Source organism: Pollachius pollachius (genome assembly GCF_949987615.1).
Source record: "Pollachius pollachius genome assembly, chromosome: 2".
In the NCBI taxonomy this organism is placed as follows: Eukaryota; Metazoa; Chordata; class Actinopteri; order Gadiformes; family Gadidae; genus Pollachius; species Pollachius pollachius.
The window spans coordinates 45,286,040-45,425,226 of record NC_136935.1 but is presented as its reverse complement, the minus strand read 5'-3'; the positions used below and the strand labels follow the sequence as shown (position 1 = coordinate 45,425,226).

Here is a 139,187-nt window from a genome sequence, read left to right as displayed (position 1 = left end):
AATGCCTACAAAACATTTAATAAAACTCCTGTTTTGCTTTTCAGTAACTTCTATATTTGTTTAGTAATCCTTCAGTGTTTTTTCAGAGATACTGCAGTTAAACTTAATTAACATTTCCTGCGCACTACGCAGCACTTTTCCAATGTCCACCACACACTAAATAAATATACCTATAGAAAATCCGGATAGAACTGGTTTGGTGACATAAATACTTTATTATTGTCAATTTCTGACCTTGAGAAGCTATGTTCTTCCTGACGCAGCTCAGTCGAATAACATCGAAGCGTGTTTACACAACTGCTTACCTCTCAATATAAGTCACTTGTCGGTACTATTGATCAATTACACCACAGTAGAGACATACCTATAAACATATTATCAGGGCATGTGAAGGTAGTATTATCAGTGATGAAGCTTACCTTGCCGGAGCGGAGGAGCGACTGCGGCTTCCTCTAGACATCTTACCTACGCAGTAAAACGGATTTAAAAGCAAGAGCCACCGTTAAAGTGACCTGGTCGAGGTTTCTAGACTATATTAGGTGACATGAACACGTGTCCCGGTCTTAAACGACCTTGTACAGCTGCCTCGCCGGATAGATATCGCGAGAGGACAACAAGCAACAGATGGCTGCGGTCAAGGGTCTTTTGAAGAGGCCCTGGGCCTTCATCACGTTACGTTACCTCACACATTACAATACATTGCATCACGTCAGAGTAAATTACATTACATCACATCACATTACATTGGATGGGAACTTAATTCATCCCTGAAGGGACATTTAGTGCCAGACAATGCAACCATATATTAATAACAAAAGAAAGGTAGGCCTAATAGCAATAAATTCCCATTATAATAAAAAATAGAAATAAACATTACAGCTTTGAAAATTAGTATAGATATCGATAAGTAAGTTATAAGGTTAGAGATGGTTAGTTTATGTTTTTAGTTAGAGATGGTGAGTTTAGGTATGGGGTTACAGATGGTTAAGTTATGTACACGTTTAGAGACGGTTTGTTTACGTATGAGGTTAGATAATGTTACCTTTACTTAAGGTCAGTTTAGTATAAGGTTAGAGACGGTAAGTTTAAGTATTAGGTTAGAGATGGTTAGTTCTGTAAGGGAAATCTCTCGCAAAAAAAACTTAATTTGGAGCAACCCGTACAGGCCTTCCGTCGTGAGATGAGAACATGGACCTATTATGGATGAGAACCATGGACCAGAGAATGCCTGGAACAAGGGATGAGAACGTCCGCTCCTGAACAACAGGCGGCGCTGCTGCTCTCCTCAACACTCCACCACAAAACAAGAAGCCGGGAGGACATTAGTTCCCACTACAGTCTCCTGAAAACAAAGACAGCTTATTCTGTCTTAAAGGGGTTTTTACCAATACCAAAACGACACATGGTTTAGTTTACTGAACTTGACATATTTTGCGAATGGCCTGAGATAAATACAACGTTTAAAGTTGTTTTTTTTCTTTTACGTCTAGTGTGTTTTTGGACACAACAATGTCGTCTCCCGTGGATTTCCACTCGCAGATCGCCTCCATCATAGAGGTCTTGGCTAACGCGGCCGTGGCCGAGATCTGCAAGGTTGTGGACGACGGATATGCGGTCGTTCATCTCGAGGTGTCTCAGAACCAGAAGGAAAACGACTTTCTCCGCAGGAAGGTCCGACTCCTGGAGATGCAGGTCGCCAAGTACCGGGCGGAGAGAATGAAGGGACCCGAAGGGACAGCCCGCTTCCCTGGCTCCCGCATTCTGAGCAGACCGCACCGCGAAGCCCTGGCAGGTACACCGCTAAATACACACACCTACACACTCCTAAATACACACACCTACACACTCCTAAATACACACACCTACACACCCAAAAATACATACTTCTTCACTCCCCGCAATACGCACACCTTCACAACCCTCAATACGCACACCTATATATATGCATACACCTATACCCCCCTAAATACCACACCTCCCTATATACAGACCTTCAGTGGGAGGTAGGACTGGGTAGGACTTTATTATTATAAAGACCCTCAGTGGGAAGTAGGTCTAGGTAGGAATATATTATTATGAAGACCCTCAGTTGGAGGCTGGACTAGGTAGGACTATCTTGCAGCAGATTTGGTGTTAAAGTGCGGTGCTGTCCGGCAGGTTCGTTCCCCCAGGGCCGGCTTCGGGGACTGGGCCGCTGCCAGAAGACCCCCCCCTTACCCCGGGACCAGGACCCCCACCAGCAGGTCGTGACCTCCACCAAGATGGAGGTACTTACACATCCACCCTGTGTGGTAGTGTGATGGACTGTTGTGAATACATCCCATAACATGTACATGAGGACACTGCTCTCCTCTGTCTCAGGTTGTGGAGGCAGTGCCTTTGAGGATCGTGAAGGTGGAGGGGGCGGAGCCTAGCGAGTCAGACCACACCTCCAACAGACCAGACGCCGGCTCGGGGCCGACGCCCCTTGCTGGACCCGAGGAGCCGCGCAGCCAATCGGAGGTCAGTGGATCAGATGACCTCTCCTTGCTTTTCACCAGCGGCTGCTCACAGGAGCAACTAACAGGATGTGATGTCAGAGCGGAGAGCCCGCTGTTTTCTGGCGAGCAGAATGAGGAACGCCAGAGGCAGACGTGGTCCGAAGTCACAGCGGCGTTCACCCAAACTCTGTCGTCAAGTGATCACCGTACAGTCCCTGCGGTAATGAAGGTCGACGACGAGGGGGAGGAGTTTCGCTGGTTGGGCGGAACGAAGAGACCGGAGGAGAGGGGAAGGGAGGAGGAGCAAGGAGGGAGAGAGGAGTCCTTCGCCACAGGTCTCGGTTTCATCGCCGCACCGGGACCGTCGCTATCAGGAAGCCCCGCCCCAAAGCTCCACCAGAGACCCAGCTCGGTGACCCCTGACCCCGGGCGTCTCGCCCCCCACGGCTGCGTCGTTTGCGGCAAGCGCTTCAACCAGGAGGCGGAGCTACAGAAGCACGCGGCGCGCCACCGGCGCCGGCGGGCACACGAGTGCTCGCTGTGCGGGAAGAGCTTTGTGTGCCGCAGCCAGCTGGACGTGCACGGCTACGTGCACACGGGGGAGCGGCCCTTCGGCTGCACCATCTGCCCCCGGCGCTTCTCCCATCCCAGCAACCTAAGGAGACACCAGAAGCTCACGCACAACTGCTGACCCCGCCCGGGGTCCCCCGGGAAGAGCCTGGCTCTAGGGTTTCCCCCCCTGATCCTCCTCTTCCAGGGGGTGTCTTTGTCTTCTTCAGACTTGCGGAGGGGATTGGAGCGAAGAGGTTAGTGATCCTCGGTCCTCTCTCAGAGACTCAGAGAAGATGAGGCTTCATGGATCCTCACAGCCCTCACGCCGCTGCAACAGCTAGCGTGTTTGTATATCTTTGTACCTACCTACACTTAAATAAATCCTATTGTACAGATTGTGGTTGTTTGTCTTTTGTATAAAAGCGTATAGCGCCTTCCTGAGGTGATTACTACATTTAAAGTAAGAATGAACCACTCGGGGCTTTCCCATTATTTGAAAGGAATGTACAACGGGGCGGTGAGCTGCCCACCGTCAGTCACGATAACGGGAAGGCAGTTACTGACAACTTGTATTGACCTATCAGAATCAAGCATTTAACAATGCTGTGGTATAATAATTATTGTATGATAAACGTGTATTAGTAATTTTTGTAATTCACCTGTAGTTGGAAGCATTACCTGCAGTTTGTTTGAATCAATACTATTTCTCTAAGCCAATTAATCTGCTTCTTTTAATAGTTAGGCTAGTCTGGCAGGGTTACTCCTTTTATGTTGTTTCTTATGAATTACATCATGACTTCTGATGACATGTTTCATTAATGACATTAAGCATTAATGAATTTTCCCAATAATAACATTACAGATTTAAGACATCACCCAGTAAGACATCATTACCCATAAATGACATCAAAACACATTAATGAGATCATTAGCCAATAATGACACCATTACCCAACATTGTTACTCATGAATGACACCATTGTTATTTGGGGAGGGACCGCTCCTCTGTGTGAATTCTTGGACCAATCAGAACCTCTCTCTGTTTACAGGGGCGGGCCCTGAGTCTAGGGACCCCCTGCAGTGGGACTGATCCTGGTGCTGCCTTTACACCTCCTGGTGAGTTCACCTCAGACCCCACTCAGAGCCCACCTTACTCCCTTAAGTCAACACACACACACACACACACACAAACAGCTACATGTTGTTTTACACTAAGAGATACACAGTGCTTGTGTGTGTGTGTGCTTGTATGTGTGTGTTTGTGCTACCAGAGAACGCCAGTCCTGGAGCGCTCTGGAAAGGCCAACACGGCGGACAGGAAGACGACCAGCAGCCATCTTGTTCCTCTCAGATGTTCCGGGAAGCTCCACCCCCCGATGGCCGCACCCCTGGAGGCTCCAAACAGGAAGTAATCCTGATCGATGCGCTTCAGGACCTGACGGAAGCCGGTGGCGATGACGTTGCGTTGCCGTGGATATGCGGCGGTAACCGCGCCCCCGGGGACCTGCTGCTCGCCGCCGACGGCTCGTACGGCGGCCCCTTCCACCACGGCCCCCCTCGTTGGCCGGACGCCATCGTGCCTCCCGCAGGTGCCTACCCTCCGTCGGCCAATCACGGCACAAACCCTCTGCCGTCGGCCCGACGCCACGCGGAGGCGGGGCCAAACGGCGACCTGCGGCCCCCGCGGCGGGCTCCGGGGGGACCAGGGGGGCCTGGGGGGCCCGAGCGGCCACACCGATGCCCCCAGTGCGGGAAAAGCTTCGGACAGCTGTCGGGGCTGAAGAGGCACCTGATGGTGCACACGGGGGAGCGGCCGTTCCGCTGCGCCCATTGTGGGAAACACTTCTCCACCTCCAACAACCTGAAGGTGCACCAGAGCGTCCACACCGGGGAGAAACGCTTCCAGTGCTCCCAGTGTGGCAAGAAGTTCTCCTTCCTCAGCAACCTCATCCGACACCAGGCCATCCACAACACCACCCACAGCTCCACCTAGGCACCACTCACGGCTCAACCTAGAAACCCCCCTGAAAACCATCTAGAGACCATCTAGACACCCCCCTGAGCTCCACCACAACACCACCATCTAGACACCGGCCCGAAGTCCAGAACACACAGCTGAATGGATTTAGTGTGTTATTGGCCTCACCCAACAGGGTCCAGCCCTGACCCTTAAGATGCCATGGAGGACTGGTGCACTTGAGTGACACGTTGCTGCTGGGAACTTGGCACACTGTAATGTAATGTTCTTACCAGTGTTGGTAATAACGCCGTTTAAAAGAACGGCGTTGGGTAACGCCGTTTTTTTTTCAGTAACGGGGTAATCTAACTAATTACTATTTCCGTCGTTACAATGCCGTTACCGTTACTGTTCGAAAAATGAAGTGCGTTACTATGAATTGATTGAATAAACTGCGTAATCTGAACACACCCCTGGCTCCAAACACAAACTGCTAGTGAGGAGACCGGGTGGGTTAACAACGAGATAAGCGATTATGATTGGCTAAGGCAGAGTCATGTTTCATGGTAGCCAATCGGAGCCAGTGTTTTTACACACAAGCCAGGACACGCGCGCCAAACACACGCAAACGCACACACCAAACAGATTCGATGAAGCAGCAGAAATGGCGAGTCCGGAGCAATCCGATGAAAAGTTGGCATCTGTAGTATTGGGCAGATGTTCCACGGCCTTTGCAACCAAGCAAATTGAAATTCAGGCCCCATCCACACTAACCCAGGTAAATGTAAAAACGCACATCCGCAATGAAAATGATCTCCGTCCACACTATCGTTTTCATATCGTTTTCGGAATGTTTTGCATCCACGTTCCACACAGAAATTATTTTGATAAACAGTTGTCATGGTTACGTAACTCCGCCACGCCTCTCTGTTTAGATTACAGGCGCGCGATCAGCTGATATCTACCCTTGATCAGCTGGTTAATCATTTTCGACCCGGTCTTGTCCAGAAACGCCGCTCCAAGTACGGTTTGAACTGTCGTCTTTCAGGTTTTTTACCATCACTGAAGAACATTAGTACAGCACTCGCCTCCGGCGTTGGAGCAACGACTATGTTTAAGCCAATATGTTGAGTTGTTTCTGGAGATAAATTAGTACATTGTACAGGGAGATCATCATTTTCATTTCACCTGCCATTTTTTTGATGAACGTCTCGGTCTCGAGCGCAAGCTTGTGGCAGTGCCATGGCAACCGAACATCATCCTTTCTGAAAGCCTCCGTCTACCCTGTCCACACTACAACGCGAACCCAGCGTTTTCACATTTATCCACCTCAGCGATCATTTTCGAAAAGTATCGTTTTCAGTGTCGGAATTCTCCGTTTTAGTGTGGACGGAAGGGCTAAACGGATAAACATTTATGAGTTTGTAGATTTACCCGGGTTAGTGTGGACGGGGCCTCAGTTGGAAGAATATCGGGGCCTTGAATGGGCAGTTAAACCATTTAACACATTAAGGCCAAGTGAAAACTGCTCAGAAAAATCCAAATTCTTTGACATATAGCAACTTTTTTTTACAGTAACGTAAATAGTTACTTTCCCTGGTAACTAGTTACTTTTATTATAGAGTAATTCAGTTACTACCTCAGTTACTTTTTGGAACAAGTAGTGAGTAACTACAACTAATTACTTTTTAAAAGTAACGTTCCCAACACTGGTTCTTACTAATCACAGATGAATCAAGGTGCCAGTGCCTCAATCGGTTGTTCAGTCAAACAATAAACCTAATTTTAAAACCCTGTTTCTTCAATGCGTTACTATAAACTATAAACACTGAACTGGGATATTTCCCAGTGGGATACACAAGGGATAGATTATTAAGGGGTTTTAAACAATCCGTTTTTGCCAAAACTACAAAAAAAGCTATGGTTTAGCGATTTGTGTCTGCTTCACATGCTCTCTGATGCATGTGAAGCAAGCTTGGTAAATGTCATTCTTAAAAACATACTTAAGCGATAACTGGACGTATACAAAAATCTTTATTACCACTCATTTAATATATTATTTTCTGAAACGTGAATCAACAGCTGAACGAGTCTACAAATCCCTCGGCGACTTTAAGGGATAAAAAGTTACCGCAGTGCCTAAAAACCATCCACGTCATTCTAAAAAGGAAAAACCTCGGACACGAGAAGTTAAAGGTCCCATGGCATGCCACCAGGTGTGGTGTGATTAGCCGCTACAAGCCGTTTTGGAAATCTGCCCCTTGACATCACAGGTGGGCGTGTCCACCTAGATGTGTGACGGATAGATGAGCAACGTTTGTTACAGTGCACTGGGTAGGCTGGTAGACTGATCTATCCAGCACACATCTAGGTGGATACGCCCACCTGTGATGTCAAGGGGCAGATTTCCAAAACGGCTTGTAGGGCTAATCACACCACATCTGGTGCATTGCCATGGGACCTTTAACGGAGCCGTGCACTGAGCCCTCTCGGATGCCGGGCGGAAACAACATTTGTTTCACTACGACTCCTTTCAGCTGCCCACCCCTCCTTCTGCAAAAAAATAAAACGGCTAATAAAACGCTCGAGGTTGCGTTTTGAAAAGAGAAAACTTACATTTTATTAGTATATGGTATAAAGATAATTATGTGCCTTTGATTGATATCCTGAATTTTTTTGCGGAGACACATTCCTGTTCCCCACTTGTATTGGAGGGAACGGCGATATCTACTTCTGGGACTGCATAAATCGAGGGACCCGTCCACAGCCCGCTAAAACAGCTGCAATACCAGGCTTGGCCGCTAAGCAATGGTGGATTGCGGTATGCGCTGCAAGGTTTCAAGCGTTTCAAGCCGTTATTAACCCCAAGAAGAAGTAACAGTCTGCGAGATAGTTGCGTCACAGCCAGGTTGCAGCCGAGCCCTGTTTATTGGAAAGTAAAACAAGGCGATGGAGAACTGCGGGCATTTTCACACTCAGTTGCTTTCTATTATGGAGGTGTTGGCTAATACGGCCGTTCTTGAGATCTGCAAGCTGGTGGACGATGGTTTTACCCACCTGAGGCTGGAGGTGTCCCGGACCCAGAGAGAGAACCTGGAACTGAAGAGCAAACTAGGCCTGATGGAAGTTGGAGCCCCCGTCCCGCCGTTTGGGAGCTGCTCAGAAAGAGGTGGTGTTGCTGTTCCCTCACCTCCGCAATGGAGTTACAGTGTTTAAGGTTCATCATGACATGTTTCTGTTGAACGATGGATGAGTTAGTAGGATTGATGACATGTTTCGGTTGTATGATGAATGAGTTGCTGTTGTTACTGTTGTTGAATGATGGATGAGTAAGTAGTGCGTTCACAATTCACACCAATAACGAAGGCGCAGCGCGAATCCATTCAAAGTCAATGCAAAGACGCGAATAGAAGTGAATTGATCAATGGCCAGGCTTGAAAACCTGATTTACGCGGATTTCGAGTAATTCTACTCGCCCGAACAATTCGCGCGAGTGGAAATATTTGAACTTTTCCTCGAATTTCGCTTAATGCTTTGTCGTGACATCGGCGTTCATGACCTGAAGTCCAGATTGACCGGCAACGCTGAGGAGAAAGTGATGGTGTCCCTATGCGGACTCCCCGAGCTATTATAATATAATATAATATAATATAATATAATAAAATATAATATGTAATATCACGGCAAAAAGCTGTGTGTACAAAGTGGGCCGTGCGTTCAGACATATTTTTTGGGGGAAGGGCTCGAGCTAAAACTTATCATAAGTATTTTGAACTGTTAAATGTATATGTCATGGGAGTCTGTTTTATCTCTAGGTCACAGTGCTGAGCCTCTCCTTGGAGGTCAGGATGGAGAAACTGACCTGCTGGAGGAGGTACAGTTTATCTATCTATCTGCTGCTCTACAGAGCTGTAGTATTAGGTACAGTACCTTCTGCTCTATAGAGCTGTTATATTAGATACAGTATATATATACATACCTGCTGCTCTAGAGCTGTTATATTAGGCACAGTATGTGGTGGAAAATTATTTGAACTGTATTGACAAAGTAACCCAGAATAAACTAAGAGTTTATTCTGGGTTACTTTGTCAGTTTAAGAATAAACTAAGAATAAACTAAGAGTTTATTCTTAGTTTATTCTTAAACTAAGAATAAAGAGAGAGAGGCCACACAACACGACAAGCATACAAAAGTTGAAGCGCTGTAGTGAGCCCCAAACAGTGGGCACACTGCAGTGTTAAAGCAGGGAAACATCCTTGAGGGAAAAGCTGCAGATAGGGATGCCACTGCTCCCTTTGGCCATCTTAGGATGTAGCTTGTGGAATCGTGCTATAGCTCACTCTCACTCTCACTCTTACTCTCACTCTCTCAGAAGCCTTTGGTGGTGATCAAGCTGGAAGAGGAGCTGACAGGGTGCATCATGGGAGAACGCCATCGGGAGCTCCCCGCTAGCGGCAGTACGTACCAGACCTGTTCCCAGTCTAGAGCAGTACCTCTAACCAGACCAGTACCAGACTAGACTAGAGCAGTACCTCTAACCAGACCAGTACCACACTAGACTAGAGCAGTACCTCTAACCAGACCAGTACCACACTAGACTAGAGCAGTACCTCTAACCAGACCAGTACCACACTAGACTAGGGCAGTACCTCTAACCAGACCAGTACCAGACGAGACTAGGGCAGTACCTCTAACCAGACCAGTACCAGACGAGACTAGAGCAGTACCTCTACCCAGACCAGTACCACACTAGACTAGAGCAGTACCTCTAACCAGACCAGTACCAGACGAGACTAGAGCAGTACCTCTCATCTGTCTCTCTGTCTCTAGTTGCAGACGAGCAACCCTCCCCTAAGGAGGAGGAGTGGTGTGCTCCTCTGGTCTTCATGTCTGGAGGAGACCAGCAGGAGGAGCAGGCCTGGCCTGGCAGCGCTCCTGTCGGTGGTCCGTCGCCGAGAGGGGGAGCAGACTCCGTGCTGGGTGGGGTCTCAAGGCCAGCTCCTGGCTGTGATGTTGCTAGGGGAGACAGCATATCAAATGGAAGCAGGTCCATCGAAATGGGTACTCCCCGACGCCTCTCCTCCCGCCTCCTCACCCCCCGCCAAACGGGAGGAGCAAAGGACGGCATTGGCTCCTCTCCGCTCTCCCTCCAGAGCAAGAACCCCTCCTCCTCCTCCTCCATGAAGCGGACCCACCGGACCTCTCTATCAGAGGGGAAAGGTCGAGATCCCGCCCACCCGTGGATCTTCAGCTGTCCAATGTGCAGGAAGGACTTCTCCACCTCCAAAGGCCTGACGGTGCACCAGCGGCTGAGCCACAGCCCCAGCAGCAGCCAGCGCATCGTGAGGCCGTTCAGCTGCAGCGTGTGCGGGAAACACTTCCTGCGGTCCAGCAGCCTCAAGCCGCACATGAGCATCCACGTGGGGGAGCCCTACGCCTGCACGCAGTGTGGCCGACGCTACTCCAGCCGGGGGAACCTGGGCCGACACCAGGCTCTCTGCAGCGCCGCGTCCACGTAGCGGGCAGGGCTGGGTGTCGCGGCTAATTCCCTAAATCGATTCGATTTTGTGCTTTTACCTTTTACCTATTTTTTTACCTAGCCCTAGTAGCGGGACGTCTGTCTGTAGAGGTGAGGCGCGAGGTCTGTACATAAAGTGACATAGCGGGACGTCTGTCCGTTACGAATTGCGATATGTCCCCCATTTTATTTTAGAAATAATACCCTTGGATATTTTGTTGACAAACTAGCAAACTACAAATGTCCGTCCTTCATATCAGAAATCTTGTTCCCTATTTTGATGCATCATCATTAAGTACACACACATGTTGATATCGTCCCTTGTTATTAGTTGTGATACATTATATATCATGTGCATCATTAGCATCTTGGCATGCTAACAAAGAAACCCAGTTAGGATTTATTTTAAAGCTCATCTCAAGACCTTTCTGTTCCAAGAACACTTTGTCTCTTCTACCACCACATAGTAGTGTGTATATATATTTATTTTTATTTTTTTTGTGTTGTGTTGCTGTCTTGTTCTGTGTGTGCTCATGAGACTGTAAAGCGACCTTGAGTGTGAGAAATTTGCTTTATAAAATAAACGTATAATTATAAACTTATTATTTTTATTGAAGTCCATAACAAACATGCAAGTACAAAAGGAAAAAGATCCAAAGCCTTGAACCCAAATAGGGATACCCCTCAGCAAGTTTTGGACATGTTGGCCAGATAGCTAGCAATTGCCAGATTTGGTACTGCAGATGAATCTCCGATTGGTGCTACAGCCAGAGTTGGCCCAACCGTCTGAAAACAAAACAGAACAACTTCAGATAACATGGAAACAAATTACAGACTGGCAGACAGAACCACAGACAGACTTACTGGTGCTGCTGGGTAGGCCCAGACTGGCAGACAGAACCGCAAACAGACTTACTGGTGCTACTGGGTAGGCCCAGACTGGCAGACTTACTGTTCTTGCGTAGGTAGGCACAGGGGTTGCTGGAGGCTAAAGACATGCCGATCCAGTCGCTGAAGTACAACCCATCACCATCGATCCATCTCCATTGAGTCTGTCAGGATCAGATGAGATCAAACGGTTCTCTATAGATCCAGGAAGGACATCACAGTACAGCAGCAAGAACAGATGGAAAATGCTAATGGTATTATTATGGGTTATCAAGGTGCGCAATGCATAAAGCATCATGTACTAATGGTTTTATTAAGGGTTATCAAGATGTGCATTAAGCAAATCAAATCATGGTGTGCATCAAAGGCTGGTGAACCGTGTCGGGGTATGAACTGTGACCAGTGAGCTGAAGGGGTAAGTGGGGTATGAACTGTGACCAGTGAGCTGAAGGGGTAAGTGGGGTATGAACTGTGACCAGTGATCTGAAGGGGTAAGTGGGGTATGAACTGTGACCAGTGATCTAAAGGGGTAAGTGGGGTATGAACTGTGACCAGTGAGCTGAAGGGGTAAGTGGGGTATGAACTGTGACCAGTGAGCTGAAGGGGTAAGTGGGGTATGAACTGTGACCAGTGATCTGAAGGGGTAAGTGGGGTATGAACTGTGACCAGTGATCTGAAGGGGTAAGTGGGGTATGAACTGTGACCAGTGAGCTGAGAGCTGGTGGGTGGATAGGGGTGGGTGTTGTACCTGCAGGTAGTAGGCTCCTATCCACACTTCGTTGTTGCCCCCCACCTGGACCAGTAGCTGCAGGAAGTTGTTCTCTTCGGGGTTGTGGATGGAGGCCAGGTCTGCACCAATCTTCTTGCAGTGATCCTGAGATAACACGCTAGTTAGCAATAGTTAAACACTAGTTACGATAGTTTCACAATAGCTATGAACAGTTACCGATAGTAACACAATAGTTTGTCGACTACACGTTGGTTCCATTAGTTCCAAAATAGTTCCAATAGTTAACGAGTAGTTATCAGTTACTGACAGTTGACGCTCGATAGTAACTGCTATTCGTGACGTTTTTTCGGATGGTTACACGTTAGCTACGAGTTAGTTACACGTTAGCAGCCGAAAGCGAGTGTTTACCGCTGCGTCGTTCCAGCCCAGGGGGTCGTTAATGTAGAAGAAGCAGCGTGAGCCGTGTTTAAACCAACCATCTGGACAGGAGACCGAGCTCGCTAGAGAGAGAGAGAGAGAGAGAGAGAGAGAGAGAGAGAGAGAGAGAGAGAGAGAGAGAGAGAGAGAGAGAGAGAGAGAGAGAGAGAGAGAGAGAGAGAGAGAGAGAGAGAGAGAGAGAGAGAGAGAGAGAGAGAGAGAGAGAGAGAGAGAGAGAGAATGTTACGAGCTAGAAAGGGAGAGAGAGACAATTAACATGGTAGAGGGAGAGACACACACGCAGACAGACAGGTACCTTCTTGGTTTCCAGACTGTAGATCTGCCAGCTCCTTTGTGTGTTCTACTAGAGGCTCTGGAGAAAAGTAGACATTAACAATATGTTATATACACACCAGAGATGGAAATTAACTTTTTTTTTTACCAGCCACTTTTTATACGCTATATATATTTTTAATATATGCGGACATTTTAAACAATATAATAGTAACAATATATAAGAAAACTGTTTTTCATACACATCATTTTTTCCAGCAGAAGTGATTTTTACTTTAAGTAGGTGCTACCAAGGAACTGAGTTGAAAATGTTACACTCTTACCGCATATGATAAACAATACACAGGTATCTGTCATATTAAGTCATGTTTATTTCAAAGGTGTTACGATGACAAGTTTGGGGATAATTCATCTATACAAAGTATTTTCAATAAAAAACAAATTGACATATTAACATTAAAACAACATGGCTACACCATCATAAATCAATAGGAACATTTGTTTTTTCAGTGCACTGGCCTTTGAATTTCTTCAATTCAACCAGATGTATAATGAAATCTGCCCCTATAATGCAACAGATGTATCCTCTCGGTATAGGAAGACTCATACTCTGCCTATGCATTCGAAATTAAACATTTGAACAGACCATGAAGAAACAAGAACAAGAAACAATGACTTAATAAGTGCAAGACACATTGAAAAACGTCAGAATACATTAAACTATATATATATATATATAGGAACTCGTTAGCGTATCTGTTTGTGTTCGTTCGCTATGCAGCCCTGCTATTGCGCATTCATAGACTGGCTTTTGTCAAAGGAATACCCGGTCAATGATGGATTTAATATGGACACAAACGACTAAACATTGGATCTTTGTATGGATTTATATGCACGTTACGGGATGAATTGATAAGCTCATGTAAGGGCTACGATGGCACAGATGACAGCTGATTTGGAACGGAACAACAGCAAAGTAAGGAACTCCGACTTTTTTTACTGTTCAATTATTAATGTTGTTTTTGAACGAGTATTGGAATACTCGCTCGGAATATCCAACGAGTATTCGAAGCCTGTAAAATGGTATTCGGGATAGCCCTACGTCTTAGCACACACACTTGACATCTGTTTTGACCAGACTGACCGAAAGCAGCTGTTTGCCAAACAAGTGAGCAGATCTCTAAGGTTACCCAACATGTTTTTCGACAGCAACAAACTATTGCATTAGGCCTAATAGAAAATAAAAAATTCACTTACGTGCGGTGCCATTTGAAGTCTTGAAATGGCCTACCCTTTTTGGAAATTGCTATCTTCTATCAAGCTGGGCTGTTTTGAGGCTAACGAGCGGCCTCATCGCTGTCGTGGTTTCGGGCGCTGATTTTCCGTTGGCAATTTTCAAAATGTGAAGGTGACTTTTTGAGGACTCGTGGTCCTTCACGGTTTCCAATTTTAGGTTTTGTGTCCCACTCACAAAACTATTGGACCTGTGGCCATCCGAAGCATGTTTACGACAGAGAGCACAGAACATTGTCTGGCTCGTCCCGTCAAACACCAGCCAGTCACGGTGTTGCCCACTGTCCGATGTTCGCCATCTCTTATTAAAAATATACCGAATGTTGATACCGGCATATTATCTCTATGGTTACCGGTATATTATCCCGGATGTTGACAGTCGCAGTTCAGCAAAAGAGGCGTAGAAGAAGAAGGGGGCCGGATGTTGACAGTAATGGTTGTGGAACTGTGCAGCGCCGTATGACGAATGTATTAAATATGCAAATTTGAACGGACCTGACTGGAAAGTATTACCCGACACAGTGGCGGGTGAAGTGACACAATCCACCCGCCACCATACAAATCCACCCGCAAATGGCGTGTGGCGGGTGTTAATTTCCATCCCTGACACACACACACACACACACACACACACACACACACACACACACACACACACACACACACACACACACACACACACACACACACATATATATGCAGCATTATGTGTCAGGACGACCTCTGACCTGCAGTTGTAATGCAGAGCATTGCAAACAGGAACCACAATGTAGCCATGTTGATGAATGAAGCCAATTGTCTGAGAGATAGAGACGGAGAGTAAAAAAGATTGTTAGAACACAAAACCAGGAGAAAGAACTAAATGTCACACATCTGACAATGTCTGGAATGAAAGGAAGACAAACCGTAGGTGTGATCTTTCCTCAGGTGGATACAGGTGTGATCTGTCCCCAGGTGTACACAGGTGTGTTGCAGAGAGCCAGTCTCCTTATATACACACACATCACACCACTCACCTGTCTTGCCCACGCCTGGTTCCCAGGAATGCTTAGTAGTTATCGTTGACCTTTCACCCTGGAAGCAAACGCCTCGTCCAGTAAACCAGAACAGCACTCGTCAGTAGGCAGTAAAACCATCTGCTGTCCTTCCTTACTGGTTTACAGTAATGACCACACTGGTTTAGTTCTGACAACACTGATTTACAGTAATGGTTACACTGGTCTACAGTAATTACCAAACTTGTTTAGTTATGACTTCACTGGTTGAGTTATGACTCCACTGGTTTACAGTAATGGTTACACTGGTCTACAGTAATGACCACACTGGTTTAGTTATGACTTCATTAGTTACCTGTAATGACTTCGCTGGTTTTGTTATGACTACACTGGTCTAAAGTAATGACCACACTGGTTTAGTTATGACTACACTGGTTTCCAGTAATGGTTACACTGCTCTACAGTAATAACTTCATTGGTTTAGTTATAACACCACTGGTTTCCAGTAATGGCTTCACTGGTTTAGTTATGACTACACTGGTTTACACTAATCAGTACACTGGTCCTCAGTAATATATAAATAAATATGTGCTATGTAATTAGCAATTTTGGCAATATTTCACAGAAAGCAGACATAAATTAAAATGGTACTACATGGATACATGTAGTTAAATATCAGTTAAATATGTTGGCAAATGGAGAAAAAAACTCATAATGTGGAACAATCAATAAACCAAATCATTAAGAGTATTGATTTTATTAGTAACCTGTCAGTAATATGTATATTATAAATTCATCCCAAAACATTTCACACCACAATATAGTCTCGTTATAAGTGCTGTAGGTCAGATATTTATATATATTATTTTCATACAATTTGTTAGAAATGCCACAGCCACCAATCAGCTGTTAGGCAGCGAAATGCTTTGATAATATCTGTTTCTCCCTGACTGCACCGGCCTCTGCAAGACAGAATCGAGATTTAAACTCTGATTGGTCCGGGGAATCCATCTTCTCTGTCAATCACGCACCGCACAACGTTGAGGTGTGTGAACGCAACACGAGCAGAATCATAGGGAGGGAGGAGATGTTGTGGTTGTTCAGTTTCCAAACCTCATCTTCCTCTCTCTCGCTTTACAACTCTCAAATCTTACCTACAGCAACTTTAACTTCAGATGTAAACCTCTCTTAATAAATCACACAATGTTGACACAATTCACCCAAGTGATTTTAATACAGTTTTGACTTTAATGACACATAAAAAAATATACCCACTTCCCACTTCACCCACAAGCAGAGCCCTGGAGATCGGGAGTTCACAGAACGTTCCCACTTTCCACCTGGATGCTAGTGTAACAGGGTGTCATATCTCTTACTTTATAATTACACAAAATTGCCTTACAGTTTTGTTTTATTACCTGAAGTGTAGCTTTCTATGCCCCCTTATGTGCCCCTTTCTATTTGATTTTGTGCTTTGATTTGGCTCCTCCTCCTTCTGTGCTCCCGCCCACATTCCTGAGAACCCCATAAGTTTCCCGTGCCCCCTTGCCCTCTTCCCTTTGTTCTGGTTCCCTTGGGAAGAGGTGTGTACATTTATTTTATGATCAAATTGTTGACCATCTTATAGTTTATCATTCTTTATATTAGTTATTTTGATTATACATTGTTCAATTGAAGTCTGGTTTAAATATCCATGCAGATTTCAGTGTTTTGGGGAACTTTGTATTTTGTTGCGGTGAGCTAGCATACACCTGACCTTCGTGTAGTCATGCTAGTTCCCCTCCCCCTCTGTGTGCTTCGTAGAGGAGTTGGAGTTCTGTCAAGGACACTTCTAAGAGGAAGCTGTTTTTTCATGTTTATCTTCAGGTATGTCTTTTATTTCTTTGATTTCAATCATTTTGTTATAATATTGTATGTATGTCCCTTTGTTCTGGTTCCCTTTGGAAGAGAGGAGTTGGAGTTCTGTCAAGGACACTTCTAAGAGGAAGCTGTTTTTTCATGTTTATTATTGAGAGCAACCAATAAATGGACGTCGGAGTTCCCGAGTCCGGACAGAGATCGCGGGTAACGTCTTTCATTTAAAAAAACACAACGCAGAATCAACCGGTCACACTAGGACGGGGGCGAAACACTCTCCTTGTCAAATGTTCATCAGAGACGAACACGGCGTCCCGGCTACCGGCCCAGAGGGTCGGCGGTTTGGATCCCATTGGGTGCGGCGTGCGTGCGCAGGTGCCTCTTCATGTGGTTGGACTGGGCGAAGCAGCGGCCGCAGACGTTGCAACGGAAGGGCTTCTCTCCGGTGTGGGTGCGCTCGTGGTTCTTCAGCTGGTGGCTGTGGGAGAAGCGCTTGGCGCAGTGCCGGCAGGAGAAGGGCTTCTCCCCCGTGTGGACGCGCTCGTGCCTCCGCAGGGACGGGAACTTGGTGAAGGACTTCCCGCAGACGTCGCAGCGGAACAGTGGCTCTCCCCCTGGGCCCCGGCCGGGGAAGGAGGAGGAGGAAGAGGGGAGGAGCTGATGGATGTGCGATGCACGGTTTGCTAACGACGAGGGTGAGGAGGAGCGTCCCATGAATGTTTTGAAGTTCCCTGAGGAGAACTTTGATCTTCCTCCGCCCTCCAAGTCAAACGTCCTAAACAGAGCGCTCCCATTGGCTCCTGCAGCATCCACCTCCCCCTCTCCTCCTCCACCCCTCTCCTCTTCCTCCTCCTCTCCCCTGAGCCCCTCCCCAGTGAGCCACGACTCCCTGGCCTCCACCTCCTCTTTGACTGGAACAGGCTCCGCCCCCCAGCGCCCCCCCACCTCGAGGCCAGACACTTCATCGCCCAGCTCCCCCAGGGCGGCCCCCGCCCAGTCCCCACCGTCTCCACCCGTCGCCGGGTTGACCGTGCTGTCGCCAAGGGACACTGGAGGGGCCGGGTAGCTCTCCCAGTAGCAGGCCTGGTCCCGGGAGGAGTGGGTCCGGTCTGGGGTCTGGTTGCCCGCAGCGACCGGGGGGGATACACTTGTGGGTCCCGGGAGTGCCGAGGCAGAGGGCGCTGGCGTGTGTGTAGAGGGTCCGACAGCGTCTACGGAGACAAACACATGGAGCCATGTTGAGGGCTACGCTCGGACATGGACCTGAGAAAACCATGGACCTACCAGCCCTGGGGAAAACCATGGACCTACCAGCCCTGGGGAAAACCATGGACCTACCAACCCTGGGGAAAACCATGGACCTACCAGCCCTGGGGAAAACCATGGACCTACCAACCCTGGGGAAAACCATGGACCTACCAGCCCTGGGGAAAACCATGGACCTACCAGCCCTGGGGAAAACCATGGACCTACCAACCCTGGAGAAAACCATGGACCTACCCACCCTGGGGAAAACCATGGACCTACCCACCCTGGGGAAAACCATGGACCTACCAGCCCTGGGGAAAACCATGGACCTACCAGCCCTGGGGAAAACCATGGACCTACCAACCCTGGGGAAAACCATAGACCTACCAGCCCTGGGGAAAACCCTGGACCTACCAGCCCTGGGGAAAACCATGGCTGTAAGAAGAGAAGTGGATAGAAACTTTTTTTGTTTTATATATCAAAGTATCAAAGTGTCTTTGATAAGGAAGTTTTGTGGTATGATAAACAGACAGACAAAACAGGTCACCAATAAAGATACAAGAACATTATCATATAAGGAAGGTCTGTCCCCATTTACGGGAGACTGACATTCCTCATAGAATTCAGATAAAGGTTAAATTTAACCTCTGTTCCCTGATTGTCATGACACATCATTCATAACAGTCTTGTGTTGTCTTTCATTTGTATTTATCTACAGCTTTGTATGTATTTGTTATTCTCTTCCCTTTGTTTTCATCTACATTTATCACCAGTAGGCCATTTATCTTCAGTTTTTCAAATCAACGCACAACAACAATAAGTCAATAACTGTTGATCTGGGCAAAGATTACGGTTGGATTTGCTCGCCTGTCAGTTCTTCAGTTGACCGTTACCCGTCTATTAGGCATTATTGGCCATGTCAATGCGATTGAGTAGCCTGTATGTTGATCCCTCAAATGGATAACGACCGGTTCCGACACTACATCTGGTTCACTCAAGTAAAGACAATCGCATCAGCAACATTCACGGGTACAAGATGGATCGGAAATCAGTTGGCACCGTAAACTGGTTTCACATCCTAACAAGGGCCCTGTCAATGTTCATGTCAAGGTCCTGATTGACAACAGTAGCCTACGTTGCCCGCAAATAGTCAGGTAATGCCCACTCACCCTGCGCTCTGCCTTCCACCTTAATAATGATTGGATCATCTGCCACGTCTTCCGTCACTGACCGCTGCTGTTTGCCTTTTGCGCTGAAATACTCGACGAGGTTGAAATTTCTCGACCTGACGGACACGCGAGGAGACGCGCGTCGCAGCGCGCCGGGTCGGTCCACCACGTGGTTCCGTCGGGAACTCTGGAGTTTGGCCAACAGCAGTTTGCGTCGAAGGTTGTCGATCTCTCTCTGGCTCTGTGAGATTTCAAGATGCAGCATCGCATAGCCATCGTCTACAAGTTTGCAGATCTCAGCCACGGCCGTGTTGGCCAGCACTTCTACTATAGACGCCAACTGGACGTGGAACGAGTCGCTCGACTTGCTGCCCATTGTAGGCAAACTGCGCGTAGTTTAATAAAATGTGATGATTTTAAAAGCTTAAATTATGGTTTTTGTAAGAAGGGATGTTATTCCGCCATTATTCAGCCTCCTTTTTCTTCCTCTTCTGTTTCCTGTTGTGCTTTGTAAACACCGTTCTAGTCCGTTCTAGTGCCATCTAGTGTCATTATAACGGTGTGACCGTTATAATGTTTAACAGTCATGTATATGAAAAACATTCGCTGATTAATTATAAAACCGCTCAGTCTTCGACTGACGTCATCTTTTTTGCTCACTTGGTAGATCGGAGGATGGTGTGGTGTATCTACACCGATTATGGCAGGGATCTTTAGGTCGCTGGAACAAATCCGACTCGGAGGCGTTTTATTTTATTTCATTGCTTAATATCATAAACTGATAGTCTTAATTAAAACCGTTAGTATTTGAAATGTTATACAATAAACACATCACCACCTGTACCTTAAAGTGTAAATTAAACACTTGATGTAATAAGCAGTTTGCTAGATAGATTCCCGCTCTAAAAATCCTAAAAGGTTGAACCTGGATTATAATAATAAATAATCCAACTGTGGGGGGACGTGCGACGTCTGGCCTGCAGGGGGAGTATGGACAGGTTGGGAGCGCACGGGATTGGCCGGGGGGATTGAACCTGGTGGTGAGCAGGTGTCTGCACTCAGGTCAATCAGGGAGGGTGTACTTATGTGCCTGCTTTCTGTTATAGTGAAGGGAGACCAAACCCAGGAGCGAACGGACCACGGAGGTCCTGAGCGAGTGAAACTTACCCCGATCCACCGCGAGACGGCTCTGAATGGACCCTTTTTGTTGCATTTTGAATATTTCTGTTCCGTTTTGACGCAAATAAACCGATCTCCTGCGGAGAGAACGACAACCCCGTCTGCTCTCATTGCACGAACCTGTTACACCAACATTTTAGCAATCTCAACATTATTATAAACACATTTTTGTGAATCAGTGTATACATTACTGTGAACCAGTGTAGTCGTTACTGAAGACCAGTGTACGATAACTGTAAACCAGTGCAGTTATAACTGCACCAGTGAAGTCATTACTTTAGACCAGTGTACTGATTATTGTAAACCAGTGTAGTCATTACTAAACCAGTTAATTCATTACTGTAAACCAGTGTAGTCATAACTAAACCAGTTCGGTCATTACTGTAGACCAGTTTAACCATTACTGTAAACCAGTATAGTCCTGTAGGGAAGAACAGCAGATGGTTTTACTGCCTACTGAGTAGTGCTGTTCTGGTTAATTGGATGAGGCGTTTGCTTCCTGGATGAGGCGTTTGCTTCCTGGATGAGGCGTTTGCTTTCCCCCAGACACACTGACCACACTGAACCCTTCCTGATTGAACCATCTGTAATCTGATACCTAATTTGAGTTAATGAGGCTAATTAAGATGAGGATGATTAACCCTTAAAGTGTTCTTTAGGAGATAAGAAAATGTCATACTTTATAATCCCAGACGGGAAAAATCGGTTCCTTCTTCCTTCATCCCACTCCCTCGAGAGAGAGTCCTCCTACCTTCCTACGTCTCCTGGTCTTCGGACTATGAGGTGTGTGCGTGTGTATGGGTATATAAGGACTGCTATCTGCACTACAGCTGAACACACCTGAAGACAGATCACACCTACCGGTTTGTCTTCCTTTTCATTCCAAACTTTCAATAAGATATTCTCAGATGTCTGACATTACATTTTTTATGATACTTGTTTTGTGTTGTAACAGATCTATTTTACTCTCTCTTTCTCTCTCTCTCTCTCTCTCTCTCTCTCTCTCTCTCTCTCTCTCTCTCTCTCTCTCAGGTATCTCAAGACAGCAGACTTATTCCTTCATCACCATGGCAACAATGTGGTTTCTGTTTGCGGTGCTCTGCATTGCAACTGCAGGTCAGAGGTCATCCTGATGAGAGAGCGAGAGAGACATACATATATGTATATATATGCATAGAGAGAGAGAGAATGATCCCCCCTATATTTTTCTATGATCTGCAGCTCCAGCTGTCAAGGGCGGGGAGCAAGGAGTTTCCGTGGTAAAAAGTGAAGCTGTACCTGTCCTGGCAGGTGAGCTTTGTTCCATCACTCCGTCTTTCCTGGTTCCTACCGTGAAACATGATGATGAAGGATTCATGTCCACGTTGTCTCGTGGTTCAGTGACTTTCGCTATATCTTCCACAGCTGTCGTTCCTAAAGCGGAGGAAGCCGATTTGGCGTTGAGACGGATAGAGGAGGAGCTGAAACAGAAGGAGGGGGTCTTGAAGGAGGTAGTGATGGCGGCAGCACCTTCTGAGAAAGCCATGAAGGAAGTAGGAGGTGACCGGCTCATATAATACTACTGTCATAAGCTATATATCCATATGTTTACAGTATATACATATACATATGTATATATACATATACATGCATATGTATATATACATATACATATGTATATGTGTGTGTATGTATATATGTAATTATATATGTATGTATATATAAATATATATATATATAAATATAGGTTTGTGTGTGTATATGATATATACGCTGTACTTAATGTCTACTTATCTCCAGAGCCTCTGGTAGAACACACAAACGAGCTGCAAGATCCACAGTCTGAGAACCCAGAAGGTACCTGTGGTCTGTCTGTCTGTCTCTCTAGCTCGTAAAGTATTCTCTCTCTCTCTCTCTCTCTCTCTCCCTCTCTCTCTCTCTCTCTCTCTCTCTCTCTCTCTTTCTAGCTCATAACGTTTTGTCTCTCTCTCTCTCTCTCTAGCTCAAGCTGTCTTCTGTCCAGACGGTTGGTTTAGCTACGATGGTCGCTGCTTCACCATCAGCAACAGCGCTATTGACTGGAACAGCGCAGAGGTACACACACACACACACACACATACACACACACACACATACACAAACATAAACACACACACATACACACACACAGTTACAGTGTGTGCTTCCTAACTGCCCTCTAAACACTGAGGCTGGTTAGGTAACCCGTTTCCCCCGCAAGTTAGGCACCTTACTAAGCCTTATCTGATCAAAGTTGCCATGGAAACCCCGTAACCCTGTAAGGTTTCAGGGCCGTAAGCGAGTTCTGCAAATGCACTGAAATACAAATACCTGTGAATACAACAAGCATGTTGGGTGTTTACGCATTAATAGACGTGCATTCTTAGCCTAAAGAGAAACCTGTTGAAACCTGTTGACCCCAGTGTCCCTAGCTTGTCACCACCGTGTAACTATCGTTACTAGCGGTAACTAGCACAAACTAACTTGTAACCATCACTATGTCAGGATCACTGCAAGACCATGGGCGCAAACCTGGCCTCCATCCACAGCCCTGCAGAGAACCGCTTCCTCAAGCAGCTGGCCACGCTGGGGAGCCTGTCTGACGTGTGGATAGGAGCCTACTATGTACAGGTACACCACCCACCACCCCTTCAGCTCTAATACACCACCCACCACCCATACAGCTCTACTGTACAGGTACACCCCCCACCAGCCCTACAGCTCTACTGTACAGGTACACCCCCCACCAGCCCTACAGCTCTACTGTACAGGTACACCACCCAACCCCCCTAGAGCTCTAGTACACCACCCACGCCCCCTTCAGCTCCACTGTACAGGTACACCACCCAACCCCCCAAGAGCTCTAGTACACCACCCACGCCCCCTTCAGCTCCACTGTACAGGTACACCATCAGGTCCAAGCGCATGCAACGGACCGTTTTAGACTAACTGTATTTTATTTATTTAATTACAATCACACCCATGTGATCCATATTATGGCATATGCTACCCTGTAGCACACTGGTACATGATGGGATGGAATGGTTGTGCTGGTTACAGACCCGCTGGAGGTGGATTGATGGAACTGGATTGTACTACGAAGACTGGATCAGCACGTCCTCCAGCACCAGCAGCGCCTGCACCTGCCTCAGAACAGGTAAGCCTGTCTGTCTGTCTGCTTGCTGTCTGTCTGAGAGTCTGACTGTCTGGCTGAGTGTCTGGCTGTATGACTGTCTTTCTGCTTGCTGTCTGACTGAGTGTCTGAGAGTCTGAGGGTCTGTCTTAGTGACTATCTTTCTATCTGAATGACTACCTGTTTGAGTATCTGACTGTCTGCCTAATCAATGTCCATGATAGTTAAAGTTGTTCTGCTTTGTTTTGTTCAGGTGGCTGGGCCAAAGCGAGCTGTAGCAGCAATATGAGATTTATCTGCGCTACATCACCTGGCAGCTGTTAGCTAGCACGCTAACATGTTAGCGAGCACGCTGACATGCTAACCAGCCCGGAAACCTTGGCTCTAGACAACCATGCATAAATCCTGACCTTTGTCCTCTTCCTATATCTGGCTTCAGATCCTGTACTCCAATGAAAAAATTAAGCCAGAATGAAAAAAATGTTTAAAAGCTCTATCGAGTTTTGAACTTCTGGATGTTATATAATCTATCACTGTGTGCTTTGATCCTGTAATAAATCAAGCTTTACTGAATAATGTGTCCTGGTTTTCATGTCCAATAATCAACAGCATGCTGCCATCCAACATGCTAGCCAACAGGCTGCTAGCGAATAGGAGGGTTCTAATGACCAGGATGCTAACCAACAGGGTGCTAGCAACCAGGATCCTAGCCAACATGGTGCTTGCCAACAGGGTGCTAGCAAACAGCAGTGCTAGTGACCAGGGTGCTTACTAAAAGGGTTGTCCCTTACGAGCCCCATTATGACATGCTAGCCCACACAAGTCTCAGTTTGATATGCTAACTCCTTACAAGCCCCAATCCGACATGCTAACCCCTACAAGGCTAATGGTGTAATCCATTTTTATAATACGCCGGTACGTGCTAGTCGTAAATTGTAAATCTCCCAGCTTTCTTGCGTCATTTCACGGAGGAACGCCCCCTTTTGTTCGGTCCCACTCGCTATTCTGAAGAAGAGCGAGTTCAGTGACGCCGGCCGTACGACTCGACAACAAAAATGGCTGTGTCCGTAAAGAAATGTATTTTCTTTGTATTTGTACCACGTTGGTCAGTTTAATGTCGATTTTAAATTTTCTTACAGACTTGATTACATTGCTACTTTATTCCGGTCACCAATTTATGCATGTGCGTTCTTGCTGTGCGTGCAATACAAAGTAAAGTTGTGTTGTTTGTTTGTTTTCAAGAAAATTTTGTTTACTAAAGAGGCTAATGTAGCTAACAATAACAATGACTAGACAAAGAGAAACGGGAATGCTATAAGTGCTGCAAGACAGGAAATTACGTCACGTTCTCGCTAGAGCAGGTCGTACGTAACGGCGTACCATACAAATGGATTATTGATTTTTTTTCATGCTGTTCCCCTCATAGGGCTTTGGGTTTTCATTCAGTTTTCCTTCTGGGAACCAGTGTGCTGCCTCATCACACGTTCCTTCAGGAATGTATGACAACTCTATGTATTTAACCATAAAGATAAGCCCAGCAGAACAGCACTTCCAGCCATTAACGTCTGATCCAGTCAATAGTCATCCTTTATCTGACAAGGCATGATGATCTTCGATTGCTCCCAACGAGAAGCAACTAGAGCTTCTGTCTGGGCGATGCGTAAACAAGCAGGCGCGTGCCGGATATGAGGTGGGGCTGGGGCAGCGAACTACTTGGAAAACCATGCTCCCAAAAAAATAGCTCCTCAGTAAATCATTGCTAGTCTATTTTTAATAATGTGATTGTCACATTAACTATCTATAGTTTCTGTAGGCTTTCTGACTATTTTTGGTCTGTTGACATAAAATTTTGGAATATGGTGGCGATTCTAGTTGAGTATAACATGCAATGTGGGGCAGGGCTGCTCAGCGACCGCGTTCCTCCGTATGTTTATCAAATAACCCTGCAGGCTGCAATAAGAATGGCCATCCGCGCTAAAAGACGCCTATATGGTTGTAAAGTAGTCTGCCCCATGGTCTAGAACTGTTGTTGTTTTATCTCGAATTATTCCGCCGGAATCTTTTGTCGTTTCTATATCAGATGCAGGTATTGCGAGTGGTGATGCACCTGTGATCAACAGTGTTGAGTTTTTGTTAAAATAAATAAATTGGAAGAGATTAAATTTAGAAGAGAAGGTTGCCATTAAACAACTTGGACAAGACAGACCGGAAATAAACTTTATCCAACATACGAAGGCTAAGGGGAAAACTTACAACAGAACTTTTACCGAGCATGATAAGAAAAGAAAAAATGGTTGTTGTTCAAAGAGAAACACAGTTTTCTGTTTCCCATGTCTACTTTTTCGAGCAAGTGTGTGCACATAGGACAAGGGGATTTATGGAACACGGGTGTGAGTGATGTAAAGCAAATATATATCTATATACATCTATATATATATATATATAATACAATATTATAAATGTATAGAATATGTACATATATATATAAAAAATAAAAGAAGTGTGGGTGTGGTCATACACCAGTAGTTGTTAGGGTCCCCACTGAAATTTACGCACGCTACTGCTAACAAGTGTGTAGGGAGCTACAGGTGGGGGGCTACACACTGTTAGTATGTAGTGAAGGACCCCCCCCCCCACACACACACACACACACACACACACAAACACTTACGCGCAGCCACGCACACGCACAAACACCTACTGTGCAAAGCTCTCTGAGGGCCTTGAGGACCCTGATAAAAATGCATTAATGAATATTTTATTCTCACTGCCACCTTTGCTTTATATGAACTCTGGTTGACGAATGTTTGTTCTTTGTTTGAGTAAGTGAGGATTTGTTTAGGCAGGGTGGAGGATAAGTTTGAGGACGAAGTCGTCAATCAGTCCCCACCAGAACCAAAACAGCACCCTGTCTGTAGGGAGACGGGGGTGCGGGACGTATGAAGGCTGGTCCTTCCCAAGTTTCCCGTCTGGCATTCATAAAGACTTATCTTATTCGGATGTAATGACGTCGAGCCGCGATAACCGTTGGGATATCTGAGGAAAGCTCTACCTTTCAGTGAAGCTGTTAGCGATGAGCTGACCGATGTTTGGAGGAGGGTGGTCCTCTCATCGCCGATGGGAATCAGGATATCTGTTCTAGTCTATTTAATAATGTACTGACGAACTAAGAAATACTATCATTCTAGTTGTTACTACTAAATAACAAATAAATACTACATCTCACAAAGGACGCAAGATAATAACATCGAAGTATGAAGAGGGCCTAGGTGCCCGCGGCCGGATATCAGATCGATTTTCACCGACAAACACTTTTGTTTTTGTTCTGATTGGGTGACCCCATATCTAAAAGTGAATAAAATAGTTTTTTTTTATAGTGAATACGAAAGTGTTTAATTGTGAATATAATACAGTTTTATATTGAATACAACTGCTTACTAGTGAATCAAATTTTAATTTCGTTATGAATAAAAAGGTGTTTAATACGGAAATTAGTAATCATGTTGAGTATGGAAGTAATTTTTTTTTTTGTTCGTTTCATAATATTTTTTAAATTTTTTAAATTTTCTTAAACACAAAACATAACAAACAAAACAATCAAAAACCTCATATACATACATCACAAGATAACAAAACTCACAGGACATTACAAAACAATACACAGTACAACGGGGGGGGGGGGGTGATGATCCACAATATTCAATAAATTCATTTTCAAGTTTCTCAAATGAAGTCTTATAAAGTCTTATAAAAATCCATGGACCTTCGTCTCCACGGTCAAGATCATTGAGGAACGAGGACGCACGTTCCATTGACAGGAGATCCATCGAGTCTTTTAACCAATTGTCAGTGTTGAAGCAATTGGGTTTTTGTACTTTCCATTCATCATAATGATTTGTTTAACTGACAAGAGTTGACTCGATATTTTCTACTCTACTGCCTGAAAGGCAAATTAGTTGGCAGAGTTTTCACTTTCAGAATATAAGACAAGTTACAGATCACATCTTTCCAAAAACTCTTTACTGAGGGGCAATGTCACATTAGATGTATCAATGTTCCTACCTCTCCGCAACCATGCCAACACAAATGGGAGAGGGACTTGTCCATTTTCTTTAATCTGCTTGGTAGTATGGAAGTAATATTGAATAATGACAAAAGAATATGATGTGTGATGATGTCTGTTGTGACATCATATTGTATTGCAATCAAAGCTAACACCAAACTTTTATTTAACCAAATGAGTATTTTATCACTTTCTTGTTATGTTAGCTTTACAACAGATTATCAAATAATTTGTCAAACTAGTTCAGCAGAAGCTAGTGCAGGTATAAATATAAATAAACTTCTGGACACAGGTAGTAGAATGTAAATTGTTTTATTAGTGGTCGTGCAGAATAGTAACTTCAGAGATAGGATGTCTCATGAAGTGTGTTCTGAACTGTTTGGTTGGAACATCTGGATGAAGAGCGGTCAGCACCAGCACCAGATGTGAGCGCCACTCCTCCGGGTGGGCTAGCAGTTGGATCTCATCTCACAGATATAGGGGAAGAAGCTGTTGCAGTGGTGGTTGGACCATCCCTTGTTCCCTGGGGGACAGAAACACCCTCAGCATCTTCATCACCTTAAAGAACCACCCTCGGCTGCTTCATCAATTTACAGAACCACCCTCAGCCTTTTCATCACCTTACAGAACCACCCTTAGCCTCTTCATCACCTTAAAGAACCACCCTCGGCTGCTTCATCAACTTACAGAACCACCCTCAGCCTCTTCATCACCTGACAGAACCAACCTCAGCCTCTTCATCACCTTAAAGAACCACCCTCGGCTGCTTCATCACCTTACAGAACCACCCTTAGCCTCTTCATCACCTTAAAGAACCACCCTCGGCTGCTTCATCAACTTACAGAACCAACCTCAGCCTCTTCATCCCCTTACAGAACCACCCTCAGCCTCTTCATCACCTGACAGAACCACCCTCAGCCTCTTCATCACCTGACAGAACCACCCTCAGCCTCTTCATCACCTGACAGAACCACCCTCAGCCTCTTCATCACCTGACAGAACCACCCTCAGCCTCTTCATCACCTGACAGAACCAACCTCAGCCTCTTCATCCCCTTACAGAACCACCCCAGCTTCTTCCTCCCCTAACAGAACCACCCCAGCCTCTTCATCACCTCCTCCCCATCATGACCCCCCATCATAACCACCACCACCACCACCTCCTTTGTTCTGCACGCTGTACTGCATTGTGTTACTCTGGTAATGGGTGGGGCTACCTTCCGTGTTGATGATGAGACACTGGTTTTCGCTGATGGAGACATCGGACTCCAGGTTGACATAGTCGAAGGGACTTCCGCTCTCCCACCGCCACTCACCCTGCAGCCAATCACATGGCAGTGACCATCAGCCAATCACATTCCAGATACCATCAGCCAATCACATGGCAGTTACCTTCAGCCAATCACATTCCAGATACCATCAGCCAATTACATGGCAGTTACCATCAGCCATTTGTGTGTGTGTGTGTGTGTGTGTGTGTGTGTGTGTGTGTGTGTGTGTCTGTGTGTCTGTGTGTTGGAGGTAGATTATGTTGTGTTTAGGTAGATTCTAGATTAATGTGTGTGTGTGAGTGTATGTATGTGTGTATGTGTATGTATCTGTGCATGTATGTGTCTGTGTGTATGTGTGCGTGCGTGTATGTGTGTGGGTGTCTGCGTGTGTGCATTTTTGTGCGTGCGTGCATGAGTGTGTGTGTGCTGACCAGGAAGTGGTACCCCCCCAGCCAGGCGAAGGTGTGGCCTCCTGTCCGGGCCAGACGCTGCAGGTATTTGTACTCCACTTCGCTGTGGGCCGACGCCAGGCTGCCCTCCCGCTCTGCACATAGTCTCTGGAGCAAGGCATTCACACACACAGTGTTTGTTATCACTTTTACAGTCGCGGTATATGCAGCATGTTTACCGTCACACTATATGCAGCATGTATACAGTCGTAGTATATGCAGCATGTATACGGTCACACTATATTCAACATGTATACAGTCATAGTATATGCAACATGTATACAGTCGTAGTATATGCAACATGTATACAGTCGCAGTATATGCAGCATGTATACAGGTGCAGTATTTGCACGCAGGTTTAGAGGTGCAGTACACATGTAGCTTGTACCTCTGCAGTGCCCCAGCTTGCAGGATTGTTCCCCAGGTAGAAACAGTCACCACGGAAATTGTCCCAGTCGTCCAGGCAGAAGTTGATCCGCTCTGAGGGGGAGACAAAAGGGTTGGTCCGGTCCTGTAAGGAGCTCTGGGTGAACAGTGTTCATGTGTGGTGTCTGAGAGGCTTCTCACCTGAACGAGTCCCAGCTCTACTGGTCAGAGCTGAACTGTTGTGCGCTCCTGGAAGACAGACTTGAGGGTTAGTGGACAGAGAGACGACAGATCTATTCCACAACTCACACTTAACTGTCTAGTGTCTACCAATCCGTCTGTCTATCTCCCTGTCTGCCTGCCTGTCTGTCTGTCTACCTATCTGTCTGTCTTCTGCCTGTCTGTCCGTCTTTCTACCTGTCTGTCTGTCTTTCCGCCTGCTAGGTTGTTTTTGTCACCGGCAACAGCCGGATTCTGCTGATCCAGGATAAACCAGACTGAGAGAGTCCAGGTGTGTTTATATGTTCTCCCTGATCCGGACAAGCTCTAGAAATAAACACGATCCATGGAAGGATGCGCAGCACATGGTAACGGTACACTAGACACTTTAGTGTTTTCCTCTGCATACAAGTACTTTAAAAAAGTCACATCTGTGTTAACATCTGTAGCAGGCGCACGCTAAAGGCCTCACAGGCAGGATCAGGACAACAAAGTCGTCTGGACAAATGATATTAGTAGTGGAATGTTCTAGTGAAGCAAGAGACGGCGCGCCGTTCACCAGACCGAGGCAGGAGCCGGGGGACTGACCTGGAGCCGCTTCGACGGCCAGCATCCCCCCGAGGAGAACTAGGGCGAGAAGACCCCTCATGACCAAGAGGATGGTGTTCAGGAAGCTCTGGATGAGGAGGAGGTGGGAGGAGCAGGTCTGAGGAGCAGGTCGGAGGAGCAGGTCGGAGGAGCAGGTCTGAGGAGCAAGTATGAGGAGCAAGTATGAGGAGCAGGCAGGAGGGAGATGTACCTGTTGCAGGTGATACTGGTGTCAGGACAGTCCACTCTTTATATACAACTTATTAATGTATCGTCACCACAATAAAATATCGTGGACTTCGCCCTCTTTGGGCAATACGGTGTTGGATTGTGACTCAAACATCTCCACACCCTAGAATTGTGAAGACTCAGAAGGATGTGGAACTTCCCAGTTTCAGATTTATGGAGCTGCACTAGAAGGAAGTAGTTGCTTGATTTGACTTCCTTACTGGTAAACGTTTCTGACAACATACAGCACAAACATAAAGGAATAACATTGGTATGAATTGAGTGTCCATGATAATGTCGGCTAAGCTGCACAGTGGGGCCTAGTAGGAAGAGGGAGTCCCCAAACACCCCGAGATGACCTAAAGAGGGTGACCTCATGAGGCAACCTCTTTGATGAGGTCATCCTGATTAGGATGACCTCATCAGGATGACCTCACCTTGATGACCTCACCTTGTAGACCTCATGAGGATGAGATGTTTTGGTTGCAATTATTAGATTTGAATCTGTCGTTATGTTGCGATATGTTCTGTGATGCAAAGTTTTTTTCTTGTTGTGATATTGTCGTGTTGTTGGAATGTTTTGGTGTGGTTGTGATGTGATGTTGTTGTGTTTTTGTTGGGATATTGTCATGTGGTTGGGACGTTGTGATGTTGTTTTAATTTTATGTGGTTGTGATTTCATGTTGTTGGGTTGTTGGTGTGGTGTTGTTGTGTCTTTGTGATGTGATGTTGTTACGATCTTGTTTGTGTTGTGTCTTCCGTTTTGTGAAGGCCCTGCACTGCTCTATGTATCAAACGTGTAGGGCGAGGTTCGGAAAAAGGTTCAGAAAAATCTCTTGGTCTTGAATCATGGATCCCTTGCTCTGTTTCAAGGCTGATGTGGACGGAGCGGAGCTAGACAGAATAATTGCTGTTACCACAAATATTAAAATATTTTAATATTTGTAATTAATATAATTAAATAAAGTTACAGGTGGTTTATCCAGTCCTATTGCTGTTGATTCTCAGCCTTTCATTCATTTCTTCTTAATTTTTAAGAACCATGCTACAAGTAAATGTGGATAATCATTCATAAAATTTACAAAATATTTCAATAATTATCATAGTTAATATCTGAATGATTATATGCCACCTCCGCAAAGTATGCAAAGCAAAATATATTTAATTTCAAACGTTTAGGACCTCTGTGTATCTCGAGATACTTCATTATAAGGAAACATGTGCGTCAGCCTATCTTCAGTGACTAGGCTTTATATCTAATCACACAAGTGGTGACCAACACTTCCTCACTTTAAGTGGACCATATCAATTTGTGTGTGTAGTGACATTATTATTATTATACAATGCATTGTTTAAACACACTGAGAATTAATTGGTCAACCTGATATTTTAACTTCATGTTTGATCATTTGACACCCAAAGTAAATAAAAAGTTTGGTTGAAAATAAGAAGTGTATTTTCAATAGGAAGTGACCTACAGTACATACCTATCCATTTGCATACATTGGTGTGGTTGTGATGTGATTTTGTTGTGTTTTTGTTGGGATATTGTCATGTGGTTGGGACGTTGTGATGTTGTTTTAATTTTATGTGGTTGTGATTTCATGTTGTTGGGTTGTTGGTGTGGTGTTGTTGTGTCTTTGTGATGTGATGTTGTTACGATCTTGTTTGTGTTGTGTCTTCCATTTTGTGAAGGCCCTGCACTGCTCTATGTATCAGACGTGTAGGACGAGGAATGGAAGTTTAATGCATTCACTTGAGTAAATAAATTCTGCTGTTCGAAAAAAAAAAAAAGGTTCAACTGATCCTGGAGCAACGCTGTCAATCTGATCAGAATGGGCCTTTTGTCTGAACAACCCTAAAGTCCTGCGGTGCCTGCACAAAGTGGACTAAATAATAACAGTACCATCATTATTATTATAATATTATTGATGGACACGAGTATCTCCCAATGTCTCAAACTAAACCAAAATAGAACCGGATAAAACTCAACAGGCGGGACACGTTTGCTTCTATGAAATCAAGCTCCGAAGTGAATGACAGCTTCTGTATTTTGAGGTATCACATTATTTCAGATATTATTTTTTATGAAAACCTTTCCCAGAATTCTGAGATAATAAACTAATTCATTCAAAACAACAGAGCATATATTTCTTTACCACATTAGAAATATTCCCTAAATTCTGAGATAATTATGTCGTTAATCAGAAAAACAAGAGCAGAATCTTGTTAATCTTAGGTGAATGTATTACGTTTCCGTACCTAGGGACTAGTACAGTTCGGATGAACGTCAGCTAAGACTAGATTTTAGGTTAGGTTTTTCCTCAGCTCTGGCGCGCCCTGCTGTCAGAAAGGAGTATGATGGAGGTCGCAATGTGACGACATCCAATATTTATAAAAACAATTTTTTATCATTTTAAACTTTTCTCATGTCCCTACAAAAGGTTCAGAAAAATCTCTTGGTCTTGAATCATGGATCCCTTGCTCTGTTTCAAGTCTGATTCACGGACGGAGCGGAGTTCGAGAGAACAACTGCGTTACCACAAATATTAAAATAATTAGGCTAAATAAAGTTACAGGTGGTTTATCAGTCCTATTGTTGTTGATTCTTAGCCTTTCAATTATTCCTTCTTATGAACCATGCTACAAGTAAATGTGGATTATCCTTCATAAAATTGACACAATATTTCAATAATTATCATAGTTAATATCTGAATGACTTTATTCCACCTCCGCAAAGCATGCAAAGCAAAATATATTCAATTTCAAAAGTTTTACTTTGTGAGATACGCTGTGTATATATCGAGATACTTCACTGTATGGAAACAGGTGCATGAATAAGTATTTTCAAAAGTGAATAAGTCAGCTTATCTTCAGTGACTAGGCTTTACATCTAATCACACAAGAGGTGACCAACACTTCCTCACATAAGTGGACCATACAGATTTGTGATAAAGGGAGTTTTATTTGTTTTGAATCACTGTCATGGCCAGGATCTGGCATTTTGTGATGTCCTGCTACTGGCTATGATGTTTAACAGAAACATGAGTTACAATTAGAGTGAATCTGTTCAACCTGCTATTGAGTGAATGAATATCCGCTAGGGTCAACCTGACCGATGGGACCTGACCCATCAAGCTATGGACTGAGACAAAGCTTTGAGTGGTGACACTGTGTCTCATACTGGGAAATAAAGTGAATAGTGGGTTTCATATGAGAACTGTTGAATATTCTCTGGTTTAATTTTAAAAAACGTATGTTGTGAAAGATTGAATTACAAGTACTTCATTTCATTAATTTAAAGGTTTTAAAAGTGTTATTAGTGTTAATACAAGTGACTTTAAATGAACCCAAAAATAAGGGGTAGTAAAGGTCCCTTTAGGTAGGGTAAATAAATAATTCATCATTACTCAGAAAACGGGATCGCCTACTTTGGAAGTAGGGGCGTCTCCACTACCCTGATATGGCAAGGGGGAAGGGTTTAACTACAGTTCATTGGAGGGAACAGTGCACAAAAACAGTCCAGGTAGCCGCCGCGACAGAAAGAGTTTCTGGGGCCCATCTAACCATACTGATATTGTTAACACTCATAACAACGTTACTGAATCCACCGTTACAAATTGAACAGGCAATTTTCCATGTTCTTTATCGTATCGAGACCATCTCTCCACTCCGTTACATATTCCATATGTACGGGCTATAACCCCCATGTCTGCTAAGGACTGTGGATAGGCTTTAAGATACACCGCATTTGTGAAGGCCTTGCACTGCTCTATGTATCAGACGTGTAGGACGAGGAATGGAAGTTTAATGCATTTAATTGAGCAAATAAATTCTGCTCTTATTCTTTCTGAAGGTTCAACTGATCCTGGAGCAACGCTGTCAATCTGATCAGAATGGGCCTTTTGTCTGAACAACCCTAAAGTCCTGCGGTGCCTGCACAAAGTGGACTAACTAATAACAGTACCATCATTATTATTATAATATTATTGATGGACACGAGTATCTCCCAATGTCTCAAACTAAACCAAAATAGAACCGGATAAAACTCAACAGGCGGGACATTTACATTTAGGGCATTTAGCAGACGCTTTTATCCAAAGCGACTTACAATATGTGCATTTGTTACAATAAGTACATTTGTCATAAGAAGTGAAACAATATATCACTGTCAGTACAGTAAAGACGTTCATAGAACCAAGTGCAAGTATTACAATTGCTAGGCTAACCCATTCCCCGTGTAAAGCAGCGATAGCAGCTACTGTAGATGCTACATAATTAAGTACCTTGAATAAGTGCAATGTACAAGTGCCAGGACGTACAACATTCAATGGTGGCTGTGCATTGGTTTCGATGCAGAGTCGAAATGAACTCTGAACAGGTGAGTTTTGAGTCTTTTGCGGAAGCCGGTGAGCGACTCTGCGGTCCTGACATCGGTAGGGAGCTCGTTCCACCACTGAGGTCCCAAAACAGAGAAAAGTTGTGACTTTGCTGATCGACCTTTGCTTGCTCTTAGCGATGGCGGTACCAGACGTCCAGCTGAGGTAGTTGAGCGGAGGGATCGAGCTGGGGTGTGTGGCTTTACTAATGCTTGGAGGTAGGCAGGGGCAGTTCCATCGACTGCCTTGTATGCCAGTATCATCATCTTGAATCTGATGCGAGCTATTACAGGGAGCCAGTGGAGGTCTCGGAAGAGGGGGGTTACATGTGAGAACTTTGGTAGGTTGAACACGAGGCGCGCTGCCGCATTCTGGATGCGGTGCAAGGGTTTAATCGCAGAGGCAGGGAGTCCAGCCAGGAGCGAGTTGCAGTAGTCGAGGCGGGAGATGACCAGTGATTGGACTAGAAGCTGAGCTGCTTCCCTTGTGAGGAAGGGCCGGATCCTGTGGATGTTGTAAAGTGCAAATCTGCAGGATCGGGCCACCGCAGTGATGTTTGCGGTGCAGCACAACTGATTGTCCAACACTACACCAAGGTTTTTGGCAGTTGGAGAAGGAGATACAGTGATGTTCTCAACAGTGACCAGTAAGTCCAATCTTTTCTTTTGGGCAATCTTTCCCTGGTATTAGGAGGAGCTCAGTCTTGTTGAGGTTAAGCCTCAGGTGATGGGCAGTTGTCCAGGTGCTGACTTCTGCCAGACATTCAGATATGCGTGTTGCAATCAGGGCTTTGTCAGATGAGGGAAAGGAGAGAAATAGCTGAGTGTCGTCAGCATAGCAGTGATAGGAAAAGCCGTGGGATGTAATTACAGAGCCCAGAGGTCCCTCGCCTGGCAGTGGCTTCAGTCCGCTAGAGGTGAGGCGACAAACATTTCTGTGGAGCCACAGAAGTCCTACCAAGGCCGGTGTCCCACTCCTTATCGGTGCGTCGCTGCAGTCCAGAGGGCTGCTGTTGACCTCCATAGGAGCTCTCGCCTAAGCAGCTGGCAAGTGTGATTGTCCGACACCCTTTCCAAAGCCATACCGTGTTTAGTCCGCTCCCTGGCTGAAAGCAAAGCTGTGAGAGTCTTAACAGTATATTGTACGTGAAACCCACGACTCACGCACTGTGCAACGCCCTGCAGAACAGTAGGCTGTGCTTCGGCGAGCTGAAGGCAGGTGAACATTGTGCCAGCTTGCCACCAATCCGGGTAGCCCAGCACATTGCTCGGAACTGGGTCGGCAGCAATTCCTTGACGTAAACTGCGTAAGTAAAAAAATTAAATAATAATAATAAATAAAAAGTGGGTTTTCTGTGAAACAATGCTTTTTACACCACTTGAGTGAGCTATAGCAGAGCTACGTGGCCAAGTTGACTCCTCCCAGTAGTATGGAGGGCACTTCAGGCCATCACTGTGTTGGTTGCAACATTGCCATGCCCCTCGAGGATGGCCACGATAAATGTGTGTTATGTTTAGGCCACCAGCATGCAACGTTGGCCAGGGTTACGCCCCAGTCGTGCATGAACTGTATCATCATGCCGATGCATACAAGGTAAGCCTGCTGCCGTTTTTTCACATCAAAATGGGAAGTGTTACCTATCTTGGAAGGGCCAGCAAGAAAGATGGGGAGAGCTTCCTGGGGGCCAGGGGAGAGCTCAGGGTCGCCTCGAGCCTCCCTGTTCTCCCTCAGTGTTCCTAGGGCCCCAGTTTCTCTCGGCGTGGGTCCCTCTCCTCCCCCCAGTCTTTTCTCTGACAGGGAGTATGATGGTTCTGAGGAGGAGGACTTGGATGTGGAGACAGTATTATCTTCAGAGAGTGGGGAGTTTCCCAGTGAACAGCCTCCCTCAGCTAACCCTTCCGGGCGAGAGCTGGCTCAACTGTTTGAGGAGATTGTTGCAACAATGTGCCTGGCTTCGGTGTCCAAGGAGCAGGCAGTGGCATCAGGCCGCTCGTTGGCTCAGCTCTGGGTGGTGAGACAACATCTGTGGCTGTCCCAGTCGAAGCTACAGCCAGCAGATACGGACTGTCTCCTCAGGGTGCCAGTGGAGCCCACAGCCACGTTTGGGCCACAGGCCTCCTCCCTGCTGCAACAGGCACGGGATTGCCGTCGCTGTGCAGAGGAGGAGTCAGAGTACCTCGGCAGTCGGGGGAAGCGGGCAAAGCGCCCAGGAGCGACTGCACCTCGGGCGGCGCCTCAGTCAGTAGCTCAGGCCAGGGGCCCGGGGGACCTCTGACACCGGCTCCAAGCGCCCCGGGGGCATGGTGATTTCCCAAGAGTTGGTCGGAAGGGGCCATCTGCTAGCAGACAGAGGCCCTCAAGACGCCTGCATTGTTCCTGAATGTGGCAGCGGGACGCTTTGCGGAGCAGGTTCTTGGTGTGGCTCGGACTCAGAGTCCTTAGAGTCCGAACTTTGAGCCCTTAATTGGTCAGCCTTGCGTCTTGCGGGCTGACCTGGGCTACTTATCTGCACAGAATTGGCCCTTGCGCCTGGCGGGGCTTTACCTGTGTTCCGGCGTTGGGTCTTGCGTCTGGCAGACCCGCCGGAGCAGCCTTCTGCCTTTCGGGCTTGGCCTTTGCGCCTTGCGGGGCATCGTCCCGATTGGCATGTAAATAGTGTACATTTGTAAATAGTTCCTTGGGTTCACATGGTGTTGGGTATACTTCACATCCCTCGGGATGAATAAAGTATCTATCTATGTATCCATCTATCTATTAGGTTGCACCGTCTCCTGGCGGGGTGTCTTAAAGAGTTACCCCGTACATATGGAATATGTAACGGAGTGGAGAGATGGCCTGGATACGATAGAGAACGTTCGGGTTACATGGTAACCCTGGTTCTCTGAGTGAAGAGACCATCTCTCCAATCCAGAGGCCGCCTGGAGATAAGTTCCGGTCAAACCATCGCTGATTGCACGTCTACACAGGTGTTTTATAAGTTTGGGTGTAGGCCTGACCGGGCGTGCCGGTGTGTCTTAAAGCCTATCCACGGTCCTTAGCAGACATGGGGGTTATAGCCCGTACATATGGAATATGGAGCGGAGTGGAGAGATGGTCTCTTCACTCAGAGAACCAGGGTTACCACGTAACCCGAACGTTATTTTCTTGTGGGGCTTTCTGCTGTATAAGAGGGGGCTGAGTCTAGAGTAGCCATATTGTATGGTTGTTTTAGCGGATGGCTTGAGTCACCCTATTTTGCTGTGAGAAGCTACATTAGAGTGCTGTAGAAGGGTTTTCTTTTGGTTTGACTTAGTTTGTGTGTAGTTGTCTTTTATTCACAATTTGCATACATATTGGGGATACAATTATCTCTTCTTCTAGACCCCTCTTAAGGCTGTGATTATCTCTGTTGCTTGGACACCTTTTCCAACTAAACTTTTTTCTTCCACTCAACTTTATGTGAATATGTTTGAATACAGCACTCTGTGAAAAGCCAGCTTCTTAGGCAGTGACCTTTTGAGACTTACCCTCCTAGTAGAAGGTAAGACATTTCATGATTTAAACACATTAAGCCTTGAAATATTTCACTTTGGATATAAATAATCGATATAATATGAGTGACATTTACTTTTTAAATTGACTTATTGAAATTAATTCACTTTTTCACAATGCTCTTATTGAGACGCAACTGTAAGATACAGTAAAGCATCTCCTGCTCTTGCTGAATACCAATCCAGTTGAGGGCCTTTTCTGAGGCCCTCAGATGTCACGACCAAGGTGCCTCTTGGAGCAGTGTGTGTGGATCTGTCTGGGCAGCGGTGGACCGTGTGTAAGGAGGAAAGTTGAGCTCTTCGAACACCTATGGTATAACGCTCCATCTCCGCAGCAGTTTATTTAATGTCCACTTTATTCTTTCCTTCTTTATTATTCTCTACACATTTTGGCACCCTACTCCTTCCAAAACTTTTCCCGTAGAGGTTCCATTCCACTTTAAAATGCTCACGCCATGCTTTACACCCTTTTGTGAGCTTATTTCGATTAACAAGATGTGAAAAATAACGTAAATAACACACATTCCAAGTTACTACCACACAAACACACACGCACACACACACACACACACACACACACACACACACACACACACACACACACACACACAGAGACAAACATGGTTGTTTGATTCAACCCTCTCAATCTTTATCAGAACAGTTCAGCTATTCTACATTTTATCTCAAATGTATTAAAACTTGATCACTTTAGGTTTTTGTTTAACCCCCATCGCTGATGCTGGCTTGGCGAGGAACGGCCACCCCCCTCCTCTGCACTCCCCCATCAACGATGATCTCCAGCCTCATCTCTTCCATAGCCACAACAACAACTCCAGCACAACTGTCTCCTCCCTTTGCGATTATCCAGCTGAATTTAAGAAACTGGAATATGTTGGCATCAAACTTGCATCTGTGTCAATGATAGCATCGCCACGTCATGGCCGCAGGCTGATAAGACCCAAGCGGAGGGCCCCCCAGGGGCTTAAATACAAACACAGGGCTCGCAACGAGGAACAGCTGAAACACATTAGGGGAGGGAGCAGTAATCACACAGGAGGGAAACTTGACAGGACATGGGGAGAGAAAAGACAGAGATACCAAAGTAAAACAGGAAAAACAGGGAAAAACACCAAAACAAGACAAGGAAACAGACAGACCATGACAATTGCCTTCAAACCAAAAACAACCTTAAAGCCGATCAACAACACCATCAGGATGGGTATACTTAATGTTAGGTCTCTTAATAACAAATTATTTTTAGTTAATGATTTTATTACCACTTCTAAACTAGATTCTATGTTTTTAACTGAAATATGGCTGGAACAAAATTACAGTGCAATCATTCTGATAGAGACAGATCCTCCCAACTATACATTTTTTGATGCATGTAGATCTGGAAAAAGCGGTGGAGGGGTTGCTGCTATATTTAAAAATGTATTTCAGGGGAAACAGATGTTATTTGGTGATTTTCCATCATTTGAATACCTTTGTGCTGTATTGAAATGCCGCCCCAGAGTTCTCCTATTAATTATTTACAGGCCATCCACATACTTCGATTACTTTAGAGAATTATTGTCTAGCATCTCCACAGACTTTGACTGTCTAGTTATACTGTCAAAAAGTGTATATCTTCTTGCCACCACCTCTCAACCCATGTTCTGCTGATGATCTTGTAGAAAACTTTAATTTGAAAAAATTGAAAGTCATGAATGTCATTGCACCTTGGAAAGCAAAAGGCACCCTGGAGAAAAGCTGCTTCTGTAACAGCACAGAAAAAAGAATGCAGGAAGGTTTAATGCATCTGGCTCAAAACAAAACTTCATATTCACTATTATATCTATAAAGAGAGCCTCCGTGCCTACAATTTAGACTTAAAAAGTGCTAGAAAAAACATTTTTCTCCAATATCATATAAACCAATGCTAATAATGCAAAAACCTTATTTGCAACTGTTGACAGACTGACCAACCCCCCAACAAAAATTCCACCTGATCTCCTTTCCACATAGAAATGCAATGAGTTTGCAGCTTTTTATACTGATAAAATTGAAGGCATCTGACTCGCCATCAATGTCTCCACTTCAAACAAAAATGTTGGACTATCACCCTGTTCAGGTAAAAGTAACGTGGCAATGATGAAGTGCTTTAATGTTATAGACTCTAAAACTCTTGTGGAAACAGTGACACAACTAAAGCCATCCACCTGTTGCCTTGATAATTTACCTACCAACCTCTTTAAGAATGTTTTTGACTGCCTTACAATAGACATATTGTAAATAGTTAACAACTCTCTCCAGTCAGGCAAATTCCCAAACGCCTTAAAGGCCTACGTGCAGGTTAACCAGAAGTTTTAATTAATGGGTACACAAAGCACTCAAAATATGTGTATCATTTATAAAAATAAAAATAGTGTTAAAGTCCAGTTTTTGTCGTTTTTGTCAGTAACGGGTGTTTTCTAACGTTGAAAGATTAAAAGACTAGCCTCTTACCATAAGTTAGAATGGACCCAAAGTATGTGATTAATACAGTCTGGTTTAGCTTTGGTTTTTAGTATGACTTCTCAACATTACGTCTTTCTTATGTTAGGCGCACATGGCTAATTTGCGAACACAGGATTGGCTGGCTCCGCAAGGCAAATAATAGAACATATTTAATTATCTTTCTTTCTATCTATCTATCTATCTATCTATCTATCTATCTATCTATCTATCTATCTATCTATCTATCTATCTATCTATCTATCTATCTATCTATCTATCTATCTCTCTGTCTGTCTGTCTCTCTGTCTGTCTGTCTAATTATCTATCTATCAACACATGTGTCTAGTTTCAATGTGATGTATTTTGTGTATGTCCAGTCAGACTTGTTGTCTCCCTTGTTCTGTGTGGTCTTGTAGGCTATACTGTGTGAGCCGAATCACCTAAATAAATTCCCCATGATTTGTGTCATTTGGAATTAATACAGACTTGACTAGGCTATCTTTCTATCTAGACTATTAATCAACAATTATTCGCCAAAGGCGAAGTGAATAGTGGGGAATAGTCAACAGGGGCTATTCCCCACGCGAATAATTTTTAATTAAATGTTTTAGTATATACTACACGTGAACACTCGAAAAATAAACAAGATAACACTTTTTTCATGCTCCCACTAGGGCAAATCATGCAAAATAACAATATTGACCATCATTGCTAAGCTGATGACCAGTGTTGGGAAAGTTCACTTTCTACGTGAACTAGTTCAAAGTTCAGTTCACAAATTTTAAAATGAACTAGTTCAGTTAAACATTCATAATTCAAAATTTAGAACTAAGTTCACAGTTCCAAAAAATGAACTAGTTCATAGTTCTTTTTTTCAATATGTTGCTGTGAGCTTGAACATTGAGCACCCTTTCTGGTTCTAGGATGAAATAGAGTGGTTGAATAAAGTATCTTAGCGAAATACAGTTTCTATCGTGTTTTATTGCACATTTAGAGTATTTTGTAAATCCCATTGATTTCTGTTGGAAGACTCATTGCTCATTGGCCGGAAACGGAAAGGGGGGGTGTTCACGTTTGGTTGTAGTCTTTTCGCTCGGTTCTAGCCCTGCTGTTGAGACGGAGAACCGAGCGAAAAGACTACAAAAAAACGTGAACAGCGCCCCTTTCCGTTTCCGGGCAACAAGCAATGATTCTAGGAGGTATTCTAGTTCGTTGAGCTAAGAGCCAGAGAGCTAACGTTATGGATTGTACATATTTATAATTCGGAATTCGTCTCAGCCTTTATACCACAATTTACCAGCTCTTGTTTTGAAGAACAATCACTGCGCCATTCGTTTCAATGGGAATCGCGACGGTCTATACTTTTAACATAAAGTGTACATATTTATAATTTGAAATTCGTCCTAGCCTTTACACCACAGATACTATAGGGTCTATAGCATATAACCGCGTTTTCTGATTACAGTTTAATGTAACAGTAAGCTGACAACACTAACCCACTGCAAATTAACCACACAGCGATCATTCTGCTCGCGCATCCGCCGTGTTGATAAACAAATAACCCCCTTATTGAACAAAGTTAAACCAATTAGTGTGAGCTTGCCGTTCACAGACACCAGAATGAATGAGTTCACAGTAACGTTCATCAGGCAGTAATACAGTACGTTCAATTCACGTTCGCCCAAAATATGAACAAGTTCATGAACTATCGTTCAATGAACGCGTTCAGGCACAACACTGCTGATGACACGCAAATCTATGTATCTCTATCATCAAATGACTATCGGCCCATAGATCTGCTGTGCCAGCGCATTGAGCAAGTGAAAGACTGGATGTGCCAACATTTCCTTCAAATAAATGAGGACAAAACCGAGACAATTGTATTTGGTGCTGAAACAGAAAGGCGTGTGCTGTGTCTGAAATTGCGCACTTACGTAAGTGCACTTTCATTGAGTGCACTTCCTTATCCCTACAGTACACTTACTTATAGGCGCAGTGCTCTCATTTCTACAGTGCACTGTCAAAACAGCCCTCGCGCACCTACCAGAAATGAGTTTGCAGTTTGACGGTTCTTCTTTTGTGGTATTTTTTTTCTGCTTGATCATTTCCATAATTCGCCCATCATATTAATAGCAATCAATTTCTATCGATTTTAGCTGTATTTATTTTAGCGCTGTATAGTACTAATCAACTCAAACTGTAAATCTTTAGATCGTTTTTTTTTCCAACTGTTACAATGTCCTCCATTTTCAGATTTGAAATTCCCGCCCCCTCCGCTACGTAGACAAGATGGCGGCCGTTGAGGGTGGAAAGTGTCCATCGGTTCACACTCAAGTTTATATCGTTTGAGTGCGCCACCGAGGTACTTCCAGTGCACAGTGTTTTGGCACACTTTCTGTTTTTGCGCAAAGTGCACTCAAAAAAGTAAGTGTAAGTATAGAAGTGCGCAATTTCAGACACAGCATTGCCAACAGGGCTGCCAAGTCTCACGCTTTGAGCGTGACAGTCACGCAATTTGACCCATTCTCACACCACACGCCATACTTGACATTTCTCACGCTTATATTTCCCCATTCAATACTCTTTTTTTTTTCATGATAATAAACTTTGGTCCTCGCCTTGCCGTAATTCGAGTAAGTCTGATTGACTGACCGAGATAACCAATTCCAGACCAATCCATCAGTCCTTCGTGCCTAAATCTAACCAACCACGGGAAGGCACCACGCAATGTAAACCAATCAGAAGCAACGTAAGGCGGATCTCGGCGTCTCTCTAGCTATCTTTCACACACAACAGCGCTGCCGTCAATTTGAAAACCGGCTCGACGTTCTCCTACTGCTTGCTAGAAGACGGACGGTAGGTAAAATCAATTTTATTCACTGTTGATTCGCTGTTTCTTATTGAGTTTCCTCAAAGGAACCCAGAATCCCTGGAATCCACTTTGAGAACCATTGTAAAAGTATAAACGGTATTCAATCAAACAGTAACATGTTAGCTATCTTTAGTTTTTGAAAAGATGCTAGGTAAGAGGAAGAGACCTCAGAGACCTCAGAGAGATCTGCTGTCATTCTGGGCAGTGCCAGTGACGGCGCCCCCTGAAAATGAGAGTGCAGAGGGCACAGAAGAGACAGAAGATCAAGAGAGATCAGAAGAGATTGAGAACAGTGAGGCTGAAGATGTAGAAGAAATAGAGACAGAGGATGATACAGAAGATCAAGAGAGATCAGAAGAGATTGAGGACAGTGAGGCTGAAGATGTAGAAGAAATAGAGACAGAAGATGAGACAGAAGAGCCAGCAGAGAAAACAGTGGAGATGAGGGTAGATACAGGGAAGAAGCGGAAGGCCAAGAGTGGAGCAGCCATCTACAGGTGCACTTTTAAAAGGGCGTGGACAGCAGAATGGCCCTTCATAACAATAGGCACAACCACCTCCTACTTCTGGTGCTCCATATGCCGATTAGAGAACAGCTGTGCCCACCAAGGAAAGGCTGATATCAAAAGACACATAAAAAGCAAATCACATCGAACAAAAGAACAGGCGGTCAGCATTGAACCTTATTATACCCCAGCCACTGTTGGTGGCATGACCGCTCAGGAAATCAAGGTACATGCTATTCAGCTACTAGCGGTGTTATGAACACTGCTAGTAGCTGAATTGCACTTGTAGGTTATATCAGCATAAATACATAGTAAATGAAACAAATGCCTTGTCTAATCTAATGTTCATAGTTCATGTTCATGGACCTTGAGTCTGCTGCTAAGACATTCATTCAATCAAAAAACACTTGATGTTGTATTAATGTTTTTACATGGTTTGCCTTTTAATTACCTCCTTTATGTTGCAGACAAGGAGAGCTGAGGTCAAGGTAGCGGTTTCCATGGTAGAACACAATGTGCCTTTTGCTGTAGCAGATCACTTCAGCCCCTTATTGAAAGAGTGTTTCAGAGATTCCCCTACTGCAAAAAACTTCAAGGCTGCACGCACAAAAATGTCCTGCATAATAAATGAAGCAGTGGCTCCTCACTTTAAAAACAAACTGGTCATGAAGATGAGGACCAATCCTTTCACATTGATCACAGATGGATCAAATGATACAGGTCATTACATTTCCCACACTTTCTAGCAAAGAGAACAGACACACACACACACATAATTTCAGTCTGATATAGATACATGTAGATACTTTATTGATCCCCAAGGGGAAATTCAAGGTCCCAGCAGCTTAAGACACCACACACAAAAGGATGATAAAAAAACAAATCAACATGACTTTAACCTGACATATATGTACCTATCGTTACAGGACGTGAGAAGATGAACCCGCTCGCTGTGCGGGTATATGACAGTGACCTCAGCAAAGTTGTCCACAGGTTCCTGGATATGTGCCCAACCAGCGGGCCAAACTGTGGCACGGCTGAAGTGATCTACAAGAACATGGATGAGGCCTTGAAGAAAAACTCCATACCATGGAGAAACTGTGTCAGTCTGTCTGTTGATAATGCTCCTGTCAATACAGGAGCAAGGAATTCCATCGCATCCAGAATTCATCAAGAACATGCCAGCATCTACATCCATGGGTGCCCTTGCCACATCATCCACAATACTGCCAAACAGGCTGGCCAGGCCTTTTTGGAGGTGAGTTGAATAATGTGTGCTTAAGACCTACCGTATCCGTTATGCCTAACGTCAAGTCAAACAGGTTGTTATATGCTATGCAGTGACATGAACCAATAACAGCAACGTCTTGAGACCATAAATAATCATGTATTGCAGGTGTGTGGATTTGATCCAGAGGATCTCGCTGTTGATGTCGGATATTGGTTTAAAGGAAGTACCAATCGTAAAGGTTACCTGACAGGTATGTATGTGCAGTCCCAATGTAGTACAAATTCAGAAGAATTTGATCAAATTGGCATTAAGATGTTCCATTCTTGTCATAGAATTCTGTGAGCTCCATGGAAGTGAGTACATGGAAATACTCATGCACGTTTCCATTCGATGGTTGAGCCTGGAGAAGTGTTTGACTCGTATCCTGCAGCAGTATGGGACACTGGTCAGCTACTTTAAGTCATTAAGTAGGCATCACATTTTAATGATCCAAATGCATGGTTATTAGAACAGACTGAAAAGTAAATGTATGTAGTATGCACAAACATTTTTTTTTCTCTCTCTTTTTCCCCACAGATGACAAACAGCCAAGGTTCAGGAGGCTTGTGGAGGCGTTCTCTGACCCAGTCACAGAGGTGTATCTGCTCTTTTATCAAGCAACATTTCCAGTCTTCTCCACCTTCAACCTCCTACTCCAGAGAGAGAAGTTGTCCATCTTCCTTCTACATGATGAGGTAAATTGGGAAGGTTGGGATACAGTTTGCTAGTATGATGTACTATGTTTGTTCCTTTTTTGTTAGCACAAAATAAATGTACATTTGTACATCTTTTCTGAAATTTTTAGATGAGGGGTTTCATCCGCAAGCTGCTCTCAAAGTTTCTGAAGCCTTCAGCATTGCAGCACCTGGAACTGCATGAAATCCGCTTTAAGGAGCCATCCAACCAACTGCCAGGTAATTAGTAATTGTCTAAGTTTAACATCAGAATATGCACATGCACTATCCACACTCTGATCTCACTCAACACACTGTTTGTTAGAGGGCAGCAGTCATCTCGACACACACATGGGACCACAATGGAAACATGTCCCCAGGACTTTTTTGTTTAGCCCAAATGTGTGACTGACTATGCTGTATGCATTTCTGTCTAATAAACTATTCAATCAATCACTGATATGATGAAGATACTTAAAGGGGTGCTTTCAAGTCAGCTATTTGTGGTGTTTGATGGCGGTCATCTAAAGTGACTCAACACAGTCTTATTCCCGTCTCATACTAACATGTTGGTGCATACAGCATTGTTAATGACCTCTGAAGTTGTTGATTTGTCTCTTGTAGGAGAAAGGTTGATGATTGGCTTGACTACTCGAGCTACACTCAACAGGCTCCTTGAAGCAGGAGACATATCACCGCAGCAAGTGCAGAGGTTCCAGCAGGCAGCAGTGGCGTTTCTGGAAAGGGCTGTGGAGTATGCCATAAAGAAACTCCCCATGAAAGAACCTCTAATAAAACATGCCATGTTTCTGGATGTCCAGCAGAGAACAGTGTGGAGTGGAAGATGCCTTCTACTTTGTCGACAGGTTAGTTGGGGTATCCAGTAAAGTACATTTTATCTATAGTGCCAAATCCTGACACAAGTTATCTCAATATGATATGAGAGTAAAGTGGATGTAATGAAATTACTTTTTATTATAATTCAATGTGAACACAACTATTTTAAAAAAAAATAAATTAAATGTAAAAAACACTATAAATATATCTACCCAAGACTTTTGAAATTTGAACCTTGAAAACAAAGGTGCTGGCTACATAAAAGTAAGAAGAACATTAAAAAATGTTATGTAGTTTTACTACAAATTGGAAAAAAGTCAGACTAAATGAAGCCAGTGGCTCTTTCAAATGCAAGTATGAATGGGCTTCATGAATGGGCTGCTTCAGGCAAGAGATGTGAAAATCCTAGGATTTTCTTTTATTATTTTTACAAAGTGCCATCGATACATTCTTTTAAACATATTTATCCGGAAACTATAAGATTCAAAGTTTCTAATGATGTCACTTATATGTTTCTAGTACAAAACTCAGAGATTCAGATGTGTGTTTGGAACAGATTTTCAAATCCCCAGAGGGGGATTTAGACTCAGGGAGTTAAGACAACACATTTCCTTGTTTGATGACCACATCTGAAAAACAACCCCTGTTTCAGTTGTACTACTTTACCAGATCAGTGCACATTGTGTTCTTTTTAGATTTCCTGAACTTCTCCCATACAATGGACCTGAGGAGCGTGACAAACTGAATGAGGAGTTTCTGGACTACCAGTCCATGGACATTGCCATGCCCGAAAACCCAGCAATGCTTGACTTTGAGAGCTTTTGGGGGAACATGGCATCAATGAAGAATAAGGTAAAAATCATTCTCTACTCATGGGAATACCCATTGATATAATCAACTTAATACACAATAATACTTGAGAGTAATTAGGCTTCCTATGTACATTTTTCAAAGGTGACCGGTATGAGCAGATTTGGCAGGCTCTCTCATATTGCCAAGTTGGTCTTGGTTCTTCCACATTCAAATGCTGACGCAGAACGAGTTTTCTCTGTGGTTGGACTCAACAAAACTAAAACCCGAAACAGTTTGGCTCTTGAGGGAACTCTATCGTCCATCATGACCGTGAAGATGGAGAGCCTTGAGCCACACTGTTTTAACACCTACAACATGAAACATGTTCCCAGTACAGCTAAATGATGGAGAGTTGGTTGAATTTTGACAAATAAATGTCTTTTGCCAAAACTTTTGTTACATTTTTTATTTCTAGTTTCTGGTTAATTAAGACCAGCATTAGGAGGCCACAGTGCAGGCAGAGTCGCTGGCATGGAGGTGAGGACAACAGTCTTAAGGTATAAATCGACATAAAACAGGACAAATCAATATTAAAGGCCAAATGTTTTTCGCCGGCGGCGGCAGCCGAACGCGTCACGACACTAAAGTCTCACTCTTAGAATTTTCTGAAACTTGGCAGCCCTTCAGCATTAAAGTAACCAAACACCTTCACTCTCTGTCCCTGAAAACCTCAATCAAAGCCAGAAATCTAGGGGTTATCATGGATTCAGATTTACATTTCGACGGTCACATCAAATCAGTTACAAATCTGCATATTATCACCTTAAAAATGTAGCAAGACTTAGAGGGCTCATGTCCACCGAAGACTTACAAAAACGTGTACATGCCTTTATCACTAGTAAGCTTGATTACTGCAATGGTCTCCTTACAGGTCTCAAAAAAAACCTCTAAGGAAACTTCAGCTTGTTCAGAATGCTGCTGCTAGAGTTCTAACAAAGACCAAAAAATGTGAACATATTACACCAATTCTTAAATCGTTACATTGGCTTCCTGTAGGTCAGAGGATTAATTTTAAAATCATGTTGCTAACCTATAAATCCCTACATGTTTAGGCCCAAAATATTTAACTGATATGCTTCCACTACATAAGCCTTCTAGACCACTAAGATCTTCTGAGACCAATCTGTTTATTATCCCCAAAGTAAACACGAAACATGGGAAAGCAGGATTCAGTTACAATGCAACAAATAGCTGGAATAAACTCCCTGAGGATTTAAGACTTGCCCCCAACTCGGACCACCTTTGAAACAAGACTTAAAGGGGTAGTTCGGAATTTTGGACATAGGGCCTGATTCCCAAGTGAGCCTTGGTGTTCTTTATCAGTGGACACAGTTTTCAACACATTTCATTCAGTCCTTCTAGTTGCAGAGTTCGCTCGTGCTAGGCTAGCGCACAGCAACGGGCAATGCTAGCCTGCTATTAAAAACAGTCTTACCCACTCAACAGTACACCCGAGGTAAATCAATTATAACGACAGACTATAGATTTAAATGTCTGTGTTGATTGAATAATTTCAGAAATAAAACTAACCTTGCATTGCATTGCATTTTGAGGGAATTGCTTGGTCTCAGCTTCAGTGTTATATTCCTGGTTGTAGGCTACGGCAGCGGCGGACTGATACCTAGGTTACCGGCTCTAATTTTTTTTACATGCCGCTGTCATTGCTACAGACGCAGAGTACAGTGAACGAAGGAATTCTATTATCGTATGCAATGAACAAGATATGGCCACGTTTGGAGGACTTAGCGATGCGTCTGCTTTTGAAGACGATTATGAGGAATTTGTTGTATCCCACGAACCGTACATGTACGAGCCGGAATACACGGATGAAGAACTGAGAGAGATGGATGCTCAAAGGGCAGAACGAGAAAGAGCGTCTTTAGAGACGGCCCCCGCTGGAGCTGCAGTAGAGAACCGGGACAGAACAGCGGGAGGCTGGTGGTGCCAGTGCAGAAAATGTATTCAAATGCCGACAGAGGACGAATGTTTTTGCTGCAAGGAGTGGGACTTAGTCATCCCACAGATGCAAGAGCTGGAGCTGGACACTAGTTTTCAGGATCTCGATGTGTCTGGGCATAGCGCCTCCTGAGACAGAGCAATCTGCATTACGGAGCACCAGGACTCTCCACCCCTTCTAAATCGAAGAGTGCTGGAAACATTCTTCTCCTTCGATAAAATAAATTGGAAAAGAAGACCCAGACCTGCTGGACCCAACGGCCATTTGTCAATGTTGTAAGTGTGCAATCCAAACAAAATGTAATTATGTGTTTCCATGCATGAACATACCATATATTAATTTAATTGATTTATTAAAGTCCAGTCAATCAATCAAATATTATATATCGTATGTTCATACATGGACTCCAAGTCTGCTTTATTATAGGCTAGGCCTACTCTTTACCCTTGATGTAGGCCTACTACCACAGCCTCCGTCTAAAGAGTGGCTGATGGAGAAAGCTTAGAATAACTAGCCAGCAATTATTTTTTATTAACTAAAACAGTTTCTTATTAACAATACTGATCTGGTTCAAAAGGTCCCACCAGGACTAAAGGAAAAAAATAACACACAAGCGTGACTTACTTGGACAAAACAGTTTTTACTGTATAGGCATAGGCCGTAGGCTTTTAGCCTGATCAATTCAGCAAATCAGTCTACCACCATGAATAGCAGTAGGGCCATTGTCTCTATGTGGTCTATTACCATAGCGTAGCTGTCTTTGGTAAGAGCTAACTTGTTTTCCTTCTTGTTTTAGGCAGTACCGATTGGTGGCTTACAGAATCGTTCTTGAGTGGGGGTTGAAAGGAACACAGCTGGGAAGAGGAAACCGACGTGTTCTTCCATCCTGTGTAGTGACCAGCATCCGAAACAAATACCCTTCGGCCGCTGGACAATATGTTGGCTTCAGGGAAGCACAAGATGCTCTAAGATTGTTCTGAACACAACACTACTGTAGGCTACTAGAAAACATTTGCTACTGCACCAAATCTTTTATATCAAACACAGAAAGAACACATACATTTGGTTACAGATGACACAATACGACTGTGAAGATACTTTGTATAATTTTACTTTTTTATACAAACAATTGCACCAAAGAGGAGATTTGAACAGTGTTCTAATGTTTACAGAAAAAATTAATAACAATGTATGTAAATGGTTCAATAAAAATAAGTTTGCTGATGACCTTTTGTCTTTTTACGATTTTACTAATATCTCTAATATTTGTCTGTTTGCAGACAGTATTTAGCTCCACACTAAACTACAGTTAGACTTTCATTTTCCCCTTTTAATCAGGTTTTAAAACGGGAGACGTGCTCTGCAATACTCTGATCTTTGTCCGGTCTTGGAGGTTGGTGGCTATGTTGTCGGATATAGTAGCTGGTTGCTGGATATAAAAAGGTGGATCTGCAAACTTCACAGTAGGATCCTTGCGCCTTTCCAGGACCCGCTCCACCAAATCCTTCCTGAATGTCTGCGTGGTTGGCTCGTACCTCTTCCTGGCAACCCATCTTTTAGTTTGTTTGGGAAAAACCAAATTGTATATCGGAGTCCCTGAGGGAGACAAAATGCACGACAAACACACAGTAACTTTACAGTGTACTTGTTAAAGAAGGCTTACAATTTTTGCTGTTATCTATTATGTGTAGGCGTGGGCGTGGCGAAACCTGTTCTGGAGTGGAGATGAACATCTTTAGTGCACCAGAACACTCAGTTGAGTCCTTGGATGATACTGGTCCGGAGGAGTCCTTTTTAGGGGTGGACTGTGGTACAGTGCACATCTCATGTGTTTCCTTTTCAGATAACAATAAGATATAAAAATTAAATGTATTACAACACACAACATAAAGACAAATAAACAACTTTCATGGATTTTAAAGTCGATCAAATTCAAGTACAGCTGTACAGTAGGCCTACGAAGTTTGAGAGACTGTTGGACCAATTCATAAACCACTACACTTCAAGGTTGCTAATCGATGGCTGCATCCATGATTGTTGCCTGTAGGCCATGCACAGAAGCCTCTTCTGCTGCCAATGCCATACGTTTTGCCTCAAAGTTACAGTACAAAACGTTAGCATAAACTCATGCTCTTGTTATGGAATATATCCTATGTTTGCAAGATTCTCTCTCTCCCCCTCTCCCTCTGACACTCACACAGGCCCTGGCCCTGACACACACACACACACACACACACACACACACACACACACACACACACACACACACACACACACACACACACACACACACACACACAAAATCGCTTTTGTCCTGATGTGAACTCTCTGCCAGGGAAGTTTGCATGTACACTTTACGAGCTTACATTACTTTTCTATCAGCAATTACCTAAAGTCAGCAATTAGCCATTCAGGTACCAAGTGTGTAGCTATACCATTAGCTAATGTTGTCACTCTCCAAAATGCATTGAACTGTAACTATACCGCTATGTCCACTAACGTTGTCATCATGAATCTATCAGTAGGCTAACATTATGAAAGGGGCAACTTTTATTAGCTAGAGTAGCCTACCAAAAGTTATTACCTGTTCATCAGTGGCTGTTGGTGCATTTGAAAAGACGGATGGCACCGCATTCGATTTCAGCAATGTCTTGCTCTTTTGGTTGCTTGGTTTCTCAAAGTCGTCCGGTCTGAAATGATCGCTACAAATTTTCCAATTGCAAGCAGTTTCCGCCGGTGTTTTGATGTCCAAGCCAGCAGCAACAAGCCACAATTAAGTCCTTTCTGGATCTCGCAATGGAAATTGGTGGAAACTTTGTGGTGCCCATCTGTAGCGTTTATTTCTACAATTGCTAAATGCACAATGAACCACCATGTTGCCGAGTCGTTCAATCCGCTTCTGTCCCACGCTTGTCTGTTTACTCTCTGCTGTAGTGATTCGGTTACACATCTAACCGCAGCAAAGTGAAATTCCGCTGCTGCTGAGAAAGTAGTCCCTCGATGATTCATGCGATGCAAGGTTAGTTTTATTTCTGAAATGATTCTATCAGCACAGACATTTTAATCTATAGTCTGTCGTTATAATTGGGTGTACTGTGGAGTGGGTAAGACTGTTTTTAATAGCAGGCTAGCATTGCCCGTTGCCGTGCGCTAGCCTAGCACGAGCGAACTCTGCAACTAGAAGGACTGAATGAAATGTGTTGAAAACTGTCTCCACTGATAAAGAACACCAAGACTCACTTGGGAATCAGGCCCTATGTCCAAAATTCCGAACTACCCCTTTAAGACTTTTAACTTTGGCTTTATCTTCTATTTTTACCAGAAAGATGATCTGATAAAATGATTGTATGAGAAGCACTGAGTCGGCCTTGTGTATGAAAAGTGCTACATAAATAAAGTTGCCTTGCCTTGCCTAACTCTTAGATTTTATTTGTTTCTAACCATTACCATTTTTTAAAATGGTGTGCATGTTTACATTGTTTGCTTCATTTAGACTTTGGAACTGTGTTCAAATACTTTCCCTTGATTTAAGCCATTCCACATTCCGCCTTAAGCTATGTGGCTTTATTAAAACATTTTAACCTCACTTTGCACTGCCAACACGCATTTTCTAGTCATTATTATTACCCATCAACGCTCATACACAACGACAGTACTAAAAAAGTATCACAAAGTTTTCGTGGGTCGCAACCATGGGGATAAAACGCCCCGCTCTTTCCAATTACTTTTGAGGCCAAAATAAAATGTATTTAAATCTCATAGTAGAATTCCAGCTGAAACCCTTGGCTCACTGGCTCTGTAAAGACTTTTTTGGAAATGAAAGTAACATCTATACAGAGCAATGTAATGTATTGATTGTTATCCAGTGAAATAAGTAATTTAGAAGGGTGTTGAACACTGGGGGTCCTAGAAACCCCCATCACGTGAAAATAATACACCATCCAAATCATGTTTCAAGTCTTTATAGAACATTTATTGACAAACGACAACAATATAAACACCAGACTATAACGAAGAATACATTTAGTGGCCGTAATATGAGACAGGGTAGGGCCTCTGGGCTACGGATATGATGAAGAAATGCGGTTAATATATTAACGCATTGGAGAGAGGACTGAACGGACCCCTTTTACATAACCTCAGAGAAAAAAACAGAGCGAGAGAACGAGACAGCGAGAGAGAAAGGCGGGGAGAGAGACCATGCGTGAGACAGAGAGAGAGAGAGAGAGAGAGAGAGAGAGAGAGAGAGAGAGAGAGAGAGAGAGAGAGAGAGAGAGAGTACTACTAGGATATAGCGGGCCCAGAAGAGAGGGGACACTCAGACGAAGATGGAGTGTAGGGAGAATTTGGTCCAGTGGCTGACCTGGTCTCTGCTCCTTGGGGGGCCGCTGGTTTGCTGGCTGCAGCTAAGCAAGGAAAGGCGGACGCTTTACGGCCGCTACACGAGGTCCGAGCACCGGTGTTTAGTGAACACCAAACTGGTCTGGATGATCCAAGAGGTGCCCTCGCTGCTGGTGCCGCTGGTCCTACTGCTCAGCACCGAGTCCCGGGCCGGAGTGGGCCGCAGCCTGCTGCTCGGAACCTTCTGCCTGCATTACTTCCACAGGTGGGTGGCCAACCGTCCGGATTTTAAACCGACAGTCCGGTTGCAGCGCCGCCACTACGTGCACGCGGTTGGGGTGGGAGTGATAGGTCGTTCGCGACCGAATCAGTTCATATGACTGAATCTTTAATAAGAACGAACCGAACTGATTCTTCTCTCTCGTTCGTTCTCAGACTCGATTCCTCCCAGACCCACTAGTCGCTGACTCACTGTTCGTTCACTGACTGTGAGTGGTGAAGAGGGAACAGGCTTAGTGAGCGAGCGTCTTTGTACTTTGTTTCATGCCAGATTAATCTAATATTTGAATGTCTTGTCAATCTGTCTCGTTATGTTAAACATCCAATAACCAACTACACCCCCCATCCCGCCAGCGTTTGGTTAAAGTTGCAATGTTGTGTTGATTGATGACCGACTCCCTCAATCGTTTGAGGGACGAGCTAAGTCTGACTGACTCAGACTCTTCTTGGCGAACTTTCCGACGCCAACTGAATCAAGGAAAATAATCATGAAATCCATCAGGCATCACATACCGGAGGGACAACAGGCTCGTGACCAGGGGCGATAGGACCATCCCTAAGGGGTGGGGGGGGGGGTCAGTCTCTGGTGAGAGCGTAATTTTCATACAGTGCCTTGCAAAAGTAGATTACTCATTTCACTGGATAACAATCAATGCCTTCATATTTTTCTATGTATTTGGAAAAACTGAATATTGAGTTTGTAAGTGTTCCACCCTTTATACTTACCAAAACTCATTTCAATAACATACACAATGTTACCTTCAGAAGCAACGTAGTTAGATGAGAGGTCTGTTGTACTGTAGAGTCTCATAAAAAGTGGTTCAGAATGATCGAGAGGTTAGTTAGTTAATGAAAATGAGGCAAAGGTTAAATCGTTATGACAGAACAGATCAGTCACAGATCAATTATAACAGATACATATGGGGAGAAATGTACACAACATTGTTAAAATCTCTGAATTCCATGGGGACAGAATCATATCCTCAAACGGTGAAAATAGACTCAATACAATACAGATGCAGTGTCGGCGTTAAGGTGGGGCATTTGCGGGCCGTGCCCCTCCTAACGGTCATTAATGCCCCTCCTACCACAGGTCATGGTGTGGCCAAAAAAAATCCCTCTTAGTTATTGTTTTAATATTAAATGTGCGAACTGTAACTTAAAATGTGCATGCATAGCAGGTTAGGCTTGGTCAATGCTAATTGGATGCTGAGTAAACTTGTTACATTTGATTCAACATAACGTTGAGCTGCAGCGCGCAGAATCCTGGTTTGAATCGAAAATGATATGGTAGACAGTTTGTCCGCCTATATATCACCACATTGCCGACAACAACAAGATCAACATATCGTTGATAATAATGATTAATAATTAGCCTAAAAATAATAAATAAAAATGTGTTTCGTTTTTGATAGCATTTCTGCTGTGTTTGACTGTGAGGTCAGCACTGTGTTAAAATATTTCTCAAACGGCAGTCCCCCCCCCCCCCCCCCCCCCGCTGGTGACCCATGCTCCTCCAGTAGATCTGCTCTGGCGCCGACTCTGTACGGTTGTTGAGAAACCAGGCCCTGCCTCCAAACATCTTGGACAAGAAGCAACTAGTAAGAGTTACGATCTCAGACGAAAAACAAGCCCTGGGGCCAACTTAGATTCTTGGTCGCGTTTCAAATGATAATACAGGAAACATGTGGGGAACTATAGACAAAAAAGACATTATCAAAGATGTATAAGACCAAGTTTACAACATTAACAAATCATTTGATTGCAAGTTATACATTTTGATTAAATTGTTTTGCTTCATTGGGTTTTCTTCGACTTATTCTTCAGAGGTCGGGACTGCAGTCATTCGATTGTCTGAAAACGAGGGAGGCATCTGATTGGCTACAGATAGTTCCTTGTTGAAAAAACTGCATTTGTGAATCCAGCCACGTCAGGAGAGTCTCAAAAATCCACATATAAATACAGACCAGTTCACACACGAATGACAACAAGTACACAAATGAAAAGCGGCTTGTAAATTCAAGTTTAACAGTTTTTATATAAATGTAACAACATCCAAATACATTTTGATGAAAATTGCAAATATTTTTTAATTCATATATTTATGGATTTATATTACATTTAAAACAAGACACATTTGTGTGTGGATCAGAAATGTGTTTGTGAAACTTATTTTTGTTTATGGATTTATTTTACATACATACATACCGATATCCATGTGTGTGTGTGCATTGAAATGTATTTGTGAGAAGAGAGTAATTTATATATAAATCACAAAATACATTTGTGAATCCTTCTCTGTGCATTCATTATTGATGAGACTGTTCTGACCCCATGCCCCTCCTCTTCGGGCTTGGCCCGGGTCGGGCCTATCACAACTCATCACAACTAATATGGGGGTCTTATACGATGACTGTTCGGAGGAGAGAGGTCATGAAATATGAACTAGATATATTTCATGTTAGTAAAAGTAATCTAACTGCAATCACTACCGTAATTCTATTATTTGACGATAAGCCATTTAACAATCCCACAAACTCAGGATCTGTGTTTGCTCACAGTTGAATACTTGAAACTGATGAATCTGTATTTCAAGCTCTTGGAGCTTTGTCAATTAGCCTACATTTAGATCTATGTACTAATTGACAGATTTGTCTATACATTTTTAAATTTATATTTGACAAATTCACAGATGTCAGTTCACATTTATTGTTGATTTTACACATTTCCAAATTGAGCTAGTTACGCAACTCTCAACTGACGTTTAAACAGTAATAATGGATCCATAGCCTGTGTGTACAACATGTTACCCTGATGCAGAGACGTGCGGTGAGGTCCGTGGCTGGTGAGGCACTGACTTTTTCAGTCAGATTTACAAATATATGAACCCAATTGTTATATAGTACCGGCCTTGAATCATTATCTTCCATGTTTGCAGTCAGAAATGAAAAGTTTTTTTTTTTAATAAACAAACTGATGTAGTGCACTTGACCGCTTAAAAGAAGTTAACGGAAGCATCCTGTAAACACTGTGGGCTCACGCATACGCCCCCACAGAGGTACTGGCTGCCTCATTTCATGCTTTTTCAGCGCGGTTATGTCAGATCAGCATATTTAGTCTTGCTGCAAGACTAAATATGTTATACACATACATCAAATACATTAACTAGTTTAAGTAAAGTGCGATCATACAATAAAAGTGTCTACAAACATTACATTGCTGACAACGGTGAAAAAGCAAACTGGGTAGAGCGCATGCGCTCTACCCAGTTTGTGAGGGATTGCGCAATTCTCAGTGAGGCAGCACTGCTCGCTTCCTCAGCCGGCATCAGCTCGCATATTTCCCCTCAGGAAAAAGGCAATTTTAAATTAGATAATAAAAACAATTTAAATTATTGGAATCGTACATTAATTACATTTACACAACAGATCAGTAGACAAATAGGCTCCGCCTAACCTGCCTCCCCTGACTGCACGTCACTGCCCTGATGTACCATGGTGAATAAATAGTTGTGCAAATGTTTGAATTCATTTAATGACTTAATTTTGAACCCGGTTTTATGTCATCTTTGGCGGTATGGAAATGGCCACACACCCTGGATCCACACACACACACACACACACACACACACACACACACACACACACACACACACACACACACACACACACACACACACACACACACACGAAAATATGTATTTTATTCATGAGGCATGACATTCAGGTAGAGGAGACAATTTGGAATATAAAATACTTGCCCAGGTCGTTCATCTACGCCTGGCGGACCCGTGGGCGGCCGTTTCCTGTCCACATCGCCGTAAAATCGTTCATCTTCTGCGGCATGAACGGACTGCTGCAGGGACACTACCAACTCCACTGCGCCCCCTCCTGGCAGAACCCCGTACGGATGGCAGTGGGTGGGTCTAGGCCAAGGCCTCTGTTTTTAAATGACCATGTATACGATTTACTAATGCATTTATTTGGTAAGACAAATTATGAAAAAATACACATACCGTACATAAACTAACCCTATGCTCAAAGCACACTGGAAAATTACAATAAAAAACCGATAGAAAGTCGATAGAAAATAATCTTAGTGGGTAACTGTGTTTAGCAAATTAGACCACTTTTTGGTGTGCCTACTATAAATGCATATTGTTCTGGCCTAACTGTGTTTCTGTGCCAATATTTTATTTACATTTGATTTGTGTGCGTGTGCAGGTCTGCTTCTGTTCTTTGCAGGTCTGATAATCAACATCCACAGCGACCATTTGCTGCGGAGCCTGAGGAGACCAGGAGAAGTACACTACAGGGTCCCCAGAGGTACCCACAGTACTACAGTACTACCACAGTACCAACACAGTACTACAGTACTAACACAGTACTACAGGGTCCCCAGAGGTACCCACAGTACTAACACAGTACTACGATACCAACACAGTACTACAGCACTACCACAGTACTAACACAGTACTACAATACCAACACCGCACTACATGGTCCCCAGAGGTACCAATACCCACAGTACTACAGTACTACCACAGTACTACCACAGTGCTACAGGGTCCCCAGAGGTACCAATACCCACAGTACTACAGTACTACCACAGTACTCACACAGTACTACAGTACTACCACAGTACTACAGGGTCCCCAGAGGTACCAATACCCACAGTACTACCACAGTACTAACACAGTACTACAGGGTCCCAAGAGGTACCAATACCCACCGCACCACAGTACTACCACAGTACTACAGTACTACGATACCAACACAGTACCAACACAGTACTACAGGGTCCCCAGAGGTACCAATACCCACCGCACTACCACAGTACTAACACAGTACTACAGGGTCCCCAGAGGTACCAATACCCACCGCACCACAGTACTACCACAGTACTACCACAGTACTACCACTGTACTACCACAGTACTATGATACCAACACAGTACTACAGGGTCCCCAGAGGTACCAATACCCACCGCACTACCACAGTACTAACACAGTACTAACACAGTACTAACACAGTACTACCAAAGTACTACCACAGTACTACGATACCAACACAGTACTACGATACCAACACAGTACTACAGTACTACCACAGTACTAACACAGTACTACGATACCAACACAGTACTACAGTACTACTAACAGTACTACAGTACTAACACAGTACTACAGTACTAACACAGTACTACAGTACTACTAACAGTACTACAGTACTAACACAGTACTACAGTACTAACACGGGACTCAACCAGTACTACAGTACTACTAAAAGTACTACAGTACTAACACGGTACTAATACAGTACTACAGTACTTCTAACAGTACTAACAGCATACTACAGTAATGACATGATACTACAGTACCGGTGCAGTCCTACAGTACTGATCTTGCCGCCTTGATCCGGCCCTAGGGGGGATGTTTGAGTATGTGTCAGGGGCAAACTACCTGGGGGAGATCCTGGAATGGTTCGGCTACGCTGTGGCCGTCTGGTCGCTCCCTGCAGCCTCCTTCTGTCTCTTCACCGGCTGTATCATCGGCCCACGAGCAATACACCACCACAGGTACAGCTACGCCTACACCCATACAGGTGCCTCACCTGCACCACCATAGGTAACACCACCTACAACTGCACCACCATAGGTAACACCACCAACACCTGCACCACCATAGGTAACACCACCTACAACTGCACCACCATAGGTAACACCACCAACACCTGCACCACCGTAGATTACACCACCTTCACATGCACCATGCACCAGTTCACCTCCACCTCCGTACATAGAGAACACCCTGACGGATGAAAGGATCCTCAAGCGAAGTTAAGGCCTAATGTGTTTCTGCTCTCTCCTCAGGTTCTACCAGCAGCAGTTCAAGGACTACCCTCAGTCCAGAAGAGCCCTGATTCCTTTCCTTCTGTAGAACCTTGCATCATTTATGAAACAAAACTGCATATCATTATACATTTCTTGTTTTTTTCAGTTTCTATTGTATGCACTTGTGATTTATTGAATTACACAATATGCTTAACATTTCGACTTTAAGCTAATATATATATTTTATATTGTTTCGTTTTTCTTTACTTTTTACACAATTTGTATTCTTCCGTGTGTGGACATTTAACAAATAAACACCAGGAAACGTTTTTTTTTTTTTATCCCACTTTATTTGTTATGAACAGCAACAATTTCACACAGACTTTGTTGGAGAGTTGAATAAAGGCAAATTGAATGGTTACACAGGTGTGTGTTAGTGTAGATGGGGGCAAAAGAGTAAGAAATGTCGCCCCCTGTCTTCTGGAGGTAGAACTGGAGAACCGTTATATCCTTCCAATAAATTGGTCAAGAACTGCTATAAATTATGACACATTCCCTATAGTAATACAAACGTCTTCTACTTTCCAATTTAAAAACTTAAAACACAAGGTTGACATGGTAAGGCCCGTGGTATTCAAAGATCATAGATTAACAGATGCTTAGAAATCTGAGAGCAAACAAGCATTGAAACCACAGCAGAACACAGAGATACAAGTACAATCACTCACCCTCTCTCACACGCACGCACGCACGCACGCACGCACGCACGCACGCACACACACACACACACACACACACACACACACACACACACACACACACACACACACACACACACACACACACACACACACACACACACACACACACACACACAAAGCTGAACCAGGAGAGCTATGGCTATGATAGGAAAGCACTTCTGAAAAAAATAAAATCTGAGTGTCCAGGCAGACAAACTTAAAGGTGCGGAGTGTAGAATTGAGTGGCCTCTAGTGGTGGGGTTGCAGATTGCAACCAATTGAATTTTCATGGGATTATACACAAATTGAAATATATATTACATTCCTTTTCTGCTAATTCCGTTCCACAAGGCTGCAACTTTAAAGGTTGTACCAGCGATTTTAGGCCGAAACAAAAATGATCACAATCATCTGATCTTGAGTGTGATCCGCTACCTGCCCGCCCCAAAAGCCACCGTCAAAAAAACACGTCTCTGTAGGCAAACTATGCTCAGAGACCATACACAAAAGCAAATGCCAAACAAATACCAACCACTCACACCAAAATAAATAGTATTCCAACCAATCACCGACAAGGAGTGGGTGTTGTGGGGTTTTGCGCTACGTTCATTGTGTTTTTTACGGGATGCACAAAACACGAAGGGAGGGGGTTTGTTTGGGATCTCGCTTCAAATACCAACAGCAGTGACGTCACCCAACATCGCTGATACATCCTTCAAAGCAGAGGCTTTTATAAAGATACTTGTAACTGGGCTGGTCGGACCAGGTGGACTGATTGTGTGTCTCTATACAATACCCAAACACCAGTCCAAACAAAGAGGCAGACAGAGAGGCCTTTGTCCATGGTTATTTTACACCTGATGTAAATGTAATAGCTGCCCTGTTCTCACCAGGAATCAGATTGAAAATAGATTAATTCATGTTTCAGTGACTTCTTTAATCACCAGAAGTCAACTTTGAAGAGTTGGGGGGAGGAGAATATCTTCTCATTATGCTAGTTGATGGTCTCACTCCACTAGGGCAAGTGGCCAAGGGGTACAAAGAAGCATCTGTTAGCTACCATTCAGCAAACCTGACACTAAAAAATCCTTTTAATCAGTAAGTGTGTTAAATCAATCCATTTAAAGACACAATGTGTTAGATTTAGCCTCTTCCAGTTAGGCAAAAGACCTTCAGAATTCATATAGCAATGAACTGAAAAACTGTGACGCGTACTAGCATAGCTCGGCTGGCTTGGTGGCATGTGGGGGAGAGGTTTTGGGAGTGTTGATGGTAAGATTCTTGTAAACAAAGAGAGAGGACAGCCTTTTTATTTATAGAATATATCAGTTATAGGACAATATTTCAATCACTGACTGTAGCATTGACTAAAGATGTGTCCAGTTAATTTTAAGCTAGAAGCTATTTGAAATATTACACTTCACAACTTTATTGATGTGTAACATATCCACTCCAGTTCCAGCTATCTGCTATCCACTCCAGATCCAATAGATGTTCTGCCTTCTACTTCTGTTATTTGAGCTCTTCGATTCTGGCAATTTATTTAACATTGTTAAACCAAGCCATGATGAATCTCAGACCAAAAAACAACCCCAGTAAAACTATGAGGTATTGCATTGTCTTGTGAGTTTGGCTATCAGCGTTGAGATGAGAAAAAAGTTAGAATGAAGATTCAAAAGGAGAACGAGCCAACCGTTTGACCTCATCAAGGCGACTTCATGTAGAAAATGTTTGAGTTGAAACTCTGCAAGGCCACTGAGGACGTTGCTACTTGCTAACGTCCGGACTAAGCATATTGTTTCCGTTGTATACAGTTCAACTGCCGTATAGTGAAACAGCACCTTGCTTCAGAAGCTCCTGTGAAGACCAGAGGCCGATCCACCACGGAGAGCCACCACATCACGCTACACTAGACTTAGGTGGAAGGCATCTGTGATCCTTGAATAAGTGACCTCAACTAATCGCAAAACTGTTCTGAAGGTATTGACCTTTGGTGTACATATGTAGCACTAGGCAATCACTTCATCCACGTCAATCTACTGATTTACGTTTCTTTCATTTGTTTTCTTGGTACCTTATTTTCCTTCCATCAACATTCAAAAAATGAAATAGTAATTTACAGATGGAAACGATGATTCACAGCAGGGAATATAAAGATCCTACTGATCGCTGCAGTAACACATTTATCTACAAATAAATATAGAATGGGAGTAATGTTTTGTGTAATTGTGTGTTAAAGCATTAAGGAATCAATAGTTTTTTAATTGATCCACTGATCCATGTAAAAATACTACCAGGTAACATTTAAAACTCAATCCCAATGCGTAATCCTAACCCCATACAAGGCTAATCTCTATATATGTAACTCTAACCCTGTCTAAAATAAATCATCATTCCAATCTCTCACCAAAGAAATGCTAGCCATGAGGGACTACTTCGGTTAGGGTTAGGAATGAGCAGTAAAACCCTTATTCCAACTCATCTCAAACCCTTAACCAAAGTAGGACAGTTATTCCAACTCATCGCTAACCCTGAACCAAAGTAAAGCCCTTATTCCAACTCATCTCCTACCCATAACCAAAGTAAAGCCCTTAGTCACACTCATCTCCTACCCTTAAACAAAGGCCTAACAATGTACACAAAGCAGAGCGGGAAAGAAAGCTAAAAAACAAGGATATATCCGATATGAATAACTATGAATACATCATGTAAACAAATGTTGATTATTCGACACGGATGACTCCGATAAGCATGTATTTAAGCGATAAATATGAATCTAATTCACCCGAATCCATTATTTAAATATGTTTCTATCGTTTAAACATCAAACATGGCCGATATGCTCAGGTTAAATCAGGTGGGGGCACCAGTTAAGGGGACCAGCAGGGGCACCAGGTGGGGGCACCAGGTGGGGGCAACAGGTGGGGGTACCAGGAGGTGGGACCAGGTGGTGGTACCAGTTGAAGGGACCAGGTGGTGCACCACGTGGGGGCACCAGGTGGTGGGACCAGGTGGTGGTACCAGGTGGTGGGACCAGGTGGGGACCAGGTGGTGGGAGCAGTGGGCACCAGGTGGTGGGACCAGGTGGTGGTACCAGGTGGTGGGACCAGGTGGTGGGACCCGGTGGGGACCAGGTGGGGACCAGGTGGTGGGACCAGTGGGCACCAGGTGGTGGGACCAGGTGGTGGGACCAGGTGGGGACCAGGTGGTGGGACCAGGTGGTGGGACCAGTGGGCACCAGGTGGTGGGACCAGGTGGGGACCAGGTGGTGGGACCAGGTGGTGGGACCAGGTGGTGGGACCAGGTGGGGACCAGGTGGTGGGACCAGGTGGGGACCAGGTGGTGGGACCAGGTGGTTGGACCAGGTGGTGGGACCAGGTGGTGGGACCAGGTGGGGACCAGGTGGGGACCAGGTGGTGGGACCAGGTGGTGGTACCAGTGGGCACCAGGTGGTGGGACCAGGTGGGGGCACCAGGGTGGGACCACTGGGCATCAGGTGGGGGACTAGGTGGTGGTTCTGGTAGGTTACAGGAAGTTGGAGGAGTTGTTCTTTCCTGTGTCAACCTCGAACTTGTAGGCGGAGTCACCGGGTTGGGCGGGGTTAGGAGGCACTGGTGCTGATGTAGCCTCAACCTGGAGGGGCAGGGCAAGGGTCAGAGAGTGAGTGAATGTGTGTGTGTGTGCGTACGTGCGTGCGTGAGTGACTGAGTGGGTGATTGACTGAGTGTGTGTGTGCGTGCGTTACCTGGGGAGCCAGCAGGGGGGCGTTGGCGGGAGCAGAGAGTGCGGCATCGCCCGGTGGAGCGGAGTACATCGCTGGAGCATAGCCCTGGAGACAAGCAGTCTTATCGCCCGCAAACCTCCGGCAAACACGTGTTCACTGACCGGCCTCTCACACATGAACTAAGGGTCATCTCCGGAGAACCGGGTCCGGAGATGACCCGGAGTGGCCCTTAGACACGCCACATCTTTCATAAGCCGCATCAGACGTGATCACACAGACCGGAGATACTCGGAAGTGCATCGGAAGTTCGGAAGATACAGCGGAAGTCGCTGTTTTTTGTTTACAACGCATCGTGGATGAGGCTACCCACTCCGCAAAGCTGATTATTTCTGCTGTGATTCTCAGTACTCAGGAAGTTGGAAGTTGGAACGCGGGAGAAGAGTAGAGCACGAAGCAGCTCCTGGTTTTGCGCCAGTCGCACGATGGAAACGCCGTTCACACTCGCCCACTCGCTCGCTCGTTCTCAAATAACACTCGGGCCTAGTCAACTCTGGGTGAACTCCTGGGTGGAGGAGGAGGGAGGTGTGAGGCGGTACGTACCATGGGAGCGGGGCCGGGCTGGTAGGGTCCAGGCGCCGGGACATTCCACTCTGTGGGCTGGGCAGGGGGGTACCCGGGGCCAGCGGGGGGGTACCCAGGGCCAGCGGGGGGGTACCCGGGGCCAGCGGGGGGGAACCCCGGGTCCAAAGGGGGGTACATGGGGTTCACGGGGGGGTAGGAGCCCTGCAGGAGAGAGAAGAGCAGCACGTCCACTTCCTGTTAGCGTGCTGCGGTGGCCACTAGCAAGCACCCTCCTGTGTTGTCAGGTTAAAGGTGAGCTCAGGTGATCTCTCATCCAGTAGTCCTGGTGGGCTACCCCAACCTCCGGACCACGGTGTCGCTGAAAGGTTCCCCTGCACCACAACCAATCCCTCTGAGGGAGGGCTCTGTTCCAGCGACCCAGGCCGGCCAGCTATTTGCCCGATCAAAACTGAGCTCAGCACAATAGTCTGCAGATCAGAGCTCTATGTTAAATGTGTAAGGGGTCCATTTGAAACCAATTTAAGTATATGCTAGTGAGTTATAATTGGTTATGTTGTAGCATATACTGCTGCTAGTGGGTTAGAATTGGTTCTGTTGTAGCATATACTGCTGCTAGTGGGTTAGCATTGGTTCTGTTGTAGCATAAACTGCTGCTAGTGGGTTAGCAATGGTTCGGTTGTAGCATATACTGCTAATAGTGGGTTGGCATTGGTTTGGTTGTAGCATGTACTGCTAATAGTGGGTTGGCATTGGTTTGGTTGTAGCATATACTGCTAATAGTGGGTTGGCATTGGTTTGGTTGTAGCATATAATGCTGCTAGTGGGTTAGCATTGGTTCTGTTGTAGCATATACTGCTAATAGTGGGTTGGCATTGGTTTGGTTGTAGCATATACTGCTGCTAGTGGGTCAGCATAGGTTCTGTTGTAGCATATACTGCTGCTAGTCGGTTAGCATTGGTTCTGTTGTAGCATATACTGCTGCTAGTGGGCTAGCATTGGTTCTGTTGTAGCATATACTGCTGCTAGTGCGTTAGCATTGGTTCTGTTGTAGCATATACTGCTAATAGTGGGTTGGCATTGGTTTGGTTGTAGCATATACTGCTAATAGTGGGTTGGCATTGGTTTGGTTGTAGCATATAATGCTGCTAGTGGGTTAGCATTGGTTCTGTTGCAGCATATACTGCTGCTAGTGGGTTAGCATTGGTTCTGTTGTAGCATATACTGCTGCTAGTGGGTCAGCATAGGTTCTGTTGTAGCATATACTGCTGCTAGTCGGTTAGCATTGGTACTGTTGTAGCATATACTGCTGCTAGTGGGCTAGCATTGGTTCTGTTGTAGCATATACTGCTGCTAGTGGGTTAGCATTGGTTCTGTTGTAGCATATAGTGCTGCTAGTGGGTTAGCATTGGTTCTGTTGTAGCATATACTGCTGCTAGTGGGTTAGCATTGGTTCTGTTGCAGCATATACTGCTGCTAGTGGGTTAGCAATGGTTCGGTTGTAGCATATACTGCTAATAGTGGGTTGGCATTGGTTTGGTTGTAGCATATAATGCTGCTAGTGGGTTAGCATTGGTTCTGTTGCAGCATATACTGCTGCTAGTGGGTTAGCATTGGTTCTGTTGTAGCATATACTGCTGCTAGTGGGTCAGCATAGGTTCTGTTGTAGCATATACTGCTGCTAGTCGGTTAGCATTGGTTCTGTTGTAGCATATACTGCTGCTAGTGGGCTAGCATTGGTTCTGTTGTAGCATATACTGCTGCTAGTGGGTTAGCATTGGTTCTGTTGTAGCATATACTGCTGCTAGTGGGTTAGCATTGGTTCTGTTGTAGCATATACTGCTGCTAGTGGGTTAGCATTGGTTCTGTTGTAGCATATACTGCTGCTAGTGGGTTAGCATTGGTTCTGTTGTAGCATAAACTGCTGCTAGTGGGTTAGCATTGGTTCTGTTGTAGCATAAACTGCTGCTAGTGGGTTAGCATTGGTTCTGTTGTAGCATAAACTGCTGCTAGTGGGTTAGCATTGGTTCTGTTGTAGCATATACTTCTGCTAGTGGGTCAGCTACACGTACCGGAGAAGGCTGCAGGCCGTTCCACTGTCCCCCAGCTGGAGGGGGTTGTACTGCCGGACCCTGTTCACACACACACACACACAAACGTTTTACGTGTGTGTGTGTGTGTGTGTGTGTGTGTGTGTGTGTGTGTGTGTGTGTGTGTGTGTGTGTGTGTGTGTGTGTGTGTGTGCGCGCGCGCATACCGTATTGGGCCCATGGTAAAACACCTGTAAACACAGACAGAAATGTTATCACTCATTGAGCGGTTCCTGAGTGGTTCTGGTTGTTCCTGTACTCACGGGAGGGGAGGGGGGTGGGGGGGGAACTCACCGTGGGCTCCCCAGGACCAGGTTGATAGGAGGGGGGAGGGCCGGCTGGACCTCCCGCAGGGGAGTACTGCCCCACCGGGGTCGTCTGGGAACAGAGAGGAGGGGTTAATTACTCACTTAATTAATACATGCCAAATTTAACTAAATAGCGTTACCTGAAGGGTAGCGTAGGTACGGGCGTTGTTACCTGTAGGATGTGTGGGTGGGGTTACCTGTAGGGTAGTGTAGGTGTGGGTGGGGTTACCTGTAGGGTAGTGTAGGTGTGGGTGGGGTTACCTGTAGGGTAGTGTAGGTGTGGGTGGGGTTACCTGTAGGGTAGTGTAGGTGGGGGTGGGGTTACCTGTAGGGTAGTGTAGGTGGGGGTGGGGTTACCTGTAGGGTAGTGTAGGTGGAGGTGTTTCAGGGGGGTTACCTGTAGGGTGGCGGGGGAGCCTTTCTTCTTGAAGATCTTCTTCCTGCAGCAGCAGCAGATGCCAGCTGGGATGCCCATGAGCAGCAGGAGGGCCAGGAGGGGGCTCCCCCCGCTGGAGTCATGGTGGTCTGGAGCCCCCCCCCCCCCACACACACACAGCATTAACATCCGCCCCTCAAGGACCCACTCCTGATCTTAGCGTAGCATAGCGGTAGCATTAGCATCTGGTGACCTTCGTTTAGTTGTTTTAAAAGAGACAGAGAGAGAGAGAGAGAGAGAGAGAGAGAGAGAGAGAGAGAGAGAGAGAGAATGTGTCACACCAGAAATAGACTGTGTGTGTGTGAGGGGGTATTTAGGGCTCAGGATTTTTTACATTATTAGGCTCAGCTGTGTGAGTACATACACATAGTGGTATATATCTATATAAATATAGCTCTATATACCTATATCTATGCATCTACATATAGTGGTATATATATATATATATATATATATATATACACAGTACATACATACATACATACATATATATGTCTCTTCAGAGTGGTATATATATAGATATAGCTCTATAGATCTATGTCTATGGAGTATCTATCACAGAGTTGGAGTCGTACCCGTGAGTTCCATGCGTACGATGGACACCACACGGTCCCGGCGGTCTACGAGGGTGTAGTGGCCCACGTCGGTGGTGTTCACCTCCCGGATCTCAATCCTAGTGCGCTGCGGTCGCACCCGGTCGTGGTACTCCAGGTGGTCCTGACCAACCGGGGCCCCATCCCGCACCTACACACACACACACACACACGAGTGTTCAGCTTCCTTCGGATCTGGCCCCTCGACTTTCACGCTATAACTATCTGTCCAGACATCTATCTATGTATCCATCTATCACTCATCCCTCCATCCAACCCTTTCCATCCATCTCTAATCCCTCGATCCATCTCTCATCCCTCCATCCATCTCTCATCCCTCCAGCCAACTCTCTTTCCATCCATCATATCTCTCCATGCTCCCCCCCCGCCCCCCAACAAAGCATTACCAGGGTTACCCCTGTAGCGTTACCAGGGTGATGTTGATGTTTTCTCCAGAGAAGCGGAGGGTGGCGTCACTCAGCTCGATGCCCTCCAGAGACACAGAGAGATCCTCCCCGGCAAGACACTTCGTAAAGACGTGTCTCACTGCTCACAGACAGGCAGAGAGAGACAGACAGGTAGACAGTCAGGAGAGGAAAAGGGAGACAAACTTTTTTTTCAAAGTTTTAGCTACACATCAAGCCACTGGAAGTTGCTCATGGGAAAACTTAAGACAGTTCGTGTTTAACTTGAATATACCAGCAGGCTAGCCAGAATAGACTGGGAGGTAGTGGACTAGTTGATTTAACGAGTAAATACCAGCAGGCCAGATTGAAAAGACTGAGAGGATGTGGACTAGTTGATTGAACTAGTTAATACCAGCAGGCTAGCTGGAATAGACAGAGACAGACGTAGTGAACGAGCAGTTAACTAGTTGAGTTGGTTAGGTAATAACCAATGACACGTACGTGTTACGGCTACTTTAACGCTGGACACCTCCTTTTTCCAGAAGTCTTTCTGGATGTACGTTCCCTCGTCCGCATACGTCACCTACACATCACATCACGCTCATTAGTAACACAGTATCTATGAATAATGACGATTCGATAATGACGTAACATGCTGACCTTATCCAGAGTCCAGCGGCGGTCGCTTCCCGACCCAGAAACACTCCCTCTTTTTGGCCTGCGGGTAGACACAACCATGCGACTGTAGTACGGCTCGAGTCATACTGGATGGGTAGCAGTACTGATACTGTAGCAATACTCTAGTAATAGGGTACTGGTACCAGTACTGTTACTGTAGCAATACTTTATTAATACAGTACTGGTACCAGTACTGATACTGTAGCAATACTTTATTAATACGGTACTGGTACCAGTACTGATACTGTAGCAATCCTCTAGTCACACGGTACTGATACTAGTACAGTTCCTGTAGTTGTATTACTCTAGTCAGACAGTACTGGTACCTGTGCTGGCCCTTCTCCCAGTAGACGTCAGTGGGCACAGACTGGCCTGCAGGGATGAACTCCAGTCGCTCTGAGGTCTTGGTGAGGAAGATTTTCAGCTGCCGGCCGTGAGCCAGACGCTCATGGAGGTCATTGATAGTAAAGCATTCTGGTAGAAAAGGATCCGGTCAAATGTCATAGAGGTGAGGGGGCTTGGAAGTTAACAAAAAACATACGAACGGGTGAGAGAGAGAGCAAGACACACATACACAGACAGACAGTGAAAGAGAGAGAGACAGAGAGAGAGACACAGAGACAGAGAGATGGATGGAGATAGATAGAGAGTGGGACAGAGAGAGACACAGTGAGTGAGTGGGAGACACTCACCAGCACTGAGGATGGTTCCCAGCAGAACCACGACACACCCCAACATCTACAGAGAGAGAGAGATTATTGTTCTGCTGCTTCTGTAAATATATTTCACCAGGCGCAGGCAGACCTCGTTCAAGTACAGTATTCCAGTGACTAGCCATCTCCTTTCCTTTGCTCTTCTGTCCTCAGTAAGAGGCTTGCTGTAGTTTTGCCACACTGATATTTCGATTTAGTTTGGGTTCTGTAGGTGCTGATTGCGTTTGTGGTTTTGTTTAGTTGTTCTTTGTTTTGGCCCTCTAATGCTACTCGTATCATCAGGGCTCATGCGTGTTTTCCCCAGACCAACCAAGTGTCCGGTGCAGCCAGGAGATAGAGCCAAGTGCCAGCTCACAACTCATTTGAATTGAAACGAAAACAGTGGTACATACACACAGTGTGTGTTTGTGTGTCACAGAAAGACAGACATTCACTGTGTTTAAACAAAATAAAATGTAAACTTAATTTTGCCAAACCGATCAGAAAAGCTCCTTGAGTGGGAGCTGTGTGGTGGACACTGGGTTACCAGCCAAGATGTTCCAACTGCATGGTGATATACACCCATGAGGAGATTAGTTACCAGCCATGATGTATCCACTCTATGGTAATAAAAACTGATTAGGAGATCAGTTACTGTGAACACATCGTGCATTTGGTTATCAATCACTGTGACTGGCAACTGTTCTGGTTTGTGTTAATAAGTTTAAAACAAGTTGTAAGCTAGCTTACTGCAAGCCAGTTGTAAATAATGATAACACACAAACACAGTCAAGACAAGACAAGAAATAGAGACGAGAATGAGGCTTAATAACAACGCCCTCTCATCAAGAGAAAGGTCATGTTATAACAGTTAACAAATAACTTCTTAAACACCTTTAAACCCAGCCTGTACCAACACACAGGCTGGGTTTAGTGGGTTGGGAGAGAGAGAGAGACAGAGAGAAGAGAGAGAGACAAAGGGAAGAGACAGAGAGACAGACAGAGACAAGAGACATAGAAGAGAGAGGGAGAGAGAGTTATATTTCCAGGGGGATGGACAAGGAAGATCCCAGACGAACACCAGATGAATGTCGGCGGACACAAAATACAACTGGACGTGCCGAGCGTGCAGCATACATCCGATAATATATTATCTAATATCTTAGTCTATATCCTAATATACATTAGCTCATATATTATCTATATCCTTATGACTCACATATAAGCCATATCGTTCTGTGAACCTCATATTGTATCTATATAGCACGCTATATATACACACACACACACACACTATATAAATAGTATATATATAAATAAGTGGTATATATTATATATATAGTATACCGTATATTGTTATGTATTGAATCGCAAAGCGGTGAGAACAGGGAGAACCGGAGCGCCCTCGTCCTTAGGGCGAGGCGAGGCTCTCCCTCGCGCGCTGACCGGAGACCGGAGACGCGCCTTTCGCCGGGGGAGCTCTCCCGTCCCAAAACGCCCTCGCACACACACACATCCACACACAGGCGACTGTGCAAGACCAAGGCTGCGGACACAATTTACGTTGTATTCATGGGTCACACTCACACACACAGCAACAGTAGGTTATGTCTTACCTCAAACGCTGATTTTCTGGTCATTCCCTTGGCAACATTCCATTAAACACGTCTGACGGAAGAGGAGGAAGATGGGGGAAGGGGCAGCAGAGCGTGTGTGCGTATGATTGTGTGTGCGTATTATTGTGTGTGGATGTGTGTGTTGTGTGTGTGTGCGTTTGATTGTGTGCGCGTGTACCGGCGTAGTGTTACCCGTCAATAACTGGCGGTAAAAAGCGAACAATTGTACCCTGCACGGGCCTGCAGGAAGGGAAATTGTAAAAAAAAAAATGAAAGGAATGCATGTGATGCATTATTAGTTTGTTCTTAAATCAAACCCCATGCAACACTCAGCGGTTTTCTTGCAAAACTAAGATCCACAAGCAACAATAAAAACCATGAATGATATGTGAGACAGCCACATCATCAAATATAATGAAACACACTGCTACCACTTGCCTACTAATTATTCATCTGCACGAAGTAGGACGCTGTGGTTCAGCAGGGGCGTGGCTATTGCAACTCCTACTTTTCTATCCAGTAAAAAGGGAATCTGCTCACCATATTAGTAAGAACGTAGTTTGTTTATTCATTACGGTTTAAAATACCTTAGACAACATTTAATCGAAGGACCACATTTAAGTTTTTTATCGACCTAATAAGTGCGGAAGCATTGCTGTCGTCATGGCAACATATCGACACAAAAGCAGTACACCTGGAGCATGTTTATTTTATTTTTTACCTATTTACACGTTTAAACATTCACTTCTGTTTGGCAACATACACAAAACATGTTGTAGGTGTAATGGTTTGTATTGGAACCCTTACCGATGTGTGAACAACTTAAAGAGTGTGTAAGAACTGTCAACTGGACGTCTGTTGTATTGTTTGTAAAGTTTGCATGAACACTTGCATGAACATCACAAACCATCTGGGGAATAATGTTAATTTTCATGGTTAAATTTGTGTTGGCAGAAAATGCCTTCTGATCTGTTCAATTGCTTACCTACATCACCACATCTTCTAATCAATAACTTTGCCTTCTATCAAGTTACACATGGACAATAGTTCCACCTCTGCATTCTGAATGAGTTCTTACTTCTAAACATGTAGAAAAATACAAAAGCACGCCTAGATTCATATTTATCTGGTAGTTGAGGAAAAACCAAATGAGCCAAGTTCCAAATCGAAATGGGCTTTGCTGTTGCTACCTAGCCAAGCAACATGCTAGCTGCTGCTAAACAAAAATCATGGTAGCTTCTGCTAAACAAATAGCATGCCAGCTGCTGCTAAACAAATTGCTGCCTAGAAGCACTTCTAACAAAGCCACACACTAGCTACTTCTTACCCAGATATTAAAGCAGATGAATGTAGCAGCTAGATATGTTGTTTTGTACCTGATTGACAAATGTATCAGATATACATGTTGATTAGCAACTCATTGATTAATCAGCAAGATATAATGATTGGTACATTTAACAAAGCAGTGACAGAAACAGTAGCCTGTTGTTGGTAGCTAGCAAGTGCTAGTATCAAGCTAGCTGCTAGCAGCTAGCCATATGCGTGGTGCTCGCAGCATAGCCGGTGCTGGCAGCTATATAGCAGTAAGCCTAGGGCCAGCAGCTGTATAGCAGCTTGTCCAGTGCCAGCAGCTATATAGCCGTTAGCTTGGTGCTAGCAGCTTTATACCAGTTAGCTTGGTGCAAGCGGTTGCTGTGCGTTCAGATCAAGTACATAATGACACGTCACAGCAGCCTCCTCAAGTCCCAGAAAATATACTTTACAATAAATATACACCAGTTTACACGTCCCTAAAGTAAACACTTACAGAAATATGTGTGTGAAAAAAATAAACACACACACAGACACACGCACACGCACACACACACACACGCACGCACACGTATATATAGAAAACTATCTCCAGCCCCCCCACCCCCCGCAGTGTAAACAGACATGTGATAAGCCCCTCCCCTTGCAGTAACCACCCGGGTGGTACTGGAATGACTTCCAAACAGGAAGTGATGATGGTGATGTAGATGCAGGCAGCTCCATCACACGTCCACCACCATCTTCTTGTGGATGTCCAGACCTCCGACCACCTGGCAGGGTAGCAGAAGAGGAGGAGGATTAAAGGGCTGCTTTGTTAATATGGAGCCGTTGTTGCTGCGGCGACAGCCTTGTTGTCGAGGTGATGATGATTGTGTATTTGGTTACAGAGTAGTTGCAGTGACGATGGTGTATGCGGCAACAGAGTAGTTGCCGTGGTGATGGTGTATGTGGCGATGGCGTGGTCAGCGTGGTGAAGGTGTGTGCGGTGACGGTTTAGTTTCCGTTGTGATGGTGTATGCGGAGAGTAGTTGCCGTGGTGATGGTGTATGTTGACGATGGTGTCTTCAGTGTGATGGTGGATTAGTTGAGGGAGTGGTCAGTGTGGTGGTGGTGGATGGGGCGAGGTTGTCTTCAGTGTGGTGGCGGTTGTGGCGGTGTGGTCGGTGTGGTGTTGGTGGTTGTATTGTCAGCGTGGTGGTGGATGTAGTGTCAGGGTGGTGGTGGATGAGGTGACGGAGGGGACTCACGGAGCAGAACTCTCTGAAGGAGATGCGTCCGTCTCCGTCCTTGTCGGCGTTGATGATGGTCTTGTCCACGATCTGCTGCAGCTGCGTGTCCTTCAGGTTGTTGCCCACCATCATCTTTAGCACCTGGAACAGCTCCCCGTTGGAGATGTAGCCGTCCTTGTCCATGTCGTAGATCCTGAAGGCGACTGGGAGACACCATCACCTCACGTCATCCTCATCATCCTCATCATCATAATCATCCTCCTCATCACTGCTTTGCGGAGGGAGGCAGCGATTTAGAGATCAGAGAGGGAGGGATGAGAGGGGGAGGGATGAGAGGGGGAGGGATGAGACAGGGAGGGATGAGGGGGGAGAGATGAGAGGGGGAGGGATAAGAGATGAAGGGATGAGAGTTGGAGGGATGAGAGGGGGAGGGATGAGAGATGGATTGACAGACTCACAGCGTAACTTCTGCTCCTTGTCCCCCTTCACGCTGAACTGGGAGACCCCTTCGATGAATTCTGTGGAGAGACAGATACCAGATGATACCCTAGACCCACCAGTCTCCAGGTGACGACAGAGGGAGACCAGGTGAGAATCTGGACCAATCAGTCTCCAGGTCCCTACGGACAGACCACATGAGAGACTGGACCATCCAGTCTCCATGTCCCTACAGACAGACCAGGTGAGACCTAGGACCGATCAGTCTCCAGGTCCCTACCGACAGACCAAATGAGAGACTGGTGGGTCCAGTCTCCAGGTTAGTACAGCTCAACTCAGACCGACCTTTGAAGTCCACCTCCCCGTTGCCGTCAGTGTCAAATATCTCGATGACCCTCTGGACCAGCGGGTTCTGCTGGAGCTCAGGTAAGGACATGAACTCCTCTACACTCAGGGAGCCAGAGTTGTCCAGGTCCAGCTTCTTGAAACGTTTCCCCAGCCGCTTGATCTCATCTGGGTCAACTGAAGGGGGAGAGACAGATTCATATTATGTTTATTTTGGGCAAAATGTACCCGTGTGTGTGCTAGGGCTGCTTGATTATGAAAAAAGTCATGATCATGATTATTTTTGTTTGAAAACATGAAGCATTTATTCAGCATTCTCTCCAAAAAAACAATTTGAAATTTCCCCTTAAAAAATAACACAAAAATGTATATACATTTTGAAAATAATGTACAAATATGTATCCAGCTATTCTGTGATTTGTATAAAAAATGTAATAAAAAAGATTTGGAGACCCAAAAATCGAAGGTGCGATCAAATTTGAATAATTGCACAGCCCTAGTGTGTGTGTTTGTGTGCCTGCGTGAGTGTGTAAGTCATCTCTCTGAGGGGCAACCTGGGCCCTAGAGCCTACAGCACTAATAATGAAATCTGGGTCAGGGGTCAGGAGTCAGAACTAGCCCAGAACTAGACCACATTCAAAAAGTTTGGATCCTGACTGTTGGATTGATAACAAATAATCATAATCACATTCAGAGCTCCAATATTGGATTAGTCTATCTCTTTACAAAATTACAACATAACAATACTATAGTGCCTGTCTTGCTCCAGATCTGCTGTCAGACTTATTCATGTGGGCTAATGTTTAATGTAAAGTCTGACTTGTTAGCCGCTGCCCAGCGTAACAGAATACCCAGAGTAACCTTGAGTAGCGTTGCAGACCTTAAAGAACATAGACCATGTGCCCTGCCCTGTTGTTGAGCTCTGGCGCACTGCTCTACTGATCCTCTAAGCTAGAAAAGCTCCCTTTAAAGACGGTCAGCCCGACCACCCCCACCGTCTGGGGTTAACCTAACCAAGTAGTTAACTCAAACCTTTCCTAGCCGAAAGCTTCAATCCCTAAGGTCTGCCGTCTATCCGTACGCATCTTTGAGCCAGATTTCCTACCCCTACCTGCTCCTTAGTGACATGCATCTAAAGGAAACTGGATAAAAGCATTTGCTGAATGAATGACCTGCTGCCCCCACTAGATGGGGCACTAGACTCTTTCACACTGATATTGGTATGCAGTTGTCTGGCTTCATTAGGAGAGGTACAAGCTGGCCATACATAAGTAAGGGCCAGACACCACTGTTTGTGTCCCACTTAGTCATCATATGACAAAGATCAGTTTGTACCATCTGACTGGGTGCTGAAAAAACACCAGTACCTGTGCAATCTGTCAGTACCGCAGGACAACTAACCTCCCACCAGGCTAACAGCCTGATACCGCCCACCAGGCTAACAGCCTGATACTGCAGCGCCCACCCAGTTAACCCACTGATACCGCCCACCAGGCTAACAGCCTGATACCGCCCACCAGGCTAACAGCCTGATACCACCCACCAGGCTAACCGCCTGATACCGCCCACCTAGCTAACCGCCTGATACCGCCCACCTAGCTAACCGCCTGATACCGCCCACCAAGCTAACCGCCTGATACCGCCCACCAGGCTAAAAGCCTGATAACGCCCACCTAGCTAACCGCCCACCAGGCTAACAGCCTGATACCGCCCACCAGGCTAACAGCCTGATACCACCCACCAGGCTAACAGCCTGATACCACCCACCAGGCTTACAGCCTGATACCACCCACCTAGCTAACAGCCTGATACCACCCACCAGGCTAACAGCCTGATACTGCCCACCTAGCCAACCGCCCACCAAGCTAACCACCTGATACCGCCCACCAGGCTAACAGCCTGATACTGCCCACCAGGCTAACAGCCTGATACCGCCCACCAGGCTAACAGCTTAACACCGCCCACCAGGCTAACTGCCTGATACCACCCACCAGGCTTACAGCCTGATACCACCCACCTAGCTAACAGCCTGATACCACCCACCAGGCTAACAGCCTGATACTGCCCACCTAGCCAACCGCCCACCAAGCTAACCACCTGATACCGCCCACCAGGCTAACAGCCTGATACTGCCCACCAGGCTAACAGCCTGATACCGCCCACCAGGCTAACAGCTTAACACCGCCCACCAGGCTAACTGCCTGATACCGCCCACCAGGCTAACAGCTTAACACCGCCCACCAGGCTAACTGCCTGATACCGCCCACCTAGCTAACTGCCCACCAGGCTAACAGCTTAACACCGCCCACCAGGCTAACTGCCTGATACTGCAAAAGCTAACCGCTGGACAGCAGGTGAGAGATATAGTGAGAGAGAGTGAGAGAGATCTGGACTTGTTTATTTTCGTCGCCCAGCAACCATATGTGTCCTACTTGGCATTTGAGGCTGAGGTGTGATGCATGAAGATGTGGATAGAGGTGAGATAATTAACAGGATACTCACAATGAGTACACATCTCCAGAGGGTAGCTGGCTTCATTTCCCTGCAGGAGAAGAGGAAGAGAGAAGAACAGAATGAAGGCTAGCTAGGCTCAGAGTGGGGACCTAGAGAGATGTACAGTATGCAGTATACCTAAAACTCTTAATTAGCATGTTGCCATTGGCTGTGGAGCTGCACTCCGACACGGTGAGGCCAGTAGGTTACAATGTGGTCCTGCGATGTGTGGGCTGTTTGTTTACTGAGTCGCCGTCGGACCACATGCAATCTTTCCCCTGGTGTTGATGACCAGCAGCAGGCACAGTGGTGTTATGTGCGGGGGAGGTTTGACCTGTTCGACTGAGCACCACACACACACACACTGCAGCAACACACAAGTTGAAGGTGGTACTTTCATCTGGTCACACACGCGCCATTTTGTCTGGGAGTAAACACCAATATAGATTGCATTTCAAATCTATCGAGACCTACAGGAGGGATTATATCATCGATCAGGATGGGACAAAGGGTTCTGGGTTCCTGCCAACCCCATATGAATCCACCTGCAGACATCCTAACCTTCTGCTCCTCCTTGAGCATGTGACTGGAAGTGCCTTTGGAGGGGCAATGTGCGGTACGAATCAGAAGAACACCGGGACGGAGCGCTCTTACGCTACAAACAGGGCTAGGTTCGGGACAAATGGGTCGCTTGTCCTCACTCTTCATTTGATGTTGTGTATTGATTGTGTCACCAGTAACCGTTGGACTCAACCACTAGCTTTGTGGCAGAAGGGCCTCGTAGCGACGCAGGTTTGATTCCCACCTGCGGCCTTATGCTTAGACTCCACATTTGTATGCTAAGTGTCCGCAGTCGTGTGCTAAGTGTCCGCCGCCATGTGCTAAGGGTCTGCGGACGTATGCTAAGTGTCCATCCCGAACTCTCTCAACTCTTCCCTGTGGCTCTTCTGTGAATTGTCCATTACGGAAAAACAAAGCCTATTTAACATGTGACAGGAAGACGGACCATGTGTCTCCGGGCCAAGGGGGGGATGGGGTTGATAATGCATCATGAGGTGGTGTTGGGGGATGCCCAAACCCCATTTCTCTGTTGACCACATAGTCAAAGATCAGCGCCGCTCCTCCATCAAGGACCCTCAGAGCATAGCGATGGGTCGCCCTTTTCTGCGGGCGTTTGTGGGGTGAAATGTCTTGTTAATCGAGCAAGGACCACCCGTAATGCTTTGTTTATGGAATACCACATATAACGCACTGACGGGATAAATATAAAAATGGTGGGTTTGTGGCGTGTCTTCACCAAATACGGCCGTTCAGTAAAATCTGTGACTATGCCTCCTTTTGGCTCGCAATCTAATAGGACAGCGAACAGTACACACTGTAGTATGCCAAACTGCGTCATGCATAATATGCGCATCAATTAAAAATGCAGCCCATGAATGTACGAGATCGGGCTTCTGAGAGGGGTAGATTTGGTCACAATAACCGCTGCAACACTCTCTGCTCATAACATGCTCCATCCTTTAAATATTCCATTTGCACATTCTGTAGATATGCTCATTACTTTTGATAACCCTAATCTAGTTAGTGCTAAAAGTCTAGTAAAATACTATTCTTGAGATGTTGCGAATAATATACTACCAAATTATATATGATGCAAATTGCATTTTGTTAGCTGTGTTTTGACACTGCTTTTGACACTGCTTAGTTGAGTCTAATATAATAGAACATAATAATAATAATAATAATAATAATAATAATAATAATAATAATAATAATGATAAGCATTAACTGCAATGAATAGATTGCACTTTCTGACCGTAAAATTATGAGATATTCTTCAGTTAGACTGTTGTGTCAATAAATATGCATTGTGTCAATACTGGGATGGTGTATGGTAACATGTCTTTGGTAACATGGTAACATATAATTAACTCTTAATTCATTTGATAAATATATTATCGGCATGTTGTCTGCATTAACGCAGAGAGGTAAACTGTTTGTGTGCTTTTATACTTGATATTTATTTCAATTTCACCGTTGAATCAAATGATTCTCAAATGTGTATGGTGGGTTTGTAGCTGTAACGTTATCCATCTTTCCAACGGTAAAGCGTTACGTCAGGCAAATTGTTACACTGTGCGTTAAAGCCTAAACACAATATTACGTTGTGGGTTGCAGCGTTACGTTAAGCAAATTGTTACAATGCGCGTGTTTACGTTAAGCACAATGTTACGTTGAGCATTTCATCGTCACGTAACTTGTAACGTTATGTTGCGAAATGAGGAAACATTTGGAGATGTTTAATGCTTAAACTGAGAGGCAACGCAGTATAAATATACACAATGTTCGCCTATCAATGTGGAAATGCTTCCTTCGTTATCAGCCAGTACATATGATGACATCTTATGAATATTGACATAGGAACATAGTTGTTCGTCAGCAGCTTGATTAGAAGATAAAACGGATTATATTTGACCACTAAACGGAACTGGCCTGTACTGCTAGGTTTACTATGCTATCAGACGAGCTAACGGCTAGCTTCAGGTTGCTATTAAGAAAAATGGAAGGAGATCGTAAATAAACCCGTTTTGACTCCACGTATAATACAACTTGATTTCGCCTCAGTATTATAAAGAGATTGTCCTTACCATACTGAGGTCGTGGTCTCGTCTAATTCCCGGAGAAATTAACTTTATTAGAAAGGGTCGCACCTGTATCTGTGCAACTAGCAAGACTAGAATCTGACTTTCCTATCCACGATCACATTCACCTCCACGGAGACAGAGCGAAAAGGGGAAGGCGAGAACACTGCAACAGGCACCGGAATAGAGAGATAGGTTGACGGCTGAAAGAGGAGGCGGAGGAGGAGCTAAGGAGAGGTGCATCCGGGTACTCTCTCGTTCTCTTTCTCATTTACATACTTCTCTCTTATATATATATAAAACCTAATCTTTGCCTTGTTTCTATTTAACTTAAACTTTTATAATCATTCTTACCATTCTTCAACCCGCCTCTCTTTAGCTTACTGTATTTATTTCACTGTCTTACAGTAGGCTCCTGTGGTTTGACCATGAAAAACAATGTCATGGTTTTCCTCTGTTGAGCGATTCATAGACCTTTTTTTTTCCTGTATTGTGCATCCATTGACAGCCTCTGTGTATTCATAAGGTTTATTCACATTGGTTTCCTGCTCAATACATAACAAAACTAGATCGGAGAACATCATAAGACACAAAACCGCATTTGGCAAAATGAATCCAACCATGCACTGAAACCACCGAAGAGTTATCACAGACGTTCAGAACAAGTGACTGATGAACACCTAAATACACACACACAGACACTCATGTGGTTAATCATGCCATATGCACGCACACACGCACACACACACACACACACCAACGCAATACCAAACACACCTTCACGATTAGTTTTCTCTCTCTCTCGCTCTCTCTCACTCTCTCTCTCTCACTCTCTGTCTGTGCCATACACAGGTTCAACTGGTACATATGCCTTCCATCCTGATCTAGGGGTGGTCTATGAGTTGTCTACGGGTAGTCTAGGGGTGATCTAGGGGGGGTCTACAGGTGGTCGGCTGACCTAGAGATAGGACGGCTCTAGGTCAGTCTGCAGCCGTATATTGGTATGTCCCATCAAAGCTGCTGATTGATGTAAAAAGTGTTCTGGTTCGACTGCTCATGCCTGGTTACATCCGCTCCGTGGGAAACCAGCATGGGAGATGGCTCTTGTTCTGAAAGCAGTGTTGTTCCTGGTCTCCCTGGTTCCCGGCAGGCCAGCGTCCCGCCGGAGGCTCAGTTGAAGACCTCCTTGTTGATCCACATCAGGGTCCGCGTCTCGTTGGGCTTGCACTCGTATTCGATGTCGCTGAACTTGTTCCCGAACTGGCAGTGTTCCCTCTTGTAGTAGTTGTAGAACTTCACCTGCCACACGGTCTCAAATTGACCGGCCTTGGGGAACTAGAGGAGAGGAGGTGAGGAATTTAGAATACAACACATTAAAATATATAACATATAAGTAATGTAACAAATTGGAACATTCACGTTAAAGTATAACATTAGAAGTTAACATTTGAAGGTACGAGCATCATGTCACTACGACGTAAGAGTCCCGCAGGCCCCCCAGTGGGAGGACTGGCGACAGGTCTTACCTCGATGCTGACCTGGATGGGCTGCCGGTCTCCACTCTTTGTGTGGGGGACACCCTCTGTGTCGTACTGGCCGTGGTAGACCGCCTTGTCCCCTACGTCCTGGTCCCCCTCCTGGGGCTGGAGCTCCAGGGGGAAGATCACCCCCCCGATGTTCATGTTGCTGTTTGGGGGGAGAGGGAAGGGACACTCAGAACAGCGGCTGACGCAAAGACAACCTCTGGGGGTCCTCTGATTAGTCAGAGGACCCCCCTCTGGGGGATTCATTGTGTTCCCGGCCACCACCCGCCTCTGACTAGATCGCGACCTATTTGTGGTCGAACCCATAGTTTGAGATCTGCTGCTTTTAAGAGATGCTACACAATAACATTAATTGGTAGCGTCTGATTAGTCATGTAATGCTATTCGGTTAAGTGCCATCTCAACCGTCAGATATAAATACAAAGATAGTAAATACATATATCAATTATTAATTATTATAATATAATAATAAAAATACATAGAAAATGTATAATGTTATGTATTTATAGAATATCTTTTGTTTAATGTAGATGAATATTTAATATGTATTAGATCATATCAAATGGGAGGGGGCGGGCGGACTTTTGCACGGGGGGCGGGTGGGGGGGGGGGCACAGTAAAAATATGTTCCGCCACTGACCCAGTACATCTGAGCGTGTCCCATGTTGGGTCGGACCACCCTTGCAACGGCAGGTCGTCCCTGTGACTGACAGCTCATCTTGTGTGAATGATTTATTGAATGGTGTCGATGACAGCCCGGATGCTATCTCTGTATTTATTTATTGATATCGCTTGATATGGAACGCTTCTTTGGATCGGGTTGTGATACGCCTACAGCATAGGCTATAGATATATGTATTGCTAGGCCTACTGAAAGATAGAGCCATGATATGAAATACAGGACCACATATTAGGCCTCCACTGGACCTGACAGCAGTCCATCGCTAGGCACGTCGTGTAGCGTCAGATATAAGGTGTTGAAGGTGAATATAACGGTAAAGAATGTGAATATAAAGGTAGAATATTAAACCAAGGGTTGTCATTACGTAGCCTCCGCCTTCCCGGGTTTCAGCACCACCTCGATCTTGTATTTGGAGCCCGTGAGCAGCTTGATGGTCCGCGTCTGACCGAAGCGCGTCCCGTCCACCTTGAAGAACACCGGGCCCTCGTTGGGCTGGATCTTGAGACAAATGGAGATGTTGATAATCGGCGGTAGGTCGTCCATGGTCGCGTACTTTAACGGTCGTGTTTTAAAGCGTTGAGGTGCAGCGATGCTGAGACGGCCCGCAGGAGCGCAGAGGTAGTGACGTCAGAAACAGCCGCGCAGCCTCCCTTCTCCCATCCCCCTCATCATCGAACCCCTCACAAACAATCTGATACTGAGCCCACTGACGGCTCTCTCGTATATTTCACCGAGACACGACGGAGCAACGTCAGAATATAATTCCGTTTCTCTGATTGGTAACCTGGTACATGTTTTTGTTTTATTTTTTTTTATATTATTAAAAAGGCACTACGTACAATGTAAACAGCCACCGTACCAGATTATATCTATAATAATTCGCATCTTTAGTCGCTTGGTGTTGGTTTAATCTCCGACGTCCATATTTACTTATTTGTAACCTGTATCCGACTTCATGATTTTCCCATTGCTTGGTAACCTTACATGTTTCCAATCTGACGTAATGATTTGGTTTGGCTGTTATAGTAATAAGAACCTATTAATGAAACAATAAATAACAAGAAAAAAAACATTTTTAGATCCAGAAGCATTTAAATGCTCATTCAGGAGAACATATGAAATAATTACAGCAGGTTAAAACAAAATTTCTTTACCATGGTGCTCAAGTGATCAACATAAAACGTGATTATCTATAAATTCAAAAACATTTTTTCTCCGGACATTTTGTCTCAGGAAATCACATTATTATTATTATGACTCAAAAAACACACGCACACACATGCACATACACACACACACGGCAGTATAAACAGAATATACAACATGTTTTCTTCGCTGCTTTAAAGAAGCCCTTGTAATCATGTAAAAGGTATTTAAAAAATCTATCAGAAGGAAAACTGTGAAGAGGCATGTGGGTTGAGAGCTGAAAGGTCATCGTTGGAACTCCGCCTCCAGGATCTCGCCCCAGGCATGGACGTCCAGCGGACACATCCTGCAGCCAAGCAGCTCCTCGGCTGAGCGCACACTGCTGTAGCGGCCCGCCAGCCAGTCCCTCTTCACCAGGCTGACCACGTAGTTCCTAACCAGGGTGACCTGGCACACACACACACACACACACACAGAGGCAGACGCATGCACACAGACACACAGACGCATGCACACGCACGCACACAGAGGCACGCACGTGCACACAGACACAAAGACGCATGCACACACAGACACTCACACATGCACGCGCACACACACAGACGCATGCACACACACACACATACAGACACATGCACGCACACACACACAAACACACAGACGCATGCACGCACACACACATACAGACACACACACCCACACACACGTACGCGCACACAGATGCACGCACACGCACACAGACACACACAGATGCATGCACACACACGTACACACACGCGCACAGAAGAACGCACACACACGGACGCATTCACACAGACACATGCACACACACACAGACACTTTGATGAAGAATAACTTATTGTAGGAAACTTCTGACAACAAACTATTTGATTTAATTTTAGAGCATTATTATTGGAAAATAAAGACGGCAGTTTACCAAGCCTATATTCCATAATTACAAACGATCACATTGCAGTAACAACAAAGGACGACCATCGTTTGATTAATTTTCAATACACTTGGGGGGGGGGTAGGTCTAAGGAAAGATGTCCTTAGGCATGTCTGCAGGAATGAATGACAGCTAAAGGAATCTACACATTTAAGAAGTCACTAAACTGGCATGGCCTCAGTTTCAGACTCAGTGGCTACAGTGGCGATGCAAGTGCTAAATATCTTTACACCTTTCAATTAGAAAGAGGAAGGGAGGTATCTCTAGGTCCAAGGAGAATGCATACAAATGCCTCAAGTAATTATATAGACACGGCTGGACCAGCCTACGGCCAGTCTGGGGCACATGCAGAATAACAATCTAATTTTGTGGCCATAATGGACCCTATTGAAGCCCTGACCTCTCCGCACGCCTCGGCTTTGCTCCGTTAAAGCTACGTGACACGGTGTTGTCTGTAGCGGTGCCTGTGCTGACCTGAGACCCGTGACCTCACCTTCCATGAGAGTCCTTCTCCGCGGTCACGGTCCACCTCCCTCTGGCACACGGCCCGGACCTCCAGACAGCCGCCCTTCCACAGCAGGTCGCAGCCCTGGATCAGGGACCTCCAGCGCTGGCAGGTGAGCGCAGCGCAGCAAAGGCTTGGAGGGTCCAGCCTGGCGAAGATGCTCTGGCTCACCTCCCAGGGGAGACTCTCCGAAAAGTCCTGCCCTCTGAGGCCCCCTTTCCCCCCCAGGGACAGGTCGTCCGTACACGTTGACCTCCGCTCCATGACGTCACGGCGACCTGGAACCCAGTCCTAGGACAGGTATAAGGTACAAGGTGACTATACTTCTTTTGGGTGCTGACCGGATGCAGCCGTCTCCGGATTCTCCGCCGTCATTCACGCTAGCGTTCTTTAAATACTGACGGGGTTTCCCATGATTCTATTCAAACCTAACCCAAGTGGTGGGTGTGCATGAGGTCGGTGGTTCCCAGTCCATCAACCCGACCTGAAATGCAACGCACCACACCAACATAGATGATTATGGAGGGTAATAACGCACATTAGTATATGCTACACGTGAACCTCGTGAGATGGCGCAATTTTAATGGTTCGCTATCTCGGGATATTGAGCAATATCCCATGATTGAGATCTCAAACTCGGGATAAAGTTTTCTTCGCAAATTGTCCCGCTTTGTTTGCTAATAAAAACAAATAAATCCCTGCAAAAAGTGTTATCTTGTTTATATTTGGAGTATTTACGTTAAGTAAAACAATTATTCACCTCAGGCTCCGTGAAAAGTGGGTAATAGCCCCTTCGCTATTCCCCACTATTCACTTCGCCGTCGGCGAATAATTGTTAATTATAACTCGTAGATGTTATGAGCAATGTTCGCTGTATTCCACACACAGCACCCTATATGCAAGCTAATTCTTATTTGGGAAATTGGAAATCAAATCCCTCTACAGCGTAGTACAGGGTTTAACCCACGTCATGTCGATTAAAACGTTAGGTTCACTTTAAATAAAAAACACGGACGATACGAGGATGAGCGTTAATGTTCGTTCAATGATAAAAGTGCGATCTGATGCCTACCTCGCGTCCAAAAGCCCACGTTCAGTTAGTTCCTGTCACAGCTGATGCGTTTTAAATATTGTTTACCCACACGGGCGTGACGTCACATGGTTTCTCTTTGGTCGCGCATGCGCACAACAGTGGCGCCTCATGGCTAGGATTCTGTACACATAGAAATGTGTTTTAATAGCTAAATGTTGGATTAATTTGTGGTCTAGGGCACGAAAGTAATGTGTCCAGGTTGATGCCGTACTTCTAACCCCTCAGTGTCCCGCTATTTCAGCAGGGATTAGCGTAATTCGGAGGTTTCTGAAGCTTCTTGAGAGACATGTAGGAAGTTAGTTGGACTACTATCGCCAGGGTTTCTACTAAACTAAACTGTAGTTTATCGGGATCACAACCGCTAAGGTAGGCGTTCATAACTTTTACCACGTAATCATTGGTTGAAACGAAAAGTGCTATAGCATGGACAGTAAGCAATAGGACGTTAGCCCTAGTATTGTGTATTTTAATCGATATGAAATACCAAACACTGGAAATGTACACACTACCACGTATTGCTGTTGCAGTAGCTGGGCTGACGGCTGCTGACCCGTAAGGGATGGCGGGTTACGAACTTGTCCGGTTGGACGGCGGAGGGCGCATCCACCTGCCGGAGGGGGAGACGGTTCTGGGCCGGGGGCCCCTTCTTGGAGTGAGTTCACTTATAGAATAATAAAATATTTTACATTAACATTTACATTTAGGGCATTTAGCAGACGCTTTTATCCAAAGCGACTTACAATAAGTGCATTTGTTACAATAAGTACATTTGTCATAAGAAGTGAAACAATATTCACATGCTATACACATGCTATACATATATAATACCATATTCAATTCAATTCAATTTTATTTGTAACCCTTAATCACCATTACAGTCTCAAAGGGCTTAACAAGTCAAATATTTATGACACCCCCGTTTACCCAAGCCCCCACAAGGGCAAGAAAAAACTCCCTTGAAATTAGCAAGGAAGAAATCTTGAGAAGAAACGCATAGTGGGGGATCCCTTCTTCCAGGGATGGTCAGGAGTGCAATGGGTGCCATAATTGACATACAGGTAAATACATGCACAAAAATGGTGATGTGGTGCTGGCCGGTTGACCATGAGGAGAGTCCAGGCATCCAGTCCAGTCACCGCAACATGCTAGAACAGACAGAATAGTGAATTAGAACGGAACAGTACATAGCGGGAATGTATACTGCATTAACAAAACACAAACAACCAGAGTGGTCTTCAAATGCAAGATCGTAGAGGTGCGTTTTGAGCTTTCCTTTGAATAGCTCCACAGAGTCAGCTTCCCTGATCACTTGTGGCAGCCTATTCCATAGGAAGGGGGCTCGATAGGCAAACGCTCTCTGTCCAGCCGATTTCTTTTTAACCTTCGGCAGTGAAAGAAGGCCAGCTCCCGAAGACCGGAGGTATACATATATATGTATAGCATGTATACATATATATATATATATTTATATCATATCTATACCATCTTGTCAGTCAGACAGCGTTAGGTACAGGGTCTCCTGCACTCCTCCCTAGTCTACTACGGGGTGCCCCTAGAGGTCGCTGTAATGTGTGTGTGTGTGTGTGTGTGTGTGTGCGTGTGTGTGTGTGTGTCTGTGTGTCTGTGTGTCTGTGTGTTCCAGGTGAGTGACAAGAGGGTGTCCAGACAACATGGACTCCTTGAGAACCAGAACGGACGACTCAGGCTGAAACCGGTATGACCTCATAACATGGAGTTAACATTACCTTATATGCCATGTCTGTTTCTCCTATAAATAATGAATGGCGTGTGGTCTCTCTGCCATTGTGATGTGGGTGCAGGTCCACGTCAACCCCTGCTTCAGCCTGCAGGGCGGCGCCCTGGAGCGCCCGCAGCCCCTGGAGAGAGAGCGCTGGCACCCGCTGTGTCACGGGGAGCTCTTCTCCCTGATGCCCGGGAGCTTCATATACAGGGTGGAGGCCCTGGGGGGAGAACCCCTCACGCCCAGGTACTCCTCCTGCTCAGCTCCTCCTCCTCCTCCTCACCTCTTCCCACTGCCTCCCCTCTACTCCACTTCCTCGTCTTCAGCTCCTCTACCTCCTCCCCCTCCCCTCCACCTCCTCCTCGTCCCGACCTCCCGCTCCTCACTTCCTCCCCCTTGTCTCCTCCTCCCGCTCCTCACTTCCTCCCCCTTGTCTCCTCCTCCCCCGCACCTACTCCTGCTCCTCCTACTACTCCTGTGTTGGTATCCTTTTTTGTGATGTCATCGGTCATGTTTGTGTCTGTGGCCCCAAAGTGTGATGTCATGTTTCTGTGGAGGCCCCAAGAGTGTGATGTCCTGTTTCTGTGGAGGCCCCAAGAGTGTGATGTCATGTTTCTGTGGAGGACCCAGAGAGTGATGTCATTGTCTGAGGTCTCTGTGATGTCACCGCAGTGCCAGCGGAGGTCCGGAGGGAGATGAGGGTCCCACGGGTGCGAGGGATTCTCCTCCACATGAAGAGACGGCTCCGCTTGGATGTAGCCACAAGCAGGCATCTCCTGCACTGACCGGTGGAACCCCTCCTCCTGCTGCACACAGTCCACAGTGTGATGCCCTGCCCACACAGGAAGTCACACCCACACAAGATGCCCCGGCCACTAGGCGGCTGTCACTGAAGCTCCAGCAAGAAAAGGTTCATACCTTGAAGTGTACTTTTTGCAACGTTATATAATTTCATTATATAATATATATATATATTCTGAAAACACTGGGCTCACTGGAGCTTTAATAAAGGTTGTTTGTATTGGGCCAATAGGAGCAGAGTGGGCGGGGCTTCCTTCCTAAACCTAAGAGAGCGTTACCTGCCTGGATGACAGCTGGAGCTGCTCTGGAAGGTAATAATAAGGCCCATCTCCTAACTCCAAACTACCCCCAACTCTTCAACCCATCGGCTCTAAAAATTATGTTAACCTTTATAATAACGGCTAATTATTATAATGTATTGTGATAATATCTGGTTATTATAATGGTTTGTCTTGTGATAATAACTGGTTATTATAATGTATTGTGTTGTGATAACTGGTTATTAGAATTTATTGTATTGCTGTTGGTTGGTTTTAGCTCATCAGAATGTTGCTTTGTGTGTTGCTATGGATACCAGTAGACTCTCTCTTTTTAAAGGCCAATCAGGAGCCGGCAGGAAGCAGCCGGTTCCAGCCTCTAACAAGCGAAAACGAAGCCGAGCGGAAGGGCCCAGAGCGGGCCTCAGCTCGGAGGAGACCAGAGCGGGCCTCATCTCGGACCTGCCCAGAGCGTGCCTCAGCTCGGAGGAGACCAGAGCGGGCCTCAGCTCGGAGGAGACCAGGGTTGGCCTCAGCTCGGAGGACCCCGGAGATGAGGACTCTTCAGGCTCAGCCCCCAGGAGGAAGCGGATGAGGAAGATGAGCGGCGATGCAGTTGGGTGACCCCAGTGACCTCCAGCTCAGTGATTTATAATCAGGACAGCCTTGTCTTAAAGGAGCATGACGTTTATATATCAACATTATATTATTAATATTCTATATATATTTATTAGAACTGTGTCATTCATTTGTTTGAAATAGAGTTTGGATTCAAATGAGAAAGAGTAGCTTACCATTTGAACAGTTTCCTGTTGTAATCACCATAGTTAACGTGTGTGACTTTCTTCTAGAACACTCAGACGGACAAGAACCTGCCCCTACGTTACCATAGCAACAGCCCAGGGAAGGAGGACTGCAGTAGGCTAAGTGATGAAGGTGCTTCGAGAAGTGACGTCAGACCAGACAGGAAGTCCACGGCCCCTGGAGGGGCGGGGTCTGGCCACGCCCCCTCCCGGAGCACCAGACCCCGCTGTCCATACGGGGCGGAGTGCTACAGGTGAGACTCCGCCTTCAGCTGGCCTGGCTGCATCACCTGTTATCGCCTAGCAACCGTGTGTCAGCAGGTTTCATTACCAGCAGACGGAATAACATGGCGCGTTCAGATCCCTGGGAATTAATATGGAAATAATTTTCGTGACGTCGGAAAGTTCTCGTGAATGACCTCATGACGCTCTGATGATTCTACTTCCGTTTGGCAACTGGGGCCAGATTTTGATAAGAGTCAGTTGGTGCCCAGTTGGTGACGTATTGTTAACTAGTGACGGGCATGAACATGGAGGTACATGAAAGTTTTACTCAATATAAAAGAATCAACCACTGTATCACATACTTTACTATTGATTGACGTTGTAACCGTCTGTTGGCATTGTCTTTGCTCAGTTTTGAACGTTGTACTGGTGAACCAGCTCTAGATAAGGGCAATTATAGCCTTCCATACAGTGGCAATACTGTATGTGCTTCTCATAAAGAATAGCAAAAGGATGGTAGGTGATAGGCTACAACGAAATAAAGGCGTGCGAACTTGAAACTGATCCTACCAAGTTCTCTTTAGTTCTGACGGTTTTTTACAGATAAAAAACCCTGCTGTGAAGAAATTTTAGTATCCGAACGCAGTGCACATGAACGGTCGCTGGCGGGCCATCTCGTTATCACCAGGACCATGAACTCACCTTTAGATAGATTATCCCTGTTACACTGCCAGGTAAACCCCTGGTTGCATTCAAAGGTGTTTTAAATGTCAATCACTGGTCAGTGTCCCGCCTGTTTTGTCATGGGAATGGGCCACGCCTCCCAGATCCACAGGGTCACAGGAAGCAGTGAAGTGGCCCTGACCTCCGACCTCATGTGTTTTTCTCAGGAAGAACCCGCTGCACTTCCAGGAGTGTTGTCACCCAGGTGACCACGACTACCAACAGGAAGAGGAGGAGCCTGAGGAGGAAGTGGACCGTCCCGAATGTCCCTACGGCATCGACTGTTATCGGTATGACACTGCACTGACCACATCAGTAGATACTGTAGGACCACACCAGTATAGTCAGACCACATCTGTACTGTAGGACCAAATCTGTACTGTAGGACCAAATCTGTACTGTAGGACATCATCAGTTTACTGCAGGAGCAAATCTTCACTGTAGGACATCTTTAATGTTGGACCAAAGCTTTACTGTAGGACCTCTGTACTGTAGACATGTGCATCGTAGGTCCTGATGTGATTCCCTTGTTTTTTCGTGTGGCAGAAAAAACCCACTGCACCGTAAGGAATTCCAACACTCCAGGAGGGCAGGTACGTTGTCAGCACACAGACACCAGGAACAGAGCTCCCTGTATGTATGGTCATATTAATCCTCAGAACAATGTTAAGCCTGTCTCCCTGTCTGTCTGCAGCGAGGAGCACAAGGACAGCACCCAGCACTCAGGCTGGGGATGATGAAGACGAGGAGGAGTATGAAGATAGCTTCATTAATGACAGCAGTGATGAGGCGTTCGATGACTCTGACTATGTCCCGGCCGGGTCCGATGACAGTGGAACAGAAGAACTCCAAAACGATTCCCAGGACTCCCTGAGGAGCAAGAAGTGATCCCTGGTTCCTGTAAAAGACTTTCCGAGGAGCAGGAAGTGATTCCTGGTTCCTCTAGCAGACTTCCTGAAGAGCTGGATCTGATTCCTGGTTCCTCTAGCAGACTTCCTGAATATTTTTTTGTGGCTGTCCTGTTATGTCATGAACACTAATAGTTTGATTTGTAAATACAGATTTAAATGAAACAGTTGTCTTGTGGTTGTTATTTTGATTGGTCAAAGAAACACTAAAACTATGCCTAGTGGTGGTTGGTCTAGTGGTGTCAACTGACCAGTATGAACACCGCTAGACCAACCAGGACTCCCAGCAGCAAAAGCCCCATACCATCCAGGACTCCCAGCAGTAACACCCCCAGACCCTCGTAATCCCTCAACTGGATAGTAACTAGCGTAACCGGGTTACCCTGTGCATGCAAAAAAGGTACTGAAGGTGGCAACCATCCCCAGGGGAACTCCTGCCCTCTCTGGGCAGGTAACACCCTGAAGGCCTCAGACTAGGCAGCACGTCTTTTAATACTGTTTATTAGAAAACAAACTCCTTTCATGGTCCAACAGTAAGACTCTCCATACAAATAAAATAAAAAAACATCCAGGATGATCCGCAACCTTTACAAAAATCTGAACGGAAATCCAGGAATCCTTTCAGCTTCTCTCGCCCCCCCCCCCTCCCCTCCCAAAGTCTCCCCCTCCTCTCTCTCCTGCGGGAGTACAGGAAACTACTTCTTGGCGTAGGTAATCTTCATGGCGCAGGTGGCGGTGATCCTGAAGCCCTGCAGGGCGTCTTTAGCCACGCCCGCCAGCGCCTCGCCCTCAAACTCCACAAAGGCGATGTCGTGTTTCCCCGGAACCAAGCGCACCTCCTTGAACCCTGGGAACCTGAGGACCAGAAGGAGAACCGTGAGAATCATTCACCCTACAGGCACACACCTACTCACCAGGCCAGAGTTAGACCCCCTCACCAGGCCAGGGTTAGTCCCCCTCCCCAGACAAGGGTTAGAGTTACCTGAGACGGTCGGGCAGCAGCATTCCTCTATAGAGCCCTCGCCTGGTCCATAGCCCCACAATAAGCCAATACAAAGTACACAACAACTTATGAGACCAGCACTTACTGGTTGAAGAGCATGGACAGCATCATCTCATTGGTCTCCTCCGGCAGGTTGCTAAGGAACAGGATGTAGTTGGGAGGGTTGTCCGGTACCTGGAGAAACATCACACACCTGTCAACACACCTGGTCCAATAGAAGAGCTCTTCAGACACCTGGTCCCATAGAGGACCGCTTCCACACACCTGGTCCAAAACAAGACCCCTTCCACACACATGTCGAGGCCAGGAGAGTAAAACTAGAGGTCTGAATGAGGGTGAGGCCAGCATGGCCTCTGCATCAAGCCAGGAAGTGACACCCATTAACAAACCTCTCTTATCAGGTGATACGCTATTCCGCTCTCTTATTGATCCATTACTATAATTAAAGAAAGCTCTTCTAGATAACAGCAGTAACGTTTTACTGATAATGAATGCAGTGTTTAAAACTCAGTCTAACTGAAGGAGCAGTGAAGAAATACTCCAGCAGGAGAGACGTACCGGGGCAGCTGGGCTGTTGGTCTGCGGGGCGAGGGCCTGGAACAAGAAATCACATTGTTTGAATCCAAGGACGTCGTTCATCTCTTCATCCCCATTACATACCTCTAGAAGTGCACTGCTTATACATACATCTAACGGCATTACATAGTATGCTGTTCGTATGCTGTTGTTGGGCTTGGTATGTGGTCTGAGTGCTAACATTTCATTGACACAGACAGCTCATTTCTCTGAAGACAAGATCCTACATTAGGATTTAACAGTGCGTGTTCTCAGTAGTTTGTTTTCCCACTAGTCCTACTACTAAGCAAATTCAAACCCATTGAAACAAAAGGGGTGTCAATGGGTCTCTTCGATGTCTGATCAGTGGGTTTGAGGACTCACTGCCGGTCCTGGCTTCTTGGCTAGGCTGGTCAGCACCTCAGGGCCCTTCTTCTTCTTGTCCTTCTTCTTGTCCTTGTCTCCGTACGTCCCCCTCATCTTTGCGATCACCTCTGAGTCGGTCTTTGCATACTGGATGCGCTGGGAGCAGAGAGGGACGAGGACAGTGTATGAAACCGAACTACATAATAGCCTTTATTGCTGGGATCAGAAACCAAGGATCAGCCCAGTTTGGTGTTGCATACTATCTTTCAGTATTCCAGACAATCAGGATCATTGGATCGGGCTATCATACCCTGTGTAGTGAGACAGGTCAACAGCTTGTCCAACCAGGCAGTGCGACATGGTAACAACCTGGCTTTTATAGCCGTGATGGATTGTAGTGTTACCAGTCTCGCAAGCATGTATGCCAATATGATCTGACATGGTGGGGTTTAGTGACCATCCTGAAGATGGTTCGTGATTATAACTCACTCCAGTGTATGACTGTGTGTGTGTGTGTGTGTGTGTGTGTGTGTGTGTGTGTGTGTGTGTGTGTGTGTGTGTGTGTGTGTGTGTGTGTGTGTGTTGTCAGCTTGAGGGGTCATTGTACACCGGTTGGGGTCGGAACTCACCATGGGTTTGTTGTAGAAGGGGAAGCCCTGTAGTTGTCGCAGGGCGTTGGTCGAGGCAGCCAGCTCTTTGAACACAACAAAGGCCTGGCCACGCATCTTGGACGTCTTCATGGCAACGATGTCGACGATCTGACCGAACTGAGAGAACAGGGCGTAGAGCGATCGCTTCAGCTCTGAAAAACATAAAAAGAACAGGTTGAGAATCCGCTCTCCAGTATTGGACGAACAAAGAGCAGACATCACATTCATTAACCGTTAACAATACAATGACGTGAGGGGGTTCATTCGAACATCCTCTTGTTTGATGTGACAACGTTATTGAAAAAGTATGAAGAAACTCACCATCCTTGTTGACTTTGTCGTTCATATTGTTGATATAAATCGTGTGGTTTGGTCGGATATCCATGGTGGCTGGTCTCTGGAGACAAAGTCATATTCATGTACAGTACTATAGAAATACTTATTCTGACCATTTCTGGAATATCCGAGCCTAAAATTTAAACTTCTTGAATCACATAATAAAACCTGAAACAGTTCGTGTCAAACATGTAATAATAACCAACTGTATAGAGTGGTGAAACCATTAAAAAAACCAACGGAGAGGTGGCGTTGTCCATTCATTCACAGCGTTAGCCTAGCAGCGGTTAGCTTACTTGACACACATTAAGTTCTATCTTTTTAATTCTCAACACATCACATTTTGTTCCTACAGAACTGGATCATATAAACTGGAACATATAAAATGCTTCGATCAATCTTACCATAACAATGCAATATAGAGAAGGTATCACAAATAAGTTCATAATACAATAATAACTCACCTCTTCAACGCACCGCGGTATAACCGGAAACAGGAAACAGATCTCTTTTGCGCCTGTTCCACCTTAAACATTTCCCCGCTACCGCCGCCTGCAGTGAATTCAAGCGTTACTCTGTAGTAACGCAGTGATTTTTTCCGCTGTTCTTCCCATGGACCTATAAAGAAAGGTTCTTCCGTATACTTCTTTACTTTCTTACTTCTTGTTTTTTTTCCTTTTAATCATTCATGTACTTCAATGGAAAGCTGTAAGTGCAATTTAAGATTTTAATTGCATTAGTCATTAAAAAAATCACTATATGCCTTTGTAACAAATTCAACATGATGAGACTGTGACACGAATTATTCAATACATGGGTAATACATGTATTTAGTCTTACTGCTACTCTAACATACTAACTTAACAAATAATGATTCACATCACATCACTGTAATCACGAGACTAAGGCAAACAATGTGGTTGTTTTTGTCCTTTCTGACGTTCCGTACCTCCTACCTGCTCAGCTGACGTCGTTGCCCGCTTGGATGTTTCTCTGTTCCTCTGTTACCGGTCTCAGCCCGATAGCCGATAGCAGCAGCGGTACGACAGGGAAATACTGACCGCTGTACTGGGACACTGGGATCTGTCTGCACTGCTCCATAGGTTACCTTCCCTTCTTCTGCCGGTTAAACCGAGAGGGGAGTATCTTGGTATGTTTCCTCATGACATTTGGCATCAGTTATTCCTGTGTTTCTTTCGAGTTGTTTTTGCCGGAATTATTCCTGTTAACAGGACGTCTCTGTAGGTCCGGACAACCCGGGATGTGCGATGGCATCGGTGAAGGTGGCTGTGCGGGTCCGGCCCATGAACAGACGGTATGATTTATACCTTATTACATGTACCTTATTAAATGTATCTTATTAAATGTATTGCATGATTTATGACTCGTATAAGACTGCTCTTATGAACACTGTTTAAGTGGTATTACATGCATTTTAGAAAATGTATAGCCTGATTCTACTGCGGTTGTCTGCTTTGATGTAAATCTTCAGAGTGAGTGTCATTAAATGTGCTTGTGTATAACATTTATCGAATGATATGTGGTATCTTGCGCGATTCCATGATTATTAACCATTTGGTTTACTGTTTATAAATGTAGGTTTAACAAACTCATAAATATACTTGACCTGAAGATGTTTAAAACGAATGATTGGACCAGTCAACCAATGTTCAACAAATATGTCACAGATGATGCCACGTTTAATGTAATATAGACACTGTGTGTATAGTATTTGTATTTAACTGTTTGTCATGGGCGTTTCTTCTCAAAGTGATCAATGACAAGATAGTACAGTTTGGAGTGGGTGAAAGCAGAGGTATTTAATTGGCAGGGAAATCCTACCAACACTCACAAGGCTCTAAGAAGAGGAAAATGTATTGTTTCCGGTATCTCTGCTGAATGTTGTTGGATAAGATTATCATGGAGAGGAGGTGGACATGAGGAGACAGACAAGGGCAGCCATGTCCTGCGAGACGGCTTGTTTGACATAATGTGAACAAGCGAGATGTGCAAACTGCTGTGGAAAACCAAAGCAGGACGTAAAGGAGGGCGATGTTCAGGGAAGGGTTATGGGTCATCCACTCCGTCCATGGTGCTGCAAACGGCCGGAACACACCGGCGTTGGAGTGGATCTTTAAACCACCATATTGAATGGTGTTTGTTGTTTAATTTGGATTTTGGTGATTGAGTGTTTATATAGGGTACGTTAGGCAATGTGAGAGGTGCTTGTGTCCTTGTTAGGTGCTAAGGTGTGGTGTGTGATTGTGTATAAAAGGGTCACGGTGCAGTGGTTTTGATGTGCATTTCTATCCCTGGAACAGGGAGAAGGACCTTGCAGCAAAGGGCATCATAAAGATGGGAGGGAGCAAAACCACCATCACCAATCTGAAGGTGTTCATCTTCTGTTTACTGTTTGTTTAGACATGCTTACTACTTACATTGATTACTTTAGTATGCTTGAGTTACCTATTATTATAGTTACAACTTACTTTAGTTACTAGTTAATTTAGTAATTAGTTACTTTAATTACTAGTAGTTGTAGATACTTTAGGTAATAGTTACTCTAGTTACTAGTAACTTAGGTACTTAAGTTACCTTCGTAATTAAGTTATTGTAGTTTCTGGTTATTAGTTACTGTAGTTACTAGTTGCTTGAGTGACTTAAGTTACTGCTTACTGAAGTCAGTTACTGTAGTAACTTGTGACTTTAGTTCATAGTTATCTTAGTTACTAGCTACCATAGTTACCATAGTTACCAACCCCATGTTTTTCTGAGCTCAGATGGCGGATGGTTTGACAGGAGATTCGATGCGGGAGCGAACCAAGACGTTTACGTACGACTACTCGTACGACTCTTCGGACTGTAAACACACCAACTTCATCTCTCAGGAAAAGGTAAGTGACCCCTTGACCTCTCCCCTGGTCACATCTCCTTCTGTATTACTAAACAGTATCACAATAATATCATCTATCATTCCTAGACATTGTATTACATTTTATTATTTCTGGAAAATAGCTAAACAAAAGTACTAGAACCTCTTTGCTTACTGCCCATCAGTAATTGATAGGGATGTTAAAGGTCCCATGACATGCTATTTTATGGATGCTTTAATATAGGTATTAGTGGGCCACTAACACAGTATTCAAAGACGTTCCCGAAATTCAGCCGTGGTGCAGAGTTACAGCCACTCTGAGCCAGTCGCACATTGAGCTTCCCCCAAATGCGCTGCTTTGGTGTCTGTAGCTATAATGCAAATGAGGAGGAGCGAGGCGGGTCAAGGAGGAGGGTGAGGTTGTGGCCCTGAGCAGCTTACAGCCACGGTACCAAGCGCTCTGTTTACAGTGGTGTATGGCGAGGCGCACACAGCCTTTAGCCGTGTTCTGTTAATATTCTAGAACACACAGGAGTCCTGGAGCTCTATATCTAAATAATATGATATTATACATGGATATTTATATCGTATAATATATATTATCACGGCCAAAAGCTGTGTGAGCCTCCAGACGATATTGTGAATCTCAAACGACCATGTAGGGTTCTCCGACGTCTCGTTGTTCTTCCACGTCCACATCAATCTGAAGTAGACTGAAACACGACATGGAGGAGAAAGGAATTGTTGACCGCGTTTGTCTCCCGCAGGAGCCTTGCTGCCGAGGGACCACCGCCTCGGCAGCGGTCAGCGCTTAGGCACCACTGCCTCCTGCAGCGCCGAGGCGGTGGTCCCTCGGCAGCGGGAAGCGGGGCTCAAGCGGGAGACATTCGAGGCCAACAATCCCTTTCTCCTCCATGTCATGGTTCATGTACTTCAGGGAGTCAAAGCCTTTCCCCCAATTCATTCTCAACCATGGCTGAGATAACCCCCACTACGAGTCTCGTTGTGGAAATACCAGAGACGAGAGTCTGACGTGTTATGCGCCATAACACCAACAGCGTGTACAACACTTTGTGTGTACGCGTGTGTACGACACACGCGTTACAGTCCTGGAGCTCTATATCTAAATAATATCATATAATACATAGATATCTATATCATATAATACATATTATCACGGCCAAGCTGTGTGCTCCTCCAGACGATATTATGAATTACAAAAAACTTCGTCGGGTTCTCTGACGTCTCTGGTTCTTCCACTTCCACATCAATCTGAAGTAGACTGAAGCGCGCGCTGCCTGCTGTTGGCTGCCCGCTGCCGGGCGGTGCTGCTTCGCGGCGGTGGTGCCTCGCGGCAACCGGCAGCAGGCAGCATGTTGCAGTTCATACTTCAGGGAGTCAAAGCCAAAGTTCCTATCCCCCAATTCCTTCTCAACCGTGGCTGAGATAACCCCAACTACAGTCTCGTTGTGGAAATACAAGAGACGTCAAAGAACCGACGTGTTATGCGCCATAACATCAACAGCAAACACTGTATGTAATCACACACACACACACACACACACACACACACACACACACACACACACACACACACACACACACACACACACACACACACACACACACACACACACACACACGTGGCGCTCGCATGGTCGTGTCTCATTGGCGGGCCAAATTCTCTGGGCGGGCCAGGGAGAGAAAGGGGAGGAGTTTAGATCCTTATGACGACATATGGGACCACATTCCAAATCAGCGCGCTTGAGCCTCCGTTTTTTCAAAGGCGAGCAGAACACCTAGTGCTCGTTTTACACCGAACGCAAGTTTTAGACACTTGGGGACCATAGGCAAGCTAGGGGAACTCATATTTATGTTAGAAAACCTCATAAAGTGAGATTTTCATGCCATGGGACCTTTAAGGTAACCAATACTGGATTGTAGAAACACTGAATTACTGACTGTATCCTAACTGGTATTTGCTTCACTCAGTGTCTCCATGATAACGAACATTGCCTACCTATGCTGAGTGTGATGGTCTTGTTGGTGGCTGCAGGTGTTTAAGGACCTGGGCTCAGACGTGCTGAAGGCTGCCTTCGAGGGCTACAATGCATGCATCTTCGCATACGGACAGACTGGCTCCGGAAAATCCTACACCATGATGGGAATCCCAGTAGGTTGAGTTCAAGACCTAATACTGATGTTAACTCAAGGCTATTAGTTCTATACTGGTATAAACGCTAGGTTATGAGTTGTAAGTGCTTATAAACAGTAGGCTATGAGTTCTAGACCTTATACTGGTGTTAACACTAGGTTATAAGTTCTAGACTATTGGAAACACTAGGTTATAAGTTCTAGACCACTATAACCACTCGATATGAGTTCTAGACCAGTGGAAACACTATTATAGGTTATAAGTTCTAGTAGGGTATAATCATTGGGTTATTAGTTCTAGACTGATATACAGTATGTTATCAGTACTAGACACTATTAATCAGGAGGATCCTTGTTGTAGAGCCAATCAACGTGTCTATTCATCCGTCAAATTCCTATAAATTCCCAGTTCTGTCTGCTGGGACGTCTTTCAAACTTCAGCAGGACTTATCCGTCTTTTTGCTGTTAGCATTACTTCTCTGTCTGTCTGCCTGGTGGGTATGTCTGTCTGTCTGGTGGGTATGTCTGTCTGGTGGGTATGTCTGTCTGTCTGGTGGGTATATGTCTGTGTGTCTGGTGGGTATATGTCTGTCTGTCTGTTTGCTGTGGCTGTCTGTCTGGTGGGTTTGGCTGTTTGTCTGGTTGGTATGTAACTTGATCTGTGTAGGTATAGGAGGCCATGGGGTCAGAGTTCCTAGTCTTATCTCTGGCCGGGGCCAGGCTATCTCTCAGCTAACCGTCAATCCTGCACCAGTTAGCTTCCCTCAGTAGTCAAGTTCTTCCACAGTCCCAGAGCTAGGGTCTTCGAGGGGGGGGGGGGGGGGCATGATGGGAGAGACCACAGTGATAAGAGGGAACCAGGGGGCCATAGTCTGTGTAGGCCTGCTATCTGTTGATGCTTACGCTATCTATATAACCTAGCCTGCCTCTAATGCCATCTTACCTATAGCATGGAGGCTGTTGGGTTGTTTCTGTGCTTTTTCCTGTTCACTTATGGCCCTCTGAGCCGACCCTCTGCCTTTACAGCAAATATAGATCTGTTCTATTCTTATTCTACTCGGTTTAATGTGGCAGTCTCATCAAATGAGAGCTGAGAGGTTTGAAAATAGAATTAGTTCAGCTCTGGGGCGACAGGAGAGCTGGAGACTGGCCTGTCGATTGGGACCTGGGGTGGTGGGGTTGGACCGGAAGTGGTGATCTGACCTTCTGATCCACCTCCAGGGAGACGTGGGTCTCATTCCCAGGATCTGTGAGGGTCTGTTCAGCCGCATTGCGGGGACCACCCGCCAGGACGCGGCCTCGTTCAGGACCGAGGTCAGGTGAGTTAACCCTACCACCCTACCACTAGGATGGATCTATGCTGGAGAACCAGCCTGAAGAACCACCAAGCTAGAACCACATGGAGAATAGCATCATTTAGAACAGTCTTATCACCGCCATCCAATTACGACCAGACAATTAGAAACAAGTAATTACGTTAAATAAATGAGTAAAAGCCATTTAGGATCGAGTCAATTAGAAACTGCCAATTAGGAGCAGCCAATAGAGTAACCATTATTAAGAGGTGGACTGTCATGAAGTGTGGAGCACTGGGTTCTTTCTAAGGTTAGGGTTAGGGTATGGGTTCAGTAGTAAACCGTGTGGGGCGTGGGTCCTACAGCTACCTGGAGATCTATAACGAGTGTGTGAGGGACCTGCTGAGAAGGAAGACCAACGAGACCTTTAACCTCCGAGTCCGGGAGCACCCCAAAGATGGACCGTACGTAGAGGGTAAGACCCCCCCCCCTCCTGGTCCACGCCGGCCTGACCAGACCTACTGGAGTACTGTAGACCCGGTCCTGGTGGCATGAGGTTTACCCTTCTGTCCCCCCAGTGAGACTTGACTCATTAATGATTAATGTTCTGGTGTTCTTGAGTTTTGAATCCAGTTCTGCTACACCACCTCATCTCTCAAGTGAATCCAGATCTTAACCCGTCTCCCATGTGAATCCAGATCTAAACTCATCTAATTTGAATCCAGAGCTAAACCCGTCCCTATGTGAATCCAGATCTGAACTCATCTCTTACGTGAATCCAGATCTGAACTCATCTCTTACGTGAATTCAGATCTGAACTCATCTCTTATGTGAATCCAGATCTAACCTCATCTCATATGAATCCAGATCTAAACTCATCTCTCATGTGAATCCAAATCTAAACTCATCTCTCATGTGAATCCAGATCTAAACTCAACTCTCATGTGAATCCAGATCTAAACTCATCTCATGTGAATCCAGATCTTACCTCATCTTATGTGAATCCAGATCTAAACTCATCTCTCTTGTGAATCCGGATCTAAACTCATCTCTAATGTGAAACCGGATCTAAACTCATCTATTGTTAATCCAGATCTGTCCAAGCACCTTGTGCAGAACTACCGGGACGTGGAGGAGCTGATGGAGGCGGGGAACATCAAGCGCACCACGGCAAGCACCGGGATGAACGCCACGAGCAGCCGCTCCCACGCCATCTTCACCATCAACTTCACTCAGGTCGGAACCAGAACCAGTTTAACTCCTCACACAGGTCCCACACCCAATCAGAACCAGTTTAACAACTCACACAGGTCCCACAACCAACCAGAACCAGTTTAACACTTCGTACAGGTCCCACAACCAACCAGAACCAGTTTAACACTTCACACAGGTCCCATTCCCAATCAGAACCAGTTTAACAGCTCACACAGGTCCCACAACCAACCAGAACCAGTTTAACAATTCGTACAGGTCCCACAACCAATCAGAACCAGTTTAACACTTCACACAGGTCCCACTCCCAATCAGAACCAGTTTAACACCTCGTACAGGGCCCACTCCCAATCAGAACCAGTTTAACACCTCGTACAGTTCCCACAACCAACCAGAACCAGTATAACACCTCGTACAGGTCCCACTCCCAATCAGAACCAGTTTAACACCTCATACAGGTCCCACACCTATAACCCTCCTCTCTCTTTCCCTCTCTCCCCCTCTCTCTCTCTCCATGTCCTGCTATGTCTCTCTCCCTCTCTCTCTCCGTGTCCTGCTGTGTCTCTCTCCCTCTCTCTCTCCATGTCCTGCTGTGTCTCTTTCCCTCTCTCTCTCCATGTCCTGATGTGTCTCTCTCCCTCTCTCTCTCCATGTCCTGCTGTGTCTCTCTCCCTCTCTCTCTCCATGTCCTCATGTGTCTCTCTCCCTCTCTCTCTCTCCATGTCCTCATGTGTCTCTCTCCCTCTCTCTCTCCGTGTCCTGCTGTGTCTCTCTCCCTCTCTCTCTCCATGTCCTGCTGTGTCTCTCTCCCAGGCCCGGTTTGCTGCAGAGCTGCCCAGTGAGACCGTGAGTCAGATCCACCTGGTGGACCTGGCGGGCAGCGAGCGGGCCGACACCACCGGAGCCACCGGCGTGCGTCTCAAGGAGGGCGGGAACATCAACAAGTCCCTGGTTACCCTCGGCAACGTCATCTCAGCGCTGGGTGGGTTACCGATCTACTGTAAACAGTATGCTTTCCTGTGATGTCACCAAAGTTAATCATCACAAAAAACATCCCAACCAATCACACAGCGTTGGCTCCTCCAGTCTGTAGCTAGGCTGTGACGCTAGGTTGAGCTAAGGGTAGCCACCATCTGCTGTCAACCCTACTGACGTTTCTGCGTATGTGTGTGTGTGCGTGCGTGTGTGTAGCGGACCAGAGTCAGGACACGCTGAACACTAACCTGAAGAAGAGGTCTCTGTTCGTCCCGTACCGAGACTCTGTCCTCACCTGGCTCCTCAAGGACAGCCTGGGAGGAAACTCCAAGACCATCATGATCGCCAGTGAGTCACCTTGGCACCGTCACCTGCTGCTCCTACTGCTACAGAACTACTACTGCTGCTAGTGTTAGCAGCAGTGCTCCAGATGTGATGACCGCCTGGTCCGGCGGTCCAGATGTTAATGTGATGACCGCCTGGTCCTGTGGTCCAGATGTTAATGTGATGACCGCCTGGTCCGGCGGTCCAGATGTTAATGTGATGACCGCCTGGTCCTGTGGTCCAGATGTTAATGTGATGACCGCCTGGTCCTGTGGTCCAGATGTTAATGTGATGACCGCCTGGTCCGGTGGTCCAGATGTTAATGTGATGACCGCCTGGTCCTGCGGTCTAGATGTTAATGTGATGACCGCCTGGTCCTGTGGTCCAGATGTTAATGTGATGACCGCCTGGTCCTGTGGTCCAGATGTTAATGTGATGACCTGTGCTCCAGATGTTTCCCCAGCTGATGTGAACTACGGAGAGACCCTTAGCACGCTGCGCTACGCTAACCGAGCTAAGAACATCATCAACAAGCCCACGGTGAACGAGGACGGGAATGTCCGCCTCATCCGGGAGCTCCGAGCGGAGATCGCCAGACTCAGAGCTCTACTGCTGCAGGGCAACCAGGTAACCATGGAAACCACCGCCTGGTCTCTAGGGGCCTCATGCGCAAGTAAAGGATAATGTCCTCTATCACAGCGACACTCTGTCCTCCATCACAGCTAGAGACTTTCCTCCATCACAGCTAGAGTCTGTGCTCTATCACAGCTAGAGACTTTCCTCCATCACAGCTAGAGTCTGTGCTCTATCACAGCTAGAGTCTGTGCTCTATCACAGCTAGAGTCTGTGCTCTATCACAGCTAGAGTCTGTGCTCTATCACAGCTAGAGTCTGTCCTCTATAACAGCTAGTCTGTGCTCTATCACAGCTAGAGTCTGTGCTCTATCACAGCTAGAGTCTGTGCTCTATCACAGCTAGAGTCTGTGCTCTATCACAGCTAGAGTCTTTGCTCTATCACAGCTAGAGTCTGGTCTATCACAGCTAGAGTCTGTGCTCTATCACAGCTAGAGTCTGGTCTATCACAGCTAGAGTCTGTGCTCTATCACAGATACACTCTTCCCTTTATCACAGCTACAGTCGGTCCTCTATTCCAGTTACAGTCTATTCTTTAACTCGTTGTTTTTGTGTCTTGTCAGATTGCTCTTCTGGACTCTCCTACAGCTTTGAGTATGGAGGAGAAACTACAGCAGAACGAAGCCCGGGTAACCTCACCTCACTTAAAATGCATCCAAGTACCAGTCACCATGTCCTTCAGGAGCAGATTGTTGTCGTTATAAAGTTGCTGAATCTATCACTGTGTCTGTGTTCTCTAGGTTCTTGAGCTGACCAAAGAATGGACCAACAAGTGGAACGAAACCCAGAACATCCTCAAGGTGACCAAATATCTCAGAACAATCTGGACGTTCTGAGTCTAGCTCCATATGTGTCAACTGGTCGCTTTTCGGCAGACTGCGGTTGTACTGGGCGGCTCCCAGTAGGACCAGTAGCAGACTGGGGTTGTACTGGGTGGCTCCCAGTAGAACCAGTTGCAGACTGTGGTTTTACTGGGCAGCTCAGAATAGAACCAGTAGCAGTCTGGAGTTGTACTGGGTCACTCCCATTAGTACCAGTAGCAGACTATTGTTGTACTTGGCCTTTCGCAGTAGAACCAGTAGCAGACAGGAGTTGCACTGGGCAGCTCCCAGTAGAACCAGTAGCAGATTTTGGTTGTACTGGGTAGCTCCCAGTACAACTCGTAGCAGACTGGTTGCACTGGGCCGGTCCCAGTAGATCCAGTAGCAGATGGTTCTGTGTTTCAGGAGGAGACCCTGGCCTTGAGGAAGGAGGGCATTGGAGTGGTACTGGACTCTGAACTTCCTCACCTCATCGGCATCGACGACGACCTTCTGAGTACTGGGATCATCCTGTACCACCTGAAGGTCAGAACCTCCACCTCACCTCCCATAACCTCCACCTCACCTCACCACTACCTCCACCTCCACTTCACCACCACCTCCACCTCCCCCTCACCACCACCTCCACCTTACCTCTCCTCCACCTCAACCTCCATCTCACCGACTCCATCTCCACCTCTACCACTATTGTGATATAATGTGTTTCCTCATCAGGAGGGCCGGACGTTTGTCGGACGGGACGATGCGTCAAGCGAACAGGACATCAGTGAGTCTAACCAGAGCCATCACATGGTGTTACAACAGCACTGCTTCATGTTTTGTTATAACCGTTATAACAGTACTTGAACACAACATGAGGCAGTACTGTTACAACAGAACACAACATGAAGCAGTACTGTTATAACAGAACACAACATGAAGCAGTACTGTTATAACAGAACATGAAGCAGTGCTGTTATAACAGAACACAACATGAAGCAGTGCTGTTAGAACAGATCACAAAATGAAGCAGCGCTGTTATAACAGAACACAACATGCAGTACAGAAGTATAAAATAGGTGATTGTGACCGTCCCCCTATTATTAATTATCAACCAGACAGACGGTTTGTCTGTGAGTTATCAGCCCTTGGCTAGCTATACAAAACCTTTTTACAAAGACTGAGTGTGTCTCTTCTTAGTGTAATTAACTTTGTGTTTAATGGGTTCTGGATGGATGTCTGTGATCAATAGCCTTCAATATTTATGCGAGTCCCTTCTCTGGCTGAGCGGCTAAAGCTCACTGATACCGGAGTACATGTGGTCGTGTTCCCCATGCAGTGGTGATGGACTGAAGAATGGATCATGGTGCATGTTTAGACTACGTAGCATAGACTAATGATCCAAGAGCATGACATATGAACACAGGAATACCCTATGGACCTCCTGCTATAGTGATCTTCTTAGAAACAGCCCTTTTGTCGTTCCTGCAGTAGAGTTCCCCTTGGTAACAGCGCACTTGTTTTTCTGCGGTAGTGACCACTATAGTGAAACTATAGTGATACTACGATGGTAGTTGTCACCGTAGTTACCACCACTCATGGCAATGGCACTCTTGTTGTTGCTGCTGTAGTGGTCTCCGTGGTTACGGAGACCACTCCGCTGTACTGGTCTCCCTGGTCACTGTAGTCCTCTTGTTGCGGTTGTAGTCCTCCACGGCCTGGACCTGGAGAGTGAACACTGTGTGTTTGAGAACCAGAGCGGCCAGGTGACCCTGGTCCCACTTGGCTGCTCCCAGTGCTCCATCAACGGGCTGCCAGCCTCCCAGCCCGCCCCCCTCAACCAGGGTGAGTTAACTATAGCAACACAGCATGGGCACTGTAAACACAACACAGCATGGGCACTGTAAACACAACACGGTATGGGCATTGTAAACACAACACGGTATGGGCATTGCAAACACAACACGGCATGGGCATTGTAAACACAACACGGTATGATTATTGTAAACACAACACAGTATGGGCATTGTAAACACAACACGGTATGATTATTGCCAACACAACACGGTATGGGTATTGTAAACACAACACAGTATGAGTAATGTAAACACAACACAGTACATAATTTACTGGCATCAAATGAAATAACACTAAATGAGATGATATGAAAAAAAACACGGGGTTTGAATTTAAAAGACTTCATCAGGCTAATTTACTAATAAACACGTTTCTATTTAACACCACAAATTACAAAGTTTCCAATTATTATCTGTTAACCAAATTTTTTAATTTGGTTAAATATGGTTAAACCAGTAAATGGCCGAGGGCTAGTGTGTGTAGATGCTCTTTAAGAACCAAGCATGCAGTTAAAACTCTGGTTGTGCAGGAGCTGTGATCCTATTGGGCCGGACCAACATGTTCCGCTTCAACAACCCTAAGGAGGCTGCCAAACTACGAGAGAAACGCAAGGTAAGACTGACTGGGACCTAGTCGTACCGAAACATACCCGAATCTAGTCTACTGGGACCTAGTCCTACTCAACCTTACTGGGACCTAGTCCTACTAAGCCATACTGGGACCTAGTCCTGCTAAGCCTTAATGGGACCTAGTCCTACTAAACCATGCTGGGACCTAGTCCTACTAAACCTTACTGGGACCTAGTCCTACTACACCTTACTGGGACCTAGTCCTACTAAACCTTACTGGGACCTAGTCCTACTAAACCCTACTGGGACCTAGTCCTACTAAACCATACTGGGACCTAGTCCTGCTAAGCCTTAATGGGACCTAGTCCTACTAAACCATACTGGGACCTAGTCCTACTAAACCTTACTGGGACCTAGTCCTACTAAGCCATACTGGGACCTAGTCCTGCTAAGCCTTAATGGGACCTAGTCCTACTAAACCATACTGGGACCTAGTCCTACTAAACCTTACTGGGACCTAGTCCTACTAAACCATACTGGGACCTAGTCCTACTAAACCATACTGGGACCTAGTCCTACTAAACTTTACTTTGATCTAATCCTACTAAACCTTACTGGGACCTAGTCCTACTAAACCTTACTGGGACCTAGTCCTACTAAACCTTACTAGGACCTAGTCCTACTACACCATACTGGGACCTAGTCCTACTAAACCATACTGGGACCTAGTCCTACTAAACCATACTGAGGTGTTAATGAGTGGTGTTGTGTTCTTCCAGAGTGGCCTCCTCTCCACCTTCAGCCTGTCCATGTCGGATCTTTCCCAGTCCTGCGAGAGCCTCTCCACCGTCATGCTCTATAACCCAGGGTGGGTGGGTGTGTGTGAGTGTGTGTGGTTGTGTGTGTGTGTGTGTGTGTGTGTGTGTGTGTGTGTGTGTGTGTGTGTGTGTGTGTGTGTGTGTGTGTGTGTGTGAGAGAGAGTTTGTTAGCAAGTATGTCCTTAGTGACTACAAGTTTGTTTCAGTTGTCTCATTTCGGCAAAACCACTAATGCTTAAATGGGGTACTTACTAGTGAGAACTTTGTTATGGGTCAGTAATGTCTTGACTTGAAACAATAAGGTAAATAATGTACTAACTAGTAACAACTGGGTAAGTAATGTCCTAATTAGTAACAACTTATTAATGAGTAACAAGAACTTTAGTGGTTGGTTGTCGCTTCAGCATAACTTTTACTTATACTAGCTGCATAGATTAGCTAGCTGTACTAGCCATACTATATATACTTGTTGTACTATCTGTGCTAGCTATACTAGCCATACTAGATGTACTAGCCATACTAGTCATACCAGCTGTACTAGAGATACTAGTCATACTAGGTGTACTGGCTTCACTGGTCGTACAAGCTATTCCAGCCATACTAGATATACTTCCAATACTAACTATACTAGCTATACTAGCCATACTAGATATACTACCCATAATAACTATACTAGCCATACTTGCTTTACTTGCTGTAACAATTAATCCGATACACAGATTTCCGACCTTAGTCTGTTAGTTAAAACGGGTAAAAGTTGTCAGACCTTAAACCTCAGTGTTGTTTGAACTGGTTAGAAGCTGTCAGGCTTACAAGCCGGTGTAACTTGGTGTAAACTGGTTGGAGGCAGTCGGACGCTGGTTAACTGTGTGTTGTGTCCGGGATGTCCCCTACCAGACTCTTCAACCAGAAGGGCCCAGTCCTCCTCAGGTAGACATAGTGTCCACTTCCTGTTCTGACTAAGTACTTCCTGTCCTGAGTGTCTACCTACCGTGTCTTGTGAAATTTTTTCTGTCACCAGAGTGGCACCTGAACCATTGTATGGTGTCTGAACTATCGTCTCGTGTTTGAACCATCGTCTCGTGTTTGAACCATCGTCTGGTGTTTGAACCATCGTCTCGTGTTTGAACCATCGTCTGGTGTTTGAACCATCGTTTCCTGTCTGAACCATCGTCTCCTGTCTGAACCATTGTTTGGTGTCTGAACCATCGTCTGGTGTCTGAACCATCGTCTCCTGTCTGAACCATCGTCTGGTGTATGAACCATCGTCTGGTGACTGAACCACCATCTCGTCTCATGTCTGAACCATCGTCTCATGTTTGAAACATCGTATCGTGTCTGAACCATCGCCTCGTGTCTGAAACATAGTCTCATGTCTGAACCATCGTGTAGTCTCGTGTTCGAACCATCGTCTCGTGTCTGAACCATCTAGTCATCTCTAAACCATCGTCTCGTGTCTGAACCATCGTCTCGTGTCTGAACCATCTTGTTCATTTATTCATACATTTATTTATTTGCAGACGATTTCTGCCTCCATCTTGCGCCCTCATGTGACGTCCTTGGTAACGCCAGCGTTGCTTTTAAAAAACTGCTCTTCACTTCACTCTTCTTCAAATCACTTCACTCTTCTTTAAAGGGCTGTTCATCACTTCACCTGTACGTTTAAAGAGCTGCTCATCATCACTTCACCTGTTTGTCCAAAGAGCTGGTCATCACTTTACTGTTCTTTAAAGAGCTGCTCATCATCACTTCACTGTTCTTTTAAAGAGCTGCTCATCATCACTTCACTGTTCTTTGAAAGAGCTGCTCATCATCACTTCACTGTTCTTTTAAAGAGCTGTTCATTGTCACTTCACTGTTCTTTTAAAGAGCTGCTCATTATCCCTTGAATTCTTTTGCCCCACATAAGCATGTTTGTGTGTGTTAATATAATATTACTGTGTGTGTGTGTGTGTGTGTGTGTGTGTGTGTATTATATTATAAATGACTGTGTGTGTGTCTGTGAGTGCGCGGGTGTGATATATGACCATATTCATGTAGAATTATCTGTGTTCAGGTTGGAGTTTGAACGACAGCAGAGAGAAGAGCTGGAGAAACTGGAATCCAAGAGGTATAATAATATCTACAGGAAATAATGGATCATGTATAAAATATATCATGTATTGAAAACATAACGTACAGAATCTAATATCTATATCGTATATGACATATTATGTATGTGTATCATGTTTATAATTTAGAATGTATAGAAGATATGTTTACAATATATAATGTGTATAATGGAGAGAATATATAATGTTTATAATGTATAGAATATCTAATCTATAAAATCTATAATGTTCATCATATATATGAAATACAACGTATAGATTATATAATGTATAGAATCTGTAATGTGTAGATTGTGTGATGTATAGAATATAGAATGTGTAGAATATCTAATGTTTACAATATAGAATGTTTATAATGTATAGAATGTATAGAGTATAGAATGTATCTGATGTGTGCGTAGGAGGCTGATCTCAGAGATGGAGGTGCGGCAGCAGACGGAGAAGGAGGAGCTGCAGCGTCTCCAGCAGGAGGTGGAGAGTCAGAGGAAGGAGTCGGAGGAGGTGCAGCAGAGGATCCTGCAGCAGGAGGAGCAGCTGCAGCTCCGCAGCCTGGCCGTCGAGAACCACCTGCGCCTCCTCCTGGCCCAGAAGGAGCGCTCCTCCGACGGGCAGGAGGCCCGAGGGGAGGAGGCGGGGGAGCAGACGGAGATCGGCCAGCAGCTGGAGCTCCTCCAGAGGGAGCGGGAGGAGCAGGCGGCGTGGCTGCAGGGGGAGCTACGGCGGCTGGAGGAGCAGGAGAAGGAGCAGCAGCTCCTGGTGGGCCAGCTGGGGGAGGAGCTGAGGGACAAGAGGGAGGCGGCCGCCCTGGTCCTGCCCCCCCGCGACGCTCGCCGGCAGGAGGAGGAGCACCGCTCCCTCACCCAGATACGGGAGGAGCTGCTCCGCGCCAAGGAGGCCGGGGGCCAGGGGGAGGGGGGGGAGGAGGAGGAGGTGCCAGAGGGGAGCGACAGGGAAGTACGGGAGGTCCAGGCGCGCTACCGCCGCTTCAAGGAGGCGCAAGTCAAGGAGCTGACAGGGCTGGAGGAGGAGCTGCGGAAACAGAAGGAGCAGCTGGAGGAGAAGGAGCAGACGGCGTCCCGTGGCCGGCGGGAGTCGGAGGAGAACGAGGAGCGGCGGCGGCACAAGGAGAGCCAGCTAGCCAGCCTGGCCTGCGAGCGCCTGCGCCTCCTCGAGGAGGAGAGACACCGCGCCGTGGAGCTCCTGCAGGGCTCCTCCTCCTTAACCAACGGCAACGCGGTTGCTGTAACCGAGGGCCAACCGGGGTCAGGGGGCGCCGGGCTGGAGAGCACGCTGTACGCAGTGGAGGAGGAGCTGAGAGAGAAGGAGGAGCGGATGGAGCTCCTCCGCCAGAGCGAGGAGGAGCTGCGGCAGCTGCAGGAGACGTACGAGTTTGCGGCCAACGTGAAGCAGCAGGAGGAGAAGGTGACGAGGAAGGCGAAGGAGATCCTGCAGAACAAGGAGGCGCAGCAGAAGGAGGCCATGGAGCAGGCCGTGTCCGGGCTCGAGAGGAGGCGCTGGGCACTCCAGCACAGCCCCTCCCAGGACCCCCTGGAGGAGGAGCAGGAGGAGGAGGTGCAGCGGAGGAGGAAGAGCGGAGCCCCCGGAGGAGAGGAGGAGCAGGAGAAGTAAAACATGAGGGGATCTCCATTTCTACTGCAGTGGGTCGGCACAAGAACCTGAGCGATAGGAGAACCTGGGAGTTAGGAGAACCTGGGAGTTAGGAGAACCTGGGAGTTAGGAGAACCTGGGAGTTAGGAGAACCTTAGAGTTAGGAGAAACTTAGAGTTAGGAGAACCTGAGAGTTAGGAGAACCTGAGAGTCAGGAGAACCTGAGAGTTAGGAGAACTTGGGAGTTAGGAGAACCTGGGAGTTAGGAGAACCTGAGCGATAGGAGAACCTGGGAGTTAGGAGAACCTTGGAGTCCCCTGTAGCAGGAGGAGGTGTCTGACCTCCTGTGTGTCCCGTCAGGAGGAGGTGCCGGACCTCCTGTGTGTCCCGTCAGGAGGAGGTGCCTGACCTCCTGTGTGTCCCGTCAGGAGGGGGTGTCTGACCTCCTGTGTGTCCCGTCAGGAGGAGGTACCTGACCTCCTGTGTGTCCCGTCAGGAGGAGGTGCCTGACCTCCTGTGTGTCCCGTCAGGAGGAGGTGCCTGACCTCCTGTGTGTCCCGTCAGGAGGAGGTGTCTGACCTCCTGTGTGTCCCGGCAGGGTGGAGCGGGACCTCCAGGAGCTGAGGCAGAGGGTCAGCCAGGGGGAGGACCCCACCAGGACCCCCAGTCCCCCTGCCCCAGACCCGCCGCAGGGGCTGTCCTTTAGTGACGACAGGTCACTATATATATATCTGACCTCTGACCTCTGAGCATGAGGAGTTTCAACATTAAAATGTGTATTTATAATTGTGTGTGTGTGCGTGTGCGTGTGAGTAGGATCAAGGCCTACATTGAGCAGGAGGTACAGAGGAGGTTGAGGAGCCTGAACCCCAACACGGAGAGCAGCATGGAGCCGTCTCCATCCTACGAGTCCATGCAGGTAGGCCTCCCCCTACCTGCTCCTCATGACATGAACCTCCTTCAGGTAGGCCTCCCCCTACCTACTCCTCATGACGTGAACCTCCTTCAGGTAGGACTCACCCTACCTGCTCCTCATGACGTGACCCTCCTTCAGGTAGGACTCCCCCTACCTGCTCCTCATGATGTGAACCTCCTGCAGGTAGGACTCTCCCTACCTGAACCTCCTTCAGGGAGGACTATCCCTACCCCTCCCTACCTGAGCCTCCTTCAGGGAGGACTCTCCCTACCCCTCCCTACCTGAGCCTCCTTCAGGGAGGACTCTCCCTACCCCTCCCTACCTGAACCTCCTTCAGGGAGGACTCTCCCTACCCCTCCCTACCTGAGCCTCCTTCAGGGAGGACTCTCCCTACCCCTCCCTACCTGAGCCTCCTTCAGGGAGGACTCTCCCTACCTTCTCTCTTAGGTCCTCATGTTGAGTTTGTTTTTTAAGTAGCCTGCTCTCCCTTAAGTCCTCACGTAGACTTTGTTTTCCAGGACGTTGATCTGCAGCAGAACCAACCAACCGACAGGAAGCTCAAGTACAAGGTAGGACCACCCGGTCGCTCCTCGTGACGCCTCCAGCTCCCTCCTATCAGCGCCTTCCATTCCATTCAAATGTATCCAATCACCTTTTCCTGACTGACCGCCTGCATCCCACCGGGGATCCCATCAACAACTTGTAGCCTTGACACATCGTCAAGGCTACAAGCCTATCTCACCAACTTGTAGCCTGTGTGTCTGAACCTGAATCTCATGACTGAATATCTTATGATACCAGCCTTATAAAGTAAGAGGATTATGTTGAGTTTTCCAAATGTAGAATTGACTGAATTTAAAACAAACAAAAATGGAGTTCCTTTAATTATGTTTATTTCAAACTAAATTATTTTGAAATACAAAACCATAGAAGGAAACGCTATCAATGCGAGTAACTCGCTCAATAAGAATAGTATTTTAAACGTGCAATACATTTTTTTTCTGCGGTACGTTTTATAATTATTTAATCCCAGATGGGTGGCGTTAATAACTTAATTTCCTTTCATGGGTCCAATGTTACACGTTCTGATCTATAATCGACATCCACCTGAACAAAACCACTCAAATCATCCAACCCGCTCAAGAGAACTTTCAAAACGGTCTTCCATTTGATTTGTACCTGGGTGGCTCATTTAATTAGCATGCCGAATCTCTTTGCACCGTAAATCCCACCAATCAGCGGCGTCGGCACCTTGTGACGGAGGAAGGTGAAGCTCAGTTGGACGAGGGCTGGCCGGTAGGATGGGGTCCTCAACCTCCTCCCTCTGCTCCTAGAACCCTGCAGAGTGTGGGGCTGGTTCCCTGGAGGAACGTTCGGAACCGACTCCCAGGAACCGCTCTTCTGGAGACCACCACGACAGGACCTCCATCTCAGATCTCACTCAGTACTCAATGCAACACCTAACAAAATGGTGGAGCAAACTGGTGGAGCTGGATACTGGTCCCGGCTGGCTGGGGAAGGGGTTGGCTGGGGGTGAACCCGGAGGCATGACCTGGCTCAGCGCTTTGTCTGGAATCGGGACCGACGTAAACGACAACGTCAGCGGTGAAGTTCAGTGCGATGTCCAGGGCTGTGTTTCCAACGGATCTAAGCGAGACGTTTCGCCACCGGAACTTAGAAAGGAGCACCACCAACATCACCGTCAGGTCCAAACACCCCGCCCGGATTTACCTCCCCGGTCCGAAGGAGCCCAGTCCGTCCAGCCCAGACCCAGGTCCAAGGAGTCTTTGTACGGTCAGGTGACTCAGGAGCACGCCCCTCCGGGGGGCGGAGCCGAATCTGGCGGAGGGAGTGTTTTGCTGGGCTACGTGGCCGGCAGGCTGACGGAGGCGTACCACCACGTGGGCCAGCACATGCTGACCACCAGGAACCTCGTGGAGAGGGCCACCGGGGCCCACCTCACAGGCCTGGTGTCTCAGTACCTCACCGCCTTGTCCCCAGAGCCTCCTCTCACCGAGACATGGCGGCCCGGCCCCCAGCCGGACCCCGGCCCTAGGGGGGGGCGGGTCGGTCTAGTGGATCTGTCAGCAGGGGGCCTCCTCAGCCCTGGCTCCACGGCGCCGGGCTCCGTGTCCCCCAGCAGAACCCAGGAGCAGCCTGAGACGTTCTTCCAGAGGCTGATCGTGCTCCCAGCGGCCCTGGCGCGTCTGCAGGCGGGCCCCGCCCAGAGTAGCAGGGCCCTCCTGGACCCTCTGGCCCCGGAGGCACGAGGAGCCGCTCTGCTGGGCTCCTTCTGGCTCCACGCTGCCAACCGCAAGCACCCCGCCCCGCGGCCCGCGGGCCTGCTGCTGTTTGAGAAGGACCTGTACGTGGTCTCCGTGCTGCGGGGTCCAGACCCGGACGCGGAGCAGGAGCGCCTGGGTGTGTTCCACCACCTCCGCCTGGAGGAGATCAGGGAGATCCAGGTGTCCCTGGCCGGGCAGCATGTGTGGCTGCTGGGCTGCGGGGAGGACGCGGCACTGGCCGTGTTCACCTACAGCCAGGAGCTGAGCCAGGAGCTGTGCAGGGCCCTGCTGCCGCGGCTCCTCGCCGGGCCGGATCTGGAAGAGGCCCTGCGTCACCCGCTGCTCCACCGCGACCTCGGGGCCCTCTCTCTGGACTGGACGGCCAGCGTCCCAGACCTGGTCCTGGGCAGCCGGCTCCGGCTCACCTCGCGCTTCAAACGGGCGCTGGCCGACCTGCTGTACGTCGTCCACGGCAACATGGAGGGTCCGGGCCGGCCCTCGCTGGCCCACGTGGCCCCCCTGCTGTTCACCAGCGTCCGGGCGGAGGGGCGGGGCGTGGTCCAGCTGCTGCTGACGGACACCCACCTGGCTCTGCTGCGGCAGGACGGGGTCTTCCACCCGGCGCCGCGGGGCTCCGGCCTGGCGCCCCCCCTGCCCCAGTTCCGGGGGGCGGTGGTGCGGCCGCGGGCCCGGGTGCAGGGCGTGCGGGTGGGGCAGGCCGACGGCTGCCTGGAGGTGGAGGTGGTGTTCGGTGCTGGAGTAGAAGAACCCAGCGGCCCTCTAGGTCCCGGACCCCCGGAGTCCTGGAAGCTGAGGTTTGGACGCACGGCGGACGCCCGGGTGCTGGTGGAGCAGCTGTGCCCCTGACAGTGAGGACCTGACGGAGGACTGCACCGCCTCAGGGCAGCTCTCAGGGTGGTGGCGCTCATCAGCCACTGAAGTATGACAGCTTCCAGAGAACAAAGCACTGTTTGTTATCATCACCATTTCTTTCTAACTGTTGAGCAACTGGAAGTGATGTTATGGGTATTTCTCTAATGCACAGGACGTCATCGTCATGTTAGGGATGGGGAAGATACTGGGTCTCATAAGGGAATTTTATTGATCTAATCCTAATTATTCAGCGTATTAATCAGCTGAATCCTCCTTCTAAAATGTCTTTGAGGTCTTAAAAAACGAAGGTTGGCTATTTGTAATATCCACCAAGGCCTTCAGATTTTTATTCTAATATCCTGATTCCTAGGGTTCTATGTGGAGAAAGGGTTTCCAATGCTGTGTAAAATAATATTATAATATGAGCAAGTACAATATTATAAAAGTATCTACTTATAATGAATAATTTAATAAAGTATACAATTTATATACAGTATATATAATGACTTCCTGACTAAAGTATAACATTTATTTATACAATGAATTCTTCAATAAAGATGACTCGTTGACTCTGGATCTAGACATATCTTTCATTCTCATCTCATCAAAGTCAAACCATTTATTTGTAATCAATATGTAATCAACTGAATTACTCTCGTGACTTAATTCTTGTTAGTTTATAAGAAACTGCTTCCCTTCTCTATGTCTCCCTTCTGTGCCGTCTCTCGGTCTCTCTCTGTGTCTCTCTCTCCTCTCATGATGACATCATGGCAGTGTGTGTCCCCCACGGCCCCCAGCGGCCCCCCCAACCAGCAGGGGCCCCTACAGGTGAACGTTCCTCGCTACCTGCTGCGCGGACAGGGCAAGGACGAGCACTATGAGTATGAAGTGAAGGTGAGTTTTACAGAGCTGTATGGATAGCTCTACATCCCTATTTCGATTTATCTATATAGATTTATAGATATATATAAATATCTATATCTATAAAGGTATATGTGTGTGTATATATATTTATATGAATAAATTATTTTAAACAGGTCTCCCAGAGTACATTCAATATAAAGCTATATTGGCATCGCAGCTCCTACAGGAAACAGGCTAAAACCCACCGAGTGGCTGCGGTCGGATCTGGTTTCCTGTCCTGTTTCCCAACATCCTTCCAAAAGACATTATCTGAGATCCTAAAATATGTTTAACTAACTTTTATCAACTGATTTGAATGTGCACAAAGTCAAAACGACAGCGATCAAAATGAAGTTGAGCCATTAGCCTCTCTACCTCCCTAAGGTGAACAGGTGTTTTACCTACGGTGTCACCGCCCGGACCATGACCCAGCTTTCACACCGCCATAACAATGGCAAATGACATCACAGACACTAATGTATATCAAGGCCAAAGATAGCAGCATTAAAAACCTTATAAATATCTCCATGAATTCACTCCTTTCTCCTCGGGCTACAATCACATCACCGAAGTCCTTTAGAAATTAACAAAGGACAACTTTGACCTGGAAACCGACCTACTGAAATTATAATCCTATACCCTATGATCTATGATCCATGATCCTATAATCCTAGATCCTCTGAAACTATAATCCCAAATACTATGATCCTATATTCCTATGAGTCTATAATCCTAGAGCCTAGATCATATAAATCTAGATCCTATGATCCTATAGATCTAGATCCTATAATTCTAGATAGTATAATCCTACATCCTATAAATCTAGAACCTATGGTCCTATAGTACTAGATCCTATAATCCTAGATCCTATAAATCTAGATCCTATGATACCTATTCTATAATCATAGATCACTGTGGGGGACGAGACATGGACGGTCTTCAGGAGGTACAGCCGTTTCCGGGAGATGCATCGGAGCCTCAGGATGAAATACCTGGAGGTGAGGGTCCTACAACACTCTCACAGATGTGTTGATTGTATGTGATGCACTTTGAGTCTGCCTCGTGTAGAAAAGTGCTATGTAAATAAAGTTCCCTTGCCTTGCCTTGCCGGCCTGCAGCTCGCTGCTCTGAGTACTGAGTGTTGTGTTCGTGTTGTGTCTGATGACCTGCAGCTTGCTGCTCTGAGTTCTGACTGTTGTGTTTGTGTTGTGTTTTGACCTGCAGCTCGCTGCTCTGGAGTTTCCTCCGAAGAAACTCTTCGGGAACCGAGATGAGAGGATGATCAACGAGAGACGAGGTCACTTGGAGGTGATTAAACCAGTTCTTAAGTATCCATGTGGATATCACACTTACATTAAACCTGTTCTAAAGTATCCATGTGTGGTCTTAAACTTATTAGACCAGTTCTAAAGTATCCATGCGTGGTCTTAAACTTATTAGACCAGTTCTAAAGTATCCATGTGTGGTCTTAAACGTATTAGACCAGTTCTAAAGTATCCATGTGTGGTATTAAACTTATCAGACCAGTTCTAAAGTATCCATTTGGACTTACATTTACATAAAACCTGTTCTAAAGTATCCATTTAAAACTGTACCTGTGGAGGTTATGCTGTGTGTGTGGAGGTTCTCCAGGTCATGTGTTCTCTCTCTCTCTCCAGGCGTATCTGCAGAGGTTCTTCCAGGTCATGCTGTGCTCTGCCGGAGGTTCTCCACTGAGAGGGGGCGACGGTATCTCAAAGCACGCGGTCGGACAGCTCTCCTCCTTCTTCCGGAAGGGCGTGTTCGACTCCAGCACCCACGGCACTGGATGACCGTTGCCGTGGGAACCAAGAACAATTAGAGAGGTCGAAAGGTCGGGGTTCCGGGGGGATTTGCGGGTCAGTCCCCCCAACCCCGTAGTTTGTTATCCAATCATTGTGGGGCTTTAGTTCCCAGTCCTTTATGCTTTAAACATGTTGGCGCTCACAGTGCCGTCATTGAACTGATGAGTAATGTTTAAGCGGGTGGTAATACAACCCACAGTAATCAAAGAGCTGATGTCTAACTACAGGGACAGCACCAACGGTGGTGGGCACACAGTACTGCACCAAGCCTTTCTGAACGGCCAGGTGAGGTCACTTACGCAGATCAATGTTGTTTGATTTTAGCTTTGGTTCTAGCCAATCGGGTTGAGGGAATCTTGTTAATCTTTAGGTCAGTATAAATGTTTCTTCTTGGTTCAAAATGCCAATGTGTGTTTTTAAATTGTCCCCAATCACGTCGCAGGCCCCGGTATGTATCTAAGATATGTAAATAGGAATATTAATGTGTACAGTTTTGTATATGAATTGTTCAAACTGTTGACATTGAATGTCATTAAATGGAGTGTGCTCTGAACGCTGAATAACGGAACCGCTTCTATCTCCTCTTTTACTGTTGGTTACCATGGCAACATATTAGTTGGTTACCCTAGCAACATGTCAGTTGGTTTCCGCAGAAATATATTTGTCGGGTACCGTAGCAACCCGGGTCACCACAAGTGGTGTGTTTTTCTGTTACAGAACATGGAAGTATTCCAGCAAGTGTCTACTTGATTGATATAAAATAACATTTTATTCAGAACATTATATTAATTGATGAAAGACCCTCTGACTCACCCACACAAAATACCAGATAAACATTACAACTGATTATTTTTCCCCACAGGAGGGTTGTGACTGGTCAGAATTCCCTCCAATAGGAGAGCAGCATGGGCTAGCATGGTTTCCTAGCGCTGCGGGCTAGCGCTCCATGGTTCATCCACAGTGGCGTAGAGCTGGTTACCGTAGGGCGGGACATAGGCCAGCTGATAAACGTTTCCACCGCCTGATTCCCACCGCAGGACGTCGCCTTGGTCCGGGATCTCTTCGTACACCCCGTCAGAGGCCGGGTCAGAGGTCACGACGGGGTCGGGTTTAGGGTGGCTGCTGTGGTTTTGAAGTGTTTTCCTGGAACAATGCTTCCTATAAATCAGAATGACCAGGGCCACGCCAAGTGCCAGGCCCAACTCCATGCCCATCAGGATCCACCAGGAGTCAGCAGAGGCGCCTGGTTGGTCCTCCTGAAGGGGCGGATCCACCTTAAGGTACACTGAGTTCTTACCCTGGCAGAGGTACAGGCCGCTGTGCTCTGTTCGCGCCCGCTGCACCACCAGAGACTGGTTGTCGGCGGCCAGGCTGAAGTGTCCGTCCTCGTTGTGGTCCAGCAGGGAGACCAGGCTCCCGTTCTGGTATCTTTGCCACCGGACCGGGAGTCGAGAGACGTGAAGACACTTGAGCTCCACCGTCTTCCCTTCAGACACATGCACCTTGGAAGGGGACCCTGTGGACACCAGAGACACGGCTAGGTTCACAGCTCCTTCATTTCCAGTATCTAGATTCCAAATGCTCAACTGTTACTGGCACTTGTTTTAATTAAGCGACCATTCTGAAAACATTGGCAATCTTTGGAAAGGTATTAAAAGTGAATTCCCCTCACATGAACAGCATCTAACTCTGCAAGTCCATGGAAGCAGCTAAGAGAAAGGAAATGCTAACCCTGCAAACTCACACAAGGATGAATCTGGGTAAGACGAGCAGACGGCTATTTACAGATATCTAGTTTGTTCCTTTAATAATAGGATAACAAGGTCTTGGAATCTGACAAACCAAGGAAAGTAGGCACAGTACAACAATGTTTCAGATACATTTGCATATGATGACCACTTGCTTTCTTTCGGCTGACGAACGGTGACATATGCGTGTGTCACCCTAGACTGAATGGAGCCATCCTCCCCTTAATGACCCGTCTATGTACTGTCTAACCCCTAGCTGTTCCTTAATGACCTGTCTCTGTACTGTCTAACCCCTACCTGTTCGTTAATGACGCGTCTCTGTACTGTATAACCCCTACCTGGTCCTTAATGACCTGTCTCTGTACTGTATAACCCCTACCTGCTCCTTAATGACCCGTCTCTACTGTATAACCCCTACCTGCTCCTTAATGACCTGTCTCTGTACTGTCTAACCCCTACCTGTTCCTTAATGACCCGTCTCTGTACTGTATAACCCCTACCTGTTCCTTAATGACCTGTCACTCTACTGTCTAACCCCTATCTCCTCTAAACAAAGCCCCTTTATTTACTTATTGGTAACCGATTCCTAGGCATGACTTTAATCACTAACTAAAGTTATTAACTAATCACTAGTGATCACCAGTGACTTGTTAAGCTTCAGCGTAGGGCTATTCTTTACCTTCTTGAGCCTGAACGAGCAACACAGCCACTGCTATCCAGCCGTAGACCTTCATCTTGTGCACCTCAGCAATCTCTGTCATCAACACCAATTCTTGAGGAACTTAGCCTCCAAGGGCGTGTCTTAACCTCCCGAGCATCACGCTTCTTCTGCATTCAGCAGAAAAAAACCTTTTTATTATGCAAGTTATTAAGTAACACTCGCTTACTTATTTATTATGCAACACTCGCTCTTTTTTCTCTCTCAAAGATTGTTTATTGCGGTTCATTTTTAAAAAGGCCAACACTTTAAATCCCACACTATGTACATTATTGTAACATAAACAGAATGTTCTGGCCGGGGTCTGGCGTCTCTACGGCGTCTCCTTGGTGACGGTGCGCCCCACCTGGGTCAGGTCGCTGAACGACACCGTAGCGGACCCTCGCTTCGCCGGCCGGGCCTGAAGACAAAAGGAAACACGCTGGTACAGCCCCAGATCCGGGGGGCGGCCGCGGGCCCGGGTGCAGGGCGTGCGGGTGGGGCAGACCGACGGCTGCCTGGAGGTGGAGGTGGTGTTCGGTGCTGGAGGAGAAGAACCCAGCGGCCCTCTAGGTCCCGGACCCCCGGAGTCCTGGAAGCTGAGGTTTGGACGCACGGCGGACGCCCGGGTGCTGGTGGAGCAGCTGTGCCCCTGACAGTGAGGACCTGACGGAGGACTGCACCGCCTCAGGGCAGCTCTCAGGGTGGTGGTGCTCATCAGCCACTGAAGTATGGACGCTTCCAGAGAACAAAGCACCGTTCGTTATATGGTGCGTTCACATCGCTGGATATTATGGGGAAAACATTTTCGGGATGTGGGAAAGTTCGCGTGAACGACACCTCATGACACAGTTATGATTCTACTTCCTTTTGGCAACTCGGGCCAAATTTTGATAACAGAGTTGCTCAGTTGGTGACACATGGTTTCCTAATGACGTGCATGAACATGGTGGAACATGAATGTTTTACCCAATATAAAAGAATCAACCATCATATCACATACTTTACTATTGATTGACGTAACGTCTGTTGGCATGACTTTGCTCAGTTTTAAACGTTGTGTACTGGTAAACAAGCTCTAGATAAGGGGAAGTGTTGCCTTCCATGCAGTGGCAATACTGTATGTGCTTCTCCTAATTAAGCAAAAGGATGGTAGGTGAGGTCAAGAAAATAAAGGCATGCAAACTTGAAACTGATCCTACAAAGTTCTGTTAAAGCTAGGGTGGGTCATTTGGGAGAAAACAGCCATTGAGATTCCGTTGTGTTCTCTCTGGTCCCTCCCTGCTGCTCCCTCCGAACGTCAGTTATGCGCGTTCATGTGAATTCAGTTACATTGATAGGAAGACAAAACACCATGTCCGATTCCGAGGTAATTAAACATTAGTGCTGATATGTACATATTGAGCATCAACATCTTACTCACAGACATACCATGCATGTTATCTTAAAATCATTGTTATTGTGCTGGTAGGCCTAAGAAAAGTAGCTGTATCAGCCAAGCAAGATAGCAAACTAATTGCAACTGTAATTCGTTAGCATAAGCTGCCAGAGCTAGTAACCTGGTCATCAATGTTATATACTGACGTTTTGAAGTGATGAATTATACTACCATAACGCTTATTTTTTGCATTATAAGAGTGTACAAGAAGAGAGCCCAGCTGGCTCTGGGGACGATTATGCCCCAGGTCCTAGCAGCACAGGACGTGGGATATATAGGGTCAGCGGACGGCCTGCTGCTAGAGGCAGGCAGCCGAGGGGCAGAGGCAGGGGCAGAGGAAGGGGACGAGGTCGCGGCCGGGGAGGTCTTGACAGGGTAGGGCAAGAGGACACGGCCCATGTGGAAACACGGGCCGTGTGATTCAACGATCATAAATGAGCAGGTATGTTTATTTCATGTCATACTTTAACAAAAAAAACCAGGGGAGCCAATTATCAGTATAAATGTGAAATAAGTAATTGTACATTTCATATGGAACATGGAATATCATATGCTACACTTCCCTCGCTGTGCTTATCTTGGCAGTTGTGTCAAAGTAGCTTTTACACAAACGTGACTCGGACACAGTTGAGTTGAGGGCTAGGCGACGTGTGAGCACAATCTCTGTGGTATTCCGAGAGGTTAGTATGACCATAACTAACACATAAAACGGACCGGAAAAGAACCATGGGCCGATGCAAGACATCCTACGGAACCGTATTGAAACGGTTACATTACAGAACCGTAATGTAACAGTTATCGTGGCTCTGCCTAGTAAAAAAACATACCAGCCGGCATTTTACATATTCTTCACAATTTACCATGGAGAGATATCACTATTCCTTACCTGTCTATAAGAAATGTAGCCATCTCAGCGTCCGATTTAAAGGGGACATATCATACCACCAGGTGTGAGTGTGATTAGCCATTACAAGCAGGTTTGAAAATGTGCAGCATTGTGACATCACAGGTTGGCGTGTCCATCTATCCGTCACACATCTAGATGGACACGCCCACCTGTGATGTCACAATGCTGCACATTTTGAAAACGGCTTGTAATGGCTAATCACACTCACACCTGGTGGTATGATATGTCCCCTTTAAAGTTTCTCAGGTCACGTAACTCTCTCCATCGCTCATAAGCCACACCAGTTTACTCTGGTTTTATTTCGAGCTCTCTCCGCCTCCCTTTTAGTAGCTGTCCTTTCAGCAAGTTTCTTTCCTGTTTTTTCGCTGTCTTAGCGGTGTTAGGTGTTGGTATCCGGGGAATGGGGAATTTAGGGGCCGTTGATGAAGATATTGTTATTCATTTGTTGTCCGCCGCAGTAGTGCAAAACAGCAGATATTCTCAGAGCACTTCACCTACATATAGCTGACTGGCTATTATGACAAGTTTGACAAATATTACAGTAAAAAAATTACCCACCCTAGCTTTAAGTTCTGACTGGTTTTTATCGTATAAAAAACCCCTTGCACGGTCGCTGTCGGGAACACGCGTAAGCGTGAGCGTCATCACTGGCGAGCCGTCTCCTTATTACCAGGAGAGTGAACCGCTATAATCACCATCTCTTTCAAACTGTTGAGCAACAGGAAGTTACATTAGGGTTATTTTTCTAATACACTGGACGTGACTTCATCGTGTTAGGGATGGTGAAGATACTGGGTGTCATATTTTATTGATCTAATCATATTTATTCATCATATAATCAGCTCGTTCTATCATGTCTTTGAGGACTTAAAAAACAAGGTTGGCTATTTGTAATATCCACCAAGGCCTTCAGATTTTAATTATAATATCCTGATTCTAGGGTCCTATGTGAAGAAAAGGTTTCCAATGCTGCATTGAAGGTGTAAAATAATATATGATCAAGTACAATATTATAAAAGTATCTAGTTATAATGAATAATTTAATAAAGTATAACATTTATATGATATGAATTCCTGAATAAAGTTTTATACATTTATTTAGTTTTAAACATTTATACATAAAATGAATAATTAAAATAGTATAACATATATATATGAATCATGAATGAACTATCAGATCTGAATCACACATATAATGAACTTCTTTTATTTATTCTTTTATTTTTTTATCGACTTTCTTGAATAAACGTAATTGCAAATCATGATGCAATGCAAAATAAAATGAATTTAATTTTCAGTTTCATCGAGCTCACAAAAATGACACAGCCTATTATCCTCACTGGTGCCCACTCACCGGCCTGATTCAATGTGCAGAGGGAGAATTCCTGACCTAATTTGAGCACATAGCGACCTCTTTCTCTTAGACAAGTTATACAAAATATAGTTTTCTGTTTAATTTGTTTAATTTGACAAAATGTATGCAGCTTAGGCATACACCTCACTTCAGAGAACCAGGTCTCTATCTTTTTGAAGGATAGCAGTTCTTTACCTATTTTAATATCCATTACAACTTTTTCCGTTAAAAAATCCCCACAACCCAATCCCACATATAAATCATACACCTCACTGGCCCATCATCCAATTTTATGCATGTCACATTCAAACATCTTTTTGGCCCCTCTGTTGTCATCCATCCTCAACAGCCTTTTCCACAACCTCATAATACACACACTCCAACGCTCCCTACAGGAGTCCCACCCCATGTCTCCAGTTGTTGCTGGTATTGGTGCGAATTTATGAACACCCATAAAATATCGGATGGCCCTGTTTTGGATTTTATTTTATATTTTGGATTTTTTATATACATAATGAATTCTTTAATAAAGATGACTCGTTGACACTGGCTTTAGATATGTTTCATTCTCATATCCTCAAAACAAAACCATTTATCTCTAATCAATATGTAAACAACTGAATTACTCTTGCAAATTAATTCTTGTTAATTTATAAGAAACTGCTTCCCTTCTCTACATCCCCCTTCTGTGCCGTCTCTCTGTCTCTTGGTGCTTTCACATCGCTGGAAATTTTCAGTGTTCACAGTCCATCATGACAGGCTTGTCAAACGACAGCATAAGAGCAGAAATGAGAATGTATCTGCAGGATGAGAAAAGTAGTGATGAGCTGCTGCTACAAAATATGCAGTAGAGAGAAGTGAAGATGGGAAAATGAAAATGTCTCTCAAATCACTGTGCTTGTAGCTAAACATAGCAAACCAACTAAAGAAACCCCCCTATTTACAAAAATGGAGAACAACACAGCAATCAGGGAGCTTACCGGCCAAGTAGCATCACTGGTAAAAACTGTCCAGCGCGAGAGACAAACCGGTGATAATAACCAAGCCAACTTACCTGTTAATGCTCCTAGGAGGCCAAAAAGACAGTGTGTAGCATGTCAGCAGGACAACAAAAACTGAAACCATTGTTTCAAATGAGGCAGTGACACACATTGGGCAAAAGGGTGTAGAGTAGGGGAGGGACAAAAAACGGCGGGAAACTGGTGGAGGTTGTGACTGGGGGACACGCCATAACCTCAATAACAATGTCCCAAAAAGACCAAAACTCAAAAGATAAACCCACCGACAGAGCCTGCACACCTGCATGAAAGGCAGAAAAAAAGGCAAAAACTTCCCACTCATCAACCTCTTACACCTTAAAGCCGATTGAAAAGCAGAAAGACCATTCCCCTCGTTCAGACAACGCTGGTACAAAATACAAACGAGTAGCACAGTTTGTAGGCCGGAAGTGTCTTGTCTGGTGCTAAATGAATAAGGTTAAGACTTTAGGTCTGTGGGACACAGGGGCACAAGCAGGGGCGTAGGAACGAGTTTAACATTGGGGGAGACACATATCGGAAACCTGACAGATCCGGTATAATTTTTAGGTGGGACAAATGCGCCTGTCTCCGATATTGGAGGGGACATGTCCCCTCCGTCCCCCCCGGTTCCTACGCCCTTGGGCACAAGTATCAGTCATGAGTGAAGCATGGAAGTCCTAGAACTTACCTGATGCAAAAATCCATCCAATCAGTGACTTGTTACATGGTGAGAAAATTCTGGACTTAAGAACAGCCAAAGGCTCAAAGATTCCCTTTCAGGGCTTGGTTGAGGTTAGTCTCAATCTGTATGACCCAAAAGGTCAAACATCAGAGTCTGATGAGGTAATAGTTCCAGTGCTAGTGAGCAGGGATGTAGTACAAAGACCAATAATAGGGTTCAACGCCATTGTGGAAATAATGAGAGATAAGAAAGTCCAGGGGCAGCCCAGTGAAAAAGTAGCTCTGCTCAGTGAGTCACTAAGACTAGGTTCAGGAAAGGCAGAGGCACTACTAAATCTGATTCAGGGAGCTACCAATGACAATGCTACTTACCCAGTCAGGACAGGACGCACGTCCATTGTAGTTCCAGGACAAGTCAAGGGTATTAGCTGCCCAGTAAAAACAGATGTCAAAATAAAAACTGAAATGCTCTTTGAACCTGAAGAGAATCTTTCTTTAGAGGAGGGAATAGAAATCACTTGCCAGCTGGTAAATATTTCATGCTCCTCTCGTAAAGTGAACATTTATGTCAGAAATACTACACAGCATGACATGTCGATGCCAGGTAAAATTATGATAGGGAGCATACAGAGAATAACAGACTGTTATCCGGTGTACCCAGAAGAGCACCACGTTAATTCAGTAGTTGTCGAAAATGCCCCAGCACAGCATAATTCTACCACGGAAAAGTCACTGAGTGATCCCAAAAACCAACAGTGGGATCCTCCTGTCAACTTGGACCACTTGACCAGTGAACAGCAAACAGTCGTTAAACATCTGCTCAGAGAAGAGTCAAGTGCATTTGCAAGGGACAAAGGGGAAGTTGGCTTTATTAAAAACCTACAAATGGACATTGTGCTTAATGATTATGCCCCAGTAGCTATAACCTATAATGCCATACCACGACCATTGTATGAGGAGGTTAAAGCTCACATACAGGACTTGTTAAATAATGGGTTCATACGCAAATCCACCTCACCATACGCATCTGCACTGGTTTGCGTGAGAACACGAGACGGAAGCCTGAGACTATGTATCGATTACAGGGGGCTTAATAAAAAAGACAGTTCCAGGCAGGCACCCCATACCGCGCATTCAGGAGATACTTGATGGGCTGGGTGGGAACGCTTGGTTCAGCGTACTGGACCAGGGCAAAGCTTACCACCAGGGTAACATTAGTGAGGACTCTAGGAAATTCACAGCCTTCACAACCCCATGGGGGCTGTACGAATGGAACCGAATTCCATTTGGCCTCACTAATGCACCGTCAGCTTTCCAACGCAGTATGGAAGAGAGCCTTGAAGGATTCAGAGACAAAATATGTATTCCTTATTTAGATTATGTCTTGGTGTACAGCAAAACATTCCCTCAGCCTGTTGAGGATATGAGACCGGATAAATGTGACGTTTTAAAAAGTGAGGTGTGTTATCTCGGAAAAGTGATCTCAGCTGACGGCTACAGGATGGACAATAAAGAGGTAGCTGCAGTACAAGCGCTTAAAACAAAACCGCCTACAAACATCAGAGAGCTCCGTGAACTTCTAGGGTTCCTGGGTTACTATAGGAGTTATGTGCAGGATTTTTCCCGTCATGCAAAATGCCTGTATGACCTGCTCTCATCAGACATAACCCAAAGTACTGAGTCTACGTCCAAATTTCGATCAGCGAGGTCAGGACAAGCCCCTCCAAATAGAGAAAATAGAGTGGACTGACTCACACCAAAAAGCATTGAACTATCTTGTTGATGTCTTGACAAACCCACCTGTAATGGCATATTCAAGATTTGAGGATCCATATATTTTGCATGTTGACGCTTCAGAGGAGGGACTGGGAGCAGTCCTTTATCAGAGACATGAAGGCAAACTGAGAGTCATCGGCTATGGCTCACAGACATCTACATCAGCAGAAAAAAACTACCGACCACATTCAGGAAAACTGGAGTTTTTACCTCTCAAGTGGGCGGTTACAGACAGGTTTAGAGACTTTTTGATTTATGCTCCCTCTGTAATTGTATACAGCGATAATAACCCTGTTACTTATGTCCTGAGCACAGCTAAACTAAACGCAACAGGACATCGCTGGGTGTCCGAGCTGGCTGACTTTAACTTGACATTAAAGTACCGTCCGGGGAAAGTGAACACAGACGCAGACTTCCTGTCCTGAGCACATGTGAGTATGGATGCATTAATGTGTGAATACACAGAGCAGTGTGGCCCCGAGGTGCTAGGTGCAATATGATGAAAGGTAAACAACTGTTACATGAGTGGAAAAGATTATGTTTCTCAAGAGGGTTTGTTAGAACGCAAGACAGCAACATGTAGTCAAATTGTGCTTCCTGAAGAGTACAGTTGGTTTACAAATATCTTCACTGTGAAATGGGTCACATGGGGGTGGAACAGGTCTTACACCTGGCTAGACAGAGGTTTTATTGGCCTGGGATGCAGAAGGACATTGAGTTTTTCATTACAAAAGTGTGTAAATGTAACTATCAAAAGAAACCTGCAGTCCATACCCGAGCTCCCATGTGTCATATACCTGCTACAGCACCATTTGAGATCATCTCTATTGACTATCTTCACCTTGAAAAAAGCCGGGGAGGATATGAATATATTTAGGTAATTATTGACAACTTTACCAAGTTTGCCCAAGCGTACCCAACCCGTAACAAAACGGGCAAAACGGCAGGAGACAAGATTTTTTAACGATTTTGCCCTGAAATATGGTTTTCCTGCTAAAATACGCAGAGAGTATGAGAACCATTTATTCGGACAACTACAAAAATACACGGGCATTGCAAACTCTAAAACTAGTGGCGTAAATATCGACGGTGCAACCGGTGCCCTGCATCGGGGCCCACGCAGCGTCAGGGGCCCATGGAGGAAGAAAAAAATAATAATCGGGGTGTGTCGAGGGCGCCTTCTGGTGGCGCCCTTAATTAATGAACAGAATTATACGAAAGCCTCATCGTAGTGAGCAGGACAACGTGATGACAATACTAGAGTTGACACTGAAGAGGTGCCACAGACAGTTCCAGCTGCAGACTGTCCTGGCGACCGGGGGCCAGAACTCACTGACATGCAACCACGTCGTTCACAGAGGGAAAGACGACCCAGAGAAACACTGACGTATGACTCATTAGGTCACCCAACGTATCGTGTGGTGGGGCTTCACAACAACCCACTGTATGTAAATTCACTGGCCCCAGGATATGGACAATACTGTATGCCTTGGCCACCTCCACAGATGTTTGGACCACATCTGGGTTATCCTCCACTTGTGTCCATGGGATACTACTGAAGGACTGTTTGTAGATTGGGCATGGACAGAAGTAAAAATAAATAAATAAATGTGGACACAGTAGTACTGTTTGTGAACTGAGTACTAACTGTCCATTAAGTGTGTCACCCAAGAAAAAGGACTGAGATCAGTTAAGTGAAAAAAAGGAAAAAGAAAAATACTGCTGTGTTCAGTTAATGACTGTGATCCTTGATTGTTAATACTTTACTGATTAAGACCAAATTTCTGATGGTGATATTAAGGGGTTAATATTTCAAAAGCTACGTATTGTTTTATGTGTGACATAAGAGTCCGGATATTTTGTTATTAAGCTTTGGCATTGAAACAGAATTTTTTTTTATGTTTTCAGACTATGAAAAAATAGAAGTCTCCGGAGAACATATTTAATGAACGGAAATGGTTTTGTGTCAAAAAACCCCCCATATAATTACACTATTGTTGCAACTGCTCAAAGGTAGACTAAACTGACGTTTAAACGCTTAATGGTGTTATTTAAGAGTAGAATGTGATTATATCACATGGTATGCAATAGTAATATATTATAAGGGTAAAACCTGTGAAATGCACCTAAACTATTTACTTGTTTCTCACTTTCAAAAGAAATATATTGCCATTGTGAGTAAAATGTTGATTTTTTATAGTTCATGTGGTACTAGAAAATTGTGCTAATGTTAAGGATAACATTTAATTTGCAGGGGAGAAATGTAGCACCCGGTAATACCCCTGGTAAAAGTATTTTTGTTTGTTTACACGTAATATATAATTTAATCTCTATTCTGTTTAGTAATGCGTTGAAAGATGTAGTTTTATTTTAAGTGATGCATTTCCATACCTTTCCAGTAGGTGGCTACATGAGTAGTGAATTGTTCTTACAAGATACCATAGTTGTAGTTGCAGGTTGTAGTCGACGCCTTAATATACACGGAATGAGTGCGTACTCTTGGGATGTACTCCTGGGATGTACTCCTGAACTCGCGGTGTTTGTGTCTTGTCTTACTGTGAAGGAATTAAATCGACCTTTATACACTACTAGTACCGTCGCTGTCTGAGTGGTGTAACACATGCACGAGACTTGAGAACATCCGCCAGAACTAGTCAGAAAATCGTCAAGTTCCCACAACGTCAAGTTGGAAACAGGTGCGCTTCTCGTTGTTTGAACAAGTTTGGGAGGGGGCACACCTCTTTGAAAGGAGTTATGTCATTTCTCACATGGAAAATTCCACGTGGTAATTCCAACCAACCAGGGCAACATTTTGATATGTTGAGGGGAGTGTGTTATGGCCACACTAAAACTGCTTTTATTATCCATCTGTCTCGGAGGTCCGAGGACGTTGCCTAGCAACACGCATGAACACGCCCCTTTTCCTCGGAAGGCGAACTTGCTTGCTTGGATGAACTCAGAGGAGGCCGAGCAAAATTCCGAGACAGAATTCAAGATGGCTGCGCCCGGTGTGACTTGAAGTATGAACTGTTTTCATTGTGCTTGGACCGCCGTGGTGGTTTAAATGGCAATTTCAATCACTCGTATTACTGCAATACCTTACTGCGTCCGTATCTCTGCCTATGGCCTATTTTGGAGCGCCTGGTACTGGTGCCAATGCTACCGCGACAACAGCTTTCCGGGTGGCGTCCATGTTTTTCTCCAACGACCGAGCGATACATTATAAAACGATTGAAGGGTGGGCGTGACGTCACATCCGAGGTCCGGGTCGGTTTGCAGAGAATACTAAAACGCACCATTATTCGAGAGCAAATGCCCAGAAAAGCAGGCGGAAGTTGTTTTCCTGAAACTACCGCGAGTTTTGAAAGCCAGGTGACTCATCGCCTTGGAAGTTATCACAGGTATTTCTGACGTTTTTCATCCCAGAATGCATTCTGACCATGGACATATTTTAGAATGGACACCGGATTCCAAAATGGCGCCCATTCATTCCTATATAAACTGCTCAATGGCGCAGGGCAACATCAAGGAGAGATATGCTTCCGCATCATGGGAGCCTAGCCACGCCCTAGTTCATGACGTACCGGATGCAGAAATATTCTTGTTTTTTAGCATTGTTAGCATTGTAGCGAGAGGTCTGAGCGATCGCAGTCGCATTGTTTACCAACCTTGGAAGTATAAGTTAACTTCATAAATATGAAAGATTGCTCCATGCAACTTATAATACCAACAACATAGTAAATGTATGTTGGCCTAGAAAACAATACAGTTCAATGTTATTGCTTAAGAAACAGATTCCATCCCACTATTTACGAAAAATGCTATCAATAATTTATATACAAATAAATGGTTACATATCGATCAGCAACGAGGTTGGAGTAACCTACCCACATAAATATTTGTAATAGGCCTACACAGACATTGTTAACTGTTAACAAGCAAATGAAAAATTAAATACTAACACAACTGAAATGTTTATTAGGCTATTAACAATATTTTAAAAATGATACCGTAATGCGCCCGTTCTTTGTTTTTGGATCTTTTGAATAAATGGATCAATAAATGGTGAATCGCAATGATGGCAAGCAGAGGAACGTGAGAGCCATTGAGCAGCAGCTGAACCAGTCTAAAAATCCCTTTATCACCAAAACACTTTTGGTGATAAAAAGTCACCACAGTGCCTAAAAACAATCAACGCCATTCATGTTAAGTAAGAGGAAAAACCTCGGACACGAGAAGTTAACAAAGCCGTGCACTAGGCCCTCTCGAATGCTGGACCGAACAACATTTGTTACACTACAACTCCTTTCAGCTGCCCACCCCTCCTTCTCCAGTAAAAAATAATAACAAAAAACGGCTAATAAAACGCTTGAGGTGGCGTTTTGAAAAGAGAAAACATAGTTTTTTTTAGTACATGGCATAAAGATAATTATGAGCCTTGGATTGATATCCAGTCATTTTTTGCGGAGACACATTCCTGTTCCCCACTTGTATTGGAGTGAACGGAGATATCTACTTCGGGGCCTTTGAATCGGGGGACCCGTCCACAGCCCGCTTAAACAGCTGCAATACCAGGCTTGGCTGCTGAGCACTGGTGGATTGCGGAAGTATGCACTGTTCCTGGGGGCATGAATCTGACGCATGTCTCATCAAAAACAAGCCTAGTGCGGCCATAAGACACTCCCCTCAACATATCAAAACGTTGCCCTGGTTGTTTGGAATTACCACGTGGAATTTCCCATGTGAGAAATTACATAACTCCTTTCAGAGAGGCGTGCCTGGTGCCCTCTCCCAAACTATGCATATTAAAAAGACGCTTTTTTGAACTTTCACTTCATCACTCATCATGTATTTTTTATTTTGAATGAGGGGCTGGAGATTGTTAAATATGAAACTACAATTGGCGACCAAAATCCCTTGGTTGCAGAAAATACAGCACCTTTGCTCCTCAGCCTGCATCAATAAGGGGACATCCAATGCGTCGAATTCGTCTGCTACGAAGAACGCAAGCGCCACTTGGTATGCCATCCTCCTTGTTGGCGAGAAGTTTACCTGTGTCTGCCTTGACGTGATGGGAACTTAACGTGATATGACGAGTTCCGCCGGATCTTCCCAAATCTCGTTGATAAATGAGGTCCAATGCAGACGATCTGAAACAGATCGAACTTTGATAATAGATGGTGCCTTCAAAACAGTCGGAGTTTCCGGGAATTATAGAGGTTGGGACCTTATGGTGCCTTCAAAACCGTCAGAGTTTCCGGGAATTTCAGAGGTTGAGACCTTAAGATCAGAGGAAATCGCCTTGAAGACTCTGTTAAGTCTGAGATTTCCGTCAGAACTTTGTGCGGAAGTAGAGCAACCCAAGCCTCCGAGTTGACGTCACAACAATGGCTGCCCATTTCATTGATAAACTAAAGTAAACTTGCAGCAAGCACTAAGAGGCAAACTTAACACCCATTCTAACGTTTGCATTATGATACATTATAGCTTACAATTCTAAACATCAACTGTTAAATTCTCCAGCTACCCGAGGTGGTAGCTGGACCCTGTACACCACCCCCCCCCCCCCCCCATTCTCTCCAGGACCCTGCATGGCCCAATCCACTCGCTATCAAGCTTCGGGCATCTTCCCTTCTTTCTTTGAGGGCTGTAGGTCCAGATCAGCTCCACAGCCTCAAAGTGCCTGCCACGAGAACGCACATCATAGTTCCTTTTCTGCCTCACCCCTGCGCTCAGCAGCTGTCCCCTGGCGAAGGAGTGAGCCGTCTCCAGGCAGTCCTGGAGTCTCCTGGCATACTCTGGGCCGGGAGGAACAGGGGGAGAATCGGGCGGCCGGCTAAACGCCAGGTCAGCTCAGGTGCGAAGCTCCCTGCCCAACATCAGCAGAGCAGGCGTGCAGGACGTCGACTCCTGGACAGCTGTTCTGTATGCCATGAGCACCAGAGGCAGATGAGTGTCCCAGTCCCGCTGATGCTCAGCCGAGACAATGGCCAGCTGCTGCTCCATACAGCGATGAAATTGCTCCACCAAGCCGTCCCTCTGTGGGTGCAGGGGGGTAGTACGGGTCTTCTGCGAGTCCAGCCTGCTACATAAAGCCGCAAAGACACGGGATTCAAAATTTCTCCCCTGGTCACTGTGGATGGACTCCGCTGCCCCAAAACGGCTAATCATCCCCCCGACCAAAGCGTCCGCTATGGTCTCTTTCCCCTGGTCAGGCAGAGCGTACGCCTCCGGCCAGTTGGTAAAATAGTCCATGGCCGTGAGGACATATTGTTCCCCCTCTCTGTGCAGGGTAGCGGGCCCACCACGTCCACCCCAACCCTCTCCATCGGGGAACTGCTGTAACTGGGTATGGGACCTTTCAGTGGGGCCTTTGCGGGCTGTGCAGCCATCACAGCGGCGACAGAAGTCCTCGACGTCCCTCTTGTGCTGCCCCCAGTAGAAGCCAAGGCGGAGGTGACGCAGGGTCTTTGTCACCCCAAAGTGCCCTGAGCCCACAGCACCATGGACTGCTTGAAGCACTTCCCCACGCAGAGAGCGAGGCACCACCACCTGCCACCTCACCTCTCCGGTGGCGGGTTCCTTCCAGGCCCGCTGAAGCACGCCATCCCACAGCCGCAGGGCCTCGAACTTAGCCCACAGTCCCTTGGTGACCAGGGAGAGAATGGCCACTTCTTCCCATGGGGGCCGCCGCTGTAGGTCCAACCACTGGAGCACTGGTCGAAGGTCTGCGTCCTCCTCCTGCTGCCGTCTCCATCCTGCAGTGTCGACCTCCCGGAGCTCAAGGCAGACTTGGGACGCCACCTCCACTGCAGAACATCCCTCTTCCTGGCTGCACAGCTCCTTCTCACGGCTCTCCCTACTTTCACAGTAGCGGCAGCCATCCTGACTGCAGGGGCGTCGGGAGAGAGCGTCTGCATTAGCATGGCGTGCCCCTGCCCTGTGCACCACACTGAAGCTGTAGGACTGCAGCTCCTCGATCCACTGTGCGACCTGCCCTTCTGGCTCCTTGAAAGACATGAGCCACTGGAGCGCGGAGTGGTCAGTCCTTACAGGGAAGTGCAGGCCACAGAGGTAATATTTGAAGTGGTGTACAGCTCTTACGATGGCCAGCAGCTCGCGACGGGTGATGCAGTAGCGGCGTTCAGCTTTGTTAAATGTCCTGCTGTAATACGGCACCACCCGATCCCCTTCCAGCCCCTCCTGTGCCAGCACGGCGCCATTGCCAACGTTATTAGCGTCTGTGTCCAGGACGAAGGGCAGGGCAGGGTCAGAAGGGGAGAGCACCAGGGCTTTGGTGAGAGCTCCCTTGAGTGTCTCGAAGGCAGACTGGCAATCCTCTGCCCACACAAACTCCCTGTTCTTCTGTAGCAGGCGGAACAGGGGAGCGGCCACACAGGAGAAGCCCCTCACAAAGTGTCTGTAGTAAGACGCCAGTCCGAGGAAGCTTTTCAGCTGTCTGGTGTCAGTGGGGGTTGGGCCAGTCCTGGACAGCTTGCACTTTGTCCTCCATGGTGCTAATGCCTTCTTCCCCCACCTTGTGCCCAAGGAAAGTTACCTCTCTCCTCAGGAAATGGCATTTATCAGGATGGAGCTTGAAGCCCGCCGCAGCTACTCTCTCCAGAACCTGACGCAGCGAGGCAAGTGCTGTCTTGAAGGAGCCCCCGTGTGCCAGTATATCGTCCAGGTAGACGATACACTGCTGCCGGGGTATGCCGGCGAGGACTCTGTCCATCAGCCTCTCGAAGGTCGCAGGTGCATTGCAGAGGCCAAAGGGAGGACCCGAAACTGCCACAATCCTCTGCTAGTGCAGAATGCAGTCTTGGGCCTGGCATCAGGGGCGAGAGGGCACTGGAAGTAGCCAGAGCGGATATCGAGTGAGGAGAACCAGGATGACCCAGCTACGACATCTAAGGCCTCATCAATGCGCGGGATGGGGTAGGAGTCCTTCCTTGTCAGTGCGTTAAGTGGCCTGTAGTCGACACGGAACCTCCACTTACCCCCCTTCTTAGGCACCATCACCACGGCTGCTGCCCAGGGACTTTCTGAGGGCTCTATGAGGCCCGCCTGCTGTATCTCCCACAGCGGGGTTGGAGCCCCGCCCCCCCAGCTGCGATGGTGGGCTCCTCCAGACGATGACGGCGGGGATATGGGGGCAGGGCCTCGCGTCTCCCCAATTACGCAGACCCTGACTCGTTTCCCTGGGCTCTCACAGCTTTAGGGCACTCTCTGACAAGGTGGCCAGGCTGCCCGCAGCCCCAGCAGACCCTCTGCCCTCGACGAGACGGGGAGCGGCAGCATGCATAGAGACAGGGCGGACGAGTTCAGTGAGCTCGTCCACCCAGGCTGGCTTTTGTGAGTCCTCACTCTTCTCCCTTGCCGATCTCACCATCGGCTGAGGAGCAGGATGACTGTCGGTCGCACCAGCCCACAGCAGCTCCCTCTCTATGGCCATCTGCGGGTGGGCTAGCTGGGTCTGCGTGTGTAGTTCTGTAGGGGAAAGGGCCTGGAGAAACTGATCCCGAGGGAGTTCGCTCTGTACGCCTGGCGGCATGCAACAAACATGACAATGCGTCTTCCGCCAGACACATCGCAAGCTGCAGCGCTCTTACCTTCACTGACCATCCGGCAGCATCGGCCAAAAGTTCAAATTGCGCGTGGAAAGCTTCCCAGTCAGCCTTACCGGTGTATCTAGGCGTCTTGATGGACACTGGGCTCGTTGTGAGAAAGGCGCCGCCATGTCTGTCGCCGTCCTGTGGTGGCCATGGGCAGTCGGCTCTGGGAACTATGCGGGAAAGATCATTTTTTTCAATGGCGGCCGGTTCCCGTTGGGTTCTTCCCCTCACCAGAGACACACAATACTGCGATGAAAGTGTAAAATAATATGATTATATGATCAAGTACAATATTATAAAAGTATCTACTTATAATGAATAATTGAATAAAGTATAACATTTATAAATATATATATATTAAATTCCTGAATAAAGTATAACATTTATATATAAAATGAATAATTTTAACCAGTATCACATTTATATACATAGTGAATTCTTTAATAAAGTATAATATTTATTCATACAATTAATTCTTCAATAAAGATGACTCATTGACTCTGGATTTAAACATATCTTTTCTCTTCTCATCAAAAACAAAACCATTTATTTGTAATCAATATGTAATCAACTGGATTCATCTTGTGAATTAATTATTGTAAGTGTAACCCCTTCCTGGCACTGGAAGTGTAATATTATTATATAAGGTTACCATATAAATGTTTTAATGAACAGGATCCTGAGTGCTAAGCAGTTGATGGTGAGTTGGCTAAATCTCCTGTTTACCAATAGATGTTATTAACACAGGCGTATGTAATTAGAATGAAAGAATCAAGAAATAATAGCGCGGTGCCTCCACCGCGCTATTATTTTTGGAATTAGTTAACTCACACACCATGAGCTATAGGCCTACTGATATTCCCCCAGAAACTATGTATATTTTAAAGGAGACATATTATGGCGTTTTCAAAACAAGTAAATATAGTATTTGAGTTCCAGAAAACATGTTTTTGAAGCTGTTTGCTGGAAATAGCTTTTAGGAAAAAAAATCCCGCCTACCGCTATTCCCCTATGATTCAGTCCCTTCAGAATGCGCTGTTTCTGGGTTCTGTAGCTTTAATGCAAATGAGCTGCTGCCCATTGACCAATGAGCTGTCAGACTGAACCACAGCATCGAGGAGAAGGGATAGTTGCCGTTTGCGGACTCCTGGAGCTCTATATCTATATAATATAGAATAATATAATAATAACATTATATGTGGGTATTTATATAATATTATATCTAATATCACGGCCAAAAGCTATGTGCGCCTCGGATGATATCATGAATCATAAAGACTGCGTCTGATGTTTCTGGCACTTCCACAACAAGTAAAGACTCGTAGTGGGGGATATCTCGGCCATGGTTGAGAAGAATTGGGGGAAAGGAACTTTGGCCTACTCTCTGAAGTCCATGAACCGCGACATAGAGGAGAAAGGGATTGTACTCCTGGAGCTGAGCTGCCGAACTGCCGCCGAGCTCCCGGTGCCGGACTGCCGCCGAAGCCGGAGCTGTCCGGCCGCCGTCAAAGCCGTCCGGCCGCCGCCGAAGCTTCGGCGGCAGTCCGGCAGCGTAGTCTGGGAGTAGCCTGGCTATAACCAGACCAAGCCAATAGTAGATTGCACGTTGGTCTGGGGAAG

General features: G+C 45.9%; 15 protein-coding genes and 1 long non-coding RNA gene across 23 annotated transcripts in view; 6 read left to right on the top strand and 10 right to left on the bottom strand.

The window, feature by feature from the left end:
* Positions 1 to 557, bottom strand: part of chchd10 (coiled-coil-helix-coiled-coil-helix domain containing 10) — a 3,176-nt gene extending 2,619 nt beyond the window's left edge. The window contains exon 1 of the mRNA XM_079729761.1: positions 420 to 557. Within this exon, the coding sequence (XP_079585887.1) occupies positions 420 to 460 (41 nt within the window). The 5' untranslated portion in view covers positions 461 to 557. The remainder of the gene's footprint in view (positions 1 to 419) is intronic.
* Positions 558 to 1,331: 774 nt separating this feature from the next.
* Positions 1,332 to 6,755, top strand: LOC307070957 (uncharacterized protein). Of its 3 annotated transcripts, none has more exons than XR_013811600.1 (5): positions 1,332 to 1,792; positions 2,158 to 2,267; positions 2,362 to 3,286; positions 4,082 to 4,148; positions 4,304 to 4,366. XR_013811600.1 is itself a non-coding variant. In XM_079729759.1 (5 exons), exons 1-5 carry the CDS (start codon positions 1,510 to 1,512, stop codon positions 5,023 to 5,025), a joined length of 1,323 nt encoding a protein of 440 aa, XP_079585885.1. In that variant the 5' UTR covers positions 1,332 to 1,509; the 3' UTR covers positions 5,026 to 6,755. The 3 variants fall into 3 exon arrangements, 1 of the variants encoding a protein (XP_079585885.1); XM_079729759.1 differs by having other exon boundaries at positions 2,362 to 2,502; positions 4,304 to 6,755; XR_013811601.1 differs by lacking the exon at positions 4,304 to 4,366 and having other exon boundaries at positions 2,362 to 3,376; positions 4,082 to 4,135.
* Positions 6,756 to 7,923: 1,168 nt separating this feature from the next.
* Positions 7,924 to 11,032, top strand: LOC307070340 (uncharacterized protein). Its single transcript, XM_079728773.1, has 4 exons — positions 7,924 to 8,158; positions 8,805 to 8,863; positions 9,362 to 9,446; positions 9,820 to 11,032. The coding sequence occupies exons 1-4, from the start codon at positions 7,939 to 7,941 to the stop codon at positions 10,506 to 10,508; spliced, it is 1,053 nt and encodes a 350-aa protein (XP_079584899.1). The 5' UTR covers positions 7,924 to 7,938; the 3' UTR covers positions 10,509 to 11,032.
* Positions 11,033 to 11,222: 190 nt separating this feature from the next.
* LOC307071504 (struthiocalcin-1-like) lies at positions 11,223 to 14,906 on the bottom strand (the record flags this gene model as incomplete). Its single annotated transcript, XM_079730497.1, has 6 exons — positions 11,223 to 11,293; positions 11,460 to 11,559; positions 12,144 to 12,269; positions 12,534 to 12,625; positions 12,859 to 12,915; positions 14,858 to 14,906. 6 exons carry the CDS (start codon positions 14,904 to 14,906, stop codon positions 11,223 to 11,225), a joined length of 495 nt encoding a protein of 164 aa, XP_079586623.1.
* Positions 14,907 to 16,384: 1,478 nt separating this feature from the next.
* On the bottom strand, positions 16,385 to 19,875 carry LOC307071380 (uncharacterized protein). Its single transcript, XM_079730362.1, has 2 exons — positions 19,399 to 19,875; positions 16,385 to 18,192 (listed from the first exon to the last, which is right to left on the bottom strand). Exons 1-2 carry the CDS (start codon positions 19,772 to 19,774, stop codon positions 17,300 to 17,302), a joined length of 1,269 nt encoding a protein of 422 aa, XP_079586488.1. The 5' UTR covers positions 19,775 to 19,875; the 3' UTR covers positions 16,385 to 17,299.
* Positions 19,876 to 28,219: 8,344 nt separating this feature from the next.
* On the bottom strand, positions 28,220 to 30,723 carry LOC307071986 (ladderlectin-like; the record flags this gene model as incomplete). The annotated part of the gene is made up of 6 exons (XM_079731122.1): positions 28,220 to 28,293; positions 28,987 to 29,086; positions 29,472 to 29,597; positions 29,878 to 29,969; positions 30,057 to 30,104; positions 30,663 to 30,723. 6 exons carry the CDS (start codon positions 30,721 to 30,723, stop codon positions 28,220 to 28,222), a joined length of 501 nt encoding a protein of 166 aa, XP_079587248.1.
* A 20,334-nt stretch (positions 30,724 to 51,057) lies between these two features.
* Positions 51,058 to 53,133, bottom strand: LOC307071982. The gene is made up of 3 exons (XR_013811654.1): positions 52,830 to 53,133; positions 51,955 to 52,080; positions 51,058 to 51,841 (listed from the first exon to the last, which is right to left on the bottom strand). It is a non-coding gene; the product is annotated as an uncharacterized lncRNA (long non-coding RNA).
* A 1,385-nt stretch (positions 53,134 to 54,518) lies between these two features.
* On the top strand, positions 54,519 to 61,026 carry LOC307092085 (3-oxo-5-alpha-steroid 4-dehydrogenase 2-like). Its single transcript, XM_079758973.1, has 5 exons — positions 54,519 to 54,851; positions 58,630 to 58,784; positions 59,089 to 59,190; positions 60,292 to 60,442; positions 60,737 to 61,026. The coding sequence occupies exons 1-5, from the start codon at positions 54,574 to 54,576 to the stop codon at positions 60,801 to 60,803; spliced, it is 753 nt and encodes a 250-aa protein (XP_079615099.1). The 5' UTR covers positions 54,519 to 54,573; the 3' UTR covers positions 60,804 to 61,026.
* A 2,652-nt stretch (positions 61,027 to 63,678) lies between these two features.
* On the bottom strand, positions 63,679 to 72,711 carry LOC307092084 (uncharacterized protein). Of its 2 annotated transcripts, none has more exons than XM_079758971.1 (14): positions 72,561 to 72,711; positions 70,945 to 70,990; positions 70,579 to 70,726; positions 70,235 to 70,292; positions 70,076 to 70,157; positions 69,598 to 69,713; positions 69,150 to 69,318; positions 68,536 to 68,663; positions 68,125 to 68,208; positions 67,998 to 68,021; positions 67,813 to 67,872; positions 65,762 to 65,944; positions 65,183 to 65,266; positions 63,679 to 65,070 (listed from the first exon to the last, which is right to left on the bottom strand). In XM_079758971.1, the coding sequence occupies exons 1-14, from the start codon at positions 72,582 to 72,584 to the stop codon at positions 64,963 to 64,965; spliced, it is 1,314 nt and encodes a 437-aa protein (XP_079615097.1). In that variant the 5' UTR covers positions 72,585 to 72,711; the 3' UTR covers positions 63,679 to 64,962. The 2 variants fall into 2 exon arrangements, with proteins under 2 accessions (XP_079615097.1, XP_079615098.1); XM_079758972.1 differs by lacking the exon at positions 72,561 to 72,711 and adding an exon at positions 72,292 to 72,448.
* Positions 72,712 to 73,253: 542 nt separating this feature from the next.
* Positions 73,254 to 81,207, bottom strand: ppp3r1b (protein phosphatase 3 (formerly 2B), regulatory s1ubunit B, alpha isoform, b). 2 transcript variants are annotated; one of them, XM_079728844.1, is made up of 7 exons: positions 81,025 to 81,207; positions 78,515 to 78,718; positions 78,386 to 78,425; positions 75,884 to 76,060; positions 75,559 to 75,618; positions 75,119 to 75,303; positions 73,254 to 74,641 (listed from the first exon to the last, which is right to left on the bottom strand). In XM_079728844.1, the coding sequence occupies exons 3-7, from the start codon at positions 78,396 to 78,398 to the stop codon at positions 74,594 to 74,596; spliced, it is 483 nt and encodes a 160-aa protein (XP_079584970.1). In that variant the 5' UTR covers positions 78,399 to 78,425; positions 78,515 to 78,718; positions 81,025 to 81,207; the 3' UTR covers positions 73,254 to 74,593. The 2 variants fall into 2 exon arrangements, with proteins under 2 accessions (XP_079584970.1, XP_079584969.1); XM_079728843.1 differs by lacking the exon at positions 78,515 to 78,718.
* Positions 81,208 to 82,188: 981 nt separating this feature from the next.
* Positions 82,189 to 83,787, bottom strand: cnrip1a (cannabinoid receptor interacting protein 1a; the record flags this gene model as incomplete). Its single annotated transcript, XM_079731100.1, has 3 exons — positions 82,189 to 82,353; positions 82,545 to 82,704; positions 83,609 to 83,787. The coding sequence occupies 3 exons, from the start codon at positions 83,785 to 83,787 to the stop codon at positions 82,189 to 82,191; spliced, it is 504 nt and encodes a 167-aa protein (XP_079587226.1).
* A 512-nt stretch (positions 83,788 to 84,299) lies between these two features.
* fbxo48 (F-box protein 48) lies at positions 84,300 to 86,996 on the bottom strand. Of its 3 annotated transcripts, none has more exons than XM_079730059.1 (3): positions 86,917 to 86,973; positions 85,833 to 86,328; positions 84,300 to 84,837 (listed from the first exon to the last, which is right to left on the bottom strand). In XM_079730059.1, the coding sequence occupies exons 2-3, from the start codon at positions 86,106 to 86,108 to the stop codon at positions 84,676 to 84,678; spliced, it is 438 nt and encodes a 145-aa protein (XP_079586185.1). In that variant the 5' UTR covers positions 86,109 to 86,328; positions 86,917 to 86,973; the 3' UTR covers positions 84,300 to 84,675. The 3 variants fall into 3 exon arrangements, with proteins under 3 accessions (XP_079586185.1, XP_079586184.1, XP_079586183.1); XM_079730057.1 differs by having other exon boundaries at positions 84,301 to 84,837; positions 85,833 to 86,135; positions 86,917 to 86,996; XM_079730058.1 differs by lacking the exon at positions 86,917 to 86,973 and having other exon boundaries at positions 85,833 to 86,906.
* A 45-nt stretch (positions 86,997 to 87,041) lies between these two features.
* On the top strand, positions 87,042 to 92,516 carry aplf (aprataxin and PNKP like factor). Its single transcript, XM_079730041.1, has 11 exons — positions 87,042 to 87,303; positions 87,465 to 87,589; positions 88,580 to 88,651; positions 88,758 to 88,924; positions 89,351 to 89,588; positions 89,712 to 89,790; positions 90,077 to 90,351; positions 90,588 to 90,793; positions 91,655 to 91,777; positions 92,034 to 92,080; positions 92,182 to 92,516. The coding sequence occupies exons 2-11, from the start codon at positions 87,497 to 87,499 to the stop codon at positions 92,373 to 92,375; spliced, it is 1,494 nt and encodes a 497-aa protein (XP_079586167.1). The 5' UTR covers positions 87,042 to 87,303; positions 87,465 to 87,496; the 3' UTR covers positions 92,376 to 92,516.
* A 544-nt stretch (positions 92,517 to 93,060) lies between these two features.
* On the bottom strand, positions 93,061 to 95,790 carry snrpb2 (small nuclear ribonucleoprotein polypeptide B2). The gene is made up of 7 exons (XM_079730054.1): positions 95,770 to 95,790; positions 95,291 to 95,366; positions 94,949 to 95,121; positions 94,338 to 94,475; positions 93,957 to 93,992; positions 93,484 to 93,572; positions 93,061 to 93,250 (listed from the first exon to the last, which is right to left on the bottom strand). Exons 2-7 carry the CDS (start codon positions 95,352 to 95,354, stop codon positions 93,091 to 93,093), a joined length of 660 nt encoding a protein of 219 aa, XP_079586180.1. The 5' UTR covers positions 95,355 to 95,366; positions 95,770 to 95,790; the 3' UTR covers positions 93,061 to 93,090.
* A 527-nt stretch (positions 95,791 to 96,317) lies between these two features.
* Positions 96,318 to 116,940, top strand: kif16ba (kinesin family member 16Ba). Of its 2 annotated transcripts, none has more exons than XM_079730031.1 (24): positions 96,318 to 96,455; positions 96,551 to 96,620; positions 97,627 to 97,696; positions 98,086 to 98,199; positions 100,234 to 100,350; positions 101,553 to 101,650; positions 101,992 to 102,101; positions 102,720 to 102,862; positions 103,652 to 103,820; positions 104,030 to 104,161; positions 104,589 to 104,764; positions 105,333 to 105,398; positions 105,510 to 105,569; positions 105,996 to 106,115; positions 106,305 to 106,356; positions 107,277 to 107,414; positions 107,956 to 108,038; positions 108,775 to 108,863; positions 110,870 to 110,923; positions 111,326 to 112,549; positions 113,131 to 113,247; positions 113,349 to 113,451; positions 113,967 to 114,017; positions 114,783 to 116,939. In XM_079730031.1, the coding sequence occupies exons 2-24, from the start codon at positions 96,574 to 96,576 to the stop codon at positions 116,598 to 116,600; spliced, it is 5,151 nt and encodes a 1,716-aa protein (XP_079586157.1). In that variant the 5' UTR covers positions 96,318 to 96,455; positions 96,551 to 96,573; the 3' UTR covers positions 116,601 to 116,939. The 2 variants fall into 2 exon arrangements, with proteins under 2 accessions (XP_079586157.1, XP_079586158.1); XM_079730032.1 differs by having other exon boundaries at positions 96,349 to 96,455; positions 96,538 to 96,620; positions 114,783 to 116,940.
* Positions 116,941 to 116,989: 49 nt separating this feature from the next.
* On the top strand, positions 116,990 to 119,863 carry LOC307071152 (kinesin-like protein KIF16B). The gene is made up of 4 exons (XM_079730055.1): positions 116,990 to 117,500; positions 118,418 to 118,507; positions 118,734 to 118,817; positions 119,168 to 119,863. The coding sequence occupies exons 1-4, from the start codon at positions 117,309 to 117,311 to the stop codon at positions 119,318 to 119,320; spliced, it is 519 nt and encodes a 172-aa protein (XP_079586181.1). The 5' UTR covers positions 116,990 to 117,308; the 3' UTR covers positions 119,321 to 119,863.
* Positions 119,864 to 139,187: the final 19,324 nt, after the last annotated feature.

Bases quoted from the DNA above. Each gene is read 5' to 3' on its own strand.
- LOC307071380 (XM_079730362.1), bottom strand. From the start codon at position 19,774: ATGGGCAGCAAGTCGAGCGACTCGTTCCACGTCCAGTTGGCGTCTATA. The intron at 18,193-19,398 runs GTGAGTGGGCAT...TTGTCTCCGTAG, and splicing joins GGTGGAAGGCAGAGCGCAGG to ACGCTGTCGGACCCTCTACA.
- ppp3r1b (XM_079728843.1), bottom strand. The intron at 75,619-75,883 runs GTCGGTCTGAGT...GTCTCTCCACAG, and splicing joins CGGGGAGGTGGACTTCAAAG to AATTCATCGAAGGGGTCTCC. The intron at 74,642-75,118 runs GTGAGTCCCCTC...CTACCCTGCCAG, and splicing joins CCTTCAGAGAGTTCTGCTCC to GTGGTCGGAGGTCTGGACAT.
- LOC307070957 (XM_079729759.1), top strand. From the start codon at position 1,510: ATGTCGTCTCCCGTGGATTTCCACTCGCAGATCGCCTCCATCATAGAG. The intron at 1,793-2,157 runs GTACACCGCTAA...GCTGTCCGGCAG, and splicing joins GCACCGCGAAGCCCTGGCAG to GTTCGTTCCCCCAGGGCCGG. The intron at 2,268-2,361 runs GTACTTACACAT...CCTCTGTCTCAG, and splicing joins TGACCTCCACCAAGATGGAG to GTTGTGGAGGCAGTGCCTTT.
- fbxo48 (XM_079730057.1), bottom strand. From the start codon at position 86,108: ATGGAGCGGAGGTCAACGTGTACGGACGACCTGTCCCTGGGGGGGAAA. The intron at 84,838-85,832 runs GTGAGGTCACGG...TGTGTGTGCCAG, and splicing joins GAGAAGGACTCTCATGGAAG to GTCACCCTGGTTAGGAACTA.
- LOC307092085 (XM_079758973.1), top strand. From the start codon at position 54,574: ATGGAGTGTAGGGAGAATTTGGTCCAGTGGCTGACCTGGTCTCTGCTC. The intron at 58,785-59,088 runs GTGGGTCTAGGC...GTGCGTGTGCAG, and splicing joins CCCCGTACGGATGGCAGTGG to GTCTGCTTCTGTTCTTTGCA. The intron at 59,191-60,291 runs GTACCCACAGTA...ATCCGGCCCTAG, and splicing joins ACACTACAGGGTCCCCAGAG to GGGGGATGTTTGAGTATGTG.
- snrpb2 (XM_079730054.1), bottom strand. From the start codon at position 95,354: ATGGATATCCGACCAAACCACACGATTTATATCAACAATATGAACGAC. The intron at 95,122-95,290 runs GTGAGTTTCTTC...TATGTTTTTCAG, and splicing joins CGACAAAGTCAACAAGGATG to AGCTGAAGCGATCGCTCTAC. The intron at 94,476-94,948 runs GTGAGTTCCGAC...CTCTGCTCCCAG, and splicing joins CCTTCTACAACAAACCCATG to CGCATCCAGTATGCAAAGAC.
- kif16ba (XM_079730032.1), top strand. From the start codon at position 96,574: ATGGCATCGGTGAAGGTGGCTGTGCGGGTCCGGCCCATGAACAGACG. The intron at 96,621-97,626 runs GTATGATTTATA...TCCCTGGAACAG, and splicing joins GTCCGGCCCATGAACAGACG to GGAGAAGGACCTTGCAGCAA. The intron at 98,200-100,233 runs GTAAGTGACCCC...TGGTGGCTGCAG, and splicing joins ACTTCATCTCTCAGGAAAAG to GTGTTTAAGGACCTGGGCTC.
- LOC307071152 (XM_079730055.1), top strand. From the start codon at position 117,309: ATGTCTCCCTTCTGTGCCGTCTCTCGGTCTCTCTCTGTGTCTCTCTCT. The intron at 118,508-118,733 runs GTGAGGGTCCTA...TTTGACCTGCAG, and splicing joins TCAGGATGAAATACCTGGAG to CTCGCTGCTCTGGAGTTTCC. The intron at 118,818-119,167 runs GTGATTAAACCA...CTCTCTCTCCAG, and splicing joins AGAGACGAGGTCACTTGGAG to GCGTATCTGCAGAGGTTCTT.
- LOC307092084 (XM_079758971.1), bottom strand. From the start codon at position 72,584: ATGACCAGAAAATCAGCGTTTGAG. The intron at 70,293-70,578 runs GTACCAGTACTG...GTCTACCCGCAG, and splicing joins TGGGAGAAGGGCCAGCACAG to GCCAAAAAGAGGGAGTGTTT. The intron at 67,873-67,997 runs GTATGCGCGCGC...GTGTGTGAACAG, and splicing joins TTTACCATGGGCCCAATACG to GGTCCGGCAGTACAACCCCC.
- aplf (XM_079730041.1), top strand. From the start codon at position 87,497: ATGGCGGGTTACGAACTTGTCCGGTTGGACGGCGGAGGGCGCATCCAC. The intron at 88,652-88,757 runs GTATGACCTCAT...ATGTGGGTGCAG, and splicing joins GACGACTCAGGCTGAAACCG to GTCCACGTCAACCCCTGCTT. The intron at 89,589-89,711 runs GTTCATACCTTG...TTGGGCCAATAG, and splicing joins TGAAGCTCCAGCAAGAAAAG to GAGCAGAGTGGGCGGGGCTT.
- LOC307070340 (XM_079728773.1), top strand. From the start codon at position 7,939: ATGGAGAACTGCGGGCATTTTCACACTCAGTTGCTTTCTATTATGGAG. The intron at 8,864-9,361 runs GTACAGTTTATC...TCACTCTCTCAG, and splicing joins AAACTGACCTGCTGGAGGAG to AAGCCTTTGGTGGTGATCAA. The intron at 9,447-9,819 runs GTACGTACCAGA...CTCTGTCTCTAG, and splicing joins GGAGCTCCCCGCTAGCGGCA to TTGCAGACGAGCAACCCTCC.